Below are 144,179 nucleotides of genomic sequence, written 5' to 3'. Positions count from 1 at the left end.
GTGGGGAACCTGGACCCAAGGGCGAGGTTGTGGCGACCAGCCAAATTTGTTTGTGTTTGTGTAATTTCCCCCTCTCATTTCCGCCTGTTGGCGCCCGTACTTTTAGCCTGAGCAGTATCTAAGTGCGATCCGCAAGAGTCCTGGTGGCCCTCGACCTGGTGGCCAAAATGACCCTCAAAATTACCAAAGGGGTTAACCCACGGATTTGGCCAAAAACCATCATGTCTCCGATTTGGCCCAAACTTACTCCAGAGGGAGAGAGTCGTCCACAGGGCACAGCGAGGTAGACGTGGGGAACTTGGACCCAAGGGCGAGGTTGTGGCGACCAGTCAAATTTGTTTGTGTTTGTGTAATTTCCCCCTCTCATTTCCGCCTGTTGGCGCCCGCACTTTTAGCCTGAGCAGTATCTAAGTGCGATCCGCAAGAGTCCTGGTGGCCCTCGACTTGTAGTTGAGGTGGTGACCCAATCGGGACAAGTGGCCAAAATGACCCTCAAAAAGCGTCATGCCTCCGATTTGGCCCAAACTTACTCCAGAGGGAGAGAGTCGTCCGCAGGGCACAGCGAGGTAGACGTGGGGAACCTGGACCCAAGGGCGAGGTTGTGGCGACCAGCCAAATTTGTTTGTGTTTGTGTAATTTCCCCCTCTCATTTCCGCCTGTTGGCGCCCGTACTTTTAGCCTGAGCAGTATATAAGTGCGATCCGCAAGAGCCCTGGTGGCCCTCGACCTGGTGGCCAAAATGACCCTCAAAATTACCAAAGGGGTTAACCCACGGATTTGGCCAAATACCGTCATGTCTCCGATTTGGCCCAAACTTACTCCAGAGGGAGAGAGTCGTCCACAGGGCACAGCGAGGTAGACGTGGGGAACCTGGACCCAAGGGCGAGGTTGTGGCGACCAGTCAAATTTGTGTTTGTGTAATTTTCCCCATTCATTTCCGCCTGTTGGCGCCCGTACTTTTAGCCTGAGCAGTATCTAAGTGCGATCCGCAAGAGCCCTGGTGGCCCTCGACCTGTAGCTGAGGTGGTGACCCAATCGGGACAAGTGGCCAAAATGACCCTCAAAATTACCAAAGGGGACCCACGGATTTGGCCAAAAACCGTCATGTCTCAGATTTGGCCAAAACTTACTCCAGAGGGAGAGAGTCGTCCACAGGGCACAGCGAAGTAGACGTGGGGAACCTGGACCCAAGGGTGAGTTTGTGGCGACCAGCCAAATTTGTTTGTGTTTGTGTAATTTTCCCCTCTCATTTCCGCCTGCTGGCGCCCGTACTTTTAGCCTGAGCAGATATAAGTGCGTTCCGCAAGAGCCCTGGTGGCCCTCGACCTGTAGCTAAGGTGGTGACCCAATCGGGACAAGTGGCCAAAATGACCCTCAAAATTACCAAAGGGGACCCACGGATTTGGCCAAAAACAGTCATGTCTCCGATTTGGCCAAAACTTACTCCAGATGGAGAGAGTCGTCCACAGGGCACAGCGAAGTAGACGTGGGGAACCTGGACCCAAGGGTGAGTTTGTGGCGACCAGCCAAATTTGTTTGTGTTTGTGTAATTTTCCCCTCTCATTTCCGCCTGTTGGCGCCCGTACTTTTAGCCTGAGCAGTATATAAGTGCGATCCGCAAGAGCCCTGGTGGCCCTCGACCTGTAGCTGAGGTGGTGACCCAATCGGGACAAGTGGCCATAATGACCCTCAAAATGACCCTCTAAATGACCCTCAAAACCGTCATGTCTCCGATTTGGCCTAAACTTACTCCAGAGGGAGAGAGTCGTCCACAGGGCACAGCGAGGTAGACGTGGGGATCCTGGACCAAAGGGCGAGGTTGTGGCGACCAGTCAAATTTGTTTGTGTTTGTGTAATTTCCCCCTCTCATTTCTGCCTGTTGGCGCCCGTAATTTTAGCCTGAGCAGTATCTAAGTGCGATCCGCAAGAGCCCTGGGGGTTCTCGACCTGTAGCTGAGGTGGTGACCCAATCGGGACAAGTGGCCAAAATGACCCTCAAAATTAACAAACGGGTTAACCCATGGATTTGGCCAAAAAGCGTCATGTCTCCGATTTGGCCCAAACCTACTCCAGAGGGAGAGAGTCGTCCACAGGGCACAGCGAGGTACACGTGGGGAACCTGGACCCAAGGGTGAGTTTGTGGCGACCAGCCAAATTTGTTTGTGTTTGTGTAATTTTCCCCTCTCATTTTCGCCTGTTGGCGCCCGTACTTTTAGCTTGAGCAGTATCTAAGTGCGATCCGCAAGAGTCCTGGTGGCCCTCGACCTATAGCTGAGGTGGTGACCCAATCGGTACAAGTGGCCAAAATGAACCTCAAAACTTTTTGGATTTTGGGTCATATTGGTCACCTGCTCCGATTTTCCCGCAATATCACCCACAGGTCGAGGGCGTCCAGGGCTGCCGTGGAGTCCAATTTGACACCACTCAGGGATACGTATGGGTGCCACAGGCCCAAAAGTGAATACTGGGTGAAAAGGCCCATGTTTGGAGGGGTGCCACCGCCACGCCCTTGGTCTAAGGCTGTTCATGTCTACCTTGCTTTGTACTTTGTCCGACTCTCTACCTGTGAGGCAAGTTTGGACTAAGTCGGTCACCTTCGGATTTTTTGCAAAATACATTTTGTTTCTCCTTTGAGATTTTTTTGGACTTTGGGTCATTGTGGTCACCTGCTCCGATTTAACCGCCATATCACCCATAGGTCGAGGGCATCCAGGGCTGCCGTGGAGTGCAATTTGACACCACTCAGGGATACGTTATGGTTGCCACAGGCCCAAAAGTGAATACTGGGTGAAAAGGCCCATGTTTGGAGGGGTGCTACCGCCACGCCCTTTGGCTAAGGCTGTTCATGTCTACCTTGCTTTGTACTTTGTCCGACTCTCTACCTGTGAGGCAAGTTTGGACCAAATCGGTCACCTTCGAATTTTGGGCAAAATTCATATGGTTTCTCCTTTGAGATTTTTTGGATTTTGGGCCATACTGGTCACCTGCTCAGATTTACCTGCCATATCACCCACAGGTCGAGGGCGTCCAGGGCTGCCGTGGAGTGCAATTTGACACCACTCAGGGATACGGTATGGGTACCACAGGCCATAAAGTGATTTATGGGTGAAAAGGCCCATGTTCATTTCGTGAGTTGTCGAGGCAATTTTACCATGGTAAAATTCTCGAGTATCATGACTATAGATTAGCTTAAGTTGAATAGGAAAACTCATTTTCATTTCGACCTGAGTCACAGTGAGCTTCGAAAATAATTTTAACATGGTAAAATTCTCGACCATCATGACTGTAGATTAGCTTAAGTTAAATAGGAAAAGTCATGTTCATTTCGACCTGAGTCACAGTGAGCTTCGAAAATAATTTTAACATGGTAAATGTCTCGACCATCATGACTGTAGATTAGCTTAAGTTGAATAGGAAAAGTTATGTTCATTACATCCTGAGTCACAGTGAGCGTCGAAAATAATTTTAACATGGTAAAATTCTCGACCACTATGATTGTAGATTAGCTTAAGTTGAATAGGAAAAGTCATGTTCATTTCGTCGTGAGTCAAAGTGAGCTGTCAAGACAATTTTACCATGGGAAATTTCTTGACCACCATGACTGTAGATTAGCTTAAGTTGAATATAAAAAGTCATGTTCATGTTGTCCTGAGTCACAGTGATCGTCGAAAATAATTTTAACATGGTAAAACTCTCGACCACCATGACTGTAGATTAGCTTAAATTGAATTGGAAAAGTCATGTTCATTTCGTCCTGAGTCACAATTAGCTGTCAAAACAATTTTACAATGGTAAAATTCTCGACCACCATGACTGTACATTAGCTTAAGTTGAATAGGAAAAGTCATGTTCATTTTGTCCTTAGTCACAGTGAGCATTGAAAATAATTTTAACATGGTAAAATTCTCGACCACCATGACTGTAGATTAGCTTAAGTTGAATAGGAAAAGTCATGTTCATCACGTCCTGAGTCAATATGAGCTTAAAAAAGAATTCTAACATGGTAAAATTCTCGACCACCATGACTGTAGATTAGCTTAAGTTGAATAGGAAAAGTCATGTTCATTTTGTCCTGAGTCACAGTGAGCTGTCAAGACAATTTTACCATGGTAAAATTCTCGACCACTATGACTAGATTAGCTATAGTTGAATAGGAAAAGTCATGTTCATTCCGTCCTGAGTCACAGTGAGCTGTCAAGACAATTTTACCATGGTAAGTTTCTCGACCACCATGACTATAAATTAACTTAAGTTGAATAGGAAAAGTCGTGTTCATTTCGTCCTTAGTGACAGTGAGCGGTAAATTTTTTTTTACCATGGGAAAATTCTTGACCACCATGACTGTAGATTAGCTTAAGTTGAATAAGAAAAGTCATGTTCATTTCGTCCTGAGTCACAATGAACGTCGAAAATAATTTTAACATGGTAAAATTCTCGACCACCATGACTGTAGATTAGCTTAAGTTGAATAGGAAAAGTCATGTTCATTTCGTCGTGAGTCACAGTGAGCTGTCAAGACAATTTTACCATGGTAAATTATTCGACCAGCATGACTGTAGATTAACTTAAGTTGAATAGGAAAAGTAATGTTCATTTTGTCCTGAGTCAAAGTGAGCTTCGAATTTTTTTTTAACATGGTAAAATTCTCGACCACCAAGACTGTAGATTAGCTTAAGTTGAATACGAAAAGTCATGTTCATTACGTCCTGAGTCACATTGAGCGTCGAAAATAATTTTAACATGGTAAAATTCTCGACTATCATGACCGTAGATTAGCTTAAGTTGAATAGGAAAAGTCATGTTCATTTTGTCCTGAGTCACAGTGAGCAGTCAATACAATTTTACCATGGTAAAATTTTCGACCACCATGACCGTAGATTAGCTTAAGTTGAATAGGAAAAGTCATGTTCATTTCGACCAGTCACAATGAGCTTCGAAAATAATTTTAACATAGTAAAATTCTCGACCACCATGACTGTAGATTAGCTTAAGTTGAATAGTAAAAGTCATGTTCATTTTGTCCTGAGTCACAGTGAGCTGTCAAGACAATTTTACCATGGTAAAATACTCGACCACCATGACTGTCGATTAGCTTAAGTTGAATAGGAAAAGTCATGTTCATTTCGTCCTGAGACATAGTGAGCTGTCAAGACAATTTTACCATGGTGAAATTCTCGACCACCATGACTATAGATTAGCATAAGTTGAATAGGAAAAGTCATGTTTATTTCGTCCTTAGTCACAGTGAGCGGTCAAAACAATTTTACCATTGTATACACCACCTACATCACCACCATTTCCCACGCATTGTGAACGATGTCACAATCACCAACCAGACTCTCTGGCGCCTACCATATCCGCTCAAATCGCTGAGTCTGCATTTTAGCAGCCGAGCGCACCTCCCCGGGCGCCCACACACGGACTCACGAACACACACACATAATGGATGCCATTAGACACGACCCACATAACACACGGAAACATTACATATTAACGAGCCACCCCCCTGGATATGTATATATTACGACTTGTACAAAAAATATAGTAGGTAATTAGTGGGTTGCCCCAGCCATGTGGGGCGACGGACTTTCAAGGTGGAATTATTCAACAAAAGGATAAAACGCACCTCAAAAATTTGCTGAGTTAGGCACTTCCGGCAACAAAACCCGGCGCACAGCTCCAAGAGGGTCGGTCTGATAGACGTGCCCTGTGTAAAGTGGTGTACTGCAAACTCTGTGTAATGTATCCTCAATCGGTATTGAGTGGTTACATTAGACAGAACTTAAGGCGGGGAACACCAAACTCTATGCAACACCTTTTTCATTTATTAAACAAATTCACTTCTTCACAATTTCTTCTATATTTTACACAATGTCAATCACTTCTTCAATTATGATAAATACTTAATAACTTGAACACTATCATTTTGTTTGTGTCTATCTGTCGAGATATTAGTTCCAAGCTATCTGAATATCACTCTGTTTGTAAACCACAGTGCACTATTTTAATGTCTCGGTACGTGTCATCGGACCGACGCCTCTCGGAGGTCCGCGCTTGACTTTTAAACTCCGGAAACGATTAGGTCATCACTTCTCGAGTTGCCATACTCACTTATCATTTAGAGTTTGTGTATGCGAGACCATAATCATTAATTAAGGTTACTATCCTGGGGTTACAAATCATCATTAAATATAATTCTTAGTATATATATATATATCCAGGGGGTGGCTGTTAATATACGTCTTTTTGTGTGTTATGTCTGTGTGGTTACTGGGATGCTCGTGTGCGTTCGCATGTCTGTTGCTTGGCAGTGCCGGTCGCACGGGCACGAAGTGCTGAGTCGGCAACCGCCCAGTCAGCAAGTTTGAGAGGATGCGCTTGGTGACGGACAGTCGGGCGGACAAGTGAGTGAGTGAGTGGGGTGAGTGATATTACTCATCATGTATATGATGGTGTATACATGAGGATGCTGTGATAGAATTGGGGGGGGTAAGTATTGTGTAAGGATGTGGGATGAAGGCTGTTTGATTTGACGTTAGGTTGGGAGAAGGGAAGGCTAAGTTCTCATATGCATGGGTTGAGGGGTTTGGGGGTTGTTGGGGATCTAGTTGAGGGGTAACTTGAACTTTTGGTGTGGAGTGGGGGAGGGGGTTGGGGAGTTGGTATAGTTGGGTTGGGTTAAAAGGGTCTTCCTGTGAATGGTCATGTTGTAAGGGTGGGTTGTCAACGTTATCCTTGGGAATTATTCTAGAATCTGCCTTAGGTGTGGCATGGTCAGTGTCATTGGGGGATTTGTCTTCTTTAGAGGGGGAAATGAATACATCAAGTAAATTCCTGACCTTGGATCTCGTTCCTGTAGCCATGTTAGTGTCTAACTAGAGATGCATGCATTACCTAAGATATAATGTGTTTTAGTTAGAGAAGAGGGGGGGGGTATAAGGCGTCAATGGGTATACAATGGGGGTATATAATATGGATATGCAATAATAATGTGATAAGATTATAACAAAAAAGGTACATATAACAATATAAATATATAAATTATTGTAAAAGTTGAAAAGGTATTAAATGTAAATAATAAATTGGGAAAATACAAGGTAATTATGATTTATGTATAAAATTATCCTAAAAAGAAATAGTATAACAGTTATGGATTGGTAACAAATAAGTATATATATAGACTTAATAGTTAAGTATTAGAGAATATGCAATTGTTAAAGAAAAAAAATATTCACAAATAAATGTAATGGCACTTGTTACGTAGTGACCAATTTCTTAATGTAATACTTGCAAAGATAAGTGAGTGGTTATCTTAGTGACGTTAAAAAAAATTAAGTATAATGATATTTGTTTCGTTTAAGTTATTAATCCACTAGTGGATGCATTGTTATTTAAAAAAAAATGAGGTTAGGCTGTTGTGATTTTTAGAAGTATTCAAGATAAGTACTAATTAATGTTACGTAGGCTAACGTGAATTTTACGTGCCTTTGGCACGTGGACAGGCTGTCCGCAAATTTACAGTGGATATATCAATGGATATGGGGTACCTAAATACGGCGAGCCCTATCGGCTGGTACGCCGATGTCTGGCAGGGGCGGTTTTGCAGGGGTAAGCAATTGTAGGCGGCCGAAGGTGGCGGTCGGTGGAGGGTAGGTTGGGTGGTTGGGGTGGGTAAGCTTTTATGCTGACTGGGTGTGACGAGCAGGTCGTTAGGCGGGTCTGTGCTTAACTGATGTGAAGCTCCTGGTCTGGGTGAATGATGCTCGCATGGTATGGAAAAGAAAAGCGAGTATCAGGGGGATTTTAGGGGGTAGACGAGAATTATTAATATAATAAAATGATATGAAGGGGGGATAGAATTATAATATTTACCTTTTAGAAGTGGTTAGGTAGTTTGGAGTCGGTGATGACGATGCCCGTTATAGTGTACAGTGTATTGTGCGGTTGATGAGAAGTCAAAGGCAGGCGATGTCAGCTACGTAGACGAGGTCTCGTGCTTCTCAACGGTGGGCGTGGCTGGCTTGGTTCTTCTTCGCTGACCGTGGGCTGCTCCTTCCGAGTTGTAGGAGTGATGGTTTGTAAATAGTTTGGTAGCTGGGTAGAGTGGCCAGGATCGGAGGTACTGGTCTCTTCGGAGGAGATGGGATGCGAAAACGCTGCCACCAGTGAAACCGCTTGTTTGGTTCTTTGGCGGAGGACGGCGGTTCTATTCAGGGCGTGAGTGTGCCGCTGCCGCCGGTCTCCAGTCACCAAGGTAGCCACTTGTGTACCCCCCTGGGGTTACAAACCGCAGTCTTGATTTTCTATGGTTTATTTTCAAAAACAGAAAGTTCACACACAATATCTGTACATTGATAACACTAAGCACGTCTATCACCGACAACCGCTCCTCGTTCTCTCCCCCTGCTTTTTGTGGCAGGAAGTGCTGAGAACGCAAATTTCTGAGGTGCCATCTGTCACCTTTAATATAATCTTTAAGGAGAAATGCGGCCTCTTACATGGCTTTTCCCATCTGCCGCATCCCTCCTCATATTGGGAAAACATATCCAGGGGGCAAGGGTTGGTTAATACTGTGTTGTGTGTTGTGTGGGTTGCCGTTGATGGCATCAATCGTGTGTGTTCGTATGTCCGTGTGCGTGCTACTCGTGGGCCTTAGTGCGCTCGACTGCCAAAATGCTAAATCAGCTGTTTAGAGCGGATATGTTGGCGACAGAGAGTCTGGGTGATGATTGTGACACCGCTCACAATGCGTGGGAATGGTGATGATGTAAGTGGTGTATACAACTGTGACTCAGGACGAAATGAACATAACTTTTCCTATTCAACTTAATCTAAACTACAGTCATGGTGGTCAAGAATTTAACGATGTTAGAATTATTTTCGACGCTCACTGTGACTCAGGACGAAATGAAAATGACTTTTCCTATTCAAATTAAACTAATCTACAGTCATGGTGGTCGAGAATTTTACCATGTTAAAATTATTTTCGACGCTCACTGTGACTCAGGACGAAATGAACATGACTTTTCCTATTCAACTTAAGCTAATCTACAGTCATGGTGGTCGAGAATTTTACCATGGTAAAATTATTTTCGACGCTCACTGTGACTCAGGACGAAATTAACATGACATTTCCTATTCAACTTAAGCTAATCTACAGTCATGGTGGTCGAGAATTTCACCATATTAAAATTATTTTCGACGCTCACTGTGATTCAGGACGAAATGAACATGACTTTTCCTATTCGACTCAAGCTAATCTACAGTCATGGTGGTCGAGAATTTTACCATGTTAAAATTATTTTCGACGCTCACTGTGACTCAGGACGAAATGAACATGACTTTTCCTATTCAACTTAAGCTAATCTACAGTCATGGTGATATAGAATTTTACCATGTTGAAATTATTTTCGACGCTCACTGTGACTCACGTCGAAATGACCGTGACTTTTCCTATTCAACTTAAGCTAAGCTACAGTCATGGTGGTCGAGACTTTTACCATGTTAAAATTATTTTCGACGCTCACTGTGACTCAAGACGAAATGAACATGACTTTTCCTATTGAACTTAAGCTAAACTACAGTCATGGTGGTCGAGAATTTTACCATGTTAAAATTATTTTTGACGGTCACTGTGACTCAGGACGAAATGAACATGACTTTTCCTATTCAACTTAAGCTAATCTACAGTCATGGTGGTCAAGAGTTTTACCATAGTAAGGTTGTCTCAACAACTAACTATGACTCAGGACGAAATGAACATGACTTTTCCTATTCAACTTAAGCTAAGCTGTACACTTTGACCGACTCTCTCCCTGTAGGGCAACTTTGGACCAAATCGGTCACTTTCGAATTTTCGGCTAAATTCATGGGGTCCTCTGGGATTTTATGGATTTTGGGTCATTATGGTCACTTGCTCCGATTTATCCGACATCTCACCCACAAGTCGAGGGCGGCTAGGGCTGCCGTAGAGTCCAATTTGACACCACTCAGGCCAACGGTACGGGTGCCAGAGGCCAAAAGGTGATTACTGGTTGAAAAGGCCCAAATTCGGAGGGATGCCACTGCCACGCCCTTGGACTCAGGCTGCTCATGTTTACCTTGCTGTGCACTTTGATCGACTCTCTCCCTGTGGGGCAAGTTTGGACCAAATCGGTCACCTTCGAATTTTCGGCTAAGTTCATGGGGTTAATTCTTTGAGATTTTTTGGATTTTGGGTCATTATGGTGACTTGCTCCGATTTACCCGCCATCTCACCCACAGGTCGAGAGCGGCTAGGGCTGCCGATGAGTCCAATTTGACACCACTCAGGCCAACGGTATGGGTGCCAGAGGCCAAAAGGTGATTACTGGGTGAAAAGGCCCAAATTTGGAGGGGTGCCACTGCCACGCCCTTGGACTCAGGCTGCTCATGTTTACCTTGCTGTGCACTTTGACTCTCTCCCTGTGGGACAAGTTTGGACCAAATCGGTGACCTTCGAATTTTCGGCTAAATTCATGGGGTCCTTTGAGATTTTTTGGATTTTGGGTCATTATGGTCACTTGCTCCGATTTACCCGCCATCTCACCCACAGGTCGAGGGCGGCTAGGGCTGCCGTGGAGTCCAATTTGACACCACTCAGGCCAACGGTATGGGTGGCAGAGGCCAAAAGGTGATTACTGGGCGAAAAGGCCCAAATTTGGAGGGGTGCCACTGCCACGGCCTTGGACTTAGGCTGCTCATGTTTACCTTGCTGTGCACTTTGACAGACTCTTTCTCTGTGGGGCACGTTTGGACCAAATCGGTGACTTTCGAATTTTCGGCTAAATTCATGGGGGTCCTTTGAATTTTTTTTGGATTTTGGGTCATTTTGTTAACTTGCTCCGATTTACCCGACATCTCACCCATAGGTCGAGGGCAGCTAGGGCTGCCGTGGAGTCCAATTTGACACCACTCAGGCCAACGGTATGGGTGCCAGAGGCCAAAAGGTGATTACTGGGTAAAAAGGCCCAAATTTGAAGGGGTGCCACTGCCACGCCCTTGGACTCAGGCTGCTCATGTTTACCTTGCTTTGCACTTTGACTGACTCTCTCCCTGTGGGGCAAGTTTGGACCAAATCGGTCACCTTCGAATTTTCGGCTAAATTCATGGGGTCCTTTGAGATTTTTTGGATTTTGGGTCATTATGGTCACTTGCTCCGATTTACCCGCCATCTCACCCACAGGTCGAGGGAGGCTAGGGCTGCCGTGAAGTCTAATTTGTCACCACTCAGGCCAACGGTATGGGTGCCAGAGGCCAAAAGGTGATTACTTGGTGAAAAGGCCCAAATTTGGAGGGGTGCCACTGCCACGCCCTTGAACTCAGGCTGCTCATGTTTACAATTCTTTAGCTGAACTGAACTTTTTTTCATTATATTCCTAGGCTGGATAGAGTGAGAAATGAGGTGAGGAGGAGAACGGGGGTGGAAAGGGAGTTGGGAGATAGGGTTGATGAAAGAGTATTGGGATGGTTTGGACACGTGGAAAGAATGAGTGAAGAAGGTGAGGAAGGCAGAGGTGGGATTGCTCACATGATTTCACATAGAGGTGTGAGAGCTGAACAGGTAGGACATATGTTCAAAATGAACCCTGAATTGAGTGTGTAGGATGCAACATTGAAAATATTACAATTAATTAAAATTGTGCAATTTGTTTGCTAAGATGCGATTTGCCCCAACCGCATTTCAAACAGTGTTGCAGATGTGTAGTTCCACTGCCTGCTGACAGGTGGCCGCTCCTGCTCCCAGTTCAATGTTTACAGCCCTATTGTTTTTAGTTACAGCCTGTCCAGCCACTTTACTTGATCGTCAAGATGGCCCCAAAACGTCCTTCATATTCTTGGAACCAGCAGCAGCCCTCCCACTAGGAAAATACAGTGCAAATCACTTACTCTGGCTAAGAAGATGGAAATTTTGAGCTGGACAAAAAACTTTGGTCATATCCCATGTCCTGGAATTGAGGGAGAGCGCACAGAGGTGCATCGGAGGCAATGCTGCAAAAATATGAGCAACTGTGGAAGCAGGTTCATCTAGGTCCTAGGACATTACACCAGATCGTTGACAATGGAGAGGATGGAAAAAAATGCTGGCGACTAGGATTCAACACCAGAACAAGACCAGCGTCAATGTTAGTTGGCAAACATTCAGGAAAAAAGCTAAATGCCTCATTAACAACATTGAAGGAAATGACTTTTTTGGTTTGTGTGATGCCTGTAAGAACCCATATCTCACACAAAAGTAGAAATACCTGGACTGTATATTGCCTTCTAGCCAATCATGGTAGACTCCCCTCTCAAAATATAAATTATTGTGATTTTTCCTATATCGGCTCCTATCCAACTGTCTTGTATACCCCAAACAGGATATTCCCCAAATGTGATGTAAAGCCCTGTCACTGTTTTATATATGCCCCCTTGGTCCTTAATAAACTGCTCCAACCTAAACAGAGCCAACTGGCTCTCTCCTGATGTTTGCTCATTCCTGAACCTGTAGCCTAGAGTCACCCCTTACTACAGGACCGCCCTGCCTGCTGAGCCACCGCCGCCTCCCTTGCCTGCTGAGTCGCCAATGGGTCACTGTGACAGTTCAAAATGAACCTGACTTATGATTTTGAACCTAAGCTCAACTAAAGTCCTGATGGCCAAACATGCATGTTAAAAGTGAGGCGACAGGTCCACGATTTCAAAATAATCACAATACTGATGGCCAAGCAATTTAAAATATAAAATGAAATGCGATGGGTCACTGTGACGGACTTCAAAATGAACCTGACTTACGATAAGCTCCTCCACAGTCCTGATAGCCTAGCACTTTCTAGCATTTTAAAATGCTATGGTAAAATTGTCTCAACAGCTCACTGTGACTCACGACGAAAAAAGACTTTTCCTATTCAACTTAAGCTAATCTACAGTCATGGTGGTCGAGAATTTTACCATGTTAAAATTATTTTCGACGCTCACTGTGACTCACGACAAAATGAACATGACTTTTCCTCTTCAACTTAAGCTAATCTACAGTCATGGTTGTCAAGAATTTTACAATGTTAAAATTATTGTCGACGCTCACTGTGACTCACGTAGAAATGAAGATGACTTTTCCTATTCAACTTAAGCTAATCTACAGTCATGGTGGTCGAGAATTTTACCATGTTAAAATTGTCTCAACAGCTCACTGTGACTCAGGACGAAATGAACATGACTTTTCCTATTCAACTGAAGCTAATCTACAGTCATGATGGTCGAGAATTTTACCATGTAGATATTATGTTCGACGCTCACGGTGACTCAGGACGAAATAAACATGGCTTTTCCTATTCAATATAAGCTAATCTACAGTCATGGTGGTCGAGAATTTTCCCTCGTTAAAATTATTTTCGACGCTCACTGTGACTCACGACGAAATGAACATAACTTTTCCTATTCAACTTAAGTTAATCTACAGTCATGGTGGTCAAGAATATTACCATGTTAAAATTATTTTCGACGCTCACTGTGACTCAGAACGAAATGAACATGACTTTTCCTATTCAACTTAAGCTAATCTACAGTCATGGTGGTCGAAAATTTTACCATGTTAAAACTATTTTCGACGCTCACTGTGACTCACGACGAATTGAAGATTACTTTTCCTATTTAACTTAAGCTAATCTACAGTCATGGTGGTCGAGAATTTTACCATGTTAAAACTATTTTCGACGCTGACTGTGAATCAAGACGAAATGAAGATGACTTTTCCTATTCAACTTAAGCTAATCTACAGTCATGGTGGTCGAGAATTTTACCATGTTAAAATTGTCTCAACAGCTAATTGTGACTCAGGACGAAATGTACATGACTTTTCATATTCAACTGAAGCTAATCTACAGTCCTGGTGGTCGAGAATTTTACCATGTTAAAATTATTTTCGATGCTCACTGTGACTCAGGACAAAATGAACATGACTTTTCCTATTCAACTTAAGCTAATCTACAGTCATGGTGGTCGAGAATTTTACTATTTTTAAAATTATTTTCGACGCTCCATGTGACTCAGGACGAAATGAACATGACTTTTCCTATTCCACTTCAGCTAATCTACAGTCATGGTGGTCGAGAATTTTACTATGTTAAAATTATTTTCGACGCTCACTGTGACTCAGGACGAAATGAACATGACTTCTCCTATTCAACTTAAGCTAATCCACAGTCATGGTGACTGTGACTCAGGACGAAATGAACATGACTTTTCCTATTCAACTGAAACTAATTTACAGTCATGGTTGTCGAGAATTTTACCATGTTAAAATTATTTTCGACGCTCACTGTGACTCAGGACGAAATGAACCTGACTTTTCCTATTCAACTTAAGCTAATCTACAGTCATGGTGGTCGAGAATTTTACCATGTTAAAATTATTTTCGACGCTCACTGTGACTCAGGACGAAATGAACATGACTTTTCCAATTCAACTTAAGCTAATCTACAGTCATGGTGACTGTGACTCAGGACGAAATGAACATGACTTTTCCTATTCAACTTAAGCTAAACTACAGTCATGGTGGTCAAGAATTTTACCATGTTAAATTTTTTTCGCAGGTCACTTTGACTCAGGACGAAATGAACATGACTTTTCCTATTCAACTTGAACTAATCTACAGTAATGGTGGTCGAAAATTTTACCATTTTAAAATTGTCGCAGCAGCTCACTGTGACTCAGGACTAAATGGACTTCACTTTTCCTATTCAACTTAAGCTAATCTACAGTCATGGTGGTCGAGAATTTTACCATGTTAAAATTATTTTCGACGCTCACTTTGACTCAGGACGAAATGAGCATGACTTTTCTTATTCAACTTCAGATAATCTACAGTCATGGTGGTCGAGAATTATATGTTAAAATTATTTTCGACAGTCACTGTGACTCATGACGAAATGAACATGACTTTTCCTATTCAACTTAAGCTAATCTACAGTCATGGTGAGTGTGACTCAGGACGAAATGAACATGATTTTTCTTATTCAAGTTAAGCTAATCTACAGTCATGTGGACTGTGACTCAGGACGAAATGACCATGACTTTTCCTATTCAACTTAAGCTAATCTAGAGTCATGGTGGTCGAGAATTTTACCATGTTAAAATTATTTTCGACGCTCATTGTGACTCAGGACGAAATGAACATGACTTTTCCTATTCAACTTGAGCTAGTCTACAGTCATGGTGACTGTGACTCAGGACGAAATGAACATGAGTTTTCCTATTCAACTTAAGCTAATGTACAGTAATGGTGACAGTGACTCAGGACGAAATGAACATGACTTTTCCTATTCAACTTAAGCTTATCTAGAGTCATGGTGGTCGAGAATTTTACCATGGTAAAATTATTTTCGACGCTGACTGTGACTCAGGACGAAATGAACATGACTTTACCTATTCAACTTTAGCTAATCTGCAGTCATCGTGGTCGAGAATTTTACCATTGTAAAATTGTCTCAACAACTCAGTGTGACTCAGGACTAAATGAACATGAATTTCCCTATTCGACCTAAGCTAATCTTTAGTCATGTTGGTAGAGAATTATACCATGTTAAAATTATTTTAGACGCTGTCTGTGACTCATGACGAAATGAACATGATTTTCCTATTCAACTTAAGTTAATCTAGTCATGGTAAACGAGCATTTTACCATGTTAAAATTATTTTCGACGCTCACTGTGTATCACGACGATATGAAAATGAGATTTTTTGGATTTTGGGTCATATTGGTCACTTGCTCCGATTTAGCCGCCATCACACCCACAGGTCAAGGGTGGCTAGGGCTGCCGTGGAGTCCAATTTGACACCACTCAGGCCAACGGTATGGGTGCTAGACGCCAAAAAATGATTCCATGCTGAAAAGGCCCAAATTTGGAGGGTTGCCACTGCCACACCCTTGGACTCAGGCTGCTCATGCATACCTTGTTGTGCACTTTGACCGACTCTCTCCCTGTGTTGCAAGTTTGGACCAAATCGTTCACCTCCGAATTTTCGGCTAAATTCATGGGGTCCTCTGAGATTTTTTGGATTTTGGGTCATAAGTGTCACTTGCTCTTATTTACCCGCCATCTCACCCACAGGTCGAGGGTGGTTTGGGCAGCCGTGGAGTCCAATTTGACACCACTCAGGCCAACGGTATGGTTCCCAGTAGCGAATAGGAGGTTACTGGTGTAAAAGGCCCAAATTTGGAGGGGTGCCACTGCCACGCCCTTGGACTCAGGCTGCTCATGTTTACCTTGCTGTGCACTTTGACCGACTCTCTCCCTGTGGGACAAGTTTGGACCAAATCGGTGACCTTCGAATTTTCGGCTAAATTCGTGGGGTCCTTTGAGATTTTTATTTTATTTTGGGTCATAATGGTCACTTGCTCCGATTTACCCGCCATCTCACCCACAGGTCGAGGGCGGCTAGGGCTGCCATGGAGTCCAATTTGACACCACTCAGGCCAACGGTATGGGTGCCAGAGGCCAAAAGGTGATTACTGGGTGAAAAGGCCCAAATTTGGAGGGGTGCCACTGCCACGCCCTTGGACTCAGGCTGCTCATGTTTATCTTGATGTGTATTTTGACCGACTCTTTCTCTGTGGGGCAAGTTTGGACCGAATCGGTGACTTTCGAATTTTCGGTAAATTGATTGTGTTCCTTTGAGATTTTTTGGATTTTCGGGCATTCGGTCACAAGCTCCGATTTACCCGCCATCTCACCCACAGGTGGAGGGTGGCTAGGGCGTCCGTGGAGTCCAATTTGACACCACTCAGGCCAACGGTATGGGTACCAGAGGCCAAAAGGTGATTACTGGGTGAAAAGGCCCAAATTTGGAGGGGTGCCACTGCCACGCCCTTGGACTCAGGCTACTGATGCTTACCTTGCTGAGCATTTTACCGACTCTCTCGCTGTGGGGCAAGTTTGGACCAAATCTGTCATCCTCGAATTTTCGGCTAAATTCATGGGGTCCTTTGAGATTTTTTGGATTTTGGGTCATGCTGGTCACCTGCTCCGGTTTACCCACCATCTCACCCACAGGTCGAGGGTGGATAGGGCTGCTGTGGAGTCCAATATGACACCACTCAGGCAAACGGTATGGGTGCCAGAGGCCAAAAGGTGATTACTTGGTAAAAAGGCCCAAATTTGGAGGGGTGCCACTGCCACGCCCTTAGACTCAGGCTGCTTATGCTTACCTTGCTGTGCACTTTGACTGACTCTCTCCCTGTGGGGGAAGTTTGGACCAAATCGGTCACCTTCGAATTTACGGCTAAATACATGGGATCAATCCTTTGAGATTGTTTTTTGGATATTGGGTCATTATGTCACTTGCTCCGATTTACCCGCCATCTTACCCACAGGTCGAGGGCGGCTAGGGCTGCCGTGGAGTCCAATTTGACAACACGCCCTTGGCCTTAGGCTGCTCATGCTTACCTTGCTGTGCACTTTGACCTATTCTCTCCAGCCTGAATCCAAGGGCGTGGCAGTGGCACCCCTCCAAATTTGGGCCTTTTCATCCAGTAATCACCTTTTGGCCTCTGACACCCATACGGTTGGCCTGAGTGGTGTCAAATTGAAATCCACGGCAGCCCTAGCCGCCCTCGACCTGTGGGTCAGATGGCGGGTAAATTGGAGCAAGTGACCAATATGACACAAAATCCAAAAAATCTCAAATCCCATGAATTTAGCCGCAAATTTGAAGGTGGCCGATTTGGTCCAAACTTGCACCACAGGGAGAGAGTCGGTTAAAGTGCACAGCAAGGTAAACATCAGCAGCCTGAGTCCAAGGGCATAGCAGTGGCACCCCTCCAAATTTGGGCTTTTTCACCCAGTTATCACCTTTTGGCCTCTGGCACCCATACCGTTGGCCTGAGTGGTGTCAAATTGGACTCCACGGCAGCCCTAGCCACCCTCTACCTGTGGGTGAGATGGCGGGTAAATCAGAGCAGGTGACCACAATGACCCAAAATCCAAAAAATCTCATGTTCATTTTGTCGTGAGTCACAGTGAGCGTCGAAAATAATTCTAACATGGTAAAATTCTCGACCACCATGACTGTAGATTAGCTTAAGTTGAATAGGAAAAGTTATGTTCATTTCGTCCTGAGTCACAGTGAGCGTCGAAAATAATTTTAACATGGTAAAATTCTCGACCACCATGACTGTAGATTAGCTTAAGGTGAATAAGAAAAGTCATGTTCATTTCGTCCTGAGTCACAGGGAACTGTTCAGACAATTTTATCATGGTAAAATTCTCAACCACCATGACTGTTGATTAGCTTAAGTTGAATAGGAAAAGTCATGTTCATTTCGTCGTGAGTCACACTGAGCGTCGAAAATAATTTTAACATGGTAAAATTCTCGACCACCATGACTGTAGATTAGCTTAAGTTGAATAGGAAAAGTCATCTTCATTTCGTCCTGAGTCACAGTGAGCGTCGAAAATAATTTTAACATGGTAAAATTCTCGACCACCATGACTGTAGATTAGCTTAAGTTGAATAGGAAAAGTCATGTTTATTTCGTCCTGAGTCACAGTGAGCGTCGAAAATAATTTTAACATGGTAAAATTCTCGACCACCATGACTGTAGATTAGCTTAAGTTGAATATGAAAAGTCATGTTCATATCGTCCTGAGTCACAGTGAGCATCGAAAATAATTTTACCATGGTAAAATTCTCGACCACCATGACTGTAGATTAGCTTAAGTTAAATAGGAAAACTCATGTTCATTTCGACCTAAGTCACAGTGAACGTCGAAAATAATTTTACCATGGTAAAATTCTCGATTACCATGACTGTAGATTAGCTTAAGTTGAATAGGAAAAGTCATGTTCATTTCGTCCTGAGTCACAGTGAGCGTCGAAAATAATTTTAACATGGTAAAATTCTCGACCACCATGACAGTAGATTAGCTTAAGTTGAATAGGAAAAGTCATGTTCATTTCGTCCTGAGTCACAGTGAGCGTCGAAAATAATTTTAACATGGTAATATTCTCGACCACCATGACTGTAGATTAGCTTAAGTTGAATGGGAAAAGTCATGTTCATTTCGTCCTGAGTCACAGTTACCATGACTGTAGTTTAGCTTTAGTTGAATAGGAAAAGTCATGTTCATTTCGTTCGGAGTCACATTGAGCTTCGAAAATAATTATAACATGGTAAATTCTCGACCACCATGACTGTAGATTAGCTTAAGTTGATTAGGAAAAGTCATGTTCATTTCCTAATGAGTCACAGTGACCGTCGAAAATAATTTTAACATGGTAAATTTCTCGACCACCATGACTGTAGATTAGCTTAAGTTGAATAGGAAAAGTCATGTTCATTTCGTCCTGAGTCACAGTGAGCGTCGAAAATAAATTTAACATGGTAAAATTCTCGACCACCATGACTGTAGATTAGCTTAAGTTGAATAGGAAAAGTCATGTTTGATTTCGTCCTGAGTCACAGTGAGCGTCTAAAATAATTTTAACATGGTAAAATTCTCGACCACAATGACTGTAGATTAGCTTAAGTTGAATTGGAAAAGTCATGTTCATTTCGTCCTGAGTCACAGTCACCATGACTGTAGATTACCTTAAGTTGAATTGGAAAAGTCATGTTCATTTCGTCCTGAGTCACAGTCACCATGACTTTAGATTAGCTCAAGTTGAATTGAAAAATTGATGTTCATTTCGTCGTGAGTCACAGTTAGCGTCGAAAATAATTTTAACATGGTAAAATTCTCGACCACTTTGACTGTATATTAGCTTAAGTTTAATAAGAAAAGTCATGTTCATTTCGTCCTGAGTCACAGTGATCGTCGAAAATAATTTTAACATGGTAAAATTCTTGATCATCATGACTGTAGATTAGTTTAGGTTGAATAGGGCCCAGGGCCGAAATTAATTCGGTATCGCCGTGCTTCGGGTCGTTACTCCGACTCTCGTGGGCGGGGAGGAGGGGTGTGTGTATGTGTGAAAGGTCATAGTATTACCCATAGATCGGTAATACGATCTCTGAGCTCTCTTCCGGGAGGGAAATAGCTATAGATCACGAGTCCAACACGTGATCCAAAGACCAAGGACAATACACACACACACATACGCGCACATACGCGCACACACACACACACACACACACACACACACACACACACACACACACACACACACACACACACACACACACACACACACACACACACACACACACAGGACTATGAACAGACTGTAGTAGAAAATAGAAAGCAGACTTAATGAGAAACTACATCAAATGTTAATGAGTAAAAATATAAAATGGTTGTCGATCACAGTCATAGGTGAACGTGAAGCCAATGAACTGTGTCTTTGCAAAAGAGTCCCGGCCTGCTTTCACTAAACAGTTCCGCTGAGGACGTATTCTAAAGATATAGTAATAGCAGTGATTGTAATAATAATAGAAAAAGGAGAAGGAGTAGAAATGGCAGTAGTAGTACATGGCAAATTCCCCCTCAACTAGACCCTCAACAACGCCCCCCCACACCCCATCACAACCCCAAATTCCCCCTCAACTAGACCCTCAACAACGACCCCCCCACTCCTCACCGCAACCCCAAATTCCTCCTTATGTGAACCCCCAGCAACAATCCCTGAACCCCACAACCCATGCATACGAAAACTTAGCCTTCCCTTCTCCCAACTTCCCGTCAAGTCAACCTGCCTTCAACTCACATCCCTACCCACCACCTAACCTTGCCCCAACCCCATCGCAACATCCCCAACCACAACTCCAACCTACAGTAATCAATAATTACCAAACCATTACCCCTCTAACCGAAATCCCAACCTTCTCTCAAGCTTGCGGACTCTCCATCACTGACTTCCTAACGGCATGTGACCTTTTCTTTTCTAAAAATCCAAATTACTCTGACTTAGATAAGATAAATCTATGCCGCCAGAAAATAGAAGCATCAGATGAGCACCGATCTACCGCTCGGATGCTAGACAATCTGATAGCCACAGGGATCACATATAGCGATTATAAGCAGCATCTGTTAAATGTCTTTCAGAGCAAACAAGCAAACAACATTAACTTTCTCCTCACATTTCTAAATAATACTAGAACTCAAAAACAGACTAACATCAAGGATAATGTTGCTAACGCAATTAAGGAAATTAGGGAAAATCTAGAAAATAACAGCCCTTGGATCTGTACAACCACTACAGGAAAAAAGGCATTGACATTAGAAAACTTTTACACATTCCTGGAGATAGGCCTTTATCTTTCCCAACTCCCACCAAAGTGTCAAAGAGAAGCCACAAAAAGGGATTTAAACACTAGAAACCCATTAGCTTACACATACATATTAGACATAACCAACGCTTGCAACATCTCCCTCTCTGACCAGCACCATTTTGCTAGACTAAATAACCTTCAGTCACACCAGCCCCCTAGCTCCAATACAGCGCAACCATCTAACTGGTGTTCCTACCATCTTTCAACAAGTCACAACACCAGAGACTGCATACAGAAACAACAAATGCAAGCACAACACACATCTACCCCTTGCTCAGTTCATGGAACTACTTCCCACACAGATTCTCAGTGTAGAGCGCAACAATACCAACACCCGCACACACAACACCACACTATCCCTTGCTCAGTTCATGGAACAACCTCCCACACGGATTCTCAGTGTAGAACGCAACAATATCAACACCCGCAGGCACACCGCGCTACCCCTTGCTCAGTTCATGGTACTACCTCCCACACAGATTCCCAATGTAGAGCTCAACAGCAAATCAAACAACTCCCACCCACCCCTAGACCCCCCAACATGTCAAAACCAACACGGCCAGGCAAATACTGCAACCTACACAAAACCACAACTCACTCCAACGAGGAATGTTCTCAACAAAAATCACAACCACAACCTCATCAGAGAACAAACAAACAAGTTACAGCACCTCGACAAACACCCTCCTCCCACACAACACATACAACTCAACACTGATTGGGGGAACGTGCACCAGCCTCACGCACCAGACCACCATAGGAACGTCCGACACACCACACAACTATATCAACCTAAAGGTGACATTAGATCAAATTACTGTTGACATGATGGTTGATACAGGAACAAACCTGAACCTCATCCCCAGAGCTCTCTACGAAGCACTAAATGACCCACCCCAAATCCAGTATTCAAATACGGAAGGTCTATTGATAGAAGGATCTACCATATCACTTCATGATATGATTGATCTAAACATAGAGGTAAACAATTCCCAAGTAGGTCTCACATCCTTCCACTTAGCTGATGAATGGAGTCTCGATCAACAAGGTATAATAGGTTTAAAGTCACTACAGAACTGGAAGACAATAATTAATTTAGATACCAACAAAATCTCCTTCCAAGACATAAATGACATCTCCAAAACCCCTGAAGCACCCGACCTAGACACACAACCCCTTTCATGTCTGTCTGGCTTAAATAACCCAAATCCCACTAAGAGCTACTCTTTCCGCCCACCCCCTTATGTCACCTCAAAGGCACTGTTGTCTAACACAGTCATCATACCTCCTAGACATTCTATAACAGTCCCACTATATATACCCGGAGCAATCGGATATCAGGACGTCATAATTGACCCAGACACGTCCAGACTGAACAACATAGCTATGTTAACAAATCTCTCCGATCAACACCGCAAAATCAGGAAGAACACAAACATTTGTTCAGTCCATCTCCATAATTCCCCAATCCAGGAACCACTCCCACAACACATCAACACTGTAAGACCACCACAAACCCTCACCCCTATCCACCCCAACCAAATCACAACATCAGCCAACGGAGAGATGCGTGACAAGCTACTGACCCTCCTACAAAGGAATAGATCGGCTATCGCCTTAGAAGGCGAACCATTAGGCAAATGTGATATAATCAAACATCACATCCAAATTCCCCCCAACACCCCACCCTCATACACCCCCGCTTACCGCATACCCCACAGTAGGAAAACACAAGTCGACAACAGTGTGCACGAGATGTTACACCAAGGTGTAATTTCTCACTCCGAAAGTCCGTGGAACAGTCCCCTCTTCCTAGTCCCAAAGAAAGACGGAACTTTACGCCCTGTTGTTGACTTTAGGAAAGTTAATCACCTAACTCAATCTGACCCACACCCCCTCCCCGCCATGCAAGATGTCTTGCAATCCATAGGAATCGGGAACTCCATATTTTCCACAATAGACCTTAAGTCAGCCTTCTGGCAGGTCGAGCTCACGGATGAATCTAAACCCGTAACTGCATTCTCCACTGATAAGGGACATTTCCACTTCGAGCGTATGCCCTTTGGCCTTAAGAATGCCCCCTCAACCCAACAAAGGTTGATGACCCGCATTTTCAGCGACATGATAGGAATCTCATTATTCGTCTACTTAGACGACCTCATCATCTATAGTCCCACACAAACTGACCACCTTCACACACTAGAGATTGTCCTAAAAAGACTCAAAAACACAGGATTGAAAATCCAACTAGGAAAGTGTAAATTCCTACAGACGGAACTCACCTTCCTAGGCCATAAGGTAGATAGCCAAGGCATCCATACCACCACAGATAAGATAGATGCCATAAACAATTTCCCAACCCCCAGAAACGCAGATGAAACTAGAAGTTTCGTAGGACTAGCATCATACTATAGACACTTCATTAGAAATTTTGCAGAAATTGCATCCCCTCTAACCAAATTCACAAGGAAAGGCGAAACATTTAAGTGGTCTGAAGCGGAACAGCAATTTTTGACACCCTTAAACATGCTCTTACCACAGCCCCTGTCCTAGCCTTCCCTGACATGAAGAAAGAATTCTTTCTTAACACCGACGCCTCCTCTAAAGGAATAGGCGCAGTCCTACAACAGAAGGATGAATATGGCAAAGAGCACCCCATAGCCTACGCAAGTAGTGTACTAATTACTCCTGAAAGTAACTATTCAATTACACACAAAGAAGGCATGGCACTGATATGGGGTTTGAAGCATTTCAAATACCTCATATTAGGGTACAGGATCACAATTTATACTGACCACCAACCCCTAGTCTACCTCTTTAATTCTAAAGACTTACATGGCAGAATTGCTAGGTGGAAAACCACTTTACTGGACTACGATCCCAAGATCATATATCTAGCTGGAAAAGCTAACATAGTAGCTGACTCATTAAGCAGACAAACTCACATCTCAACACTAACACAAACAACATGCATTCCTATGCAAGAACTTAGAGATGAAACTGACAAAGACCCAACATGGTCTCCAATAAAACAACATCTCCTTTCAAGGACCCCCTTACAGTCCCGACCACCTGTCCCTATAGAGGAACTCAAACTGGTCGACGGAATCATAAGGAGAACCATTGCCGACAAGGAAATAACTGTCGTTCCCAGAGCCCAAGTTCCCAAGGTCCTACACATATTGCAAGACACTCCAATTGAAGGCCACTCAGGCAGAGATAAGACACTGAATACTGCTAGGCATTCCTTTTACTGGATCAACATGAAAAAAGATATAACCACACACATAGACTCATGTGTAACTTGCAACCAATTCAGAGGACCTGACCCAAAACAACTCAATATCAAAGACATTCCACTCCCTGCGGAACCATGGGAAACACTTGGCATTGATCTACTAAAAATGCCAACGAGCCATCAAGGTTCAAATTATGTACTCACGGCAGTTGAATATCTGTCAAAATACACCATCCTAGTCCCCTTACAAGACAAAACAGCAGAGACTGTGGTCAAAGAATTGGTTTTCTACTTTTTCTGTAGATACAACATGCACAGGAGAATGCTGTGTGACTATGGTTCAGAGTTCAAGAACAAGGTAATGCGCGAAATAGCACAATTATATAACATAAATCAAACCTTCGCCACTGCCTACCATCCACAAGGGAATGGACTTGTGGAAAGAACAAATAGAAAAGTGCTTGAAATCCTCAGACCTTTGGCCAACGATCTTACGGACAGTTGGGAAGATTGGCTACCACAGGTACAAGCCAGTATCAACAGCACAGTCAACTCCGCAACAAAGATGTCCCCCCATGAGATCATTTTTGGCCAAAGAATGCGCCTACCCTACCAAATCTTCAACCCCACCCTTATACAATCTAGATAAACATACACAAAGCCAAAAACGAGGCATGCAAACCATATACAAACAAGTCAGAGAAAACCTCAAAGTAGCTCAAGAAAGAACAAAAACAAAACAACACAAACGATCATCTCCACTTAACATAACACTTGGAGACACAGTCATGGTCAAAGACTCAAATAGAACTAACAAACTCAAGCCCAAGTTCTTAGGCCCCTTCACAGTCACAAGCTCACTCCCCAACAATGTTTTCCTACTAACAGATCCTTCCGATCACACAACCGTAACCATACACGGAGAGAAATTGAGAAAAGTTAAACTCAACCTCGACCCAACCCCACCCCCCACCTACAACCCACCTACTGCACTCACGCATAACTCACCCAAGCGCAAGTCCCATCCCATGACTCTGCGTCGACGCAACTAAACATGCACTCTAGCTCTCGCCCCTGAAGATGCAGGACGTCATGCATTCCTCAGTGGAGGTTAAAATGGCCAATTTACAATAAGAACTCCCTTCCGCATATCTATCAAAACTTCTCCACTTCCTTCCGACCAATATAACCTTAGCGAGAGTCAGATAGACATATCCTCATTCACTAAAACATAACCTTCATCCACAGAATGCCTACAATACTCCTACTACTTCACCTCGTCCACCTCTCCCTCTCCACCCCCATTTTGATACCAGGAGCAATCGTCAACAACCACGGCACCACCGCATGCGTAGAGGATTCCATAATGGTAAAACTAAGGATTTCACCTGAACTGTTGATAAGACCCCTCATAAAAAAAAAAAAAAAACTTATTACAAATAAAGCAACAAATCTCCACCCAAATACCCAACACCACACATCAAAACCATGAAATCTCTATGACACTATACCACAACGTCAACGCCCTACACGAAAAAATGAACACAATTAAATACACAATATACCACCTTCCCAAACCAGAAAATGAAGACCCAAAGAACAGTAGAGTCAAACGTGGCCTGTTCGATTTCATGGGCATCATATCTAAATCTCCCCAACAAACTACACTACCAAGGCACTCTCAACATGACCCACGATCTAGGTCCCATAACCCAACTAACACTCCCACTCCTCCCCAAGATCCCCGATACCATCCTCCCAAGTAAGATAGACATGGTACGCCTCCTCAATAAATCAACTACTCTTGACATGGATTCCTTAGACCTACACTACAAAATACTACCCTATGCCTCCACTGCCCTCTCAATCTTAATCATCCTCTTTATATTAGTGATACTAATGAAATTCTTTTTCATGAAACAAGACCTTCAAACAGTTTTAACCCTCCCTTTCCCAAATTATTGTAAACCTAGATTAAGTTGGATCTTGTGTCTCATCCAATATCTTGAATATCATATAACCATACAAACTCGTGATAAGAATTTTACAGAAAACATATATTGTGAAATACCACATGAACTCTAACACAATATTTGAAAATGTGAATAACACCGGTGATATGTGACATATCATATGAAAACAGTATGACATTTGAAAATATGAATCCCGACGGTGAAATGTGAAGTGTAATATAAACTTTCATGTGATAGTTGAAAATATATGTAATGTTGGTGAGACAACCTTATTCCCTATTCAGAGACACAACATCACATACCCATTCTTCTAGTTCAAAGTGCCCCCTTGGGTCCTCACAATCACCTCAACATCACCCCCCCCCCCTTCTCCACATATATTCACCCAAGATTTTGTGTCTCTGACTATATAACTATATAATCATATATATGTATCAATATTTTGTTAACCATGTAACATTAGGTGCCGGGAGGCACCTAACCCCAGGGGGAGGGCGATATGTATACGTCACCATATCCATGGTGAACAATGCCACACTCACCTCACCCGACTCCTTGGCGCCAGTCCACATCCGTTCAATTGCTGTGTAGACATTTTAACAGCTCAACACTTTGACGTCCGAGCGACCACCACTGGCGCGCAACACACATGCGAACGCACACAGGGATGCCATCAAACGACACACACATAACACACGGAAACACACATATTAACAGCCACACCCTGGATATATATATATATATATATATATATATTATATCTTGTGCAAGAATTATATTAGATAACAGTTTGTAACCCCAGAATAATACTGTTGCTACATGCTTATGGTGTCACGAACAACAATTAAATTTGATAAGTGAGTATAGCACCTCACCAAAGTCCTGACCTCATTACTTCCGGGAACAAAAAGTCCGTGGTTGTCTCCAGGAGCGGATTGTCGGTGATAGACGCTCTTGCTGTTACAATGTGTACGTAGGTATTACAAAAACTTGTATTTAACAATTTACAAGGACTTGTGTTTAACTAATAAAGACAGAAAACCAAAGTGCGGTTTATAACCCCAAGGTGATATACGAGTGAGTAACTTAGTGATTGGAGAGTACCAGGAGTAGGACATGCAGGCCTCTGAATAGAACCGTCGTGCTCAAGCAATCAACAGAGCAGATAAACATGTAAAAATTATTTTCGACGCTGACTCTGACTCAGGACGAAATGAATATGACTTTTCCTATTCAACTTCAGCTAATCTACAGTCATGGTGACCAAGAATTTTAACATGTTAAAGTTATTTTCGACACTGACTGTGACTCACGACGAAATGAACATGACTTTTCCTATTCAACTTAAGCTAACCTAGAGTCATGGTGGTCGAGAACTGTACCATGTTAAAATCATTTTCCGAGGTCACTGTGACTCAAGACGAAATGAACATGACTTTTCATGTTCAACTTAAGCTAATCTACAGTCATGGTGGTCGAGAATTATACCATGTTAACATTATTTTAGACGCTCACTGTGACTCACGACGAAATGAACATGACTTTTCATATTCATCTTAAACTAATTTACAGTCAAGGTGGTCGAGATTTTTAAATGTTAAAATTATTTTCGATGCTCACTGTGACTCAGGACTAAATGAACATGACTTTTCCTAGTTAACTTAAGCTAATCTACAGTCATGGAGGTCGAGAATTTTACCATGCTAAAATTATTTTCGACGCTCACTGTGACTCAGGACGAAATGAGAATGACTTTTCGCATTCAACTTCAGCTAATCTACAATCATATTGGTCGAGAACTTTACGATGTTAAAATTGTTTTTGACGCTCACTGTAACTCAGGACGAAATGAAAATGATTTTTCCTATTCAACTTAAGAAAATCTACAGTCATGGTGGTCGAGAATTTTACCATGTTAAAATTATTTTCGACGCTCACTGTGAATCAAGACGAAATGAATATGACTTTTCCTATTCAACATAAGCTAATCTACAGTCATGGTGGTCGAGAATTGTACCATGTTAAAATTGTTTTCGACGCTTACTGTGACTCAGGACGAAATGAATATGACTTTTGCTATTCAATCTTAAGAAAATCTAGTCATGGTGGTCGAGAATTTTACCATGTTAAAATTATTTTCGACGCTACCTGTGACTCAGGACGAAATTAACATAACTTTTCCTATCCAACTTAAGCTAATCTACAGTCATGGTGGTCGAGAAGTTTGCCATGGTAAAACTGTCTCAACAGCTCACTGTGACTCAGGACTAAATGAAAATAACTTTTCCTATACAACTTAAGCTAATCTACAGTCATGGTGGTCTACAATTTTACCATGTTAAAACTATTTTCGACGCTCACTGTGACTCAGGACGAAATGAACATGACTTTTCCTATTCAACTTAAGCTAATCTACAGTCAGGTGACTGTGACTCAAAACGAAATGAATATGACTTTTCCTATTCAACTTAAGCTAATCTACTGTCATTGTGGTCGAACAATTTTCATGTTAAAATTATTTGCGACGCTCATTATAGCTCAGGACGAAATGAACATGACTTTTCCTATTCAACTTAAGCTAATCTACAGTCATGGTGGTCGAGAATTTTACCATGTTAAAATTATTTTCTACGCTCACCGTGACTCAGGACGAAATAAACATGTCTTTTCCTCTTCAACTTAGGCTAACCTACAGTCATAGTGGTCGAGAATTTCACCATATTAAAATTATTTTCGACGTTCACTGTGACTCAAGACGAAATGAACATGACTTTTCCTATTCAACTTAAGCTAATCTACAGTCATGGTGGTCGAGAATTTTACCATGATAAAATTATTTTCGACGCTCACTGTGACTTGGGACGAAATGAACATGACTTTTCATATTCAGCTTAAGCTAATCTACAGTCATGGTGCTCGAGAATTTTAACATGTTAAAATTATTTTTGACGCTAACTGTGACTCACGACGAAATGAACATGACATTTCCTATTCAACTACAGTCATGGTGGTCGAGACATTTACCATGTTAAAATTATTTTCGACGCTCACTGTGACTAAAAATGAAATGAACATGACTTTTCCTATTCAACTTAAGCTAATCTACAGTCATGGTGGTCGAGAATTTTTCATGTTAAAATTATTTGCGACGCTCATTAACTCAGGACGAAATAAACATGACTTTTCCTATTCAACTTAACCTAATCTACAGTCATTGTGGTCGAGAATTTTACCATGTTAAAATAATTTTCGACGCTAACTATGACTCACGACGAAACGAACATAACTTTTCCAGTTCAACTTAAGTTATCTACAGTCATGGTGGTCGAGATTTTTACCATGTTAATATTATTTTCGACGCTCACTGTGACTCAGGACGATATGAACATGACTTTTCCTATTCAACTTAAGCTAATGTACAGTCATGATGGCCGAGAATTTTACCATGTTTAAATTATTTTCGACGGTCACTGTGGCTCACGACGAAATGAACATGACTTTTCATATTCAACTTAAGCTAATCTACAGTCGTGGTGGTCGAGAATTTTACCATGATAAAATTATTTTCGACGCTCACTGTGACTCAGGACGAAATGAACATGACTTTTCCTATTCAACTTAAGCTAATATACAATCATGGTGACTGTGACTCAGGACGAACCGAACATGGCTTTTCCTATTGAATATAAGCTAATCTACAGTCATGGTGATCGAGAATTTTACCATGTTAAAATTATTTTCGATGCTGACTGTGACTCAGGACGAAATGAACTTGACTTTTCCTATTCAACTTAAGTTAATTTACAGTCATGGTGGTCGAGAATTTTACCATGTTAAAACTATTTTCGACGGTCACTGTGGCTCACGACGAAATGAACATGACTTTTCCTATTCAACTTATGCTAATATACAGTCATGGTGGTCGAGAACTTTACCATGTTAAATCTATTTTCGACGCTCACTGTGACTCAGGACGAAATGAACATGACTTTTCCTATTCAACTTAAAGCTAATCTACAGTCATAGTGTTCTAGAATATTACCATGTTAAAACTATTTTTGACGCTGACTGTGACTCAGGACGATATGAACATGACTTTTCCTATTCAACTTAAGCTAATGTACAGTCATGATGGCCGAGAATTTTACCATGTTTAAATTATTTTCGACGGTCACTGTGGCTCACGACGAAATGAAGATTACTTTTCATATTCAACTTAAGCTAATCTACAGTCGTGGTGGTCGGGAATTTTACCATGTTAAAATTGTTTTTGACGCTCACAGTGACTCAGGACGAAATGAAGATGACTTTTCCTATTTAAATATAGCTAATAAACACTAATGTTCACAGTTAAGCAGGACGAAAAGAGCATGAATTTTCCTATTCAATTTAAGCTGATCGACAGTCATGGTGGTCGAGAATTTTACCATGTTAAAATATTTTCGACGCTCACTGTGACTCAGGACGAAATGAACATGACTTTTCCTATTCAACTTAAGCTAATCTACAGTCATGGTGGTCGAGAATTTTACCATGTTAACATTATTTTCGACGCTCATTGTGACTCAGGACGAAATGAAAATGCCTTTTCCTATTCAACTTATGCTAATATACAGTCATGGTGGTCGAGAACTTTACCATGTTAAATCTATTTTCGACGCTCACTGTGACTCAGGACGAAATGAACATGACTTTTCCTATTCAACTTAAAGCTAATCTACAGTCATAGTGTTCTAGAATATTACCATGTTAAAAACTATTTTTGACGCTGACTGTGACTCAGGACGATATGAACATGACTTTTCCTATTCAACTTAAGCTAATGTACAGTCATGATGGCCGAGAATTTTACCATGTTTAAATTATTTTCGACGGTCACTGTGACTCAGGACGAAATGAGCATGACTTTTCCTATTCAACTGAAGCTAATCTACAGTCGTGGTGGTCGGGAATTTTACCATGTTAAAATTGTTTTTGACGCTCACAGTGACTCAGGACGAAATGAAGATGACTTTTCCTATTTAACTTATGCTAATATACAGTCATGGTGACTGTGACGCAGGACGAAATGAACCTGACTTTTCCTATTCAACTTAAGCTAATCTACAGTCATTGTGGTCGAGTATTTTACCATGGTAAAATGCTGACTGTGACTCAGGACGAAATGAACTTGACTTTTCCTATTCAACTTAAGCTAATATATAGTCATGGTGTTCGAGAATTTTACCATGTTAAAATATTTTCGACGCTCACTGTTACTCAGGACTAAATGAACATGATATTTCCTATTCAACTTAACCTAATCTACAGTCATGGTGGTCGAGAACTTTACCATGTTAAAACTATTTTTAACGCTGACTGTGACTTAGGACGAAATGAAGATGACATTTCTTATTCAATTTAAGCTAATCTACAGTCATGGTGGTCGAGAATTTTACCATGGTAAAACTATTTTTGACGCTGACTGTGACTCAGGACGAAATGAACATGACTTTTCCGATTCAACTTAAGCTAATCTCCAGTCATGGTAGTCGAGAATATTACCTTGGTAAAATTATTATCTCCGCTCACTGTGACTCAGGACAAAATGATGATGACTTTTCCTGTTCAACTTAAGCTAATCTACAGTCATGGTGGTCGAGAATTTTACCATGTTAAAAAAAAATTCGACGCTCACTGTGACTCAGGACGAAATGAACATGACTTTTCCTATTCAACTTAAGCTAATCTACAGTCATGGTGGTCGAGAATTTTACCATGTTAAAATTATTTTCGACGCTCACTGTGACTCAGGACGAAATGAACATGACTTTTCCTATTCAACTTAAGCTAATCTAAAGTCATGGTGGTCGAGAATTTTACCTTGTTAAAATTATTTTCGACGCTCACTGTGACTCAGGACGAAATGAGCATGACTTTTCCTATTCAACTTAAGCTAATCTACAGTCATGGTGGTCGAGAATTTTACCATGTTAAAACTGTCTCAACAGCTCACTGTGACTCAGGACGAAATGAGCATGACTTTTCCTATTCAACTGAAGCTAATCTACAGTCGTGGCGGTCGGGAATTTTACCATGTTAAAATTGTTTTTGACGCTCACAGTGACTCAGGACGAAATGAAGATGACTTTTACTATTCAACTTAAGCTAAACTACAGACATGGTGGTCGAGAATTTTACCATGTTAATATTATTTTTGACGCTAACTGTGACTCATGACGAAATTAACATGACATTTCCTATTCAACTTAAGCTAATCTACAGTGATGGTGACTGTGAATAAGAACGAAATGAACATGGCTTTTCCCATTGAACTTAAGCTAATCTACAGTCATGGTGGTCGAAAATTTTAACATATTGAAATTATTTTCGACGCTCACTGTGGCTCAGGACTAAATGAACATTACTTTTCCTATTCAAATTAAGCAAATCTACAGTCATAGTGGTCGAGAATATTACCATGTTAAAATTATTTTCGACGCTCATTGTGACTCAGGACGAAATGAACATGACTTGTCCTATTCAATTTAAGCTAATGTACAGTCATGGTGGTCGAGAATTTTACCAAATTGAAATTATTTTCGACGCTCACTATGACTCAGGAGGAAATGAACATGACTTTTCCTATTCAACTTAAGCTAATCTACAGTCATCGTGGTCGAGTATTTTACCATGGTAAAAATGCTGACTGTGACTCAGGACGAAATGAACTTGACTTTTCCTATTGAACTTAAGCTAATCCATACTCATTGGGTTCACTGTGACTCAGGACTAAATGAACATGATATTTCCTATTCAATTTAAGCTAATCTACAGTCATGGTGGTCGAGAATTTTACCATGGTAAAATTATTTTTGACGCTGACTGTGACTCACGACGAAATGTACTTGACTTTTCCTATTCAACTTAAGTTAATTTACAGTCATGGTGGTCGAGAATTTTACCATGTTAAAATTATTTTCGACGGTCACTGTGGCTCATGACGAAATGAACAGGATTTTTCCTATTCAACTGAAGCTAATCTACAGTCATGGTGGTCGAGAATTTTACCATGTTGAAACTATTTTCGACGCTCACTGTGACTCAGGGCGAAATGAACATGACTTTTCCTATTCAACTTAAGCTAATCTACAGTCATGGTATTCTAGAATATTACCATGTTAAAATTATTTATGACGCTGACTGTGATTCAGGACGAAATGAAAATGACTTTTCCTATTCAACTTTTGCTAATCTACAGTCTTTGTGGTCGAGAATTTTACCATGTTAAAATTGTCTAAACAGCTCACTGTGACTCAGAACGAAATGAACATGACTTTTCCTATTCAACTGAAGCTAATCTACAGTCATGATGGTCGAGAATTATACCGACGCTCACTGTGACTTAGGACGAAATGAACATGACTTTTCCTATTCAACTTTAGCTAATCTCCAGTCATGGTGGTCGAGAATTCTACCACGTTAAAATTATTTCGACGCTCACTGGGACTCACGTCAAAATGAACCTGACTTCTCCTATTCAAGTTAAGCTAATCTACAGTCATGGTGGTCGAGACTTTTACCATGGTAAAATTATTTTCGAAGGTCACTGTGACTCACGACGAAATGAACATGACTTTTCCTATTCAACTTAAGCTAATGTACAGTTATGGTGGTCGAGAATTTTACCATGTTAAAATTACTTGCGACGCTCACTGTGACTCAGGCCGGAATGAACTTGACGTTGCTTATTCAATTTATGTTAATCTACAGTCATGGTGGTCGAGAATTTGACCATGTTAATATTATTTTCGACGCTGACAGTGACTCACGACGAAATGAACATGACTTTTCCTATTCAACTTAAGTTAATCTACAGTCATGATATCGAGAATTTTACCATGTTAAAATTATTTTCGACGGTCACTGTGGCTCACAACGAAATGAACATGACTTTTCCTATTCAACTTAAAATAATCTACAGACATGGTGGTCGAGAATTTAACCATGTTAAAATTATTTTCGACGCTCACTTTGACTCAGGACGAAATGAACATGACTTTTCCTATTCAACTTAAGCTAATCTACGGTCATGGTGGTCGAGATTTTTACCATGTTAATTTTATTTTCGACGCTCACTGTGACTCAGGACGAAATGAACATGACTTTTCCTATTCAACTTAAGCTAATCTACAGTCATGATGGTCGAGAATTTTACCATGGTAAAATTATTTTCGACGGTCACTGTGGCTCACGACGAAATGAAAATGACTTTTCCCATTCATAGACCTATTCTACAGTAATGCTGGTCGAGAATTTTACCATGTATATTTTATTTTCGACGCTCACTGTGACTCAGGACGAAATGAACCTGACTTTTCCTATTCAATTTAAGCTAGTCTAAAATTTTACCATGGTAAAATTATTTTCGACGCTGATTGTGACTCAGGACGAAATGAACATAACTTTTCCTATTCAACTTAAGCTAATCTACAGTCATGGTGGTCGAGAATTTTACCATGTTACAATTATTTTCGACGCTCACTGTGACTCAGGACGAAATGAAAATGACTTTTCCTATTCACCTTAAGCTAATCTACAATCATGGTAGTCGAGAATTTTACCATGGCAAAATTATTTTCGACGCTCACTGTGACTCAGGACGAAATGAACATGACTTTTCCTATTCAACTTAAACTAATCTACAGTCATTGGGACTGTGACTCAGGACGATATGAACATGACTATTCCTATTCAACTTAAGGGAATCTACAGTGGTGGTGACTGTGACTCAGGACGAAATGAACCTGACTTTTCCTATTCAACTTGAGCTAATCTACAGTCATGGTGGTCGAGAATTTTACCATGTTAAAGTTTATTTTTGACGCTCACTGTGACTCACGACTAAATGAACATGAGACTTTTTGGATTTTGGGTCATTATGGTCACTGGCTCCGATTTACCCGCTATCTCACCCACAGGTCGAGGGCGGCGAGGGCTGCCGTGGAGTCCAATATGAACCACTCAGGCCAACGGTATGGGTGCGAGAGTCAAAAAGGTGATTACTGGTTGAAAAGTCCCAAATTTGGAGGGGTGCCACGTCCATGCCCTTGGACTCAGTCTGCTCATGTTTACCTTGCTGTGCACTTTCACTGACTCTATCCCTGTGGGGGCAAATTTGGACCAAATTGGTCACCTTCGAATTTTCGGCAAAATTCATGGGGTTATCCTTTGAGATTTTTTGGATTTTGTGTCATGTTGTTCACTTCCTCCGATTTACCCGCCATCTCAGCCACAGGTCGAGGGCGGCTAGGGCTGCCGTGGAGTCCAATTTGATACCACTCAGTTCAACGATATGGGTGCCAAAGGCCAAAAGGTGATTACTGGGTGAAAAGGCCCCAATTTGAAGGGGTGCCACTGCCACGCCCTTTGACTCAAGGTGTTCACGTTTACCTTGCTGTGCATTTTGACGTACTCCTCCGTGAGATTCTGGGTAAATCGGAGCAAGTGACCAAAATGACCCAAAATCCAAAAAGTCTCAAAGGTGACTGATTTAGTCCAAATTTGCCCCCACAGGGAGAGAGTCGGTCAAAATGCACAGCAAGGTAAGCATGGGCAGCTTGAGTCCAAGGGCGTGGCAGTGGCACCCCTCCAAATTTGGGACTTTTCACCCAGTAATCAAGTTTTGGCCTCTGTCACCCATACCGTTGGCCTGAGTTGTGTGAAATTGGACTCCACGGCAGCCCTAGCCGTCCTCGACATGTGGGTGACATGGCGGGTAAATCAAAGCAAGTGACCAAAATTACCGGAAAATTCGAAGGTGACCGATTTAGACCAAACTTGCCCCATATGGAGAGAGTCGATCAAAGTGCACATCAAGGTAAATATGAGCAGCCTGAGTTCAAGGGCGTGGCGGTGGCAACCCTCCAAGTTTGGGCCTTTTCACCCAGTAATCACCTTTTAGTCTCTGACACCCATACCGTTGGCCTCAGTGGTGTCAAATTGGACTCCACGGCAGCCCTAGCCGCCCTCGACCTGTGGGTGAGATGGCGGGTAAATCGGAGAAGGTGACCAGAATAACCCAAAATCCAAAAATCTCAAGGGATAACCCAATGAATTTAGCCGAAACTTCGAAGATGACCGATTTGGTCCAAACTTGCCCTCAGAGAGAGAGTCAGTCAAAGTGCACAGCAAGGTAAGCATGAGCAGCCTGAGTCCAAGGGCGTGGTACTGGCACCCCTCCAAATTTGGGACTTTTCACCCAGTAATCACCTTTTGGCATCTGGCACCCATACCGTTGGCCTGAGTGGTCTCAAATTAAACTCCACGGCAACCCTAGCCGCCTCGACCTGTGGGTAAGATGGCGGGCAAATCAGAGCAAGTGACCACAAAGACCCAAAATCCAAAAAATCTCAAAGGTCACCCCAGGAATTTAGCCGCAAATTCGTAAGTAACCGATTTGGTCCAAAACATCCCCACAGGGAGACACTCGGTCAAAGTGCACAGCAAGGTAAGCATGTGCAGCCTGAGTCCAAGGGCGTGGCAGTGGCACCCCTCCAAATTTGGGCCCTTTCACCCAGTAATCATCTTATGGCCTCTGGCACCCATACCGTTTGCCTGAGTTGTGTCAAATTGGACTCCACGGCAGCCCTAGCCACACTCGACCTTTGGCTGACATGGCGGGTATATCGGAACAAGTGACCATTATGACCCAAAATCCAAATAATTGCCGAAAAATCGAAGGTCACCGATTTGGTCAAAAACTTGCCCCACAGGTAGAGAGTTGGTCAAAGTGGTGTCAAATTGGACTCCACGGCAGCCCTAGCTGCTTTCGACCTGTGGGTGAGATGGCGAGTAAATCGGGGTTAAGTGACCATAATGACTCCGAAATCCAAAATTTTTTAAGGTGACCGATTTGGTCCAAACTTGCCCCACAGGGAGAGAGTCGATCAAAGTGCATGACCCAATATCTAAAAAAATCTCATGTTTATTTCGTTGTGAGTCACAGTGAGCGTCGAAAATAATTTTGACATGGTAAAATTCTCGACCACCATGACTGTAGATTAGCTTACGTTGAATAGAAAAAGTAATATTCATTTCGTCGTGAGTCACACTGACCGTCGAAAATAATTTTAACATGGTAAAATTCTCAAACACCATGACTGTAGATTAGCTTAAGTTGAATAGGAAAAGTCATGTTCATTTCGTAATGAGTCACAGTGAGCGCCGAAAATAATTTTAACATGGTAAAATTCTCGACCACCATGACTGTATATTAGCTTCAGTTGAATAGGAAAAGTCATTTTTATTTCTTACTGAGTCAAAGTGAGCATCGAAATAATTTTAACATGTTAAAATTGGACCACCATGACTATAGATTAGCTTAAGTTTAATAGGAAAAGCCATGTTCATTTCGTCGTGCGTCACAGTGAGCGTGGAAAATAATTTTAACATGGTAAACTTTTCGACCACCATGAATGTAGATTAGTTTCAGTTGAATAGGAAAAGTCATGTTCATTTCGTCCTGAGTCACAGTCACCATGACTGTAGATTAGCTTAAGTTGAATAGGAAAAGTCATGTTCATTTCGTCCTGAGTCAGAGAGAGCGTCGAAAATAAATTTAACATGGTAAAATTCTCGACCACCATGACTGTAGATTAACTTAAGTTGAATAGGAAAAGTCATGTTCATTTCGTGCTGTGTCACAGTCACCATGACTGTAGATTAGCTTAAATTGAATAGGAAAATTCATGTTCATTTCGTCCTGCGTCACAGTCACCATGACTGTATATTAGCATAAGTTAAATAGGAAAAGTCATCTTCATTTCGTCCTGAGTCACTGTGAGCGTCAAAAACAATTTTAACATGGTAAAATTCCCGACCACCACGACTGTAGATTAGCTTAAGTTGAATAGGAAAAGTGATCTTCATTTCGACGTGAGTCACAGTGACCGTCGAAAATAATTTTAACATGGTATAATTCTCGACCACCATGACTCTAGACTTGCTTATGTTGAATATGAAAAGTCATGTTCATTTCGTCCTGAGTCATAGTGAGAGTCGAAAATAATTTTGTTATGGTAAAGTTATCGACCACCATGACTGTAGATTAGCTTAAGTTGAATAGGAAAAGTCAATTTCATTTCGTCCTGAGTCAGAGTGAGCGTCGAATTTTTTTTAACATGGTAAAATTGTCGACCACCATGACTGTAGATTAGCTTCAGGTGAATAGGAAATTCATGTTCATTTCGTCCTGAGTCACAAGAGCTGTTGAGATAAATTTCACCTGGTAAAATTCTCGACCACTATGACTGTAGATTACCGTAAGTTGAATAGGAAAAGTTATGTTCATTTCGTCCTGAGTCACAGTCAGCGTCGAAAATAATTTTAACATGGTAAAATTCTCGACCATCAAGACTGTAGATTAGCTTAAGTTGAACAGGAAAAGTCGTGTTCATTTAGTCCTGGGTCACAGTGAGCGTCGAAAATAATTTTAACATGGTAAAATTCTCGACCACCAGGCCTGTAGATTAGCTTAAGTTGAATAGGAATAGTCATGTTAATTTCGTCCTGAGTCAGAGTGAGCGTCGAAAATAATTTTGACATGGTAAAATTCTTTACACCATGACTGTAGATTAGCTTAAGTTGAATAGGAAAAGTCATGTTCATTTCGTCCTGAGTCACAGTGAGCATCGAAAATAATTTTAAAATGGAAAATATTTCGCCCACCATGACTGTAGATTAGCTTAAGTTGATTAGGAAAAGTCATGTTCATTTCGTCATGAGTCACAGTGAGCGTCGAAATTAATTTTAACATGGTAAAATTCTTGACCACCATGACTGTAGATTAGCTTAAGTTGAATAGGAAAAGTGTTGTTCATTTTGTCCTGAGTCACAGTGAGCTGTTGAGGCAATTTTAACATGTTAAAATTTTTCGACAACCATGACCGTAGATTAGCTTAAGTTGAATAAGAAAAGTCATGTTCATTTCGTCCTGAGTCGCAGTGAGCGTCGAAAATATTTATAACATCGTAGAATTCTCGACCACCATGGTTGTAGATTAGCTTAAGTTGAACAGAAAACGTCATGTTCATTTCGACATAAGTCACAGTGAGCGTCGAAAATAATTTTAACATGGTAAAATTCTCGACCATCATGACTGTAGATTAGCGTTGAATAGGAAAAGTCATGTCCATTTCATCCTGTTTCACAGTGACAGCCGAAAATAATTTTAACATGGTAAAATTCTCAACCACCATGACTGTAGATAAATTTAAGTTGAACAGGAAAAGTCATGTTCATTTCGTCCTGAGTCAAGTGAGCGTCGAAAATAATTAATTTTACCATGGTAAAATTCTCGACCACCATGACTGTAGATTAGCTTAAGTTGAATAGGAAAAGTTATGTTCATTTCGACGTGAGTCATAGAGAGCGTCAAAAATAATTTTACCATGGTAAAATTCTCGACCATCATGACTGTAGATTTGGTTAATTTGAATAAGAAATGTCACGTCCATTTCAACCTGAGTCACAGTGAGCGTTGAAATAAATCAAAAACATGGTAAAATTCTCGACCATCATGACTGTAGATTAGCTTAACTTGAATAGGAAAAGTCATCTTCATATAGTCCTGAATCACAGAGAGTTGTTGAGACTATTTTAACATGGTAAAATTTTCGACCATGACCGTAGATTAGCTTAAGTTCAACAGGAAACGTCATGTTCATTTCGTCCTGAGTCACAGTGAGCATCTAAAATAATTTCAACATGGTAAACTTTTCGTCCACCATGACTGTAGATTAGCTTAAGTTGAATAGAAAAACTCATGTTCATTTCATCGTGAGTCTCAGTGAGCGTCGAAAATAATTTTAACATGGTAAAATTCCCGACCACCATGACTGTAGATTAGGTTAAGTTGAATAGGAAAAGTCATGTTCATTTTGTCCTAAGTCACAGTGAGCGTCGAAAATAATTTCAACATGGTAAAATTCTCGACCACCATGACTGTAGATTAGCTTAAGTTGAATAGGAAAAGTCATGTTCATTTCACCTGATTAAAAGTAATCAGTCGTAAAAATTTTACCATGGTAAAATTCTCGACCACCATGACTGTAGATTAGCTTAAGTTGAATTGGAAAAGTCATGTTCATTTCGTCCTGAGTCAGAGTGAGCGTCGAAAATAATTTTAACATGGTAAAATTCTCGACCACCATGACTGTAGATTAGCTTAAGTGGAATAGGAAAAGTCATGTTCATTTCGTCCTGAGTCACAGTGAGCGTCGAAAATAATCTTAACATGGTAAAATTCTCGACCACCATGACTGTAGATTAGCTTAAGTTGAATAGGAAAAGTAATCTTCATTTCGTCCTGAGTCACAGTGAGCCTCGAATATAATTTTAACATGGTAAAATTCTCGAGCACTATGACTGTAGATTAGCTTAAGTTGAATGGGAAAAGTCATCTTCAATTAGTTTTGAGTCACAGTGAGCTGTTAAGACAATTTTACCATGGTAAAATTGTCGACCACCATGACTGTAGATTAGTTTAAGTTGAATAGGAAAAGACATGTTCATTTCGTCCTGAGTCACAGTGAGCGTCGAAAACAATTTTAACATGGTAAAATTCTCGACCACCATGACTGTAGATTAGTATAAGATAAGAAAAGTAATGTTCATTTCGTCGTGAGTCACAGTGAGCGTCGAAAATAATTTTAACATGGTAAAATTCTCGACCACCATGACTGTAGATTAGCTTAAGTTGAATAGGAAAAGTCATGTTCATTTCGTCGTGAGTCACAGTGAGCTGTTTAGACAATTTTACCATAGCATTTTAAAATGCTAGAAAGTGCTTGGCCATCAGGACTGTGGAGGAGCTTATCGTAAGTCAGGTTCATTTTGAAGTCCGTCACAGTGACCCATCGCATTTCATTCAATATTTTAAATTGCTTGGCCATCAGTATTGTGATTATTTTGAAATCGTGGACCTGTCGCCTCACTTTCAACATGCATGGTTGGCCATCAGGACTTTAGTTGAGCTTAGGTTCAAAATCATAAGTCAGGTTCATTTTGAACTGTCACAGTGACCCATTGGCGACTCAGCAGGCAAGGGAGGCGGCGGTGGCTCAGCAGGCAGGGAGGTCCTGTAGTAAGGGGTGACTTTAGGCTACAGGGTCAGGAATGAGCAAACATCAGGAGAGAGCCAGTTGGCTCTGTTTAGGTTGGAGCAGTTTATTAAGGACCAAGGGGGCATATATAAAACAGTGACAGGGCTTTACATCATTTTGGGGAATATCCTGTTTGGGGTATACAAGACAGTTGGATAGGAGCCGATATAGGAAAAATCACTAATTTATATTTTGAGAGGGGAGTCTACCATGATTGGCTAGAAGGCAATATACAGTCCAGGTATTTCTACTTTTGTGTGAGATATGGGTTCCTACAGGCATCACACACACCAAAAAAGTAATTTCCTTCAATGTTGCCAACTAACATTAACTCTGTTCTTGTTCTGGTGTTGAATCCAAGTCACCAGCATTTTTCCATCCTCTCCATTGTCAACGATCTGGTGTAATGTCCTAGGACCTAAATGAGCCTGCTTCCACAGTTGCTCGTATTTTTGCAGCATTGCCTCCGATGCACCTCTGTGCGCTCTCCCTCAATCCCAGGACATGGGATATGACCAAAGTTTTTTGTCCTTTTTTGTCCAGCTCAAAATTTCCATCTTCTTAGCCAGAGTAAGTGATTTGCACTGTATTTTCTTAGCTGGAGGGCTGCTGCTGGTTCCAAGAATATGAAGGACGTTTCGGGGCCATCTTGACGAACAAGTAAACTGGCTGGACAGGCTGGAACTAAAAACAAGAGGGCTATAAACAGGCAGCAGGCAGTGGAACTACACATCTGCCAGACTGTTTGAAATGCGGTTGGGGCAAATCGCATCTTAGCAAACAAATTGCACAATTTTAATTAATTGTAATATTTTCAATGTTGCATCCTATACACTCAATTCAGGGTTCATTTTGAATATATGTCCTACCTGTTCAGCTCTCACACCTCTATTTGGAATCATGTGAGCAATCCCACTTCTTGTAACCTTCAACACCAAAAGGGGTTACATAAATCCAAAAGGGTTACACTCTGCCTTCCTCACCTTCTTTACTCGTTCTTTCCACGTGTCCAAACCATCCCAATACTCTTTCATCAACCCTATCTCCCAACTCCCTTTCCACCCCCGTTCTCCTCCTCACCTCATTTCTCACTCTATCCAGCCTAGGAATATAATGAAAAAAGTTCAGTTCAGCTAAAGTATTGTCTATTAACTTCCTTCATTTGTGTTCCAGGACCCAAGTAGTTGGATTGTGGAGACCTACCCTTGGCCCCTGGCAGCCATGCAGGACCTCAAGCCCTCATCACACTCAGGCCAGAAGATGTTGGATATGATACTTTGGCTCCTTCTATCCCCAATTCCAGCAGCCAGGACAAATTTAAACCTGATAGTCAAGGGGAGAATGATCCTTTGGTAAGATTACTAATATATGTACAGTGTAATAAGTGCTATTAATAATCAATCTACATACCAAGGGCTATTTCCCCTTTTACAAGGGAGGTAGCCAGTCAAGGCATGTACCCACTTTTAAAAATTATTTTAAATCCTTGTGGATGAAGGACTATCCCGGTCTCCCATCCACTGTCTAGGTCAGAAAATTCAGAAAAGACCATACCTCCACAAAATAATGACAATAATAATAACAACAACAGTACATACATATACCAAGGAAGGTAGCCAAAAATAACAAAGGCACAAAAACCATTCCCACCCATTCCATCCCTATCACACTCCCCTCCACCCGCTTCCCTCCCTCTTATCTTGGCACCTCCTGGATGACGGGTCATCCCTGTATCTTGTCCACTGCCCGGGGTCAGAAGCAGTATCGAAATGAACATGACTTTTCCTATTCAACTTAAGCTAATCTACAGTCATGGTGGTCGAGAATTTTACCATGGTAAAATTATTTTCGACGCTGACTGTGACTCAGGACGAAATGAACATGACTTTTCCTATTCAACTTAAGCTAATCTGCAGTCATGGTGGTCGAGAATTTTACCATGGTAAAATTGTCTCAACAGCTCACTGTGACTCAGGACTAAATGAACATGAATTTCCCTATTCAACTTAAGCTAATCTACAGTCATGGTGGTCGAGAATTTTACCATATTAAAATTATTTTAGACGCTCACTGTGACTCAGGACGAAATGGACATGACTTTTCTTATTCAACTTAAGCTAATCTACAGTCATGGGGGTCGAAAATATTACCATGTTAATATTGTCTCAACAGCTCCCTGTGACTCAGGACGAAATAAACATGACTTTTTCTATTCAACTTAAGCTAATATACAGTCATGGTGGTCGAGAATTTTACCATGTTAAAATTATTGTCGACGCTCACTGTGACTCATGACGAAATGAACATGGCTTTTCCTATTCAACTTAAGCTAATATACAGTCATCGTTGTCGAGAATTTAACCATGTTAAAATTATTTTCGACGCTCACTGTGACTGAGGACGAAATGAAGTTGACTTTTCCTATTCAACTTAAGCTAATCTACAGTCATGGTGAACGAGACTCAGGACGAAATGAACATGACTTTTCCTATTCAACTTAATCTAATATACTGTCATTGTGACTGTGACTCAGTACGAAATGAACATGACTTTTCCTTATCAACTTAAGCTAATCTTATCATGGTGTTCGAGAACTTTACCATGTTAAAATTATTTTCATCGCTCACTGTGACTCAGGACGAAATGAACATGACTTTTCCTATTCAACTTAAGCTAATCTACAGTCATGGTGGTCGACAATTTTACCATGTTAAAATTATCTTAAAAGATCAGTGATTCAGGACGAAATGAACATGACTTTTTCTATTCAACTGAAGCTAATCTACAGTCATAGTGGTCCAGAATTTTACCATGTTAAAATTGTTTTCGACGCTCACTCTGTCTCAGGACGAACTGAACATTACTTTTGCTATTCAACCTAAGCTAATCTACAGTCATGGTGGTCGAGAATTTTACCATGTTAAAATTATTTTCGAGACTCACTGTGACTCACGACGAAATGAACATGAGATTTTTTGGATTTTGGATCATATTAGTCACTTGCTCCGATTTACCTGGCAGGTTTGGACCAAATCGGTGACCTTCGAATTTTCGGCTAAATTCATGGGGTTAATCCTTTGAGATTTTTTGGATTTTGGGTCATATTGGTCACTTGCTCCAATGTACCCATCTCACCCACAGTTCGAGGGCGGCTAGGGCTGCCGTGAAGTCCAATTTGACATCACTCAGGGCAACGGTATGGGTGCCATAGGCCAAAAGGTGATTACTGGGTGAAAAGGCCCAAATTTAGAGGGGTGCCACTGCCACGCCCTTAGACTCAGGCTGCTAATTTTTACCTTGCTGTTCACTTTGCCCGACTCTCTCCCTGTGGGGCAAGTTTGGACCAATTTGGTGACCTTCTAATTTGCTTCTAAATTCATGAGGTTAATCCTTTGAATTTTTTTGGATTTCGGGTCATATTGGTAACCTGCTCCGATTTTCCCACCACCTCACCCACAGGTCGAAGGCGGCCAGGGCTTGCGTGGAGTCCAATTTGACACTACTCAGGCCAACGGTATGGGTGAAAGAGGGCCAAAAGTGAACACTGGGTGAAAAGGCCCAAGATTGGAGGGGTGCCACTGCAACGCCCTTGGACTCAAGCTGCTTATGTTTCCCTTGCTGTGCACGTTGACCGATTATCTCTTTGTGAGGCACGTTTGGACCAAATCGGTCACCTTCGAAATCTCGGCTAAATTCATGGGGATTTTTTGAGATTTTTTTATTTTTTGGTCATATTGGTCACCTGCTCCGGTTTACCCACCATCTTACCCACAGGTCGAGGGCGGCCAGGGCTTTTGTGGAATCCAATTTGACATCACTCAGGCCAACGGCATGGGTGCTAGAAGGTGAAAAGGCCCAAATATGGAGGGGTGCCACTGCCACGCCCTTGGACTCAGGCTGTGCACTTTGACCGACTCTCTTTCTGTGGGGCAAGCTTGGACCAAATCGGTCACCTTCGAATTTTCGGCTAGATTTTTTGAATTTTGGGTCATTTTGGTCACTTGCTCCGATTTACCCGCCATCTCACTCACAGGTCGGGGGCAGCTGGAGCTGCCGTGGAGTCCAATTTGACACCACTCAGGCTAACGGTGAAAAGACCCAAATTTGGAGGGGTGCCACTGCCACGCCCTTGGACTCAGGCTGTTCATGTTTACCTTGCTGTGCACTTTGACCGACTCTCTCCCTGTGAGGCAAGTTTGAACCAGATCTGTCACCTTCGAATTTGCGGCTTTGAGATTTTTTAGATTTTGGGTCATTATGGTCACCTACTCCGATGTACCCGCCATCTCACCCACAGGTCGGGGGCGGCTAGGGCTGCCGTGGAGTCCAATTTGACATCCCTCAGGCCAACGGTATGGGTGCCAGAGGCCAAAAGATGATTACTGGGTGAAAAGGCCCAAATTTGGAGGGATGCCACTGCCACGCCCTTGAACTCAGGCTCCTCATGTTTTCCTTGCTGTGCATTTTGACCGACTCTCTCCCTGTGGGGCAAGTTTGGACCAAATCGGTCACCTTCGAATTTTCGACTAAATTTTCGACTAAGTCCTTTAAGATTTTTTTGGATTTTGGATAATTTTGGTCACTTGCTCCGATGTACCCGCCATCTGACCCACAGGTCGAGGGCGGCTAGGGCTGCCATGGAGTCCAATTTGATACCATGCAGGCCAACGGTATGGGTGCCAGAGGCCAAAAGGTGATTACTGGGTGAAAAGGCCCAAATTTGGAGGAGTGCCACTGCCACGCCCTTGGACTCAGGCTGCTCATGCTTACCTTGCTGTGCACTTTGACCGACTCTGTCCCTGTGGGGCATGTTGCCAGAGGCCCAAACGTGATTACTGGATGTAAAGGGCCAAATTTGTAGGAGTACCACCGCCACACCCTTGGTCTCAGCCTGCTCATGTCTGACTTGCTGTGCAGTGTGTCCGACTTTCTCCCTGTAGGGCAAGTTTGGACCAAATCGGTCACCTACGGATTTACGGCTAAATTCATGGGGTTAATTCTTTGAGATTTGTTGGATTTATGGTCATTTTGGTCACCTGCACCCATTTACCTGCCATCTCACCCACAGACCGACATCACTTAGCCCGTTCGCGGGGTCCCACACCACGGTCAGCGGCGGGCTGGGGCACGTCGGCTGGAAGGTGCGGGCTAACCCCGCCCATCGTGGACCAGCAGTCGGCCGACATCATTTAGTCCGTCCGCGGTGTCCTCCGCCGGGTTGGGCGGGGGTGGGGGGCACCCGGCCTCCCGGCCGGGGATATCCACCCCCTATCCTTTATACGCGAGATGCCAGAGTTGCGGATGTCGCGTCCCGGATTTCCCTTGCCGACCTCATGTGAACTAGAAATTCGCCTTTGCCTCGTCCTCCGTCACGCCGAGAAGTTGGGCTTAACTGTGCCTCCATGTCCCAAACTTGGTCAGTGGTCCCAAAATCTGGCCCAACGAGGCTCTCGTCTGAACGAACATGTTGAGTCAGCTTCGATTTTGACTTGTGGTATTGATAAGTCGCATTGTAGACATTCTTATTGCTTATCATTCTCTAATGTAAAGTTTGTCTCCAATTTGGCCCAAACTTAGCCCACAGGGAGAGTCTTTCACAGAGCACATCAAGGTAGACGTGGGGAACCTGAGCCCAAGGGCGAGGTCGTGGGGACCAGCCGGGGCACGTCGGCTGGAAGGCGTGGGATAACCCCGCCCAGCGTGGACAAACAGTCGGCCGACATCACTTAGTTCGTCCGTGGGGTCCTCCGCCACGGTCAGCGGCCGGAAGGTGCGGGCTAACCCCGGCCACCGTGGACCAGCACTCGGCCGACATCATTTAGTCCGCCCGCGGGGTCCTCCGCCACGGTCAGCGGCTGGCCCGGGGCACGTCGGCCGAAAGGTGCGGGCACATTTTTGTGTGTCATTTTGGTTACCTGCTCCGATTTGCCCACCATCTCAGCCACAGGCCTAGAGGGGTCAGGGCTCCTGTGGGGTCCACTTGGACAGCGCTCAGGCCATTAGTAGGGGCGCCAGTGTACTAGTGTACGTGTACTTGTCTGTAGTAGTATACGTTTTCTAGTACTAGTGTATTAATCTTATACAAGTAGTTTGATATTTGTACTAGTAGAATAGAACACTAGTACATTTTTACGCTAGTTCAAGCACACTAGTTTTTGTGTACTAATGCAGTAGTACTAGTAGACTAGTGTAGCAAGGTCATCCCGTGAATTGTTTTCTGCAGAATTCGCACACCATAAGTCAATTTCTGTATTAATATTGTCACTCCGCTGAAACTTGCATTATGGAAGCATAACTTTATTTATACTATTATGTCCCACATATCTATATGTAAATGACTGTAACTATTAGTGCAATTATTCCATAATGTCTAAATTGCAATACGTAAACCAAATTATTCGCGGTGCTCCTGAATGTGTATTATGTCATTTTTGCATAAAGAATTGTGTTTCGCCGACAAGACATCGGCATTACTCGCCTATACCACGCTTTTTAATTTCAGTAAACAAGTCCCAAGAGAATGGGAACATAACACTACATTAAAACACGGGGACACGTACCCTAGTACACGCACACTGGTACACGTATACCAATACACTAGTACACTAATTCACTAGTGCTAGTTCACTGATACTAGTACACTTGTACTATTAATACGCTTGTAAACAAGTATTAGTACACTAGCACTGATGATGAAACGCTGAAGGACTTTGCTACATACACAAACAACTTCTATCTGGAGTAATTCTTTATTATCCATTTTTTCTTAATGGAGAGAATAAATAACAATATCACAAATAAAGATGCCCTCATACCTTTGGCGTGGGTTGGCCGAGCCGACAGAGGGAGGGAGGGAGGGAGTGGCTGGGCGCAATTCTTTGCCTAAAAACTTCAGAGTAAACGTCTAGTTTGAGGAAGAGAAGGAGAAACAGGAGGAGGGCTGCTGGCTGTCTAGTTGGTAGAGGAACAAGTGGATGAGCAGCAGCTGCCTGGTTAGTGGAAGAGGTGGAGCAGCAGCTGCCTGGGTAGTGGAAGAGGTGGAGGAGCTGGTTAGTGGAGGAGGAAGAGGAGCAGCAGTTGCCTGGTTAGTGGAGGTGATGGAGCAGCTGTATGGTTAGTGGAGGAAGTGGAGCAGCTGGTGCCTGGTTAGTGGAGGGAGTGGAGCAGCAGCTGCCTGGTTAGAGGAAGAGGAGCAGCAGCTGCCTGGTTAGTGGTGGAGCAGCTGGTGTCTGGTTAGTGGAGGAAGAAGAGCAGCAGCTGCCTGGTTAGTGGAGCAGCTGGTGCCTGGTTAGTGGAGGAGGAAGTGGAGCAGCAGCTGCCTGGTTAGTGGAGAAGGAAGTGGAGCAGTTGCTGCCTGGTTAGTGGAGAAGGAAGTGGAACAGCTGGTGCCTGGTTAATGGAGGAGGAAGTGGAACAGCAGCTGCCTGGTTAGTGGAGGAAGAGGAGCAGTAGCTGCCTGGTTAGTGGAGGAAGAGGAACAGCTGCCTAGTCAGTGGAGAAGTGGAGCAGTTGGTGCCTGGTTAGTGGAACAAGAGGATGAGCAGCAGCTGCCTGGTTAGTGGAGGAGGTGGAGCAGCAGCTGTATGGTTAGTGGAAGAAGTGGAGCAGCTGGTGCCTGGGTAGTGGAGGAAGTGGAGCAGCAGCTGCTTGGTTAGAGGAACAAGAGGATGAGCAGCAGCTGCCAGGTTAGTGGAGGAAGTGGAGCAGCAGCTGCCAGGGTAGTGGTGGAGCAACAGCTGTATGGTTGGTTGAGGAAGTGAAGTAGGTGGTGCCTGTTTAGTGGAGGAAGTGGAGCAGCAGCTGCCTGGTTAGAAGAAGAGGAGCAGCAGCTGCCTGGTTAGTGGTGGAGCAGCTGGTGCCTGGTTAGTGGTGGAGCAGCTGGTGCCTGGTTAGTGGTGAAGCAGCTGGTGCCTGTTTAGTGGAGAAGCTGCCTCGTTAGCGGAGAAGGAAGTGGAGCAACTGGTGCTTGGGTAGTGGAGGTGAAGCAGATGGTGCCTAGTTAGTGGAGGAGGAGCTGGTGCCTGGTTAGCGGAGAAGCAGCTGCCTGGTTGGTGGAAGAGGTGGAGTAGCTGGTGCCTGGTTATTGGAGGATGTGGAGCAGCTGGTGCCTGGTTAGTGGAGGAGGTGGAGCAGCCGGTGTCTGGTTAGTGGAGGTGGAGCAGCTGTTGCCTGGGTAGTGGAGGTGGAGCAGTAGCTGCCTGGTTAGTGGAGGTGGAGCAGCTGGTGCCTGGTTAGTGGAGGAAGAGGAGCAGAGGCTGCATGGTTAGTGGAGGTGGAGCAGCTGGTACCTGGTTAGTGAAGGAGCAGTAGCAGCAGCTGCCTCGTTAGTGGAGGAGGAAGTGGAGGTGGAGCAGCAGTTGCCTGAGCAGTGGAGGAAGTGGAGCAGCTGATGCCTGAGTAGTGGAGGAAGTGGAGCAGCTGGTGCCTGAGTAGTGGAGGTGGAGCAGCTGGTGCCTGGGTAGTGGAGGTGGAGCAGTAGTTGCCTGGGTGGTGGAGGTGGAGCAGCTGGTACCTGGTTAATGGAGGAGTAGTAGCTGCCTGGTTAGTGGTGAAGGAGCTGGTGCCTGGGTAGTGGAGGTGGAGCAGCTGGTGTCTGGTTAGTAGAGGAGGTGGAGCAGTTGGTGCCTAGGTAGTGGAGGAGGAAGTGGAGCAGTTGGTGCATGGGTAGTGGAGGTGGAGGAGCTGGTGCCTGGGTAGTGGAGGAGCAGCAGTAGCTGCCTGGTTAGTGGAGGTGGAGAAGTTGGTGCCTGGGTAGTGGAGGAGCTGCAGCTGGTGCCTGGTTAGTGGAGGTGGAGCAGCTGGTGCCTGTTTAGTGGAGGTGGAGCAGCTGGTGCCTGGTTAGTGGAGGTGGAACAACTGGTGCATGGGTAGTGGAGGAAGTGGAGCAGCTGGTGCATGGGTAGTGGAGGTGGAGCAGCTGGTGCCTGGGTAGTGGAGGAGAAGCTGCTCGGTTAGTGGAGGTAGAGCAGCTGGTGCCTGGGTAGTGGAGGTGGAGCAGCTGGTGCCTGGGTAGTGGAGGTGGAGCAGCTGGTGCCTGGTTAATGGAGGTGGAGCAGCTGGTGCCTGGTTAGTGGAGGAGGAGGAGCTATCTGGTTAGTGGAGAAGGAGGAGCTATCTGGTTAGTGGAGGAGGTTGAGCAGCTGGTGACTGGGTAGTGGAGAACAAGTAGCAGCTGCCTGGTTAGTAGAGATGGAGCAGCTGGTGCTTGGTTAGTGGGGGAGTTGGAGGAGCTGGTCCCTGGTTAGTGGATTTGGAGCAGCTGGTGCCTGGTTAGTGGATTTGGAGCAGCTGGTGCCTGGTTAGTGGAGCAGCTGCCTGGTTAGTGGAGGTGGAGCAGCTGATGCTTGGGTAGTGGAGGTGGAGCAGCTGGTGCCTGGGTAGTGGAGGAGGAGCAGCAGTAGCTGTCTGGTTAGTGGAGGAGGTGGAGCAGCTGGGGCCTGGTTAGTGGAGGTGGAACAGCTGGTGCCTGGGTAGTGGAGGAGCAGCAGCAGTAGCTGCCTGGTTAGTGGAGGTGGAGCTGCTGGTGCCTGGTTAGTGTAGGTGGAGCAGCTGGTGCCTGGTTAGTGGAGGTGGAACAGCTGGTGCCTGGGTAGTGGAGCAGTAGCTGCCTGGTTAGTGGAGGAGCTGGTGCCTGGGTAATGGAGGAGGAGGAGGAGGAGCTGGTGCCTGGGTAGTGGTCAAGGAGCACCTGCCTGGTTAATAGAGGTGGAGCAGCTGGTGCCTGGTTAGTGGGGGAGGTGGAGCAGCTGGTGCCTGGGTAGTGGAGGTGGAGCAGCTGGTGCCTGGTTAGTGGAAGAGGTGGTACCTGGGTAATGGAGGTGGAGCAGCTGGTGCCTATTTAGTGGAGGAGGTGGAGCAGCTGGTGCCTGGGTAGTGGAGCAGCAGCTGCCTGGTTGGAGGTGGAGCAGCAGCTGCCTGGTTAGTGGAGGTGGAGCAGCTGGTGCCTGGTTAGTGGAGGAGCAGCTATCTGATTAGTGGAGGAGGGGGAGCAGCTGGTGCCTGGGTAGTGGAGGACAAGGAGCAGCTGCCTGGTTAGTAGAGGAGATGGAGCAGCAGCAGTAGCTGCCTGGGTAGTGGAGGTGGAGTAGCTGGTGCCTGGTTAGTGGAGGTGGAGCAGCTGCCTGGTTAGTGGAGGTGGAGCAGCTGCCTGGTTAGTGGTGAAACAGCTGGTGCTTGGGTAGTGGAGGTGGAACAGCTGCCTGGTTAGTGGTGGAACAGCTGGTGCTTGGGTAGTGGAGGTGGAGCAGCTGGTTCCTGGGTAGTAGAGTAGGAGGAGCAGCAGCAGTAGCTGCCTGGTTAGTGGAGGTGGAGCAGCCGGTGCCTGGTTAGTGAAGGAGGTGGAACAGCTGGTGCCTGGGTAGTGGAGGAACAGGAGAAGAGGTCGCTGCTTGGCTGGTGGAAGAGGAATAGAAGGAAGAAGGGAGGGAGGCTGGCTGGTGGAGAAGCTGCAACTGAAACAGAGTGTGGATTTTGTATATGTATCTACATGTCTGGGTTTGTGTGTTTGTCTGTGTTCAATCCCCCTCAAAGCTCCTGAATATGGCGATGGTAGATATGACTCACTCTCTAGATTTATTTACACAGTTTTGATTTCTCAAAGGAAAATGAAAAGGGGGTAAATGTGAATGTAGTAGTTTTAAAGGGATCATTTTGTTGAGTGTAGTTGGAAAGGCACAGGGAGAGTAATTGGTGAGGAACAGAGTGGATTTAGGAAAGGTAGAGCATGCATGGGTAATTTTTCTGTGGTAAGACAGATTTGAGAGAAGTTTTTGGCTTAAGGTAAAGCTTTTTTTTAGCCTTTATGAATTTAGAGAAGGCATATGACAGGGGTGACAGGAAAGCACTGTGGGAAGTTTTGCACACATATATGCTAGGGGGAAAGATGTTACATACAGTCAAAAGCTTTTACGTGAGTAGTAGAACTTGTGTTAGGGTTTGATGTGGTGAGAGTGGGTGGTGTGAGGTGAAGGTGGGATTGCAACTGAGTTGTTTCATGTTGCCATGACTGTTTAATGTGTACCTGGATGGTGTGGTATGGGAAGTAGATGGTTAAGGAGAACAGATGTGGGAGGTAAGCCAGTTGTTTGCTAATATATGATATGAGAGACTTGAAAGTAAATGTAGGTAAGAGCAAGGAGATGAGATATACAAAGGGGTGAGGATGGCAGTAAGCTGTCTTAAAGAAAAGAGGTTAGAGGAGGTGGATAGTTTTAAATATTTTGTGTCACTTGTGGCAGGGAATGGAGGAAGGAGGTGGAGGTAAACTGTATAGTGAAGGATGAAAAGTGTCATAAAAAATGGGTGCCTGGGGATGGATGCAAAGACAGAACTGTATAAAAGAGGAGCTTGTACATATGACACTCTATGGGGGCTACTTGGAATTTAAAGGAAACAAAAAGAAATTTGAGATGAAGCATTTTGGAAGTATGATAGATGATACAAGATGGATAGAGTGAGAAATGAGGAGGTGAGGAGGATAGCTGGGGTGGAAAGGGAGCAGGCAGATAGTGCTGATAAAAGAATACTGTGATGGTTTGGGCACATGGGATGGATGAATGTGGGTACATGCCTTGTATGGCTATCCCTCTTACAAAGGGGAAGAAGCCACTTTGTATATAGATAAAGACATACTGAGTTAATTACTGATGCAGTTGTGGTGTAGCAATTTTTCACTTTGTGTTCCCACATGTCCAGCAGGTGTTTAGAGAGGCAGATCATACAAATGCCTTCATCACAGTACTAGGGTCTTCCTATGAACAATTTTGTGTATACATGTGTCTACATCAATTTTGTGTATACATGTGTCTACATAGTCACATACACACACAAACATAAGAAATACATATCAATATGCATCCATACATATACATAAATGAATATGTGCATTGTGTGTGTTTTAGTAATTGTAATATTCAGGAAAGGAGCTACATCCGTGCCCCCCCCCCCGCTTTTTCATCTTAAAATTATCCTACCTTGTTTTGAACCTGCTTTTGGGCTACATTATCTAAGCTACTCCAGGAGTTGATGCATCTATCTGGGAAACTATGTTTTTTGACATCCTTCAGACAAGTGTGCCAAAGAGGTCTTGTTTGTCACTTTTATCTGGTCCCTTTACTGGCCTGAACACCACTTCTTTCAATGATAGCAAGTCCAGTGTTTGTAATGTCTCTTCATATGTCTTGCCTGCAAGACTTGGGACGAATTTAGTTGCTGTTCTTTGGCTACCTCTCTTATAAAGGGGGAAAAGCTCTTGGTATATACGAGTAGATATAGATAGATCTTTCTCAAAGTTCTTCATCTCTACAGATTCTCTCCTCTTCCATTCTCTTCCTTTAATAACTTTTCCTTTTGGCACAACCATTTTGGAGACTAATCTTTTCTACTGAGTATATATACTTTCTTGCAACACTGCCTCTGACCCAGGGCAGTGGACTAGATGCAGGGATGACCCATCATCCAGGAGGTGCCAAGATAAGAGGGAGGGTGGAGGGAGGAGGGGAGTGGAGTGCATTAGGGATGGAGTGGGTGGGAATGGTTTTTATGCCTTTTTCATTTTGGCTACCTCCCTTGTAAGGGGTAAAAGCCTTTGGCTGAGCGGGTTAGGGCGTCGTTACTTGCGGCAAAGGTCGAGGTGAGGGCGGTTCGAATCTTGCCACCGGCGAAGTTGAACCAAGGGCATGGTTCACTAAACTCCACGCTACAAAGCCCTCTGTGAGGGGCACCGTCCTAGCCTCCCGATAGGGGAGGGGGAGTGTGTGACATTAAACCATATCACATCATCACATATGTATGTATACTTTCATGGGTTGATAATATCAATTTCCTTGTTAGTGGTTGTCCAGTCTTCCTGGGGTGTCTGCTCTTACTCATGTCACGTCTTTAACCCAGTGGATCATGTGTTGTCCATTCTACATGTGTGTGTATTTACCTAATTGTATTATACGGGAAGGGGAGCTATGCTCGAGGGGTCCCGTCTTCATATCTCCTTTTGTCTAGACTGCTTTTAAATTCGTGCATAGTTTTTACACACACCACTTTCTCATCTAACTTGTTCCAAACATCTATCACCCTGTGGGGAAAGCTGTTCTTTTTCAGGTCTCTTCTATAACTGTCTTTCTTGATTTTCTTTCCGTGTCCTCTTGTATTTCTACTGTTCCATTTTATTAGATCCTCTCTATCAATAGTTTCTATGCCTTTCATGATTCTATAAATAGTTATCAAGTCTCCTCTCTCTCTTCTTTGCTCTAATGTCTGTAGCTCAAGTTTGGCTAGTCTCTCTTCATATGATGGTTCTGAGAGTGTTGGTGCCAATTTTGTGTGTGTGTGTGTGTGTGTGTGTGTGTGTGTGTGTGTGTGTGTATTTACCTAGTTGTATTTACCTAGTTGTATTTTACGGGAAGGGGAGCTATGCTCGTGGGGTCCCGTCTTCATATCTCATTTTATCTAAACTATTTTTAAATTCATGTATTGTTTTTGCACACACCACTTTCTCATCTAACTTGTTCCAACTGTCTATTACTCTGTGAGGAAAGCTGTTCTTTTTCAAATCTCTTCTATAGTTGTCTTTTTTTATTTTCTTTCCGTGTCCTCTTGTATTTCTGGCATCCCATTTTATCAGATTCTCTCTATCAGTAATTTCTATGCCTTTCATGATTCTGTAAATAGCTATCAAATCTCCTCTCTCTCTTCTTTGCTCTAGTGTCTGTAGTTTAAGTTTTTGTAGTCTCTCTTCATATGATAGTTTTGAGAGTGTTGGTGCCAGTTTTGTGATTGCTCTTTGTATTCTTTCAAGTTTTTTTATACATTTTTTTGTACTTGGTGACCATATCGTTGCTGCATATTCCAATCTTGGTCTTATCAGGGTGATTAGGATTTTCCTCACCATTTCTTCATCCAGGTATGTAAATGCCACTTTGATTGTTCTTATTAAATTATAAGTTTCTCCAAAAATCTTATTTATATGTTTCTCAGGTGACATATTATTCATAACAATGACTCCCAGGTCCTTCTCATTTTCTACTTTTTTTATTCCTTCTTCTCCCAAATTATATGATCCTGTTATTCTGTTTTTGCTTTTTCCAAATTCCATTATACTACACTTTTTTGTATTGAACTCCATCTCCCACTTCCTACTCCATTCTTGTACTTTATTTAGATCTCTCTGTAGTGATTCACAATCTTCTTCAGTTTTCACTCTTTTCAGTAGTTTTGCATCATCTGCAAAGAAGCTCATATAGCTTTCAATTCCTTCATCCATATCATTAATATATATAGCAAACATTATTGGGGCCAGAACTGTTCCCTGCGGGACACCGCTTATTACTTCATTCCATTTTGAGTGCTGATCTCTTATAACTACTCTCATTTTTCTTTCTTGCAAAAAGTCTTCCATCCAATTTAGCAATTTACCTTGTATTCCTCCTTCATATTCTAATTTCTTAAGCAACTTCTTATGTGGTACTTTGTCAAAAGCTTTTTTTAGGTCTAGAAATGCACAATCAGCCCATCCATCTCTTTCTTGTATTATATCTATTAGCCTTGAATAGAAACATATTAAATTGGTGACGCATGATCGTCCTTGTCTGAATCCAAATTGCCTTGGATTTAATACGTTGTTTTTTTCCAAGTATTTTACCCATCTACTTTTGATAATTCTTTCACAAATTTTTGCTATTGTACTTGTTAGAGAGACTGGTCTATAGTTGGTAGGTTCTTCTTTATTTCCTCCTTTATATATAGGTACTATATTTGCTTTTTTCCAATCTTCTGGAACTTTTCCTTCTTTTAAGGAACTGCTTATTATGCTATGTATATTGTCTGCCAGTTCATTCCTGCATTCTTTCAGAATCCAGTTTGCTATTTCATCTGGCCCATGCGATTTTCTGACATCAAAATTACCCAAGTGTGTCAATATTTCATTCTTTGTTACTTCTATCTCTTCCATAGGGGGGACTTTTTCTTTCCACTCAATCTCTTCAGGTTGTATATTTTCCCTTGTAAACACTGATTTAAAATGTTTGTTCATAATTTCTGCCATTTCCATTTCCTCAGTGTATTCAACTCCTCCTTGTCTTAATTTCTCCAAGTCTTGTTTGTTTTTTCAGTTTATTGTTTACAAATCTGTAGAATAGTTTTGGTTGATCTTTACACTTTTCTATAACATCTTTTTCATATTTTCTTTTTTCCTCTCTGCACTTTTGTACATATTCATTTCTATAACCAGTATATATTTTCCATTTTTCAGGTCTTCTGTCTTTTTTCCATCTGGTCCAGGCTTTGTCTCTTTTGTCTTTTAACTCCCTACAACTTTTGTTGTACCAGCATTTTACATATTCTTTTTCTTGTTTTTGTCTTGGGACATACTTTTCCACTCCTTTTTTGTAAATTTTTGTCAAAATATTCCATTTCTCTTCCACTGATGTTTCTTCTTTGTATATTTCTTCCCAGTTTTCTTGTTGGAAGAATTCTCTTATTTTATCAAAGTTTGTTTTTTCATACATCATTCTTCCTTTTCTATATTGTTCATTTCTTTTCATATATTTTTCTTCATTAAGTTCCAGTTCAATCAATATGTGGTCACTTTTACCTATTGGTGTTTTATATTCAATCTTGTCCACTATTCTAGGTTCAGATGTAATTATTAAGTCTAGCCTCGATGGTTCTTCTTCATTTCTATACCTAGTGTTCTCTTGTATCCATTGTGTCATTGAATGGTCAGTAATCATCTCAAGTAGAGCATTTCCCCATGAGTCATCACCACTCTTTACTGTCATTTCTTCCCAGCAGATTTCTTTGCAATTAAAGTCGCCCATCATAACTATTCTTCCTCCGTCTTCCATTATTTTAGTTAATGCTATCTTTGTGTCCTCTAACATACTTTTATATTCACTCTCCTCCCATGAGGCTGTTTTCGGAGGCACATAATTGATCACAAATTTTCTGCTCTTCTTATCTCTGTCTTCCACTTCTATCATAATCATCTCTACTGTATTCTTTCCATATATGACACCTTTCACGTTTGTATCCTTCTTAGTCAGGAACATAACTCCACCCCCTTGCTTTTTCTCTCTGTTTCTAATCCAATAATTGTATGCATCATGTCCTACACTGTTGGGTGGTAGTGGGCCTTTTAATTTTGTTTCTACAATTCCCATTATGTCCGGTTCTTTTTCTTTCAAATAATTATTCAGCTCATTCAATCCTGTTATTAATCCATCTATATTTGTGTAAGACACTCTTAGTTTTCTGCCACTTCCATTGTGTTCTCTGTTTCCCTTATGTTTTTCTTTTGTATGTCGAACTTCCTTAGTTTCATGTTCACTACTCTCCAATAGAATCTCTCTTTCTCTGACTCCGTTCTGTTCTCGTTTTTTGCCTTAGCTTCCAGTCTTTTCTGCTTTTCTTCCTCTCTTTCCTCTTTATTCATTTCTCTTTTTATCCATATCTTTTTGTATTGTTCACTTGTTGCTAGTTTCCCTGTTTTGGATAAGATATTCTCTGCCGTTGTTTGTGACTTGAATTTAATCTTAATTGGTCTGGTCTTGTCTGTGCTATACTTTCCGAGTCTAAATTTCTCTTCGATTTGTTTCATAATTTCTGGTTCATCTTCCTGAACTGATTCTAGTAATTGGCTTACTTTTTCATTTTCCTCTTTGATTCTTGTGGTTCTATCTGTGTTGTGTTTCTCTTCCATTCCTAATATAATTATACATTTCTTCTTGTCTGCTAAATCCCTTACTATATTCTCCTTTTGTCTCATCACTTTAATAACTGAGTCTTCAGTATGTTCTTTCAATTGCTGTTTGACTATGTCAGTGAATGAAACCTTATTTCCTTCTTGGGTTTTCTTCCAATTTTTACTTTCTTTAGCTATCGTTTCTCTGTTTTCTTTACTATTCTTCTTCAATTCCTCATTCTCCACCTTTACCTCTCTTAACTGTCTTTTTAGGTCTTCTATTTCATCAGTTAAGTTTTTATTCGCCTTTTCCAGTTCTTCCAATCTTTCAACCCTTTGTAAAATGGTGTTCATATGACCTAACCTACTCTCCAAGTCCTCGATCACCTTATCAACCTTCTTCTCTAGTCTTGTCAGTCGGGGGGGGGGGGTTTGTGTCCCCCCCACTCTCTTTAAATCCCTTGAAAATATTCTCATCACTTTCTACTGTATTGTTCCTATCTATACTTCTAATCTTTACATTCTTATTAGACATTCCGTCGTCCTCCAGCTCGTTTTGTGGTCGTTTGTTTACTTTACGGCGGTCTGTTTGGACCAAGTCCTCTACTTCCTCATTACCTTCCATTTTCCCAGCAATCCCTCCCCTTCTCCTCTTTCCTTACTTTCCCACTACCCCACGAGCAATTTCCCCCCACCCTGTAAATACAAAAAGGCACTTCTCTTTGCGTTGGGATCCACAATCTGCACTTTTCTTCAGAACGTTCTTCAAGCCGTCCGTTCGTTGAAAGTGTGTGTGTGTGTGTGTGTGTGTGTGTGTGTGTGTGTGCGTGCGTGCGTGTGTGTGTATTTATCTAATTGTAGTGTACATGAAAGGAGCAACGCTCATTGGGTTCCAACATACCTTGACTCAAATTCATGTACGGTTCTGACTTAATCTATATCTTTGATTTCCAATTATCATATTTAGATCTAAACTCGTGTATTGTTTGAGCTTGGGCTATATCACCTAACCTATTCCACATATTTACACATCTATATGGAAAACTGTATTTCTTCACATCCTCTCGAGATGTGGTCTTTCTTAATTTACTTCCATGACCTCTTAAAGCCCTCCTGTGTGTGTATGTATGTGTATGTTTTCAAGTAGATAAATCTGCAAACATACCTACTTGCATGTACAATTAACACTGGCAGTTGATTTGCTTCTCTTTAACAAGGGTAACCTAAATTCAGTGCAGTATAATAAATAAATAGATAACAAGATTTCTACACATTTTGAGCATAACTCCAACCAATGATCAAAGAATCAAGTGTAAGTTCCTTAATCAATGACACTTCCCAGGGGGCAACACAGTACCCAGTGTGTGTGTGTACAAATCACACATTCCAAGAGTACTAGTACAGTTACCCCAAGCAATACAATACATGAAGACCTGCACTTTTTTATACTTGCAACATGCAAAAAAATGTATCCATCCCCACTCAAACCATGTGTTTCTAGGTGAGCTCTGAAATGTCCTTAGGACCTAAAATCACACTTTGCTTCACCTGGCTATTCACATCCGTCATGTAGTTTCTCATACATTTCTTCCTAAACACTTTTGTGCACAACGAGAGATACCTTGCTTGACTCACATGATATATCATACAACCTGGGGTGAGACACAAGGCATCACATGCATAATATATCAGATAAATCACGAGGAACATTATCTGTTCAATGTGAACCATGGCATGAACTGGCTACACATGCAGTCCATGAAACCCATGGTGAACCAAAGTAACGCAAAAATCTCATCATACATTAACACCTTTTGTACAAAAGTTGTACATTCATGTGCATCGTGCGCACTTAACATTTTCCAGCATACAATCTCAATACTGTAGCAACCTTTACACATTTTGTTGCAGTCTGTGCCAAACTATTTTCTTACACAAGATTTCATTCAAACTGAAAGCATCCCTTCCTAAACTCAATAATATCGCTTCTTGTCTCAAGATAGTGGTCAGAAACCTGTAGCACCACAGTAATGACCCGTAGGTCCCTCCAGATAGATATTCTGGGCTGGTGTCCGTGCTTCTGCATCCTTGGGTGAGTCGGTTTATGTTGCTAGGTAATAGGAGAAAGAGGAGGAAATAAAAGGGGAGGAGGATGAGGGTAGTAGTAATTGCCTATTATCAGCTCTCCCTGTGTGAAGTGGGGGGATGACACTAAAAGTTACTAGAGAGCTTAGGCTTTGTTCAGAGACTGAATGTCAGCCCGTGAGGTCCCCCCCCCCCCAGATGGAGGGAGGTAAAGTAACGAGTTTTAAACACGGATGGAAGACACACAAATCGTACGAATACGTGTTGTAAGATACAGTAACGTGTAGTTAAACAAGGACATTTTAACTTCTGTGATATGTACATGTAATAATTATGTACAGTTTATGCAAACATGCTTACCCTCACACATACATATATATATTTACAGATATGTATACATATGCATACACATATGCACACAAGAGGCATACACACAGACACGCAAACATGTTACTGGTATTTACATGCATGCACAGACACACACATTTTCATAATGTATACACTGTATATGCATACTGTATGTGCAGCTATGTTTCTGCATTTCTGCACTGTTACGTCAGTCCGGACACCTTCCTCTGTTGCACGGACATGCACGAGCAAAAAAACTGTCTTTACAAATGGACACAGAAGTGGAACTTTCCACTGAAAAACACAACCATTAATGAGAGGTACAACCTCTAGAGCATTTTTCTTGTCTGTCTACTGTTCCATTGGGAAGTTTTTTCAAACCACACATAAGCACCTGTGTTGTCTTAGACCATGGTTTTAGAGACAGTGAACAATCATTGTCCAAACTGTCAAACTTTCTGATACTGTATATCAATCACACTCACTCGTTAAGTTATGGGTGTCCTTGGTGTTGTGTGACGAGGCAGTTCCAATGTTTTCATAATGCCTAAAAAAAACTGTAGATACTTTCGTAATTCATCCACCTTATAAGTATATCTATTGTCTCTACCAGACCCGTAAGTGTCTTTTTATAACCCCAAGTCTATAATAGAGCCCGCCCACTTGCTGCAGTGCGCTCTGCGTGCACCATATAAGGGCCGATTCACACTATATGATTCATCTTTGTTTGGCTTTCATACATTTTTTGCATTGAAGTCAATTAGGCTGTTTGCATTATATGTTCTGTCTATTGTTCATCTTTTGTACAGCCTTCATTTGTACATACTGGATATGTTTGGAAGAAATTCCAAAGGATGAAATGTATACATAATGGAAATGTTCTGCATCCTAGCCATAAGTGTGAGCATCGTTATGTATCAGTCACTTGGTGGTAACAGGGGGAAGGCTGTGACTTACCCTCAGTCTGAAAACTTTTGTATTTGCACATTGAAGAAATAGTCATGAGCAACGGAAAGTCAATATGGTAGAACTGGTCACTGGCTATGAGGAGCTTGTCAAGTCCAAAATTCACCCTATGACTTTCTTTTCCTTTGGCAATTGTGCACCTCATCTTCATCTAAAAGAAGAGCAATTGCAGCAAGTTCCTTTGCACAACCTTTTCTTGGTGCCATACCAGAGCAACAGCAGCACACTGACATACCGCATCACGTATGGTGTGAACACAGTGACATTTTGATGGAACACAAACGAAATGTAACCGTATGAAAATGAACTATGTAGTGTGCATTGGCCCTAATGTGGTTGGGCTCATTGTTTGGGATCCCTATACGCCACGCTCGCGTCCACGTGTGGTCTTCACCTGCCACTCAGTCTTCAGTGGTCACAATTCCACTCGTCTGAGCCATCGGAACACTCAACGAACCCGTTGCAGATGTTGGCAGAGGACAGGCATTCCCCCAGGGGACACCGGTGGCCCTGACACGTTGCATTCACGGGACGACTCAGCTCACTCTGCGTCAGCTCCATAACCTGGAAAATGGAAGAATGTTTTCCTTAAGGTTAATTAAACCGTCATCAATCCCTTCAGTTGACAGAGGAATAAAACTATCTAGGTTAAGCCAAAGAAAAATCTGACATGGTCATCTTCAGGTTGAAGAGTGTCTGACTAAGGGAGGAATGGTTATAGTGATTTGGCTAGTGAGGTTATTCAATGTGTGACCAAAGAAGGGGAATGTGCCAAGGGACTGGAGGAGTGCATATACAGTTCTGTTGCATAAAGGAAAAGGGGACAGTATGTGGGGAGTGGAGGAGTTTGGGTGAAGGTAAGTTCTGAAGGAAGCAAGTAAATATCACGAGGAAATTAAAAATTTCATGAGAAATAGGTATCTGAGAATGGATACAATGAGGAGCTTTTATGGAGGAGTGATTATGTCTATGACACTAGGTTAGAGACTTGGAATAATGCAGGAAAACACAGCACTTCCACAGCAGAGCCTGACAACCACAGCTGGTTTACCCCCGCAGCTTCATTTACAGTTTCTTACTGTGGACAAAAAAAAAAAAAAAAAAAAAAAAATCATTATCAAGACTATGATTGATCTCACATCACTCATAATCATTACCTCCCTGCAAGTGAAGAGACTTTTAACACTTAGACTTTGGGTAGTCTGCCTATGTTGGAGCACTTGTGACATACCTGGTCAATCCAGGAGAGGTACTTGACGACTTTGGTGTAGACCCCTGGGCGGTGTGGACGTGCACACCCATAGCCTTTGCTCGTGACGCCTACCAGTTGCCAGCGACCATCAGGTTCCTGTGTGGAGATATTTACCTTGTTGTATTTACCTAGTTGTATTATACGGGAAGGGAACTATGCTCATGGTGACCCGTCTTTGTATCTTTCAGCATCAAGGAGGAAGAGCTGTGAATATAATGAGAAAATATGCCTAAAGGAAACTACTTAACCCATAATGCGGCTAGATGGTGAGAGATACAGAGAGAGAGAGCAAGACAGAGAGAGAGAAGTTAAGAATCAAACAAATAAAAACCTCAGCAATGGTAGTCAGCCACAAGGAACATAACTGTTCAGTGATTGCATACATACATATACTAAGATTTTCTTCCCCTTACAAGGGAGGTAGTCAAAGTCAAAAGGCATAATTCCACTCCCACCCATTCCATCCCCACATATTCCATTCCCATCCACCCCCCTCCCTCCTTCCCTCTTTTCTTGTATCCTACTGGATGATGGGTCATCCCTTCATCTCACCCATATCCCAGGAATTGCATGTAACTAATTGCATGTCTTTGGGGAATATCACCCATGACTTTCTTTTCCCGTAACAACAATGTCTGTGAATTCCAAAGACAGTAGTGTAGGATGCAGTGTTTGTACCAAGAAACTACCATTTCACTGTAATATACCTTGACAAAGGTCTTCGAGAACCTACCTGTCGGGCAAGTTTGGACCAAATCGGTCACCGTCGAATTTTCGGCTAAATTCATGGGGTTAATCCTTTGAGATTTTTTGGATTTTGGGTCATTTTGGTCACTTGCTCCGATTTACCCACCATCTCACCCAGACGTCGAAGGAGGCTAGGGCTGCCGTGGAGTCCAATTTGACACCACTCAGGCCAACGGTATGGGTGCCAGAGTTCAAAACTTGATTACTGGGTGAAAAGGCCCAAATTTGGAGGGGTGCCACTGCCACGCCCTTGAACTCAGGCTGCTCATGTTTACCTTGCTGTGCACTTTCACCGACTATCTCTCTGTGGGGCAAGTTTGGACCAAATCGGTCACCTTCCAATTTTCGGCTAAATTTTTTGGATTTTGGGTCATTTTGGTCACTACCTCCGATTTATTCGCCATCTCAACCAAAGGTCGAGGGCGGCTAGGGATGCCGTGTAGTCCAATGTGACACCACTCAGGCTTCCGGTATGGGTGCCAGAGGCCAAAACGTGATTACTGGGTGAAAAGGCCAAAATTTGGAGGGGTGCCACTGCCACGCAGTGGACTCAGGCTGCTTATGTTACCTTGCTGTACACTTTGACCGACTCTCTCCCTGTGGGGCAAGTTTGGACTAAATCGATGACCTTCAAATTTTCGGCTTTGAGATTTTTTGGATCTTGGGTCATTATGGTCACTTGCTCTGATTTACCCGCCATCTCACCCAAAGGTCGAGGGCGGCTAGGGCTGCCGTGGAGTCCAATTTGACACCACTCAGGCCAACGGTATGGGTGCCAGAGGCCAAAAGGTGATTACTGGGTGAAAAGGCCCAAATTTGGAGGGGTGCCACTGCCACGCCCTTGGACTCAGGCTGCTCATGCTTACCTTGCTGTGCACTTTGACCGACTCTCTTCCTGTGGGGCATGTTTGGACCAAATCGGTCACTTTCGAATTTTCGGCTAAATTCATGGGTCCTGTGAGATTTTTCGGATTTTGGGTCATTTTGGTCACCTGCTCTGATTTACTCGCCATCTCACCCACAGGTCGAGGGCGGCTTGGGCTGCCGTGGAGTCCAATTTGACACCACTCAGGCCAACGGTATGGGTGGCATAGGCCAAAAGGTGATTACTGGGTGAAAAGGCCCAAATTTGGAGGGGTGCCACTGCCACGCCCTTGGACTCAGGCTGCTCATGCTTACCTTGCTGTGCACTTTGACCGACTCTCTCCCTGTGGGGCAAGTTTGGACCAAGTCGATGACCGTCGAATTTTCGGCTAAATGCATGGGGTTCCTTTGAGATTTTTTGGATTTTGGGTCATTTTGGTCACTTGCTCCGAGTTACCCGCCATCTCACCCACAGGTCGAGGTTGGTAAGGGTTGCCGTGGAGTCCTATTTGACACCACTCAGGCAAACTGTATTGGTTCCAGATGCCATTATGTGATTACTGGGTGAAAAGACACAAATTTGGAGGGGTGCCACTGCCACGCCCTTGGACTCAGGCTGTTCATGCTTACCTTGCTGTGCACTTTGACCGACTCTCTCCGTGTGTGGCAAGTTTGGACCAAATCGGTGACCTTCGAATTTTCGGCTAAATTCATGGGGTTAATCCTTTGAGATTTTTTGGATTTTGGGTCATATTGGTCACTTGCTCCGATTTACCCGCCATCTCACCCACAGGTCGAGGGCGGCTAGAGCTGCCGTGGAGTCCAATTTGACACCACTCAGGCCAACGGTATGGGTGCCAGAGGACAAAACTTGATTACTGGGTGAAAAGACCCCAATATGGAGGGGTGCCACTGTCACGCCCTTGGACTCAGGCTGCTCATGCTTATCTTGATGTGTACTTTGACCGACTCTCTCCCTGAGGGGCAACTTTGGACCAAATCGGTCACCTTCGATTTGGATTTTGGGTCATTATGGTCACTTGCTCCGATTTACCCGCCATCTCACCCACAATTCGAAGGTGGCTAGGGCTGTCGTGGAGTCCAATTTGACACCACTCAGGCCAACGGTATGGGTGCCAGAGGCCAAAAATTGATTACTGGGTGAAAAGGCCCAAATTTGGAGGGGTGCCACTGCCACGCCCTTGGACTCAGGCTGCTGATGTTTACCTTGCTGTGCACTTTGACCTACTCTCTCCCTGTGGGGCAAGTTTGGACCAAATCAGTCACCTTCGAATTTTCGGCTATATTCGGAGGGGGGGGTTAATCCTTTGAGATTTTTTTGATTTTGTGTCATATTGGTCACATGCTCCGATTTACCCGCCATCTGACCCACAGGTCGAGGGCGGCTATGGCTGCCGTGGAGTCCAATTTGACACCAATCAGGCCCAAATTTGGAGGGGTGTCACTGCCACGCCCTTGGACTCAGGCTGCTCATGTTTTCCTTGCTGTGCAAGAAGGAAGTTGAAGATGTGGGTAAAAGTAAGGTGATGAGATGTACAAGGGGTGAAAGTGGCAGCAGGCTGGAAGTGAGGATTAAGGGAGAGATTGGAGGAAGTGGAAAGTTTTAAATACTTGGATGTAAACATGACAGGAAAGGGATGGGTGGAAGTGGAGGTAGAATGTAGATTGAGAGAACTGAGTAAGTGCCTTGGTGGATCAAAAAGTGTGATGAGAAACAGACATTTGGGAATGGATGATGATAAGAGGAGATTATATGAGGGAGTGATTGTGCTGACAACACTGTATGGGGCAGAAACATGGAACCTAAGAGAGGAAGAGAGAAGAAGTATGAATGTGTTTGAGATGAGGTGTCTGAGAAGTACGATAGGGGTTACTAGGCTGGATAGAGTGCGAAATGAGGAGATGAGGAGGAGAATGGGGGTAGAAAGGGAGATAGGGTGTGTAGGGTTTTGTCGTCAAATTATCGTATTATTATGATTCGTAGGGAATATATGGAGCTCCGTATTTACTCTGACTGCATGTCATTCTAAAAAGAATGTTTTTATTGTCAAAGAACTTGTACAACATTACAAAAATACATAAATGCCAATTACTAACAGAAAATATACAAGTGTTAATCAATACGTAGAGTCGTAACTCACATCATAAATTTGACATTGAAATGACATCATATACTAAAGCAATCACTCACCGACTTGTGCGTCTCCCATAGGTCCCCCTACGTCCGTTGACTCGTTCGACATTACAATGGTGAAGTGGAGGATTGCGACATTACACGTGACTTGTCCCTTCCTCTAACTGCATATAACCCACACATTGGGCGACTCTGACTAATGCCAGTTAGAGAAGACGACCTTGATATGCTGGCCCCCACACACCATCTACCCACAACTTCTCCCACACTCGACCAAGTCGATGCCGGTGACGGGGGGGAATTGTACAACTGATCGTACTGTGACACTAAATTGATGGACGTAAAATGCACAAAATTATACCGTGACATTAACGGACGTACAATACACAAAATTATACCCTGACATTAACGGACGTACAATACAAATTATTCATTCCACTCCTGATTTTTATACAATGAAATCAGCAACATAAATTTACGTCTATGGACGTAACAGGGTGGATGAAAGAGAATTGGGATGGTTTGGACACATGGAGAGAGTGAGTAAAGAAAGACTAGTAAGATGTAAAAGGAGTGAACAGGAGGGGGCAACCTTGGATGAGATGGATGGATGGGGTCAAGGGGGCTTTGGGGAGGAGGGGTGTGTCTGGTGAGGACGGACCGGAGAGACCTGAAGACAGGTGAATTGATCCATGAAGTGGAATGGGTGGGGGGAGGGGTTAGGGAAGGGAGTATGTGTGAGAATGTGATCCATGAGGTGGAATGGGTGGAGGGGTTGGGGGGAGAGGGAGTATGTGTGAGAAAAATTTGACGCAACCCGAAGGGATTTCTCCCCGTATGCATGAGGGGATGGAGAGGGGGGGTCGCTGATTTAATGAAGCGGCCTTGCTGTGGATGTGCTGTGTCTTACGATACTGCTTCTGACCCCGGGCAGTGGACAAGATACAGGGATGACCCGTCATCCAGGAGGTGCCAAGATAAGAGGGAGGGAAGCGGGTGGAAGGGAGTGTGATAGGGATGGAATGGGTGGGAATGGTTTTTATGCCTTTGTTATCGGCTGAGAAGAAACCTGCACAGCGAAGCTATATCGGTAATCCCCTACCACACTCCTGGCCAAATGGCCACTTCCGAAAGGGAGTGTGTGGTTGGACATTCCGCATAAATCATCGGAAATTTAAAATTCCCGGCTCTGTGCAGGTGGCGCAAGCGTCTACAACCCCACCTCCCCCGCCCGATCCCCACCCGTCTTACTCGGCCGCACGGATTGAGCCGTCACTTAGCATCGCGGAACCAGACGAGTCGGTCACTCAACAACCCACCTTCTTTCATGCCGGTAAGTCTGGTTCCAGCTCGTGCTCTTGTGTTCTCGTAGGGAGTTCTCCTGCAGTTTTTCCCCTTTGGTGTTGTGTCCAGACACCTTTGGGACACCCCGTCTATGATTATCATTATTCTATTTTCAGACCAAACGCTTGTGTGTGGAATCCGGCTGCACAGCCAGGATCTCGTCAGACGGCCACCACGACCTCTGCTCCCGCCATGCCCCTTGTTTCTCACAAGCTGGCTTTAACCCCCTAGCCTGCGTTGTGTGCAAAGCGCGGGTTGAGGAGATTCGTGCTGCTCCTCCCAAAACCCGTTCCAAGCTAGCCGCCCTCGGACACCTTCGGGAGGCATGGCGCAGAGCTCGGAAATTGAAATCCGCTGACGACCCCCCCCTGGTGTGGGCGGATCCGGCGTTAGGAGTGGAATTGGGCCTCGTTCGCCCTCGCCATCCGTCTCCCTATGTCTCCGAGACTTCCGTTGGTGGACAACCTGGGCCTCTCGGAGTACAAGGGGACGAGTCTGATGTTGCGGAGTATGGTGTCCCCGAGCGTCCTCAGGCCTCTCGGCAGCCCCATACATCCGAACATCAAGGGTCCTTAAAACCCTTACGGCTTGCTTTGTCAAGCACCCCCACGAACTCGTCTTCCTCCCTAGTTCACTCACGTGAACCCGGCAGGAAATCTCGCTCGAAAAAGAGGTCTGCCTCACCGAGGTCCAGGACGCTCAGCTTGTCCCCACCCTCCACAGCCTCCCGTCCCTGATAGGCCCCGTCCTTGAATCGGCCCTATCACATTATCCGGCCTTTCAGACCGCGCAAATCATAACGCACCCCTCTCCAGAGCAACCTCCTATTGAACCTACGGCTCTAGCCCCCCCTCCCACTCTCCCTCCTGGTCCTTCCCTCCGCCCCTCCGTGCCGGCGACAGGTATAGGACTAGAAGGCCCCTCTCAGGAGGAACCCCCCAATCAGACGTCCGTCGGGTTGGACGGGGTGGAGGACCACTACAGTTCTTTTCCTTATCCTCCTACCATGACGGACTCTTTTGAGTTCCGCCCCTTCTCATGGTGTGACCTTCCCCGGTCCTGGGAGTACTCGTTTGGAGAAGATCACAAGCTAGTGGCCTGGTCTCCCGACTACTCGCTACCGGAGGGCTGGAGGAGGAGAGATGACGTTATCCTAAAGTGGGCCAACGACGCGGAGGGGGCTAAGGTTCTATATAAGATTCGACCCCTCTCCGCCCCGGCCTCCACGCCCTCCAGGGCCTCCACCTCTAACACTCTGGATGCATTAGGTGCTCTCCTGGAGAACCCTCGTTTAAACCCGGATGGGCATATGTTTGTCGACAGGTCGGGGGACTCGCCGGCGGTAGCACTCTCCCCAAACGCCTGGTTCCCGCAGGAGAAAGGGGAGAAGGCCTTAGACATCCCTGCTCTCTTCGAGCGGGCCCAAGACCAACCCAAGACGGTTCCTCCTCGACGGCATATCCCTTCATCATTCCCCGTCGTCCTGCCACCACCCTTCGCGCCGGAGGGTCTGCGCGATTGCTTATGGCACTCTGGCAGGGACCCCGCCCTCCCCCATCAACTTAGTGAACCGGAGACTAAGTTGCTGACGACGGAGGCCTCGACCAGACAAGACCTTGCCTCTACCATCTCGACCGTCACGGCAATCGCGATGATGAGGAACTGGCTGACGACGCTCGCCACGAGCTTTGAGGACTTCCCGCGGGAAGAATTGAGGTGAGTGGGATATTTCAATGTATACAGAGGGTCCAGACCTGTCCTGGCGAGAGACGCTCAGGTAGCGTCTTCACCCAGGACGGAGCCTCTTGACTAGCACCCAAGGACGAGGTCGTTCGGAAACGACCTCGGCCTCGCATATGTTATACGTTCTACAATTGAGCGATGTGACTTTATTACACCCTCCGGGGATCGGGATCCTTCTCGCCCTACTAATTTGATTCGCGTGTTTTATGTATGCAGAGACACCCTGGCGGCACTCTCTACCGTGGCAGAGGGTACAGCCAACATGGCGTCATCAGCCCTACCCCCAGCAGCGAGGGCCTTCACCGCGGCTCGTTTGGCAGCTCGTCAGTCTGCAGCGCGGTCGGCCCCGGAGATAGCTCGCCGGGGCGTGGTGAGAGCAGCTCCCCTTTCCCGTGGTCTGTTCGACCAGGAAGCGACAGACCGCGTCTTCGCTACGGTCCCGACCGTCATCCAGATCCAACAACCATCCCAACCGAGACCTCGGCCCTTACCTGCTTACAGGTCCCACTCTCTATTCAGGCGCCCGCCCCCATACGCGCGCCAACAACAACAACAACAACAACAACATCAACAACAACAGCGGGCATACCGTCCACCACCCACAGGGAGGATAACCCAGCGCCCGCATCAGCAACAGCCCCAGACATTTCGGCGCCAACAATCGCAACACCACACCTCCTCCCAACCCCAGAGGACCACCAACCAACGAAAACATCAGCAGCAACAACAGCAAAAGTTCAAGAACTTCTGAAGGCCCCCAAGTGGGGTGTCTCCTGGGCTGGCACCACGCGTGGCCTGCGCACGGATGGGCCTCCAGGGTCATCCGCCAGGGACTCACCTGGCCTTGGGTCTCTCTCCCGGTGGGTCTCCTTACCTTTATCCTCTGAGGGAACTGTGGTGATACTCTTACATAGTATGGATAGTAACTTGCCCCAGCCCTTCAGGCTTGGGGGGGGGGATATACACATTACTACCGATAAGCTGATTCCTTATTCTTTCCTCCCACAGCCACTACGCCACCCTCCCGCGTCATCCAAGGTGTCCTCTTCAGTGCTGCCCCACGTGAGAGACATGAAGGAAAAAGGAATAGTGGAACCAGCGACAGGTCGGGTCTTTCTGTCCCGTCTTTTTACCGTACCAAAGAAAGACCCAGGGAAAACGAGACTGGTTATGGACCTGAGCGCACTGAACAAATTTTTGAAACCCCTGCGATTCAAGATGGTGTCGGTGGCTCAGGTTCGGTCAGTGCTCCGGGAGGGAGACTGGTTAGCGTCCCTGGACCTTCAGGACGCATATTGGCATGTCCCCATCCACCCCCGATTTCGCCGGTTCCTGGCGTTCCAGGTCGGGAGGGAGACGTATCAATTTACCAGACTCCCTTTCGGACTCTCGCTTGCCCCGAGGGTCTTCACAAAGCTAGCGAGAGTGGTAGGCGCACGCTTGGCGGAGGCAGGCGTCTCCACACTCATGTACCTGGACGACTGGTTGATACATTCGCCCACCGAGGAGGGTGCATCAACCAATGTCTCGGTGGCTTTAAGAATCTTGACGGAGATGGGCTTCAAGGTAAACTGGGACAAATCTACCCTCACCCCTACACAAAAACTTCATTGGCTCGGGATCGAGTGGGACACGATCAACGCCTCCCTGTCACTGGCTCCAGACAACGCTCTTCGGACACTCCGCTGTGTCAGGAGGGCATTCTTCTCCCAAACGTTCTCCCGCCGTCAGTGGGAGGGCCTGTTAGGTTGCCTCAACTTCGCGGCCCCGGCCCTTCCACTGGGCCGCTTGAAACACCGACGGCTAACGCGAGAGGTCAACAGGAGCATCCCACTCTTCCCGCGCGACCTTCCCAGGCCGGTACCCTCAACACTCCACAGCTTGTTACGTCCCTGGCTTCGGCCAGGGGTCCTACGCCAGTCAGTCCCATGGTCCCCGCCCCCACCTCGGATAACAGTAGCGACGGACGCCTCGGACATAGGGTGGGGCTTCCAGTCGAGCTGGGGACATCAAGCGTGCGGGGGATGGTCGGAAGAGAGAAGGTCGCTACATATCAACCTTCGGGAGCTGATAGTGGTAAAAGAATGGCTCGAACGGCACCCCGAAATCTCCTACACGAGCGTCCGCTTCGATATGGACAATGTGACGGCAGTACAGTGCGTGCAGAGGCAAGGTACGGCCCGATCAGGTCCACTCCTAGCCCTGTCGGAGGACATCTTCGCCGAGGCATCACGCAGGGCCATTTCTCTCTCGGCGAAGTATGTTCCGGGCCGGGAGAACGAATGGGCGGACGCTCTATCCAGGTTCCGGGAGACATCGGTGGAGTGGCAACTACGTCCACAAGTGTTCGAGTCGCTCTCCCTCCGCTACGGCACCCCGGAGGTGGACCTATTTGCCTCCCCGAGCACGACCCAGCTCCCCCTCTTCCTCTCCTACAACCACAGAACACGCGCAGGAGGCCCGGACGCCTTCACGGAGGACTGGAACCGCTGGAAGTATGTTTACATATTTCCTCCTCCAGCGACAACGGTCCTCCTGAAGGTGGTGCAGACCCTCAGGTCCTTCAAGGGTCGGGTCCTCCTGATAGCTCCCTACTGGCCAGCTCAGCCGTGGTTCGGGGAGCTAATGAAGTGGTGCCCTTCTCCCCTTCTACTAGGGTCAGCCTGCCTGGCCAGCAGCCTTGCCGCACCTCTCCAAGCGTCACTTCGACTTCACGCTTGGAGTTTCTACGGGGAGCTCTCGGCCAACTCTTCTCTACAGAGGCAGTAGACAAGATGCTGAGAGCTCACCGTCCATCCTCAGTGCGGCAATATGAATCCTGCTGGCGGAGATTCCAGGACTTCCTTCGGAGACACGCGATAGTGACCATCTCCGCTAGCACAGTTCTGGACTTCCTGTCTTGGCTAGCTGACACCACCAACAGGGCACCGGCGACAATCTCGGCTCACTATGCAGCCCTCGCTGATCCACTCTACTTCGGCATGAACATCACAGTGCCACAAAGGGCGCGAAACCTTCTAATGAAGGGGATCCGCGCCTCGAGAGAGCCGAGACGTCAGCCGGTCCTAGCCTGGTCCTTGCATCGTGTTCTGCAGTACCTGACGTTCGAAGGGACCATCATGGAGGAGGAACACTTCCTTCAACGTGCCGTCTTCCTGCTCGCCCTGGCTACGGGTTACAGGGCGTCACAGCTGGCGGCGATCACCCGCCACCAGTCCTTCTCCAAACTGGAGGAGGACTGCTCTGCCCTAACTCTCGCTCCATCACCTACATTCCTAGCCAAGAATGAGCAGGCGGACGACATGATTGGCCCTATCAGAATACCATCCTTCCTGGAGGAAGGAAACCCACACCCGCTGTGCCCGGTCCGTGCGTTTCAAGACTACGTGGAACGCACGGAAGGGGTGTCCGAGGATCATCTCTTCTACAATTCGAAATCTCGGAACCCCCTAACCCCGAGGTCCCTGGCGCGTTTACTTTGCCGCGTTATAGAGAAGGCCGACCCGGGCCATGCCCCCCACGCCCACAACATCAGAGGCCTCGCGGCATCGCTGGCGTTTCTCCGCACCCACTCTGTGGAACGGGTGCAGGACCTTGGGGGCTGGGCATCAGCAACTTCCTTCAGGACACGGTATCTCTACCACTCGATCACCCCTGTCCCATGTGTCGCCATGGGAACGGCTCCACCCCTCTCTTCGCAAGAGAAGGGGGGCAAAGGGCGACCGAGGGGTAGGGGAAGGCCCAGGAACCGCTGAGCAAGATACAATATTCTACATAGAATTTATGCACTATGTAAATTGTACAATATTATTTTTATAAAAAATAAACAAATAAATGAATATATATATATATTGATATTGATATCGATATAAGTACTTGATGCTTTTTGTCTCCCCTCTACTGAATGATAAGATGAATAGTCTCCCATACGAGACACACGTAATAACGGCTTGAGCCCTGTCCTCGACTACAATTTGGGCTTCACCTTCTCCTCCCACCTATCCTCGTCTCATGCATAGCTTCGCTGTGCAGGTTTCTTCTCAGCCGATAATACTTCTTTGTCGCGGCTAGTGCCGCTTAAATCGTTTTTATCGGCTTAAGAAACCTGCACAGATTTAGGGTCCCTCCCTCCTCCCACAGGCGAAGCCTTCATTTCTCATTGAAGTGACGGCTCAATCCGTGCGGCCGAGTAAGAAGGGAGGGGATAGGGAGGGGGAGGTGGGGTTGTAGACGCTTGCGCCACCTGCACAGAGCCGGGAATTTTAAATTTCCGATGATTTATGCGGAATGTCCAACCACACACTCCCTTTCGGAAGTGGCCATTTGGCCAGGAGTGTGGTAGGGGATTACCGATATAGCTTCGCTGTGCAGGTTTCTTAAGCCGATAAAAACGATTTAAGCGGCACTAGCCGCGACAAAGAAGTATTATTTTTGGCTACCTCCCTTGGTATATGTATGTACTGTTGTTGTTATTATTATTGTCATTATTTTGTGGAGGTATGGTCTTTTCTGCATTTTCTGACCTAGATAGTGGATGGGAGACCGGGATAGTCCTTCATCCACAAGGATTTAAAGGAATTTTTAAAAGTGGGCACATGCCTTGACTGGCTACCTCCCTTGTAAAAGGTGAAATAGCCCTTGGTATGTAGATTGATTATTAATAACACTTATTACACTATACATATATTAGTAATCTTACCAAAGGATCATTCTCCCCTTGACTATCAGGTTTAAATTTGTCCTGGCTGCTGGAATTGGGGATAGAAGGAGCCAAAGTATCATATCCAACATATTCTGGCCTGAGTGTGATGAGGGCTTGCGGTCCTGCATGGCTGACAGGGGGCCAAGGGTAGGTCTCCACAATCCAACTACTTGGGTCCTGGAACACAAATGAAGGAAGTTAATAGACAATACTTTAGCTGAACTGAACTTTTTTAATTATATTCCTAGGCCGGATAGAGTGAGAAATGAGGTGAGGAGGAGAACGGGGGTGGAAAGGGAGTTGGGAGATAGGGTTGATGAAAGAGTAATTGGATGGTTTGGACACGTGGAAAGAATGAGTGAAGAAGGTGAGGAAGGCAGAGGTGGGACTGCTCACATGATTTCACATAGAGGTGTGAGAGCTGAACAGGTAGGACATATGTTCAAAATGAACCCTGAATTGAGTGTGTAGGATGCAACATTGAAAATATTACAATTAATCAAAATTGTGCAATTTGTTTGCTAAGATGCGATTTGCCCCAACCGCATTTCAAACAGTGTGGCAGATGTGTAGTTCCACTGCCTGCTGACAGGTGGCCGCTCCTGCTCCCAGTTCAATGTTTACAGCCCTCTTGTTTTTAGTTACAGCCTGTCCAGCCACTTTACTTGTTCGTCAAGATGGCCCCAAAACGTCCTTCATATTCTTGGAACCAGCAGCAGCCCTCCCACTAGGAAAATACAGTGCAAATCACTTACTCTGGCTAAGAAGATGGAAATTTTGAGCTGGACAAAAAAGGACAAAAAACTTTGGTCATATCCCATGTCCTGGGATTGAGGGAGAGCGCACAGAAGTGCATCGGAGGCAACGCTGCAAAAATACGAGCAACTGTGGAAGTAGGTTCATCTAGGTCCTAGGACATTACACCAGATCGTTGACAATGGAGAGGATGGAAAAAATGGTGGTGACTCGGATTCAACACCAGAACAAGACCAGCGTTAATGTTATTTGGCAAACATTCAGGAAAAAGCTAAAAGCCTCATTAACAACATTGAAGGAAATGACTTTTTTGGTGTGTGTGATGCCTGTAGGAACCCATATCTCACACCAAAGTAGAAATACCTGGACTGTATATTGCCTTCTAGCCAATCATGGTAGACTCCCCTCTCAAAATATAAATTATTGTGATTTTTTCCTATATCGACTCCTATCCAACTGTCTTCTGTACCCCAAACAGGATATTCCCCAAATGTGATGTAAAGCCCTGTCACTGTTTTATATATGCCCCCTTGGTCCTTAATAAACTGCTTCAACCTAAACAGAGCCAACTGGCTCTCTCCTGATGTTTGCTCATTCCTGACCCTGTAGCTTAGAGTCACCCCTTACTACAGGACCGCCCTGGCTGCTGAGCCACCGCCGCCTCCCTTGCCTGCTGAGTCGCCAATGGGTCACTGTGACAGTTCAAATTGAACCTGACTTATGATTTTGAACCTAAGCTCAACTAAAGTCCTGATGGCCAAACATGCATGTTAAAAGTGAGGCGACAGGTCCACGATTTCAAAATAATCACAATACTGATGGCCAAGCAATTTAAAATATTATATGAAATGCGATGGGTCACTGTGACGGACTTCAAAATGAACCTGACTTACGATAAGCTCCTCCACAGTCCTGATGGCCAAGCACTTTCTAGCATTTTAAAACGCTATGGTAAAATGGTCTCAACAGCTCACTGTGACTCACGACAAAATGAACACGACTTTTCCTATTCAACTTTAGCTAATCTACAGTCATGGTGGTCGAGAATTTTAACATGTTAAAATGATTTTCGACACTCACTGTGACTCACGACGAAATGAAGATGACTTTTCCTCTTCAACTTAAGCTAATCTACAGTCATGGTAGTCGAGAATTTTACCATGTTAAAATTATTTTCGACGCTCACTGTGACTCACGTCGAAATGAAGATGACTTTTCCTATTCAACTTAAGCTAATCTACGGTCATGGTGGTCGAGAAATTTACCATGTTAAAATTGTCTCAACAGCTCACTGTGACTCATGACGAAATGAAAATGACTTTTCCTATTCAACTTAAGCTAATCTACAGTCATATTGGTCGAGAATTTTACCATGTTAAAATTATTTTCGACGCTCACTGTGACCCAGGACGAAATAAATATGGCTTTTCCTATTCAATATAAGCTAATCTACAGTCATGGTGGTCGAGAATTTTCCCTCGTTAAAATTATTTTCGACGCTCACTGTGACTCACGACGAAATGAACATAACTTTTCCTATTCAACTTAAGTTAATCTACAGTCATGGTGGTCAAGAATATTACCATGTTAAAATTATTTTCGACGCTCACTGTGACTCAGAACGAAATGAACATGACTTTTCCTATTCAACTTAAGCTAATCTACAGTCATGGTGGTCGAAAATTTTACCATGTTAAAACTATTTTCGACGCTCACTGTGACTCACGACGAATTGAAGATTACTTTTCCTATTTAACTTAAGCTAATCTACAGTCATGGTGGTCGAGAATTTTACCATATTAAAACTATTTTCGACGCTGACTGTGAATCAAGACGAAATGAAGATGACTTTTCCTATTCAACTTAAGCTAATCTACAGTCATGGTGGTCGAGAATTTTACCATGTTAAAATTGTCTCAACAGCTAATTGTGACTCAGGACGAAATGTACATGACTTTTCATATTCAACTGAAGCTAATCTACAGTCCTGGTGGTCGAGAATTTTACCATGTTAAAATTATTTTCGATGCTCACTGTGACTCAGGACAAAATGAACATGACTTTTCCTATTCAACTTAAGCTAATCTACAGTCAATGTGGTCGAGAGTTTTACCATGTGAAATTATTTTCGACGCTCACTGTGACTCACGACGAAATGAACATGACTTTTCCTATTCCACTTAAGCTAATCTACAGTCATGGTGGTCGAGAAATTTACAATGTTAAAATTATTTTCGACGCTCACTGTGACTCAGGACGAAATGAACAGGACTTCTCCAATTCAACTTAAGGTAATCTACAGTCATGGTGACTGTGACTCAGGACGAAATGAACATGACTTTTCCTATTCAACTGAAACTAATTTACAGTCATGGTTGTCGAGAATTTTACCATGTTAAAATTATTTTCGACGCTCACTGTGACTCAGGACGAAATGAACCTGACTTTTCCTATTCAACTTAAGCTAATCTACAGTCATGGTGGTCGAGAATTTTACCATGTTAAAATTATTTTCGACGCTCACTGTGACTCAGGACGAAATGAACATGACTTTTCCAATTCAACTTAAGCTAATCTACAGTCATGGTGACTGTGACTCAGGACGAAATGAACATGACTTTTCCTATTCAACTGAAACTAATTTACAGTCATGGTGGTCGAGAATTTTACCATGTTAAAATTATTTTCGACGCTCACTGTGACTCAGGACGAAATGAACATGACTTTTCCTATTCAACTTAAACTAATCTACAGTAATGGTGGTCGAGAATTTTACCATTTTAAAATTGTCGCAACAGCTCACTGTGACTCAGGACAAAATGGACTTGACTTTTCCTATTCAACTTAAGCTAATCTACAGTCATGGTGGTCGAGAATTTTCCCATGTAAAATTATTTTCGACGCTGACTGTGACTCAGGACGAAATGAACATGACTTTTCCTATTCAACTTAAGTTAATATACAGTCATGGTGGTCGAGAATTATATGTTAAAATTATTTTCGACAGTCACTGTGACTCATGACGAAATGAACATGACTTTTCCTATTCAACTTAAGCTAATCTACAGTCATGGTGAGTGTGACTCAGGACGAAATGAACATGACTTTTCTTATTCAAGTTAAGCTAATCTACAGTCATGTGGACTGTGACTCAGGACGAAATGACCATGACTTTTCCTATTCAACTTAAGCTAATCTAGAGTCATGGTGGTCGAGAATTTTACCATGTTAAAATTATTTTCGACGCTCATTGTGACTCAGGACGAAATGAACATGACTTTTTCAATTCAACTTAAGCTAATCTACAGTCATGGTGACTGTGACTCAGGACGAAATGAACATGACTTTTCCTATTCAACTTAAGCTAATCTACAGTAATGGTGACAGTGACTCAGGACGAAATGAACATGACTTTTCCTATTCAACTTAAGCTAATCTACAGTCATGGTGGTCGAGAATTTTACCATGTTAAAATTATTTTCGACGCTCACTGTGACTCAGGACGAAATGAACATGACTTTTCCTATTCAACTTAAGCTAATCTACAGTCATGGTGGTCGAGAATTTTACCATGTTATAATTGTCTCAACAGCTCACTGTGACTCAGGACGAAATGAACACGAATTTCCTATTCAACTGAAGCTAATCTACAGTCATGGTGGTCGAGAATTTTACCATGTTATAATTATTTTTGACGCTGACTGTGACTCATGACGAAATGAACATGACTTTTCCTATTCAACTTAAGTTAATCTACAGTCATGGTGTTCGAGAATTTTACCATGTTAAAATTATTTTCGACGCTCACTGTGTATCACGACGAAATGAAAATGAGATTTTTTGGATTTTGGGTCATATTGGTCACTTGCTCCGATTTAGCCGCCATCTCACCCACAGGTCGAGGGCGGCTAGGGCTGCCGTGGAGTCCAATTTGACACCACTGAGGCCAACGGTATGGGTGCTAGAGGCCAAAAAATGATTCCATGCTGAAAAGGCCCAAATTTGGAGGGTTGCCACTGCCACACCCTTGGACTCAGGCTGCTCATGCATACCTTGTTGTGCACTTTGACCGACTCTCTCCCTGTGTTGCAAGTTTGGACCAAATCGTTCACCTCCGAATTTTCGGCTAAATTCATGGGGTCCTCTGAGATTTTTTGGATTTTGGGTCATAAGTGTCACTTGCTCCTATTTACCCGCCATCTCACCCACAGGTCGAGGGTGGTTTGGGCTGCCGTGGAGTCCAATTTGACACCACTCAGGCCAACGGTATGGGTGCCAGAAGCCAAAAGGTGATTACTGGTTGAAAAGGCCCAAATTTGGAGGTGTGCCACTGCCACGCCCTTGGACTCAGGCTGGTTATGTTTACCTTGCTGTGCACTTTGACCGACTCTTTCCCTGTTGGACAAGTTTGGACCAAATCGGTGACCTTCGAATTTTCGGCTAAATTCGTGGGGTCCTTTGAGATTTTTATTTTATTTTGGGTCATAATGGTCACTTGCTCCGATTTACCCGCCATCTCACCCACAGGTCGAGGGCGGCTAGGGCTGCCATGGAGTCCAATTTGACACCACTCAGGCCAACGGTATGGGTGCCAGAGGCCAAAAGGTGATTACTGGGTGAAAAGGCCCAAATTTGGAGGGGTGCCACTGCCACGCCCTTGGACTCAGGCTGCTCATGTTTATCTTGATGTGTATTTTGACCGACTCTTTCTCTGTGGGGCAAGTTTGGACCGAATCGGTGACTTTCGAATTTTCGGTAAATTGATTGTGTTCCTTTGAGATTTTTTGGATTTTGGGTCATTCTGGTCACTTGCTCCGATTTACCCGCCATGTCACCCACAGGTGGAGGGTGGCTAGGGCTGCCGTGGAGTCCAATTTGACACCACTCAGGCCAACGGCATGGGTGCCAGAGGCCAAAAGGTGATTACTGGTTGAAAAGGCCCAAATTTGGAGGGGTGCCACTGCCACGCCCTTGGACTCAGGCTACTGATGCTTACCTTGCTGAGCATTTTACCGACTCTCTCGCTGTGGGGCAAGTTTGGACCAAATCTGTCATCCTCGAATTTTCGGCTAAATTCATGGGGTCCTTTGAGATTTTTTGGATTTTGGGTCATTCTGGTCACTTGCTCCGGTTTACCCACCATCTCACCCACAGGTCGAGGGCGCCTAGGGCTGCCGTGGAGTCCAATTTGACACCACTCAGGCCAACGGTATGGGTGCCAGAGGCCAAAAGGTGATTACTTGGTGAAAAGGCCCACATTTGGAGGGGTGCCACTGCCACGCCCTTGGACTCAGGCTGGTTATGTTTACCTTGCTGTGCACTTTGACCGACTCCCTCCCTGTGGGGCAAGTTTGGACCAAATCGGTCACCTTCGAATTTTCGGCTAAGTTCATGGGGTTAATCCTTTGAGTTTTTTTTGGATATTGGGTCATTATGTCACTTGCTCCGATTTACCCGCCATCTTACCCACAGGTCGAAGGCGGCTAGGGCTGCCGTGGAGTTCAATTTGACACCACGCCCTTGGCCTTAGGCTGCTCATGCTTACCTTGCTGTGCACTTTGACCTATTCTCTCCAGCCTGAGTCCAAGGGCGTGGCAGTGCCACCCCTCCAAATTTGGGCCTTTTCACCCAGTAATCACCCTTTGGCCTCTGGCACCCATACCGTTGGCCTGAGTGGTGTCAAATTGGACCCCACGGTAGCCCTAGGCGCCCTCGACCTGTGGGTGAGATGTCGGGTAAATCGGAGCAAGTGACCAAAATGACCCAAAATCCAAAAAATCTCAAAGGAACCATGAATTTAGCCGAAAATTCGAAGGTGAACGATTTGGTCCAAACTTGCAACACAGGGAGAGAGTCGGTCAAAGTGCACAGCAAGGTAAGCATGAGCAGCCTGAGTCCAAGGGCATGGCAGTGGCACCCCTCCAAATTTGGGCCTTTTCACCCAGTAATCACCTATTGGCCTCTGGCACCCATACTGTTTGACTGAGTGGTGTCATATTGGACTCCACGGCTGCCCTAGCCGCCCTCGACCTGTGGGTGAGATGGTGGGTAAATCGGAGCAAGTGACCATAATGACCCAAAATCCAAAAAATCTCATTTTCATTTCGTCGTGAGTCACAGTGAGCGTCGAAAATATTTCTAACATGGTAAAATTCTCGACCACCTTGACTGTAGATTAGTTTAAGTTGAATAGGAAAAGTCATGTTCATTTCGTCCTGAGTCACAGTGAGCGTCGAAAATAATATTAACATGGTAAAATTCTCGAACACCATGACTGTAGATTAGCTTAAGTTGATTAGGAAAAGTCATGTTCATTTCGTCCTGAGTCACAGGGAACTGTTCAGACAATTTTATCATGGTAAAATTCTCAACCACCATGACTGTTGATTAGCTTAAGTTGAATAGGAGAAGTCATGTTCATTTCGTCGTGAGTCACAGTGAGCGTCGAAAATAATTTTAACATGGTAAAATTCTCGACCACCATGACTGTAGATTAGCTTAAGTTGAATAGGAAAAGTCGTTAATTTTGTCCTGAGTCACAGAGCGCGTCGAAAATAATTTTAAGATGGTATAATTCTCGACCACCATGACTGTAGATTAGCTTAAGTTAAATAGGAAAACTCATATTCATTTCGTCCTGAGTCACAGTCAGCGTCGAAAATAATTTTAACATGGTAAAATTCTCGACCACCATGACTGTAGATTAGCTTAAGTTGAATAGGAAAAGTAATGTTCATTTCTTCGTGAGTCACAGTGAGCGTCGAAAATAATTTTAACATGGTAAAATGCTCGACCACCATGACTGTAGATTAGTTTAAGTTGAATAGGAAAAGTCATGTTCATTTCGTCCTGAGTCACAGTGAGCGTCGAAAATAATTTTAACATGGTAATTATCTCGACCACCATGACTGTAGATTAGCTTCAGTTGAATGGGAAAAGTCATGTTCATTTCGTCATGAGTCACAGTTACCATGACTGTAGTTTAGCTTTAGTTGAATAGGAAAAGTCATGTTCATTTCGTTCGGAGTCACATTGAGCTTCGAAAATAATTATAACATGGTAAAATTCTCGACCACCATGACTGTAGATTAGCTTAAGTTGATTAGGAAAAGTCATGTTCATTTCGTCGTGAGTCACAGTGAGCGTCGAAAATAATTTTAACATGGTAAAATTCTCGACCACCATGACTGTAGATTAGCTTAAGTTGAATAGGAAAAGTCATGTTCATTTCGTCGTGAGTCACAGTGAGCGTCGAAAATAATTTTAACATGGTAAAATTCTCGACCACTATGACTGTAGATTAGCTTAAGTTGAATCGGAAAGGTCATGTTGATTTCGTCTTGAGTCACAATGAGCGTCGAAAATAATTTTAACATGGTAAAATTCTCGACCACCATGACTGTAGATTAGCTTAAGTTGAATTGGAAAAGTCATATTCATTTCGTCCTGAGTCACAGTCACCATGACTGTAGATTTGCTTAAGTTGAATTGGAAAAGTCATGTTCATTTCGTCCTGAGTCACAGTCACCATGACTGTAGATCAGCTTAAGTTGAATTGGAAAAGTCATAATCATTTCGTCGTGAGTCACAGTTAGCGTCGAAAATAATTTTAACATGGTAAAATTCTCGACCACTTTGACTGTATATTAGGTTAAGTTTAATAAGAAAAGTCATGTTCATTTCGTCCTGAGTCACAGTGATCGTCGAAAATAATTTTAACATGGTAAAATTCTTGATCATCATGACTGTAGATTAGTTTAGGTTGAATAGGGCCCAGGGCCGAAATTAATTCGGTATCGCCGTGCTTCGGGTCGTTACTCCGACTCTCGTGGGCGGGGAGTTGGGGGTGTGTGTATGTGTGAAAGGTCATAGTATTACCCATAGATCGGTAATACGATCTCTGAGCTCTCTTCCGGGAGGGAAATAGCTATAGATCACGAGTCCAACACGTGATCCAAAGACCAAGGACAATACACACACACACATACGCGCACACACGCGCACACACACACACACACACACACACACACACACACACACACACACACACACACACACACACACACACACACACACACACACACACACACACACACACACAGGACTATGAACAGACTGTAGTAGAAAATAGAAAGCAGACTTAATGAGAAACTACATCAAATGTTAATGAGTAAAAATATAAAATGGTTGTCGATCACAGTCATAGGTGAACGTGAAGCCAATGAACTGTGTCTTTGCAAAAGAGTCCCGGCCTGCTTTCACTAAACAGTTCCGCTGAGGACGTATTCTAAAGATATAGTAATAGCAGTGATTGTAATAATAATAGAAAAAGGAGAAGGAGTAGAAATGGCAGTAGTAGTACATGGCAAATTCCCCCTCAACTAGACCCTCAACAACGCCCCCCCACACCCCATCACAACCCCAAATTCCCCCTCAACTAGACCCTCAACAACGACCCCCCCCACTCCACACCGCCCCCCCAAATTCCACCTTATGTGAACTCCCCAGCAACAATCCCTGAACCCCACAACCCATGCATACGAAAACTTAGCCTTCCCTTCTCCCAACTTCCCGTCAAGTCAACCTGCCTTCAACTCACATCCCTACCCACCACCTAACCTTGCCCCAACCCCATCGCAACATCCCCAACCACAACTCCAACCTACAGTAATCAATAATTACCAAACCATTACCCCTCTAACCGAAATCCCAACCTTCTCTCAAGCTTGCGGACTCTCCATCACTGACTTCCTAACGGCATGTGACCTTTTCTTTTCTAAAAATCCAAATTACTCTGACTTAGATAAGATAAATCTATGCCGCCAGAAAATAGAAGCATCAGATGAGCACCGATCTACCGCTCGGATGCTAGACAATCTGATAGCCACAGGGATCACATATAGCGATTATAAGCAGCATCTGTTAAATGTCTTTCAGAGCAAACAAGCAAACAACATTAACTTTCTCCTCACATTTCTAAATAATACTAGAGCTCAAAAACAGACTAACATCAAGGACAATGTTGCTAACGCAATTAAGGAAATTAGGGAAAATCTAGAAAATAACAGCCCTTGGATCTGTACAACCACTACAGGAAAAAAGGCATTGACATTAGAAAACTTTTACACATTCCTGGAGATAGGCCTTTATCTTTCCCAACTCCCACCAAAGTGTCAAAGAGAAGCCACAAAAAGGGATTTAAACACTAGAAACCCATTAGCTTACACATACATATTAGACATAACCAACGCTTGCAACATCTCCCTCTCTGACCAGCACCATTTTGCTAGACTAAATAGCCTTCAGTCACACCAGCCCCCTAGCTCCAATACAGCGCAACCATCTAACTGGTGTTCCTACCATCTTTCAACAAGTCACAACACCAGAGACTGCATACAGAAACAACAAATGCAAGCACAACACCACACTACCCCTTGCTCAGTTCATGGAACTACTTCCCACACGGATTCTCAATGTAGAACGCAGCAATACCAACACCCGCACACACAACACCACACTATCCCTTGCTCAGTTCATGGAACAACCTCCCACACGGATTCTCAGTGTAGAACGCAACAATATCAACACCCGCAGGCACAACACCGCGCTACCCCTTGCTCAATTCATGGTACTACCTCCCACACAGATTCCCAATGTAGAGCTCAACAGCAAATCAAACAACTCCCACCCACCCCTAGACCCCCCAACATGTCAAAACCAACACGGCCAGGCAAATACTGCAACCTACACAAAACCACAACTCACTCCAACGAGGAATGTTCTCAACAAAAATCACAACCACAACCTCATCAGAGAACAAACAAACAAGTTACAGCACCTCGACAAACACCCTCCTCCCACACAACACATACAACTCAACACTGATTGGGGGAACGTGCACCAGCCTCACGCACCAGACCACCATAGGAACGTCCGACACACCACACAACTATATCAACCTAAAGGTGACATTAGATCAAATTACTGTTGACATGATGGTTGATACAGGAACAAACCTGAACCTCATCCCCAGAGCTCTCTACGAAGCACTAAATGACCCACCCCAAATCCAGTATTTAAATACGAAAGGTCTATTGATAGAAGGATCTACCATACCACTTCATGATATGATTGATCTAAACATAGAGGTAAACAATTCCCAAGTAGGTCTCACATCCTTCCACTTAGCTGATGAATGGAGTCTCGATCAACAAGGTATAATAGGTTTAAAGTCACTACAGAACTGGAAGACAATAATTAATTTAGATACCAACAAAATCTCCTTCCAAGACATAAATGACATCTCCAAAACCCCTGAAGCACCCGACCTAGACACACAACCCCTTTCATGTCTGTCTGGCTTAAATAACCCAAATCCCACTAAGAGCTACTCTTTCCGCCCACCCCCTTATGTCACCTCAAAGGCACTGTTGTCTAACACAGTCATCATACCTCCTAGACATTCTATAACAGTCCCACTATATATACCCGGAGCAATCGGATATCAGGACGTCATAATTGACCCAGACACGTCCAGACTTAACAACATAACCTTGGAGTCCTCCTGGGATATAGTATCAGAAAATAAACACACCCTAGCTATGTTAACAAATCTCTCCGATCAACACCGCAAAATCAGAAAGAACACAACAATTTGTTGAGTCCATCTCCATAATTCCCCAATCCAGGAACCACTCCCACAACACATCAACACTGTAAGACCACCACAAACCCTTACCCCTATCCACCCCAACCAAATCACAACATCAGCCAACGGAGAGATGCGTGACAAGCTACTGACCCTCCTACAAAGGAATAGATCGGCTATCGCCTTAGAAGGCGAACCATTAGGCAAATGTGATATAATCAAACATCACATCCAAATTCCCCCCAACACCCCACCCTCATACACCCCCGCTTACCGCATACCCCACAGTAGGAAAACACAAGTCGACAACAGTGTGCACAAGATGTTACACCAAGGTGTAATTTCTCACTCCGAAAGTCCGTGGAACAGTCCCCTCTTCCTAGTCCCAAAGAAAGACGGAACTTTACGCCCTGTTGTTGACTTTAGGAAAGTTAATCACCTAACTCAATCTGACCCACACCCCCTCCCCGCCATGCAAGATGTCTTGCAATCCATAGGAATCGGGAACTCCATATTTTCCACAATAGACCTTAAGTCAGCCTTCTGGTAGGTCGAGCTCACGGATGAATCTAAACCCGTACCTGCATTCTCCACTGATAAGGGACATTTCCACTTCGAGCGTATGCCCTTTGGCCTTAAGAATGCCCCCTCAACCCAACAAAGGTTGATGACCCGCATTTTCAGCGACATGATAGGAATCTCATTATTCGTCTACTTAGACGACCTCATCATCTATAGTCCCACACAAACGGACCACCTTCACACACTAGAGATTGTCCTAAAAAGACTCAAAAACACAGGATTGAAAATCCAAATAGGAAAGTGTAAAATTTCTACAGACGGAACTCACCTTCCTAGGCCATAAGGTAGATAGCCAAGGCATCCATACCACCACAGATAAGATAGATGCCATAAACAATTTCCCAACCCCCAGAAACGCAGATGAAACTAGAAGTTTCGTAGGACTAGCATCATACTATAGACACTTCATTAGAAATTTTGCAGAAATTGCATCCCCTCTAACCAAATTCACAAGGAAAGGCGAAACATTTAAGTGGTATGAAGCGGAACAGCAAAGTTTTGACACCCTTAAACATGCTCTTACCACAGCCCCTGTCCTAGCCTTCCCTGACATGAAGAAAGAATTCTTTCTTTACACCGACGCCTCCTCTAAAGGAATAGGCGCAGTCCTACAACAGAAGGATGAAAATGGCAAAGAGCACCCCATAGCCTACGCAAGTAGAGTACTAAATAAGCCTGAAAGTAACTATTCAATTACACACAAAGAAGGCCTGGCACTGATATGGGGTTTGAAGCATTTCAAATACCTCATATTAGGGTACAGGATCACAATTTATACTGACCACCAACCCCTAGTCTACCTCTTTAATTCTAAAGACTTACATGGCAGAATTGCTAGGTGGAAAACCACTTTACTGGACTACGATCCCAAGATCATATATCTAGCTGGAAAAGCTAACATAGTAGCTGACTCATTAAGCAGACAAACTCACATCTCAACACTAACACAAACAACATGCATTCCTATGCAAGAACTTAGAGATGAAACTGACAAAGACCCAACATGGTCTCCAATAAAACAACATCTCCTTTCAAGGACCCCCTTACAGTCCCGACCACCTGTCCCTATAGAGGAACTCAAACTGGTCGACGGAATCATAAGGAGAACCATTGCCGACAAGGAAATAACTGTCGTTCCCAGAGTCCAAGTTCCCAAGGTCCTACACATATTGCACGACAGTGCAATGGGAGGCCACTCAGGCAGAGATAAGACACTGAATACTGCTAGGCATTCCTTTTACTGGATCAACATGAAAAAAGATATAACCACACACATAGACTCATGTGTAACTTGCAACCAATTCAGAGTACCTGACCCAAAACAACTCAATATCAAAGACATTCCACTCCCTGCGGAACCATGGGAAACACTTGGCATTGATCTACTAAAAATGCCAACGAGCCATCAAGGTTCAAATTATGTACTCACGGCAGTTGAATATCTGTCAAAATACACCATCCTAGTCCCCTTACAAGACAAAACAGCAGAGACTGTGGCCAAAGCATTGGTTAACAACATATTCTGTAGATACAACATCCCCAGGCGAATGCTGTCTGACAATGGTTCAGAGTTCAAGAACCAGGTAATGCGCGAAATAGCACATTTATATAACATAAATCAAACCTTCGCCACTGCCTACCATCCACAAGGGAATGGACTTGTGGAAAGAACAAATAGAAAAGTGCTTGAAATCCTCAGACCTTTGGCCAACGATCTTACGGACAGTTGGGAAGATTGGCTACCACAGGTACAAGCCAGTATCAACAGCACAGTCAACTCCGCAACAAAGATGTCCCCCCATGAGATCATTTTTGGCCAAAGAATGCGCCTACCCTACCAAATCTTCAACCAACCCCCCCCTTATACAATCTAGATAATCTTACCCAATGCCTAAAACGAGGCATGCAAACCATATACAAACAAGTCAGAGAAAACCTCAAAGTAGCTCAAGAAAGAACAAAAACAAAACAACACAAACGATCATCTCCACTTAACATAACACTTGGAGACACAGTCATGGTCAAAGACTCAAATAGAACTAACAAACTCAAGCCCAAGTTCTTAGGCCCTTTCACAGTCACAAGCTCACTCCCCAACAATGTTTTCCTACTAACAGATCCTTCCGATCACACAACCGTAACCATACACGGAGAGAAATTGAGAAAAGTTAAACTCAACCTCGACCCAACCCCACCCCCCACCTACAACCCACCTACTGCACTCACGCATAACTCACCCAAGCGCAAGTCCCATCCCATGACTCTGCGTCGACGCAACTAAACATGCACTCTAGCTCTCGCCCCTGAAGATGCAGGACGTCATGCATTCCTCAGTGGAGGTTAACCCATTCAACTCCGATGACAAGATGTCTTGTCATTTGGTCAAATATAAAAAAAATCATAAAACACCAAAATGTTTGATCAAACACCAGAAAAATATGACGTCAATCCTCGCTTCGCTCGCAGCGAAGCGAGGACTGACGTCATATTTTTCTGGTGTTTGATCAAACATTTTGGTGTTTTATGATTTTTTGTTTTATTTGACCAAATGACAAGACATCTTGTCATCGGAGTTGAATGGGTTAAAATGGCCAATTTACAATAAGAACTCCCTTCCGCATATCTATCAAAACTTCTCCACTTCCTTCCGACCAATATAACCTTAGCGAAAGTCAGATAGACATATCCTCATTCACTAAAACATAACCTTCATCCACAGAATGCCTACAATACTCCTACTACTTCACCTCGTCCACCTCTCCCTCTCCACCCCCATTTTGATACCAGGAGCAATCGTCAACAGCCACGGCACCACCGCATGCGTAGAAGATTCCATAATGGTAAAACTAAGGATTTCACCTGAACTGTTGATAAGACTCCTCATAAAAATAAAAAATAAAAAAACTCATTACAAATAGAGCAACAAATCTCCACCCAAATACCCAACACCACACATCAAAACCATGAAATCTCTATGACACTATACCACAACGTCAACGCCCTACACGAAAAAATGAACACAATTAAATACACAATATACCACCTTCCCAAACCAGAAAATGAAGACCCAAAGAACAGTAGAGTCAAACGTGGCCTGTTCGATTTCATGGGCATCATATCTAAATCCCTATTCGGGACTGCAACTGAACAGGACTTACAAACGGTCCACTCACACATAGGAAATATAACAAAGGTACTACACCAACAAGGTAAACTCATAAACCTAAACTCTAAAAACATCGATCTCCTCACCAACTCAATCAATTCGGTAATTGACAAGATCAATCACCTCACAGCATTCACAAATTCCCAGTTATCTAAGATTGCCAATTCCCAAACAGTCCTCTTCTTCCTTCACCACCTAAATGAACTAGACAAACAACTAGACAGGTTCTTGAGTCACAGTAATCTTATCCAGAGAGATATTTGGAACGCCCACGCAGGTATAGTCCACTCTCAAATGATAACTCCAAACCAACTTAGTCAAACAGTACGACAAGCTCAAAATACATTGAAACTCACCCCCTTCTTCCTCCAGAATGAAATACAACACTACTACCCCATCCTAGCATCAACTATCTTTCAAGAATTTATTCTTATCAACATACCTATGGACCCGATCAAGAGATTCTCCCTTTGGGAAATTTATCCCTTCCCCTACCCTTATCAAAACCGCACAATGACCCTCAACCTACCAACCTCCACCATCCTAAAATCGACAGACGGCCAGTGGATTTCACTGACCTCACCGGAAACCATGGCAACTTGCAAGATAGCACGACCCAACTTCCATATCTGTCCAGCTTACCCCTTCCATTTCCAATTAACCAAATCCCAACCTTGCCTCTCAGAACTCACAACACCCAAAGTCAATTTTTCCGAGACGTGTGACTTTCGCTTTTCAGACAACACTCAAATACACCACACCCACGTAGGACATAAACACTTCATATTTCTTCCCCACCCCACATTAGTGTCAGTGATATACCTACACAAACCACCCTCCCATCATAGGATCAACGGCCATATCACTCTACCAGACACCTGCCACATCTACATTATGGACTCAATGTTACTTCCCAACAAACTACACTACCAAGGCACTCTCAACATGACCCACGATCTAGGTCCCATAACCCAACTAACACTCCCACCCCTCCCCAAGATCCCCGATACCATCCTCCCAAGTAAGATAGACATGGTACGCCTCCTCAATAAATCAACTACTCTTGACATGGATTCCTTAGACCTACACTACAAAATACTACCCTATGCCTCCACTGCCCTCTCAATCTTAATCATCCTCTTTATATTAGTGATACTAACGAAATTCTTTTGCATGAAATAAGACCTTCAAACAGTTTTAACCCTCCCTTTCCCAAATTATTGTAAACCTAGATTAAGTTGGATCTTGTGTCTCATCCAATATCTTGAATACCATATAACCATACAAATTCGTGATAAGAATTTTACAGAAAACATATATTGTGAAATACCACATGAACTCTAGCACAATATTTGAAAATGTGAATAACTCCGGTGATATGTGACATATCATATGAAAACAGTATGACATTTGAAAATATGAATCCCGACGGTGAAATGTGAAGTGTAATATAAACTTTCATGTGATAGTTGAAAATATATGTAATGTTGGTGAGACACAACCTTATTCCCTATTCAGAGACACAACATCACATACCCATTCTTCTAGTTCCAAAGTGCCCTCTTGGGTCCTCACAATCACCTCAACATCACCCTCCCCCTTCTCCACATATATCCACCCAAGATTTTGTGTCTCTGACTGTATGACTATATAACCATATATATGTATCAATATTTTGTTAACCATGTAACATTATGTGCCGGGAGCCACCTAACCCCAGGGGGAGGGCGATATGTATACGTCACCATATCCATGGTGAACAATACCACACTCACCTCACCGGACTCCTTGGCGCCAGTCCACTTCCGTTCAATTGCTGTGTAGACATTTTTACAGATCAGCACTTTGACGTCCGAGAGACCACCACTGGCGCGCAACACACATGCGAACGCACACAGGGATGCCATCAAACGACACATACATAACACACGGAAACACACATATTAACAGCCACCCCCTGGATATATATATATATATATATATTATAACTTGTGCAAGAATTATATTAGATAACAGTTTGTAACCCCAGAATAATACTGTTACTACATGCTTATGGTGTCACGTACAACAATTAAATTTGATAAGTGAGTATAGCACCTCACCAAAGTCCTGACCTCATCACTTCCGGGGAACAAAAAGTCCGTGGTTGTCTCCAGGAGCGGATTGTCGGTGATAGAAGCTCTTGCTGTTACAATGTGTACGTAGTTATTACAAAAACTTGTATCTAACACTTTACAAAGACTTGTGTTTAACTAATAAAGACAGAAAACCAAAGTGCGGTTTATAACCCCAAGGGGATATACGAGTGAGTAACTTAGTGATTGGAGAGTACCAGCAGTAGGACATGCAGGCCACTGAATAAAACCGTCGTGCTCAAGCAATCAACAGAGCAGATAAACATGTAAAAATTATTTTCGACGCTGACTCTGACTCAGGACGAAATGAAGATGACTTTTCCTACTCAACTTCAGCTAATCTACAGTCATGGTGACCAAGAATTTTAACATGTTAAAATTATTTTCGACACTGACTGTGACTCACGACGAAATGAACATGAATTTTCTTATTCAACTTAAGCTAACCTACAGTCATGGTGGTCGAGAATTTTACCATGTTAAAATTATTGTCCACGGTCACTGTGACTCAAGAAGAAATGAACATAACTTTTCCTGTTCAACTTAAGCTAATCTACAGTCATGGTGGTCGAGAATTATACCATGTTAAAATTGATTTTCGACGCTCACTGTGACTCACGACGAAATGAAGATGACTTTTCCTATTCAACTTAAGCTAATCTACAGTCATTGTGACTGTGACTCAGGACGAAATTAACATGACTTTTCCTATTCACTTGAAGCTAATCTACAGTCATGGTGGTCGAGAATTTTACCGTTAAAACTATTTTCGACGCTCACTGTGACACACGACGAAATTAACATGACTTTTCCTATTAAACTTAAGCTAATCCACAGTCATGGTGGTTGAGAATTTTACCATGTTAACATTATTTTAGACGCTCACTGTGACTCACGACGAAATGAACATGACTTTTCCTATTCATCTTAAACTAATTTACAATCAAGGTGGTCGAGAATTTTACCATGTTAAAATTATTTTCGACGCTGACTGTGACTCAGGACGAAATGAACATGACTTTTCCTATTCAACTTAATCTAATCTATAGTCATGGTGGTCGAAAATTTTACCATGCTAAAATTATTTTCGACGCTCACTGTGACTCAGGGCGAAATGAAAATGACTTTTCCTATTCAACTTGAGCTAATCTACAGTCATGGTGGTCGAGAATTTTACCATGTTAAATTTTTTTTCGACACTCACTGTGACACGGGACGAAACGAAGATGACTTTTCCTATTCAACTTAAGATAATCTACAGTCATGGTGGTCGAGAACTTTACCATGTTAAAAATGTTTTCGACGCTCACTGTGACTCAGGACGATATGAGCATGATTTTTCATATTCAACTTAAGAAAATCTAGAGTCATGGTGGTCAAGAATTTTACCATGTTAAAATTATTTTCGAAGCTCACTGTGAATCAGGACGAAATGAACATGACTTTTCCTATTCAACATAAGCTAATCTACAGTCATGGTGGTCGAGAATTTAACATGTTGAAATTGTCTCAACAGCTCACTGTGACTCAGGACGAAATGAACATGACTTTTCCTACTTAAGCTAATCTACAGTCATGGTGGTCGAGAATTTTACCATGGTAAAATTATTTTCGACGCTAACCATGACTCAGGACGAAATGAAGATGAATTTTCCTATTCAACTTAAGCTAATCTACAGTCATGGTGACTGACTCAGAACGAAATGAACATGACTTTTCTTATTCAACTTAAGCTAATCTACAGTCATGGTGGTCGAGAATTTTTCATGTTAAAATTATTTACGACACTCATTGTAGCTCAGGACGAAATGAACGTGACTTTTCATATTAAACTTAAGCTAATCTACAGTCATGGTGGTCGATATTTTTACCATGTTAATATTATTTTCGACGCTCACTGTGACACAGGACGAAATGAACATGACTTTTCCTATTCAACTTAAGCTAATCTACAGTCATGATGGTCGAGAATTTTACCATGTTAAAATTATTTTCGACGGTCACTGTGGCTCACGACGAAATGAAGATGACTTTTCCTATTCAACTGAAGCTAATCTACAGTCGTGGTGGTCGTGAATTTTACCATGTTAAAATTATTTTCGACACTCACTGTGACTCAGGACGAAATGAACATGACTTTTCCTATTCAACTTAAGCTAATATACAGTCATGGTAACTGTGACTCAGGACGAAATAAACATGACTTTTCCTATTCAATTTAAGCTAATCTACAGTCATGGTGGTCGAGAATTTTACCATGTTCAAATTATTTTCGGCGCTCACTGTGACTCAGGACGAAATGAACTTGACTGTTCCTATTCAACTTAAGTTAATTTACAGTCATGGTGGTCGAGAATTTTACCATGTTAAAATTATTTTCGACGGTCACTGTGGCTCACGACAATATAAACATGACTTTTCCTATTCAACTGAAGCTAATCTACAGTCATGGTGGTCGAGAATTTTACCATGTTAAAACTATTTTCGACGCTCACTGTGACTCAGGACGAAATGAACATGACTTTTCCTATTCAACTTAAGCTAATCTACAGTCATGGTGTTCTAGAAAATTACCATGTTAAAATTATTTTTGACGCTGACTGTGACTCAGGACGAAATGAACATGACTTTTCCTATTCAACTTAAGCTAATCTACAGTCATGGTGGTCGAGAATTTTACCATGTTAAAATTATTTTCGACGCTCACTGTGACTCAGGACGAAATGAATATGACTTTTCCTATTCAATTTAAGCTAATCTACAGTCATGGTGGTCGACAATTTTACCATGTTAAAATTATTTTTACGCTGACTGTGACTCACGACGAAATGAACTTGACTTTTCCTATACAACTTAAGTTAATTTACAATAATGGTGGTCGAAAAATTTACCATGGTAAAATTATTTTCGACGGTCACTGTGGCTCACGACGAAATAAACATGATTTTTCCTATTCAACTGAAGCTAATCTACAGTCATGATGGTCGAGAATTTTACCATGTTAAAACTATTTTCGACGCTCACTGTGACTCAGGACGAAATGAACATGACTTTTCCTATTCAACTTAAGCTAATCTACAGTCATGGTGTTCTAGAATATTACCATGTTAAAATTATTTTTTACGCTGACTGTGACTCAGGACGAAATGAAAATGACTTTTCCTATTTAACTTGAGCTAATCTACAGTATTTGTGGTCGAGACTTTACCATGTTAAAATTGTCTAAACAGCTCACTGTGACTCAGGACGAATTGAACATGACTTTTCCTATTCAACTGAAGCTAATCTACAGTAATGATGGTCGAGAATTTTACCATGTTAAAAAAAAAATTAGACGCTCACTGTGACTCAGGACGAAATGAACATGACGTTCCCTATTCAACTTAAGCTAATCTACAGTCATGGTGGTCGAGAATTTTACCATGTTAAAATTATTTTCGACGCTCACTGTGACTCAGACCGGAATGAACATGACGTTGCCTATTCAACTTAAGCTAATCTACAGTCATGGTGGTCGAAAATTTGACCATGTTAATATTACTTTCGACGATCACTGTGACTCAGGACGAAATGAATATGACTTTTCCTATTCAACTTAAGCTAATCTACAGTCATTGTGGTCGAGAATTTTACCATGTTAAAATAATTTTCGACGCTAACTATAACTAACGACGAAATGAACATGACTTTTACAGTTCAACTTAAGCTAATCTACAGTCATGGTGACTGTGACTCAGGACGAAATGAACACGACTTTTCCTATTGAACTTAAGCTAATCTACAGTGATGGTGACTATGACTCAGGACGAAATGAACATGAATTTTCCAATTCAATTTAAGCTAATCTACAGTCATGGTGGTCGAGAATTTTACCATGTTAAAATTATTTTCGACGCTCACTGTGACTCAGGATGAAATGAACACGACTTTTCCTATTCAACTTAATCTAATCTATAGTCATGGTGGTCAAGAATTTTACCATGTTAAAATTATTTTCCAACCTCACTGTGACTCTCCACGAAATGAACATGACGTTTCCTATTCAACTTAAGCTAATCTACAGTCATGGTGGTCAAGAACTTTACCATGGTAAAATTGTCTCAACAGCTCACTATGACTCAGGACTAAATGAACATGACTTTTCCTATCCAATGAAGCTAATCTACAGGCATGGTGTTCGAGAATTTTACCATGTTAAAATTATTTGCGACGCTCACTGTGACTCAAGACGAAAAGAACATGACTTTTCTTATTGAACTTAAGATAATCTAGTCATGGTGTTCGAGAATTTTACCATGTAAAAATTAATTTCGACGCTGATTCTGATTCAGGACGAAATGAACATGACTTTTCCTATTGAACTTAAGGTAATATACAGCCATGGTGACTGTGACTCAGGACGAAATGAACATGACTTTTCCTATTCAACTTAAGCTAATCTACAGTCATGGTGGTCGAGAATTTTATCAAGTAAAAATTATTTTCGACGCTGACAGACTCAGGACGAAATGAACATGACTTTTCCTATTCAACTTTAGCTAATCTACAGTCATGGTGACCAAGAATTTTAACATGTTAAAATTATTTTCGACGCTGACTGTGACGAACGACGAAATTAACCTGACTTTCCCTATTCAACTTAAGCTAATCTACAGTCATGGTGGTCGAGAATTTTACCATGTTAAAATTATTTTCCACGGTCACTGTGACTCAAGACGAAATGAACATGAATTTTCCTATTCAACTTAAGCTATTCTACAGTCATGGTGGTCGAAAATTATACCATGTTAAAATTGATTTTCGACACTCACTGTGACTCACGACGAAATGAAGATGACTTTTCCTATTCCTCTTATGCTAATCTACAGTCATGGTGACTGTGACTCAGGACGAAATTAACATGACTTTGCCTATTCACGTGAAGCTAATATACAGTCATAGTGGTCGAGAATTTTACCATGTTAAAGTTTTTTTCGACGCTCACTGTGAATCAGGACGAAATGAACATGACTTTTCCTATTAAACTTAAGCTAATCTACAGTCATGGTGGTCGAGAATTTTACCATGTTAAAATTATTTTCGACGCTTATTGTGACTCCGGACGAAATGAACATGACTTTTCCTATTCATCTTAAGCTAATCTACAGTCAAGGTGGTCGAGAATTTTACCATGTTAAAATTATTTTCGACGCTGACTGTGACTAAGGAGGAAATGAACATGACCTTTCCTATTCAACTTAAGCTAATCTAAAGTCATGGTGGTCGAGAGTTTTACCATGTTAAAATGATTTTCGATGGTCACTGTGACTCACGTCGAAATTAACATGACTTTTCCTATTCAACTTGAGCTAATCTACAGTCATGGTGGACGAAAAATTTACCTTGTTAAAACTATTTTCGACTCTTACTGTGACTCAGGACTAATTGAAGATGACTTTTCTTATTCAACTTAAGCTAATCTACAGTCATGGTGAATGTGACTCAAGACGAAATGAACATGACTTTTCCTATTCAACTTAAGCTAATCTACAGTCATGGTGACTGTGACTAAGGACGAAATGAATATGACTTTTCCCATTCAACTTAAGCTAATCTACAGTCATGGTGGTCGAGAGTTTTACAATATTAAAATAAATTTCGACGCTCACTGTGGCTCAGGACGAAATGACTATGACTTTTTTTTATTCAACTTAAGCTAATCTACAGTCATGGTGACTGTGACTCAGGACGAAATGGATATGACTTTTCCTATTCAACTGAAACTAATCTACATATATGGTGGTAAATTTTTTTACCATGTTAAAATTAATTTCGACGCTCACTGTGACTCACGACGAAATGAACATGTCTTTTCCTATTAAACTTAAGCTAATCTACAGTCATGGTGGTCGAGAATTTTAACATGTTAAAATTATTTCGACGCTCTCTTTAACTCAGTACGAAATAAAAATTATTTTTCCTATTCAACTGAAGCTAATATACAGTCATGGTGGTCGAGAATTTTACCATGTTGAAATTATTTTCGACGCTCACTGTGACTGAGTACGAAATAAACATGACTTTTCCTATTCAACTTAAGCTAATCTACAGTCATGGTGTTTGAGAATTTTACCATGTTAAAATTAATTTCGACGCTCACTGTGACTCACGACGAAATAAACATGAGATTTTTTTGGATATTGGGTCATGCACTTTGACCGACTGTCTCCCTGTGGGGCAAGTTTGGACCAAATCGGTCACCTTCATACTTACGGCTAAATTTGGATTTTGGGTCATTTTGGTCACTTGCTCCGATTTACCCGCCATCTGACCCACAGGTCGAGGGCGGCTAGGGCTGCCGTGGAGTCCAATTTGACACCACTTTGACCAACTCTCTCCCTGTGGGACAAGTTTTTTTTTACCAAATCAGTGACCTTCGAATTTTCGGCTATATTCATGAGTCAGTCAATCCTTGAGATTTTTTGGATTTTGGGTCATTTTGGTCACTCGCTCCGATTTACCCGCCGTCTCACCCACAGGTCGAGGGCGGCTAGGGCTGCCATGGAGTCCAATTTGACACCACTCAGGCCAACAGTATGGGTGCCAGATGCCAAAAGGTGAGTTCTGGGTGGAAAGGCCCAAATTTGGAGGGGTGCCAGTACCACGCCCTTGGACTCAGGCTGCTCATGCTTACCTTGCTGTGCACTTTGACTGACTCTCTCCCTGAGGGGCAAGTTTGGACCAAATCGGTCACCTTTTGGCCTTTGGCACCCATATCGTTGAACTGAGTGGTATCAAATTTGACTCCAGGGCAGCCTTAGCCGCCCTCGACCTGTGGGTGAGATGGCGGGTAAATCGGAGGAAGTGACCAACATGACAAAAAATCCAAAAATATGCCGAAATTCGAAGGTGACCGATTTGGTCCAAATTTGCAACACAGGGATAGAGTCAGTCAAATTGCACAGCAAGGTAAACATGAGCAGCCTGAGTCCAAGGGCGTGGAAGTGGCACCCCTCCAAATTTCGGTCTTTTCACCCAGTAATCACCTTTTGGCCTCTGGCACCCATACCGTTGGCCTGAGTGGTGTCAAGTTGGACTCCAGGGCAGCCCTCGCCGCCCTCGACTTGTGGGTGAGATAGCGGGTAAATCGGAGCAAGTGGCCATAATGACCCAAAATCCAAACAATCTCATGTTCATTTCGTCGTGAGTCACAGTGAGCGTCGAAAATAATTTTAACATGGTAAAACTCTCGACCACCATGACTGTAGATTAGCTTAAGTTGAATAGGAAATGTCATATTCATTTCGTCCTGAGTCACAGTCACCATGACTGTAGATTCCCTTAAGTTGAATAAGAAAAGTCATGTTCATTTCGTCCTGAGTCAAAGTGAGCGTCGAAAATAATTTTAACATGGTAGAATTCTTGACCACCAAGACTGTAGATTAGCTTAAGTTGAATAGGAAAAGTTATGTTCTTTTCGTCGTGAGTCACAGTGAGAGTCGAAAATAATTTTAACATGGTAGAATTCTTGACCACCAAGACTGTAGATTAGCTTAAGTTGAATAGGAAAAGTTATGTTCTTTTCGTCGTGAGTCACAGTGAGAGTCGAAAATAATTTTAACATGGTAAAATTCTCGACCACCATGACTGTAGATTAGCTTAAGTTGAATAGGAAAAGTCATGTTCATTTCATCCTGGGTCACAGTGAGCGTCGAAAATAATTTAACATGGTAAAATTGTCGACCACCATGACTGTAGAATAGCTTAAGTTCAATAGGAAAAGTCATGTTCATTTCGTCATGAGTCACAGTGAGCTGTTGAGACTATTTTAACATAGTAAAATTCTCGACCACCGTGACCGTAGATTAGCTTAAGTTGAATAGGTAAAGTCATCTTCATTTCGACGTGAGTTACAGTGAGCGTCGAAAATAATTTTACCATGGTAAAAGTCTCGACCACCATGACTGTAGATTAGCTTAAGTTGAATAGGAAAAGTCATGTTCATTTCGTCCTGAGTCACAGTGAGCGTCGAAAATAAGTTTAACATGGTAAAATTCTCGACCGCCATGACTGTAGATTAGCTTAAGTTGAATAGGAAAAGTCATCTTCATTGCGTCCTGAGTCACAGTGAGCGTCGAAAATAATTTCAACATGGTAAAATTCTCGACAACCATGACTGTAGATTAGCTTAAGTTGAATATGAAAAGTCATTTTCATTTCATCCTGATTCACAGTGACAGTCGAAAATAATTTTAACATGGTAAAATTCTCGACCACCATGACTGTAGATTAGCTTAAGTTGAATTGGAAAAGTCATTTTCATTTCGTCGTGAGTCAGAGTGAGCGTCGAAAATAATTTTAACATGGTAAAATTCTTAAGCACCATGACTGCAGATTAGCTTAAGTTGAATAGGAAAAGTTATGTTCATTTCGTCGTGAGTCACAGTGAGCGTCGAAAATAATTTTAACATGGTAAATATCTCGACCACCATGACTGTAGATTAGCTTAAGTTGAATAGGAAAAGTCATGTTCATTTCGTCCTGGGTCACAGTGAACGTCGAAAATAATTTTAACATTGTAAAATTGCCGACCACCATGACTGTAGATTAGCTTAAGTTGAATAGGAAAAGTCATGTTCATTTCGTCATGAGTCACAGTGAGCTGTTGAGACAATTTTAACATGGTCAAATTCTCGACCACCATGACCGTAGATTAGCTTAAGTTGAATAGGAAAAGTCATCTTCATTTCGACGTGAGTTACAGTGAGCATCGAAAATACTTTTAACATGGTAAAATTCTCGACCACCATGACTGTAGATTAGCTTAAGTTGAAGAGGAAAAGTCATCTTCATTTCATCGTGAGTCACAGTGAGCGTCGAAAATAATCTTAACATGGTAAAATTCTCGACCGCCATGACTGTAGATTAGCTTAAGTTGAATAGAAAAAGTCATGTTTATTTCGTCATGAGTCACAGTGAGCTGTTGAGACAATTTTACCATAGCATTTTAAAATGCTAGAAAATGGTTGGCCATCAGGACTGTGGAGGAGCTTATCGTAAGTCAGGTTCATTTTGAAGTTCTTCACAGTGACCCATCGCATTTCATTGAATATTTTAAATTGCTCGGCCATCAGTTTTGTGATTATTTTGAAATCGTGGACCTGTCGCCTAACTTTTAACATGCATATTTGGCCATCAGGACTTTAGTTGAGCTTAGGTTCAAAATCATAAGTCAGGTTAATTTTGAACTGTCACAGTGACCCATTGGCGACTCAGCAGGCAAGGGAGGCGGCGGTGGCTCAGCAGGCAGGGCGGTCCTGTAGTAAGGGGTGACTCTAGGCTACAGGGTCAGGAATGAGCAAACATCAGGAGAGAGCCAGTTGGCTCTGTTTAGGTTGGAGCAGTTTATTAAGGACCAAGGGGGCACATATAAAACAGTGACAGGGCTTTACATCACATTTGGGGAATATCCTGTTTGGGGTACAGAAGACAGTTGGATAGGAGCCGATATAGGAAAAATCACAATAATTTATATTTTGGGAGGGGAGTCTACCATGATTGGCTAGAAGGCAATATACAGTTCAGGAGGTATTTCTACTTTTGTGTGAGATATGGGTTCCTACAGGCATCACACACCCAAAAAAGTAATTTCCTGAATGTTTGCCAACTAACATTAACGCTGGTCTTGTTCTGGTGTTGAATCCAAGTCACCAGCATTTTTTCCATCCTCTCCATTGTCAACGATCTGGTGTAATGTCCTAGGACCTAGATGAACCTGCTTCCACAGTTGCTCGTATTTTTGCAGCATTGCCTCCGATGCACCTCTGCGCTCTCCCTCAATCCCAGGACATGGGATATGACCAAAGTTTTTTGTCCTTTTTTTATCCAGCTCAAAATTTTCATCTTCTTAGCCAGAGTAAGTGATTTGCACTGTATTTTCCTAGTGGGAGGGCTGCTGCTGGTTCCAAGAATATGAAGGACGTTTTGGGGCCATCTTGACGAACAAGTAAAGTGGCTGGACAGGCTGTAATTAAAAACAAGAGGGCTGTAAACATTGAACTGGGAGCAGGAGCGGCCACCTTTCAGCAGGCAGTGGAACTACACATCTGCCACACTGTTTGAAATGCGGTTGGGGCAAATCGCATCTTAGCAAACAAATTGCACAATTTTAATTAATTGTAATATTTTCAATGTTGCATCCTACACACTCAATTCAGGGTTCATTTTGAATATATGTCTTACCTGTTCAGCTCTCACACCTCTATTTGGAATCATGTGAGCAATCCCACTTCTTGTAACCTTCAACACCAAAAAGGGTTACATAAATCCAAAAGGGTTACACTCTGCCTTCCTCACCTTCTTTACTCGTTCTTTCCACGTGTCCAAACCATCCCAATACTCTTTCATCAACTCTATCTCCCAACTCCCTTTCCACCCCCGTTCTCCTCCTCACCTCATTTCTCACTCCAGCCTAGGAATATAATGAAAAAATTCAGTTCAGCTAAAGTATTGTCTATTAACTTCCTTCTTTTGTGTTCCAGGACCCAAGTAGTTGGATTGTGGAGACCTACCCTTGGCCCCCTGGCAGCCATGCAGGACCTCAAGCCCTCGTCACACTCAGGCCAGAAGATGTTGGATATGATACTTTGGCTCCTTCTATCCCCAATTCCAGCAGCCAGGACAAATTTAAACCTGATAGTCAAGGGGAGAATGATCCTTTGGTAAGATTACTAATATATGTACAGTGTAACAAGTGCTATTAATAATCAATCTACATGCCAAGGGCTATTTCCCCTTTTACAAGGGAGGTAGCCAGTCAAGGCATGTACCCACTTTTAAAAATTCCTTTATATCCTTGTAGATGAAGGACTATCCCGGTCTCTCATCCACTGTCTAGGTCAGAAAATACAGAAAAGACCATACCTCCACAAAATAATGACAATAATAATAACAACAACAGTACATACATATACCAAGGGAGGAAGCCAAAAATAACAAAGGCATAAAAACCATTCCCACCCATTCCATCCCTATCACACTCCCCTCCACCCGCTTCCCTCCCTCTTATCTTGGCACCTCCTGGATGACGGGTCATCCCTGTATCTTGTCCACTGCCCGGGGTCAGAAGCAGTATCGTAAGACACAACACATCCACAGCAAGGCCGCTTCATTAAATCAGCAAACCCCCCTCTCCATCCCATCATGCATACGGGGAGAAATCCCTTCGTGTTGCGTCAAATTTTTCTCACACATACTCCCTCTCCCCCCAACCCCTCCACCCATTCCACCTCATGCATCACATTCTCACACATACTCCCTTCCCCAACCCCCAACCCCACCCATTCCACCTCATGGATCCATTCACCTGTCTTCAGGTCTCTCGAGAATTTTACCATGTTAAATTTATTTTCGACGCTGACTGAGACTCAGGACGAAATGAAAATGACTTTTCCTATTCAACTTATGCTAATATACAGTCATGGTGACTGTGTTTCAGGACGAACCGAACATGACTTTTCCTATTCAATTTAAGCTAATCTACAGTCATGGTGGTCGACAATTTTACCATGTTAAAACTATTTTCGACGCTGACTGTGACTCAGGACGAAATGAACTTGACATTTCCTATTCAACATAAGTTAATTTACAGTGATGGTGTTCGAGAATTTTACCATGTTAAAATTATTTTCGACGTTCACTGTGGCTCACGACGAAATGAAAATGACTTTTCCTATTCAACTGAAGCTAATCTACAGTCATGGTGGTCGAGAATTTTACCATGTTAAACTATTTTCGACGCTCAATGTGACTCAGGACGAAATGAACATGACTTTTCCTATTCAACTTAAGCTAATCTACAGTCATGGTGTTCTAGAATATTACCATGTTAAAATTATTTTTGACGCTGACTGTGACTCAGGACGAAATGAACATGACCTTTCCTATTCAACTTAAGCTAATCTACAGTCATGGTGGTCGAGAATTTGACCATGTTAGAATTGTTTTCGACGCTCACTGTGACTCAGGACGAAATGAACATGATTTTTCCTATTCAACTTATGAAAATCTACAGTCATGGTGGTCGAGAATTTTACCATGTTAAAATTATTTTCGACGCTCACTGTGAATCCGGACGAAATGAACATGACTTTTCTTATTCAACTTAAGCTAATCTACCGTCATGGTGGTCGAGAATTTAACACGTTAAAATTGTCTCAACAGGTCACTGTGACTCAGGACGAAATGAACATGACCTTGCCTATTCAACTTAAGCTAATCTACAGTCATGGTGGTCGAGAATTTTACCATGTTAAAATTATTTTCGACGCTCACTGTGAGTGAGGAAGAAATGAAAATGACTTTTCCTATTCAACTTAAGCTAAACTACAGACATGGTGGTCGAGAATTTTACCATGCTAAAATGATTTTCGACGCTAACTGTGACTCACGACGAAATAAACATGACTTTTCCTATTCAACTTAAGCTAATCTACAGTCATGGTGACTGTGACTCAGAAAGAAATGAACACGACTTTTCCTATTCAACTTAAGCTAATCTACTATCATGGTGACTGTGACTAAGAACGAAATGAACATGACTTTTCCTATTCAACATAAGCTAATCGAGAGTCATGGTGGTCGAGAATTTAACATGTTAAAATTGTCTCAACAGCTCACTGTGACTCAGGACGAAATGAACATGACTTTGCCTATTCAACTTAAGCTAATCTACAGTCATGGTGGTCGAGAATTTTACCATGTTAATATAATTTTCGACGCTCATTGTAGGTCAGGACGAAATGAACATGACTTTTCCTATTCAATTGAAGCTAATCTACAGTCATGATGGTCGAGAATTTTACCATGTTAAAAATATTTTCGACGGTCACTGTGGCTCACGACGAAATGAACATGACTTTTTCTATTCAACTTAAGCTAATCTACAGTCGTGGTGGTCGAGAATTTTACCATGTTAAAATTATTTTCGACACTGACTGTGACTCAGGACGAAATGAAAATGACTTTTCCTATTCAACTTAAGCTAGTATACAGTCATGGTGACTGACTCAGGACGAACCAAACATGACTTTTCCTATTCAACTTAAGTTAATTTACAGTCATGGTGGTCGAGAATTTTACCATATTAAAATTATTTTCGACTGTCACTGTGGCTCACGACGAAATGAACATGACTTTTCCTATTCAACTGAAGCTAATCTACAGTCATGGTGGTCGAGAATTTTACCATGTTAAATTATTTTCGACGCTCAATGTGACTCAGGACGAAATGAACATGACTTTTTCTATTCAACTTAAGCTAATCTACAGTCATGGTATTCTAGAATATTACCATGTTAAAATTATTTTTGACGCTGACTGTGACTCAGGACGAAATGAATATGACTTTTCCTATTCCACTGAAGCTAATCTACAGTCATGGTGGTCGAGAATTTTACCATGTTAAAATTATTTTCGACGCTCACTGTGACTCAGGACGAAATGAACTTGACTTTTCCTATTCAACTTAAGCTATTTTACAATCATGGTGGTCGAGAATTTTACCATGTTAAAACTATTTTCGACACTCATTGTGACTCAGGACGAAATAAATATGACTTGTCTTATTCAATTTAAGCTAATCTACAGTCATGGTGGTCGAGATATTTACCATGTTAAAATTGTTTTTGACGCTCACTGTGGCTCACGACGAAATGAACATGACCTTTCCTATTTAACTTAAGAAAACCTACAGTCATGGTGGTCGAGAATTTTTCCATGTTAAAATTATTTTCGACGCTCACTGTGAATCAGGACGAAATGAACATGACTTTTCCTATTCAACTTAAGCTAATCTACAGTCATGGTGGTCGAGAATTTAACATGTTAAAATTATTTTCGGCGCTCACTGTGACTCAGGACGAAATGAAAATGACTTTTCCTATTCAACTTAAGCTAATCTACAGTCATGGTGGTGGAGAATTTTACCATGTTAATATTATTTTCGACACTCACTGTGACTCAGGACGAAATGAACATGACTTTTCCTATTCAACTTAAGCTAATCTACAGTCATGGTGGTCGAGAATTTTACCATGTTAAAAAAAATTTCGACGCTCACTGTGGCTCACGACCAAATGAACATGACATTTCCTATTCAACTTAAGAAAACCTACAGTCATGGTGGTCGAGAATTTTACCATGTTAAAAAAAATTTCGACGCTCACTGTGGCTCACGACGAAATGAACATGACTTTTCCTATTCAACTTAAGCTAATCTACAGTCATGGTGGTCGAGAATTCAACATGTTAAGATTGTCTCAACAGCTCACTGTGACTAAGGACGAAATGAACATGACTTTCCCTAATCAACTTAAGCTAATATACAGTCATGGTGGTCGTGAATTTTACCATGTCAAAATTATTTTCGACGCTCACTGTGAGTCAGGAAGAAATGAACATGACTTTTCCTATTCAACTTAAGCTAAACTACAGACATTGTGGTCGAGAATTTTACTATGTTAAAATGATTTTCGACGCTAACTCTGACTCACGACGAAATGAACATGACTTTTCCTATTCAACTTAAGCTAATCTACAGTCATGGTGACTGTGTTTCAGAACGAAATGAACATGAATTTTCTTATTCAACTTAAGCTTATCTACAGTCATGGTGGTCGAGAATTTTTGATGTTAGAATTATTTGCGATGGTCATTGTAGCTCATGAATAAATGAACATGACTTTTCATATTAAACTTAAGCTAATCTACAGTCATGTTGGTCGAGATTTTTACCATGTTAATATTATTTTCGACGCTCACTGTGACTCAGGGCGAAATGAACATGACTTTTCCTATTCAACTTAAGCTAATATACAGTCATGGTGACTGTGACTCAGAACGAAATGAACATGAATTTTCTTATTCAACTTGAGCTAATCTACAGTCATGGTGGTCGAGAATTTTTGATGTTAAAATTATTTGCGACGGTCATTGTAGCTCATGAATAAATGAACATGACTTTTCATATTAAACTTAAGCTAATCTACAGTCATGTTGGTCGAGATTTTTACCATGTTAATATTATTTTCGACGCTCACTGTGACTCAGGACGAAATGAACATGACTTTTCCTATTCAACTTAAGCTAATCTACAGTCATGGTGGTCGAGAATTTTACCATGTTAAAATTATTTTCGACGGTCACTGTGGCTCACGACGAAATGAACATTACTTTTCCTATTAAACTTAAGCTAATCTACAGTCGTGGTGGTCGAGAATTGTACCATGTTATAATTATTTTCGACGCTGACTGTGACTCAGGACGAAATGAACATGACTTTTCCTATTCAACTTATGCTGATATACAGTCATGGTGACTGTGACTCAGGACGAACCGAACATGACTTTTCCTATACAATTTAAGCTAATCTACAGTAATGGTGGTCGAGAATTTTACCTTGTTAAAATTATTTTCGACGCTGACTGTGACTCAGGACGAAATGAACTTGACATTTCCTATTGAACATAAGTTAATTTACAGTCATGGTGTTCGAGAATTTTACCATGTTAAAATTATTTTCGACGGTCACTGTGGCTCACGACGAAATGAACATGACTTTTCCTATTCAACTGAAGCTAATCTACAGTCATGGTGGTCGAGAATTTTACCATGTTAAATTATTTTCGACGCTCAATGTGACTCAGGACGAAATGAACATGACTTTTCCTATTCTAATTAAGCTAATCTACAGTCATGGTGTCCTAGAATATTACCATGTTAAAATTATTTTTGACGCTCACTGTGACTCAGGACGAAATGAAATTTACTTTTCCTATTCAACTTAAGCTAATCTACAGTCATGGTGGTCGACAATTTTACCATGTTAAACTTATTTTCGACGGTCACTGTGACTCAGTACGAAATGAACATGACTTTTCCTATTTAACTTAAGCTAATCTAATGTAATGGTGGTCGAGAATTTTACAATGTTAAAATTATTTTCGACACTCACTGTGACTCAGGACGAAATGAACATGACTTTTCCTATTCAACTTAAGCTAATCTACAGTCATGGTGGTCGAGAATTTTACCATGTTAAAATTGTTTTCGACGCTCACTGTGGATCACGACGAAATGAACATGACCTTTCCTATTCAACTTAAGAAAATCTACAGTCATGGTGGTCGAGAATTTTACCATGTTGAAATTATTTTCGACATTCACTGTGAATCAGGACGATATGGACATGACTTTTCCTATTAAACTTACGCTAATCTACAGTCAAGGTGGTCGAAAATTTAACATGTTAAAATTGTCTCAACAGTTCACTGTGACTCAGGACGAAATGAAAATGACTTTCCCTATTCAACTTAAGCTAATCTACAGTCATAGTGGTCGAAAATTTTACCATGTCAAAATTATTTTCGACGCTCACTGTGAGTCAGGAAGAAATGAACATGACTTTTCCTATTCAACTTAAGCTAAACTACAGACATGGTGTTCGAGAATTTTACCATGTTAAAATTATTTTCGACGTTGACTGTGACTCACGACGAAATGAACATGACTTTTCCTATTGAACTTAAGCTAATCTACAGTCATAGTGACTGTGACTAAGAACGAAATGAACATGACTTTTCCTATTCAACTTAAGCTAATCTACAGTCATGGTGGTCGAGAATTTTTGATGTTAAAATTATTTGCGACCCTCATTGTAATTCAGGACGAAATGAACATGACTTTTCCTATTAAACTTAAGCTAATATACAGTCATGGTGGTCGAGAATTTTACTATGTTATTTTTATTTTCGACGCTCACTGTGACTGAGGACGAAATGAACATGACTTTTCCTATTCAACTTAAGGTAATCTACAGTCATGGTGGTCGAGAATTTTACCATGTTAAAATTATTTTCGACGGTCACTGTGGCTCACGAGGAAATAAACATGACTTTTCGTATTCCACTTAAGCTAATCTACAGTCGTGGTGGTCGAGAATTTTACCATGTTAAAATTATTTTCGACGCTGACTTTGACTCAGGACGAAATGAACATGACTTTTCCTATTCAACTTAAGCTAATATACAGTCATAGTGACTGTGACTCAGGACGAAATGAACATGACTTTTCCTATTCAATTTAAGCTAATCTATAGTCATTGTGGTCGAGAATTTTACCATGTTAAAATAATTTTCGACGCTAACTAAGTCATGGTGTTCGAGAATTTTACCATGTTAAAATTATTTTTGACGGTCACTGTGGCTCACGACGAAATAACATGACTTTTACTATTCAACTGAAGCTAATCTACAGTCATGGTGGTCGAGAATTTTACCATGATAAAACTATTTTCGACGGTCACTGTGACTCAGGACGAAATTAACATGAACTATCTTATATAACTTAAGAAAATCTACAGTCATGGTGGTCGAGAATTTTACCATGTTAAAATTATTTTCGACGCTCACTCTGAATCAGGACGAAATGAACATGACTTTTCTTATTCAACATAAGTTTAATCTACCGTTATGGTGTTCGAGAATTTAACATGTTGAAATTGTCTCAACAGCTCACTGTGACTCAGTACGAAATGAAGATGACTTTGCCTATTCAACTTAAGCTAATCTACAGTCATGGGGTCGACAATTTTACCATGTCAAAATTATTTTCGACGCTCACTGTGGGTCAGGAAGAAATGAACATGACTTTTCCTATTCAAGTTAAGCTAAACTACAGACATGATGGTCGAGAATTTTACCATGTTAAAATTATTTTCGACGCTAACTGTGACTCACGACGAAATGAACATGACTTTTCCTATTCAACTTAAGCTAATCTACGGTCATGGTGACTGTGACTCAGAACGAAATGAACATGACTTTTCCTATTCAACTTAAGCTAATCTACAGTCATGGTGGTCGAGAATTTTTATGTTAAAATTATTTGCGACGCTCATTGTAGCTCAGGACGAAATGAACATGGCTTTTCATATTAAACTTAAGATAATCTACAGTCATGTTGGTCGAGATTTTTACCATGTTAATATTATTTGCGACGCTTACTGTGACTCAGGACGAAATGAACATTACTTTTTGTATTCAACTTAAGCTAATCTACAGTCATGATGGTCGAGATTTTTACCATGTTAAAATTGTTTTCGACTGTCACTGTGGCTCACGACGAAATGAACATAACTTTTCCTTTTAAACTTAAGCTAATCTACAGTCGTGGTGGTCTAAAATTTTACCATGTTAAAATTATTTTCGACGCTGACTGTGACTCAGGACGAAATGAACATGACTTTTCCTATTCAACTTAAGCTAATATAAAGTCATGGTGACTGTGACTCAGGACGAACCGAACATGGCTTTTCCTATTGAATATAAGCTAATCTACAGTCATGGTGATCGAGAATTTTACCATGTTAAAATTATTTTCGATGCTGACTGTGACTTTTCCTATTCAACTTAAGTTAATTTACAGTCATGGTGGTCGAGAATTTTACCATGTTAAAACTATTTTCGACGGTCACTGTGGCTCACGACGAAATGAACATGACTTTTCTTATTCAACTGAAGCTAATCTACAGTCATGTTGGTCGAGAATTTTACCATGTTAAACTATTTTCGACGCTCAATGTGACTCAGGACAAAATAAACATGACTATTCCTATTCAACTTAAGGTAATCTACAGTCATGGTGTTCTAGAATATTACCATGTTAAAATTATTTTTGACGCTGACTGTGACTCAGGACGAAATGAACATGACTTTTCCTATTCAACTTAAGCTAATCTACAGTCTTGGTTGTCGAGAATTTTACCATGTTAAAATTATTTTCGACGCTCACTGTGACTCAGGACGAAATGAAAATGACTTTTCCTATTCAACTTAAGCTAATATACAGTCATGGTGGTCGAGAAATTTACCTTGTTAAAATTATTTTCGACACTCACTGTGACTCAGTACAAAATGAACATGACTTTTCCTATTCAACTTAAGCTAATCTACAGTCATGGTGATCGAGAATTTTACCATGTTAAAATTGTTTTCGACGCGCACTGTGACTCAGGATGAAATGAACATGACTTTTCCTATTCAACTTAAGCTAATCTACAGTCATGGTGTTCTAGAATATTACCATGTTAAAATTATTTTCGACGCTCACTGTGCTTCAGGACGAAATGAAGATTATTTTTCCTATTCAACTTAAGCTAATCTACAGTCATGGTGGTCGAGAATTTTACTATGTTAAAAAAAAATCGACTTAAGCTATTATGCAGTCATGGTGGTCGAGAATTTTAACCATGTTAAAATTCGTTTCGATGGTCACTGTGACTCACGACGAAATGAATATGAATTTTACTATTCAACTTCAGCTAATCTACAGTCATGGTGGTCGAGAATTTTACTATGTTAAAATTATTTTCGACGCTCACTGTGACTCAGGCCGGAATGAACATAACGTTCCCTATTCAACTTAAGCCAATCTACAGTCATGGTGGTCGAGAATTTTACCATGTTAAATTTATTTTCAACGCTGACTGTGACTCACGACGAAATGAAGATGACTTTTCCTATTCAACTTAAGCTAATCTGCAGTCATGGTGACTGTGACTCAGGACGAAATTAACATGACTTTTCCTATTCACGTGAAGCTAATCTACAGTCATGGTGTTCGAGAATTTTACCATGTTAAAATTATTTTCGACGCTCACTGTGACTCAGGACGAAATAAACTTAAGCTAATCTACAGTCACGGTGGTCGAGAATTTTACCATGTTAAGAGTATTTTCGACACTCAACGTCTCACAGGACGAAATGAACATGACTTTTCCTATTCAACTTAAGCTAATCTACAGTCAAGGTGGTCGGAAATTTTTCCATGTTAAAATTATTTTCGACGCTGACTGTGACTCAGGACGAAATGTAGATGACTTTTCCCATTCAACTTAAGGTAATCTAGAGTCATGGTGGTCGAGAATTTTATCATGTTAAATTGTTTTCGACACTCACTGTGACTCAGGACGAAATGAACATGATTTTTCCTATTCAACTTAAGAAAATCTACAGTCATGGTGGTCAAGAATTTTACCATGTTAAAATTATTTTCGACGCTCACTGTGAATCAGATCGAAATGAACATGAATTATCTTATTTAACATAAAGTAATCTACAGTCATGGTGGTCGAGAATTTAACATGTTAAAATTGTCTCAACAGCTCACTGTGACTCAGTACGAAATGAACATGACTTTGCCTATTCAACTTAAGCTCATCTACAGTCATGGTGGTCGAGAATTATACCATTGTAATTCAGGACTAAATGAACATGACTTTTCATATTAAACTTAAGCTAATGTACAGTCATGGTGTTAAAATTATTTTCGACGGTCACTGTGGCTCACGACGAAATCAACATGACTTTTCCTATTCAACTTAAGCTAATCTACAGTCCTGGTGGTCGAGAATTTTACCATGTTAAAATTATTTTCGACGCTCACTGTGACTCAGGACGAATTGAACATGACATATCCTATTCAACTTTAGCAAATATACAGTTATGGTGACTGTGACTCAGGACGAAATGAAGATGACTTTTCCTATTTAATTTAAGCTAATGTACAGTCATGGTGGTTGAGAATTTTACCATGTTAAAAAAAATTCGACGCTGACTGTGACTCAGGACGAAATGAACGTGACTTTTCCTATTCAACTTAAGTTAATTTACAGTCATGGTGGTCGAAAATTTTACCATGTTAAAATTATTTTCGAGGATCACTGTGGCTCACGACGAAATGAACATGACTTTTCCTATTCAACTGAAGCTAACCTACAGTCATGATGGTCGAGAATTTTTCCATGTTAAAACTATTTTCGACGCTCACTGTGACTCAGGACGAAATGAACATGACTTTTCCTATTCAACTGAAGCTAATCTACAGTCATGGTGTTCTAGAATATTACCATGTTAAAATTATTTTTGACGCTGACTGTGACTCAGGACGAAATGAACATGACTTTTCCTATTCAACTTAAGCTAATCCACAGTCATGGTGGTCGAGAATTTTACCATGTTAAAATTATTTTCGACGCTCACTGTGACTCAGGACGAAATGAACATGAATTTTACCATGTTAAAATTGTCTAAACAGCTCACTGTGACTCAGGACGAAATGAACATGACTTTTCCTATTCAACTGAAGCTAATCTACAGTCATGGTGGTCGAAAATTTTAACATATTTAAAAAAAATCGACGCTCACTGTGACTAAGGACGAAATGAACATGACATTTCCTATTCAACTTATGCTAATCTACAGTCATGGTGGTCGAGAATTTTACCATGTTAAGATTATTTTCGACGCTCAATGTGACTCACGACGAAATGAACATGACTTTTCCTATTCAACCTAAGCTATTATACAGTCATGGGGGTCGAGAATTTTAACCATGTTAAAATTATTTTCCACGGTCACCGTGACTCACTACGAAATGAATATAATTTTTCCTATTCAACTTAAGCTAATCTACAGTCATGGTGGTCGAGAATTTTACCATGTTAAAATTGTCTAAACAGCTCACTCTGACTCAGGACAAAATGAACATGACTTTTCCTATTCAACTGAAGCTAATCTACAGTCATGGTGGTCGACAATTTTACCATATTAAAATTATTTTCGACGCTCACTGTGACTCAGGACGAAATGAACATGACTTTTCCTATTCAACTTAAGCTAATCTATAGTCATTGTGGTCGAGAATTTTACCATGTTAAAATAATTTTCGACGCTAACTATGACTAACGACGAAATGAACATGACCTTTCCAATTCAACTTAAGCTAATCTACAGTCATGGTGACTGTGACTCAGGACGAAATGAACATGACTTTTCCTATTGAGCTTAAGCTAATCTACAGTTATGGTGACTGTGACTCAGGACGAAATGAACATGCTTTTCTAATTCAATTTAAGCTAATCTACAGTCATGGTGGTCGAGAATTTTACCATGTTAAAATAATTTTCGACGCTCACTGTGACTAACGACGAAATGAACATGACTTTTCCTATTCAACTTAAGCTAATCTACAGTCATGATGGTCGAGAATTTTACCATGTTAGAATTATTTTCCACGCTCACTGTAACTCAGGACGAAAGGAACATGACTTTTCCTGTAAAACTTAAGCTAATCTACGGTCATGGTGATCGAGAAATTTACCATGTTAAAATTATTTTCGACGCTCACTGTGACTCTCCACGAAATGAACATGACGTTTCCTATTCAACTTAAGCTAATCTACAGTCATGGTGGTCGAGAATTTTATCATGTTAAAATTATTTGCGACGCTCATTATGACTCAAGACGAAAAGAACATGACTTTTCCTATTCAACTTAAGCTAATCTACAGTGATGGTGGTCGAGAATTTTACCATTTTAAAATTATTTTCGACAATGATTCGGACTCAGGACGAAATGAAGATGACTTTTCCTATTCAACTTAAGCTAATCTACAGTCATGGTGACCAAGAATTTTAACATGTTATAAATATTTTCGATGCTGATGGTGACTCACGACGAAATGAACATGACTTTTCCTATTCAACTTAAGCTAACCTACACTCATGGTGGTCGAGAATTTTACCATGTTAAAATTATTTTCCACGGTCTCTGTGACTCAAGACGAAATGAACATGACTTTTACTGTTCAACTTAAGCTAATCTACAGTCATGGTGGTCGAGAATTATACCATGTTAAAATTGTTTTCGACGCTCACTGTGACTCACGACGAAATGAAGATGACTTTTCATATTCAACTTAAGCTAATCTACAGTCATGGTGACTGTGACTGAGGACGAAATTAACATGACTTTCCCTATTCACATGAAGCTAATCTACAGTCATGGTGCTCGAGAATTTTACCATGTTAAAATTATTTTCGATGCTCACTGTGACTCAGGACGAAATTAACATGACTTTTCCTATTAAACTTAAGCTAATGTACAGTCATGGTGGTCGAGAATTTTACCATGCTAAAATTATTTTCGACGCTCACTGTGACTCACGACGAAATGAACATGACTTTTCCTATTCATCTTAAGCTCATTTACAGCCAAGGTGGTCGAGAATTTTATCATGTTAAAATTATTTTCGACGCTGTGATTCAGGACGAAATGAACATGACTTTTCCTATTCAACTTAAGCTAATCTATAGTCATTGTGAAAAGTCATGTTCATTTCGTTATTAGTCACAGTGAGCGTCGAAAAGAATTTTAACATGGTAAAATTCTTGACCACCATGACTGTATATTAGCTTTAGTTGAATAGGAAAAGTTATGTTCGTTTTGTCGTGAGTCACAATGAGCGGCGAAAATAATTTTAACATGGTAAAATTCTCGACAACCATGACTGTAGATTAGCTTAAGTTGAATAGGAAAAGTCATGTTCATTTCATCCTGGGTCACAGTGAGCGTCGAAAATAATTTTAACATGGTAAAATTGTCGATCACCATGACTCTAGATTAGCTTAAGTTGAATAGAAAAAGTCATGTTCATTTCGTCGTGAGTCACAGTGAGCGTCGAAAATAATTTAATATGGTAAAATTCTCGACCACAATGACTGTAGTTTAGCTTAAGTTGAATAAGAAAAGTAATCTTCATTTCGTCCTGAGGCACAGTGAGCGTCGAAAATAATTTCAACATGGTAAGATTCTCGACCACCATGACTGTAGATTAGCTTAAGTTGAATAGGAAAAGTCATGTTCATTTCATCCTGATTCACAGTGACAGTCGAAAATAATTTTAACATGGTAAAATTCTCGACCACCATGACTGTAGATTAGCTTAAGTTTAATTGGAAAAGTCATTTTCAGTTCGTCGTGAGCCACAGTGAGCGTCGAAAATAATTTTAACATGGTAAAATTCTTGACCACCATGACTGCAGATTAGCTTAAGTTGAATAGGAAAAGTTATGTTTATTTCGTCGTGAGTCACAGTGAACATCGAAAATAATTTCAACATGGTATAATTCTCGACCACCATGACTGTAGATTAGCTTAAGTTGAATAGGAAAAGTCATGTTCATTTCGTCCTGGGTCACAGTGAGCGTCGAAAATAATTTTAACATGGTAAAATTGTCGACCACCATTACTGTAGATTAGCTTAAGTTGAATAGGGAAAGTCATGTTCATTGCGTCATGAGTCACAGTGAGCTGATGAGACAATTTTAACATGGTCAAATTCTCGACCACCCAGACCGTAGATTAGCTTAAGTTGTATAGGAAAAGTCATCTTCATTTCGACGTGAGTTACAGTGAGCATCGAAAATATTTTTAACATGGTAAAATTCTCGACCACCTTGACTGTAGATTAGCTTAAGTTGAAGAGGAAAAGTCATGTTAATTTCGTCGTGAGTCACAGTGAGCGTCGAAAATAATTTTAACAAGGTAAAATTCTCGACCACCATGACTGTAGATTAGCTTAAGTTGAATAGGAAAAGTCATGTTCATTTCGTCGTGAGGCGCAGTGAGCTGTTGAGACAATTTTACCATAGCATTTTAAAATGCTAGAAAATGCTTGGCCATCAGGACTGTGGAGGAGCTTTTCGTAAGTCAGGTTCATTTTGAAGTTCTTCACCGTGACTCATCGCATTTCATTTAATATTTTAAATTGCTTGGTTATCAGTTTTGTGATTATTTTGAAATCGTGGACCTGTCGCCTCACTTTGAACATGCATGTTTGGCCATCAGGACTTTAGTTGAGCTTAGGTTCAAAATCATAAGTCAGGTTCATTTTGAACTGTCACAGTGACCCATTGGCGACTCAACAGGCAAGGGAGGCGGCGGTGGCTCAGCAGGCAGGGCGGTCCTGTAGTAAGGGGTGACTCTAGGCTACAGGGTCAGGAATGAGCAAACATCAGGAGAGAGCCAGTTGGCTCTGTTTAGGTTGGAGCAGTTTATTAAGGACCAATGGGGGCATATATAAAACAGTGACAGGGCTTTACATCACATTTGGGGAATACTCTGTTTGGGGTATAGAAGACAGTTGGATAGGAGCCGATATAGGAAAAATCACAATAATTTATAATTTGAGAGGGGAGTCTACCATGATTGGCTAGAAGGCAATATACAGTCCAGGTATTTCTACTTTGGTGTGAGATATGGGTTCCTACAGGCATCACACACACCAAAAAAGTCATTTCCTTCAATGTTGTTAATGAGGCTTTTAGCTTTTTCCTGAATGTTTGCCAACTAATTAACGCTGGTCTTGTTCTGGTGTTGAATCCAAGTCACCACCATTTTTTCCATCCTCTCCATTGTCAACGATCTGGTGTAATGTCCTAGGACCTAGATGAACCTGCTTCCACAGTTGCTCGTATTTTTGCAGCATTGCCTCCGATGCACCTCTGTGCGCTCTCCCTCAATCCCAGGACATGGGATATGACCAAAGTTTTTTGTCCTTTTTTTGTCCAGCTCAAAATTTCCATCTTCTTAGCCAGAGTAAGTGATTTGCACTGTATTTTCCTAGTGGGAGGGCTGCTGCTGGTTCCAAGAATATGAAGGACGTTTTGGGGCCATCTTGACGAACAAGTAAAGTGGCTGGACAGGCTGTAACTAAAAACAAGAGGGCTGTAAACATTGAACTGGGAGCAGGAGCGGCCACCTTTCAGCAGGCAGTGGAACTACACATCTGCCACACTGTTTGAAATGCGGTTGGGGCAAATCGCATCTTAGCAAACAAATTGCACAATTTTAATTAATTGTAATATTTTCAATGTTGCATACTACACACTCAATTCAGGGTTCATTTTGAATATATGTCTTACCTGTTCAGCTCTCACACCTCTATTTGGAATCATGTGAGCAATCCCACTTCTTGTAACCTTCAACACCAAAAGGGGTTACATAAATCCAAAAGGGTTACACTCTGCCTTCCTCACCTTCTTTACTCGTTCTTTCCACGTGTCCAAACCATCCCAATACTCTTTCATCAACCCTATCTCCCAACTCCCTTTCCACCCCCGTTCTCCTCCTCACCTCATTTCTCACTCTATCCAGCCTAGGAATATAATGAAAAAATTCAGTTCAGCTAAAGTATTGTCTATTAACTTCCTTCATTTGTGATCCAGGACCCAAGTAGTTGGATTGTGGAGACCTACCCTTGGCCCCCTAGCAGCCATGCAGGACCTCAAGCCCTCATCACACTCAGGCCAGAAGATGTTGGATATGATACTTTGGCTCCTTCTATCCCCAATTCCAGCAGCCAGGACAAATTTAAACCTGATAGTCAAGGGGAGAATGATCCTTTGGTAAGATTACTAATATATGTACAGTGTAACAAGTGCTATTAATAATCAATCTACATACCAAGGGCTATTTCCCCTTTTACAAGGGAGGTAGCCAGTCAAGGCATGTACCCACTTTTAAAAATTCCTTTATATCCTTGTAGATGAAGGACTATCCCGGTCTCTCATCCACTGTCTAGGTCAGAAAATACAGAAAAGACCATACCTCCACAAAATAATGACAATAATAATAACAACAACAGTACATACATATACCAAGGGAGGAAGCCAAAAATAACAAAGGCATAAAAACCATTCCCACCCATTCCATCCCTATCACACTCCCCTCCACCCGCTTCCCTCCCTCTTATCTTGGCACCTCCTGGATGACGGGTCATCCCTGTATCTTGTCCACTGCCCGGGGTCAGAAGCAGTATCGTAAGACACAACACATCCACAGCAAGGCCGCTTCATTAAATCAGCGACCCCCCCTCTCCATCCCCTCATGCATACGGGGAGAAATCCCTTCGTGTTGCGTCAAATTTTTCTCACACATACTCCCTCTCCCCCCAACCCCTCCACCCATTCCACCTCATGCATTACATTCTCACACATACTCCCTTCCCCAACCCCCAACCCCACCCATTCCACCTCATGGATCCATTCACCTGTCTTCTGGTCTCTCCTGTCCTTCCTCAACAGACATTCCCCTCTTCCCCAAAGCCCCCTTTACCCCATCCATCCATCCCATCCAAGGTTGCCCCCTCCTGTTCACTCCTTTCACATCTTACTAGTCTTTCTTTACTCACTCTCTCCATGTGTCCAAACCATCCCAATTCTCTTTCATCCACCCTATCTCCCATTCCACCCCCATTCTCCTCCTCATCTCCTCATTTCTCACTCTATCCAGCCTAGTAACCCCTATCGTACTTCTCAGACACCTCATCTCAAACACATTCAAACTCCTTCTCTCTTCCTCTCTTAGGTTCCATGTTTCTGCCCCATACAGTGTTGTCAGCACAATCACTCCCTCATATAATCTCCTCTTATCATCATCCATTCCCAAATATCTGTTTCTCATCACACTTTTTGATCCACCAAGGCACTTACTCGCTTCTCTCACTCTACATTCTACCTCCACTTCCACCCATCCCTTTCCTGTCATGTTTACATCCAAGTATCTAAAACTTTCCACTTCCTCCAGTCTCTCCCTTAATCCTCACTTCCAGTCTGCTGCCACTTTCACCCCTTGTACATCTCATCACCTTACTTCTTCTTGCACAGCAAGTTAAACATGAGCAGCCTGAGTCCAAGGGTGTGGCAGTGGCACCCCTCCAAATTTGGGCCTTTTCACCCAGTAATCACCTTTTGGCCTCTGGCACCCATACCGTTGGCCTGAGTGGTGTCAAATTGGACTCCACGGCAGCCCTAGCCGCCCTCGACCTATGGGTGAGATGGCGGGTAAATCGGAGCAAGTGACCATAATGACCCAAAATCCAAAAAATCTCATGAATTTAGCCGAAAATTCGAAGGTGACCGATTTGGTCCAAACTTGCCCCACAGGGAGAGAGTCGGTCAAAGTACACAGCAAGGTAAACATGAGCAGCCTGAGTTCAAGGGCGTGGCAGTGGCACCCCTCCAAATTTGGGCTTTTTCACCCAGTAATCACCTGTTGGCCTCTGGCACCCATACCGTTGGCCTGAGTGGTGTCAAATTGGACTCCACGGCAGCCCTAGCCACCCTCCACCTGTGGGTGAGATGTCGGGTATATCGGTGCAAGTGACCAACATGACCCAAAATCCATAAAATCTCAAAGGATTAACCCCATGAATTTAGCCGAAAATTCGAAGGTCACCGATTTGGTCCAAACTTGCCCCACAGGGAGAGAGTCGGTCAAAGTGCACAGCAAGGTAAACATGAGCAGCCTGAGTTCAAGGGCGTGGCAGTGGCACCCCTCCAAATTTGGGTCTTTTCACCCAGTAATCACCTTTTGGCCTCTGGCACCCATACCGTTGGCCTGAGTGGTGTCAAATTGGACTCCACGGCAGCCCTAGCCGCCCTCGACTTGTGGGTGAGATGGCGGGTAAATCGGAGCAAGTGACCACAATGACCCAAAATCCAAAAAATCTCAAAGGACCCCATGAATATAGCCGAAAATTCGAAGGTCACCGATTTGGTCCAAACTTGCCCCACAGGGAGAGAGTCGGTCAAAGTGCACAGCAAGGTAAACATGAGCAGCCTGAGTCCAAGGGCGTGGCAGTGGCAACTCTCCAAATTTGGGTCTTTTCACCCAGTAATCACCTTTTGGCCTCTGGCACCCATACCGTAGGCCTGAGTGGTGTCAAATTGGACTCCACGGCTGCCCTAGCCGTCCTCGACCTGTGGGTGAGATGGCGGGTAAATCGGAGCAAGTGACCAACATGACCCAAAATCCAAAAAATCTCAAAGGATCCCCATGAATTTCGCCGAAAATTCGAAGGTCACCGATTTGGTCCAAACTTGCCCCACTGAGAGAGAGTCGGTCAAAGTGCACAGCAAGGTAAGCATGAGCAGCCTGAGTCCAAGGGAGTGGCAGTGACACCCCTCCAAATTTGGGCCTTTTCACCCAATAATCACCTTTTGGCCTCTGGCACCCATACCGTTGGCCTGAGTGGTGTCAAATTTGACTCCACGGCATCCCTAGACGCCCTCGACCTGTGGGTGATATGGCGGGTATATCGGAGCAAGTGACCACAATGACCCAATATCCAAAAAAAATCGAAGGTCACCGATTTGGTCCAATCTTGCCCCACAGGGAGAGAGTCGGTCAAAGTGCACAGCAAGGTAAACATGAGCAGCCTGAGTTTAAGGGCGTGGTAGTGGCACCCCTCTAAATTTGGGCCTTTTCACCCAGTAATCACCTTTTGGCCTCTGGCACCCATACCGTTGGCCTGAGTGGTGTCAAATTGGACTCCGCGGCAGCCATAGCTGCCTCCGACCTGTGGGTGAGATGGCGGGTAAATCGGAGCAAGTGACCACAATGACCCAAAATCGAAAAAATCTCAAAGGATTGACCCCATGAATTTAGCCGAAAATTCGAAGGTCACCGATTTCGTCGAAACTTGCCCCACAGGAGAGAGTCGCTCAAAGTGCACAACAAGGTAAACATGAGCATCCTGAGTCCAAGGGCGTGGCAGTGGCACCCCTCCAAATTTGGGCCTTTTCACCCAGTAATCACCTGTTGGCCTCTGGCACCTATACCATTGGCCTGAGTAGTGTCAAATTCGACTCCACGGCAGCCCCAGCCGCCCTCGACCTGTGGGTAAGGTGGCGGGTAAATCGGAGCAAGTGACCAACATGACCCAAAATCCAAAAAAAATCTCAGAATATAGCGAAAATTCGAAGGTGACCAATTTGGTCCAAATCTGCCCCACAGGGAGAGAGTCGGTCAAAGTACACAGCAAGGTAAGCATGAGCAGCCTGAGTTCAAGGGCGTGGCAGTGGCACCCCTCCAAATTTGGGTCTTTTCACCCAGTAATCAAAGTTTGGCCTCTGCGACCCATACCGTTGGCCTCAGTGGTGTCAAATTGAACTCCACGGCAGCTCTAGCAACACTCGAGCTGTGGATGAGATGGCGGGTAAATCGGAGCAAGTGACCATAATGACCCAAAGTCTAAAATATTCGAAGGTAACCGATTTGGTCTAAACTTGCCACATAGGGAGAGGGTCGGTCAAAGTGCACAGCAAGGTAAACATTAGCAGCCTGAGTCCAAGGGAGTGGCAGTAGCACCCCTCCAAATTTGGGCCTTTTCAACCATTAATCACCTGTTGGCCTCTGGCACCCATACCGTTGGCCTGAGTGGTGTCAAATTGGACTCCACGGCAGCCCTAGACGCCCTCGACCTGTGGGTGGGATGGCGAGTAAATCGGAGCAAGTGACCAGAATGACCCAAAATCCAAATAATCTCAAAGGATTAACCCCATGAATTTATCCGTAAATTCCGAAGGTGACCGATTTGGTCCAAACTTGCCCCACAGGGAGAGTGTTGGTCAAATTACACAGCAAGGCAAACATGAGCAGCCTAAGTCCAAGGGCGTGCCACTGCCACGCCCTTGGACTCAGGCTGCTCACGTTTACCTTGCTGTGCACTTTGACCGACTCTCTCCCTGTGGGGCAAGTTTGGACCAAATCGATCACCTTCGAATTTGCGGCTAAATTGAGATTTATTTGGATTTTGGGTCATTATGGTCACTTGCTCCGATTTACCCGCCATCTCACCCACAGGTCGAGGGCGGCTAGGGCTGCCGTGGAGTCCAATTTGACATCACTCAGGCCAACGGTATGGGTGCCAGAGGCCAATAGGTGATTACTGGGTGAAATGGCCCAAATTTGGAGGGATGCCATTGCCACGCCCTTGGACTCAGGCTGGTCATGTTTACCTTGCTGTGCACTTTGACCGACTCTCTTTCTGTGGGGCAAGTTTGGACCAAATCGGTCACCTTCGAATTTTCGGCTAAATTCTTTGAGATTTTTTTGGATTTTTGTTCAATTTGGTCACTTGCTCCGATTTACCCACCATCTCACCCACAGGTCAAGGGCGGCTAGGGCTGCCGTGGAGTCCAATTTGACACCATTCAGGCCAACTGTATGGGTGCCAGAGGCCAAAAGGTGATTACTGGGTGAAAAGGCCCAAATTTGGAGGGGTGCCACTGCCACGCCCTTTAACTCAGGCTGCTCAAGCTTACCTTGCTGTGCACTTTGACTGACTCTTTCCCTGTTGGGTATGTTGCCAGAGGCCCAAACGTGATTACTGGGTGTAAAGGGCCAATTTTGGAGGAGTACCACCGCCACACCCTTGGTCTCAGCCTGCTCATATCTAACTTGCTGTGCAGTGTGTCCGACTCTCTCTCTGTAGGGCAAGTTTGGACCAAATCGGTCACCTACGGATTTACGGCTAAATTCATGGGGTTAATTCTTTGAGATTTGTTGGATTTTTGGTCATTTTGGTCACCTGCACCCATTTGCCTACCATCTCACCCACAGACCGACATCCCTTAGCCCGTTCGCGGGGTCCTACACCACGGTCAGCGGCGGGCTGGGGCACGTCGGCTGGAAGGTGCCGGCTAACCCCGCCCATCGTGGACCAGCAGTCGGCCGACATCATTTAGTCCGTCTGCGGTGTCCTCCGCCGGGTTGGGCGGGGGTGGGGAGCACCCGGCCTCCCGGCCGGGGATGTCCACCCGCTATACCTTATACGCGAGATGCCAGAGTTGCGGATGTCGCGTCCCGGATTTCCCTTGCCGACCTCATATGAACTAGAAATTCGCTTTTGCCTCGTCCTCCGTCACGCCGAGAAGTTGGGCTTAACTGTGCCTCCATGGTCCCAAAATCTGGCCCAACGAGGCTCTCGTCTGAACGAACATGTTGAGTCAGCTTCGATTTTGACTTGTAGTATTGATAAGTCGCATTGTAGACATTCTTATTGCTTATCATTCTCTAATGTAAAGTTTGTCTCCAATTTGGCCCAAACTTAGCCCACAGGGAGAGTCTTTCACAGAGCACATCAAGGTAGACGTGGGGAACCTGGGCCCAAGGGCGAGGTCGTGGGGACCAGCCGGGGCACGTCGGCTGGAAGGCGTGGGCTAACCCCGCCCACCGTGGACAAACAGTCGGCCGACATCACTTAGTTCGTCCGTGGGGTCCTCCGCCACGGTCAGCGGCCGGAAGGTGCGGGCTAACCCCGGCCACCGTGGACCAGCACTCGGCCGACATAATTTAGTTCGTCCGTGGGGTCCTCCGCCACGGTCAGCGGCTGGCCCGGGGCACGTCGGCCGAAAGGCGCGGGCATGTTTTTGTGTGTCATTTTAGTTACCTGCTCCGATTTACCCACCATCTCAGCCACAGGCCTAGAGGGGTCAGGGCTCCTGTGGGGTCCACTTGGACAGCGCTCAGGCCATTAGTAGGGGCGCCAGTGTACTAGTGTACGTGTACTTGTCTGTAGTAGTATACGTTTTCTAGTACTAGTGTATTAATCTTATACAAGTAGTTTGATATTTGTACTAGTAGAATAGAACACTAGTACATTTTTACGCTAGTTCAAGCACACTAGTTTTTGTGTACTAATGCAGTAGTACTAGTAGACTAGTGTAGCAAGGTCATCCCGTGAATTGTTTTCTGCAGAATTCGCACACCATAAGTCAATTTCTGTATTAATATTGTCACTCCGCTGAAACTTGCATTATGGAAGCATAACTTTATTTATACTATTATGTCCCACATATCTATATGTAAATGACTGTAACTATTAGTGCAATTATTCCATAATGTCTAAATTGCAATACGTAAACCAAATTATTCGCGGTGCTCCTGAATGTGTAATATGTCATTTTTGCATAAAGAATTGTGTTTCGCCGACAAGACATCGGCATTACTCGCCTATACCACGCTTTTTAATTTCAGTAAACAAGTCCCAAGAGAATGGGAACATAACACTACATTAAAACACCGGGACACGTACATTAGTACACGCACACTGGTACACGTATACCAATACACTAGTACACTAATTCACTAGTGCCTGATACCAGTACACTTGTACTATTAATACACTTGTAAACAAGTATTAGTATACTAGCACTGATGATGAAACACTGGAGGACTTTGCTACGTACACAAGCAAATTCTATCTGGAGTAATTCTTTATTATCCATTTTTTCTTAATCGAGAGAATAAATAACAATATCACAAATAAACATGCCTTCATACCTTTGGCGTGGGTTGGCCGAGCCGACAGAGGGAGGGAGTGGCTGGGCGCAATTCTTTGCCTAAAAATTTCAGAGTAAACGTCTAGTTTGAGGAAGAGAAAGAGAAACAGGAGGAGGGCTGCTGGCTGTCTAGTTGGTAGAGGAACAAGTGGATGAGCAGCAGCTGCCTGGTTAGTGGAAGAGGTGGAGCAGCAGCTGCCTGGGTAGTGGAAGAGGTGGAGGAGCTGGTTAGTGGAGGAGGAAGAGGAGCAGCAGTTGCCTGGTTAGTGGAGGTGATGGAGCAGCTGTATGGTTAGTGGAGGAAGTGGAGCAGCTGGTGCCTGGTTAGTGGAGGGAGTGGAGCAGCAGCTGCCTGGTTAGAGGAAGTGGAGCAGCTGGTGCCTGGTTAGTGGTGGAGCAGCTGGTGCCTGGTTAGTGGTGGAGGAAGTGGTTAGCAGCAGCTGGTGCCTGGTTAGTGGAGAAGGAAGTGGAGCAGTTGCTGCCTGGTTAGTGGAGAAGGAAGTGGAACAGCTGGTGCCTGGTTAATGGAGGAGGAAGTGGAACAGCAGCTGCCTGGTTAGTGGAGGAAGAGGAGCAGTAGCTGCCTGGTTAGTGGAGGAAGAGGAACAGCTGCCTAGTCAGTGGAGAAGTGGAGCAGTTGGTGCCTGGTTAGTGGAACAAGAGGATGAGCAGCAGCTGCCTGGTTAGTGGAGGAGGTGGAGCAGCAGCTGTATGGTTAGTGGAGGAAGTGGAGCACCTGGTGCCTGGGTAGTGGAGGAAGTGGAGCCGCAGCTGCTTGGTTAGAGGAACAAGAGGATGAGCAGCAGCTGCCTGGCTAGTGGAGGAAGTGGAGCAGCAGCTGCTAGGGTAGTGGAGGTGGAGCAACAGCTGTATGGTTAGTGGGGGAAGTGAAGTAGGTGGTGCCTGTTTAGTGGAGGAAGTGGAGCAGCAGCTGCCTGGTTAGAAGAAAAGGAGCAGCAGCTGCCTGGTTAGTGGTGGAGCAGCTGGTGCCTGGTTAGTGGTGGAGCAGCTGGTGCCTGGTTAGTGGTGAAGCAGCTGGTGCCTGTTTAGTGGAGAAGCTGCCTCGTTAGCGGAGAAGGAAGTGGAGCAACTGGTGCTTGGGTAGTGGCGGTGAAGCAGATGGTGCCTAGTTAGTGGAGGAGGAGCTGGTGCCTGGTAAGCGGAGAAGCAGCTGCCTGGTTGGTGGAAGAGGTGGAGTAGCTGGTGCCTAGTTATTGGAGGATGTGGAGCAGCTGGTGCCTGGTTAGTGGAGGAGGTGGAGCAGCTGGTGTCTGGTTAGTGGAGGTGGAGCAGCTGTTGCCTGGGTAGTGGAGGTGGAGCAGTAGCTGCCTGGTTAGTGGAGGTGGAGCAGCTGGTGCCTGGTTAGTGGAGGAAGAGGAGCAGAGGCTGCATGGTTAGTGGAGGTGGAGCAGCTGGTACCTGGTTAGTGAAGGAGCAGTAGCAGCAGCTGCCTCGTTAGTGCAGGAGGAAGTGGAGGTGGAGCAGCAGTTGCCTGAGCAGTGGAGGAAGTGGAGCAGCTGATGCCTGAGTAGTGGAGAAAGTGGAGCAGCTGGTGCCTGAGTAATGGAGGTGTAGCAGCTGGTGCCTGGGTAGTGGAGGTGGAGCAGTAGTTGCCTGGGTCGTGGAGGAGGTGGAGCAGCTGGTACCTGGTTAATGGAGGAGTAGTAGCTGCCTGGTTAGTGGTGAAGGAGCTGGTGCCTGGGTAGTGGAGGTGGAGCAGCTGGTGTCTGGTTAGTGGAGGAGGTGGAACAGTTGGTGCCTGGTTAGTGGAGGAGGAAGTGGAGCAGTTGGTGCATGGGTAGTGGAGGTGGAGGAGCTGGTGCCTGGGTAGTGGAGGAGCAGCAGTAGCTGCCTGGTTAGTGGAGGTGGAGAAGTTGGTGCCTGGGTAGTGGAGGAGCTGCAGCTGGTGCCTGGTTAGTGGAGGTGGAGCAGCTGGTGCCAGTTTAGTGAAGGTGGAGCAGCTGGTGCCTGGTTAGTGGAGGTGGAACAACTGGTGCATGGGTATTGGAGGAAGTGGAGCAGCTGGTGCATGGGTAGTGGAGGTGGTGCAGCTGGTGCCTGGGTAGTGGAGGAGAAGCTGCTCGGTTAGTGGAGGTAGAGCAGCTGGTGCCTGGGTAGTGGAGGTGGAGCAGCTGGTGCCTGGGTAGTGGATGTGGAACAGCTGGTGCCTGGTTAATGGAGGTGGAGCAGCTAGTGCCTGGTTAGTGGAGGAGGAGCAGCTATCTGCTTAGTGGAGAAGGAGGAGCTATCTGGTTAGTGGAGGAGGTGGAGCAGCTGGTGACTGGGTAGTGGAGGACAAGTCGCAGCTGCCTGGTTAGTAGAGATGGAGCAGCTGGTGCTTGGTTAGTGGGGGAGTTGGAGGAGCTGGTCCCTGGTTAGTGGAGATGGAGCAGCTGGTGCCTGGTTAGTGGATTTGGAGCAGCTGGTGCCTGGTTAGTGGAGCAGCTGTCTGGTTAGTGGAGGTGGAGCAGCTGATGCTTGGGTAGTGGAGGTGGAGCAGCTGGTGCCTGGGTAGTGGAGGAGGAGCAGCAGTAGCTGTCTGGTTAGTGGAGGAGGTGGAGCAGCTGGGGCCTGGTTAGTGGAGGTGGAACAGCTGGTGCCTGGGTAGTGGAGGAGCAGCAGCAGTAGCTGCCTGTTTAGTGGAGGTGGAGCTGCTGGTGCCTGGTCAGTGTAGGTGGAGCAGCTGGTGCCTGGTTAGTGGAGGTGGAACAGCTGGTGCCTGGGTAGTGGAGCAGTAGCTGCCTGGTTAGTGAAGGAGCTGGTGCCTGGGTAATGGAGGAGGAGGAGGAGGAGGAGCTGGTGCCTGGGTAATGGTCAAGGAGCACCTGCCTTGTTAATAGAGGTGGAGCAGCTGGTGCCTGGTTAGTGGGGGAGGTGGACCAGCTGGTGCCTGGGTAGTGGAGGTGGAGCAGCTGGTGCCTGGTTAGTGGAAGAGGTGGTACCTGGGTAATGGAGGTGGAGCAGCTGGTGCTTATTTAGTGGATGAGGTGGAGCAGCTGGTGCCTGGGTAGTGGAGCAGCAGCTGCCTGGTTGGAGGTGGAGCAGCAGCTGCCTGGTTAGTGGAGGTGGAGCAGTTGGTGCCTGGTTAGTGGAGGAGCAGCTATCTGATTAGTGGAGGAGGGTGAGCAGCTGGTGCCTGGGTAGTGGAGGACAAGCAGCAGCTGCCTGGTTAGTAGAGGAGATGGAGCAGCAGCAGTAGCTGCCTGGGTAATGGAGGTGGAGTAGCTGGTGCCTGGTTAGTGGAGGTGGAGCAGCTGCCTGGTTAGTGGAGGTGGAGCAGCTGCCTGGTTAGTGGTGAAACAGCTGGTACTTGGGTAGTGGAGGTGGAACAGCTGCCTGGTTAGTGGTGGAACAGCTGGTGCTTGAGTAGTGGAGGTGGAGCAGCTGGTTCCTGGGTAGTAGAGTAGGAGGAGCAGCAGCAGTAGCTGCCTGGTTAGTGGAGGAGGTGGAACAGCTGGTGCCTGGGTAGTGGAGGAACAGGAGAAGAGGTCGCTGCTTGGCTGGTGGAAGAGGAATAGAAGGAAGAAGGGAGGGAGGCTGGCTGGTGGAGAAGCTGCAACTGAAACAGAGTGTGGATTTTGTATATGTATCTACATGTCTGGGTTTGTGTGTTTGTCTGGGTTCAATCCCCCTCAAAGCTCCTGAATATGGCGATGGTAGATATGACTCACTCTCTGGATTTATTTACACAGTTTTGATTTCTCAAAGGAAAATGAAAAGGGGGTAAATGTGAATGTAGTAGTTTTAAAGGGATCATTTTGTTGAGTGTAGTTGGAAAGGCACAGGGAGAGTAATTGGTGAGGAGTGGATTTAGGAAAGGTAGAGCATGCATGGGTAATTTTTTTGTGGTACGACAGATTTGAGAGAAGTTTTTGGCTTACTCGTAAGGTAAGGATTTTTTTTAGCCTTTATGAATTTAGAGAAGGCATATGACAGGGGTGACAGGAAAGCACTGTGGGAAGTTTTGCACACATATATGCTAGGGGGAAAGATGTTAGGGACAGTCAAAAGCTTTTCCGTGAGTAGTAGAACTTGTGTTAGGGTTTGATGTGGTGGGAGTGGGTGGTGTTAGGTGAAGGTGGGATTGCAACTGAGTTGTTTCATGTTGCCATGACTGTTTAATGTGTAACTGGATGGTGTGGTATGGGAAGTAGATGGTTAAGGAGAACAGATGTGGGAGGTAAGCCAGTTGTTTGCTAATATATGATATGAGAGACTTGAAAGTAAATGTAGGTAAGAGCAAGGAGATGAGATATACAAAGGGGTGAGGATGGCAGTAAGCTGTCTTAAAGAAAAGAGGTTAGAGGAGGTGGATAGTTTTAAATATTTTGTGTCACTTGTGGCAGGGAATGGAGGAAGGAGGTGGAGGTAAACTGTATAGTGAAGGATGAAAAGTGTCATAAAAAATGGGTGCCTGGGGATGGATGCAAAGACAGAACTGTATAAAAGAGGAGCTTGTACATATGACACTCTATGGGGGCTACTTGGAATTTAAAGGAAACAAAAAGAAATTTGAGATGAAGCATTTTGGAAGTATGATAGATGATACAAGATGGATAGAGTGAGAAATGAGGAGGTGAGGAGGATAGCTGGGGTGGAAAGGGAGCAGGCAGATAGTGCTGATAAAAGAATACTGTGATGGTTTGGGCACATGGGATGGATGAATGTGGGTACATGCCTTGTATGGCTATCCCTCTTACAAAGGGGAAGAAGCCACTTTGTATATAGATAAAGACATACTGAGTTAATTACTGATGCAGTTGTGGTGTAGCAATTTTTCACTTTGTGTTCCCACATGTCCAGCAGGTGTTTAGAGAGGCAGATCATACAAATGCCTTCATCACAGTACTAGGGTCTTCCTATGAACAATTTTGTGTATACATGTGTCTACATCAATTTTGTGTATACATGTGTCTACATAGTCACATACACACACAAACATAAGAAATACATATCAATATGCATCCATACATATACATAAATGAATATGTGCATTGTGTGTGTTTTAGTAATTGTAATATTCAGGAAAGGAGCTACATCCGTGCCCCCCCCCCCCCGCTTTTTCATCTTAAAATTATCCTACCTTGTTTTGAACCTGCTTTTGGTTTTAACTTGGGCTACATTATCTAAGCTACTCCAGGAGTTGATGCATCTATCTGGGAAACTGTGTTTTTTGACATCCTTCAGACAAGTGTGCCAAAGAGGTCTTGTTTGTCACTTTTATCTGGTCCCTTTACTGGCCTGAACACCACTTCTTTCAATGATAGCAAGTCCAGTGTTTGTAATGTCTCTTCATATGTCTTGCCTGCAAGACTTGGGACGAATTTAGTTGCTGTTCTTTGGCTACCTCTCTTATAAAGGGGGAAAAGCTCTTGGTATATACGAGTAGATATAGATAGATCTTTCTCAAAGTTCTTCATCTCTACAGATTCTCGTGTAATAATTTCTAGCCTCACCTCTTCCATTCTCTTCCTTTAATAACTTTTTCTTTTGGCACAACCATTTCGGAGACTAATCTTTTCTACTGAGTATATATACTTTCTTGCGACACTGCCTCTGACCCAGTGCAGTGGACAAGATGCAAGGATGACCCGTCATCCAGGAGGTGCCAAGGTAAGAGGGAGGGTGGAGGGAGGCGGAGAGTGGAGTGTATTAGGGGTGGAGTGGATGGGAATGGTCTTTGTGCCTTTTTCTTTTTGGCTACCTCCCTTGTAAGGGGTAAAAGCCTTTGGCTGAGCGGGTTAGGGCGTCGTTACTTGCGGCAAAGGTCGAGGTGAGGGCGGTTCGAATCCTGCCACCGGCGAAGTTGAACCAAGGGCATGGTTCACTAAACTCCACGCTACAAAGCCCTCTGTGAGGGGCACCGTCCTAGCCTCCCGATAGGGGGGGAGTGTGTGACATTAAACCATATCACATCATCACATATGTATGTATACTTTCATGGGTTGATAATATCAAGTTCCTTGTTAGTGGTTGTCCAGTCTTCCTGGGGTGTCTGCTCTTACTCATGTCACGTCTTTAACCCAGTGGACCATGTGTTGTCCATTCTACATGTGTGTGTATTTACCTAATTGTATTATACGGGAAGGGGAGCTATGCTCATGGTGTCCCGTCGTCATATCTCCCTTTGTCTAGACTGCTTTTAAATTCGTGCATTGTTTTTGCACACACCACTTTCTCATCAAACTTGTTCCAAATGTCTATTACTCTGTGGGGAAAGCTGTTCTTTTTCAGATATCTTCTATAACTGTCTTTCTTGGTTTTCTTTCCGCGTCCTCTTGTATTTCTACTGTTCCATTTTATTAGATCCTCTCTATCAATAGTTTCTATGCCTTTCATGATTCTATAAATAGTTATCAAGTCTCCTCTCTCTCTTCTTTGCTCTAATGTCTGTAGCTCAAGTTTTGCTAGTCTCTCTTCATATGATAGTTTTGAGTGTTGTGTGTGTGTGTGTGTGTGTGTGTGTGTGTGTGTGTGTGTGTGTGTGTGTGTGTGTGTGTGTGTGTGTGTGTGCGTGCGTGTGCGTGTGTGCGTGTGTGTGTGTGTGTGTGTATTTATCTAATTGTAGTGTACATGAAAGGAGCAACGCTCATTGGGTTCCAACATACCTTGACTCAAATTCATGTACGGTTCTGACTTAATCTATATCTTTGATTTCCAATTATCATATTTAGATCTAAACTCGTGTATTGTTTGAGCTTGGGCTATATCACCTAACCTATTCCACATATTTACACATCTATATGGAAAACTGTATTTCTTCACATCCTCTCGAGATGTGGTCTTTCTTAATTTACTTCCATGACCTCTTAAAGCCCTCCTGTGTGTGTATGTATGTGTATGTTTTCAAGTAGATAAATCTGCAAACATACCTACTTGCATGTACAATTAACACTGGCAGTTAATTTGCTTCTCTTTAACAAGGGTAACCTAAATTCAGTGCAGTATAATAAATAAATAGATAACAAGATTTCTACACATTTTGAGCATAACTCCAACCAATGATCAAAGAATCAAGTGTAAGTTCCTTAATCAATGACACTTCCCAGGGGGCAACACAGTACCCAGTGTGTGTGTGTACAAATCACACATTCCAAGAGTACTAGTACAGTTACCCCAAGCAATACAATACATGAAGACCTGCACTTTTTTATACATGCAACATGCAAAAAATGTATCCATCCCCACTCAAACCATGTGTTTCTAGGTGAGCTCTGAAATGTCCTTAGGACCTAAAATCACACTTTGCTTCACCTGGCTATTCACATCCGTCATGTAGTTTCTCATACATTTCTTCCTAAACACTTTTGTGCACAACGAGAGATACCTTGCTTGACTCACATGATATATCATACAACCTGGGGTGAGACACAAGGCATCACATGCATAATATATCAGATAAATCACGAGGAACATTATCTGTTCAATGTGAACCATGGCATGAACTGGCTACACATGCAGTCCATGAAACCCATGGTGAACCAAAGTAACGCAAAAATCTCATCATACATTAACACCTTTTGTACAAAAGTTGTACATTCATGTGCATCGTGCGCACTTAACATTTTCCAGCATACAATCTCAATACTGTAGCAACCTTTACACATTTTGTTGCAGTCTGTGCCAAACTATTTTCTTACACAAGATTTCATTCAAACTGAAAGCATCCCTTCCTAAACTCAATAATATCGCTTCTTGTCTCAAGATAGTGGTCAGAAACCTGTAGCACCACAGTAATGACCCGTAGGTCCCTCCAGATAGATATTCTGGGCTGGTGTCCGTGCTTCTGCATCCTTGGGTGAGTCTGTTTCTGTTGCTAGGTAATAGGAGAAAGAGGAGGAAATAAAAGGGGAGGAGGATGAGGGTAGTAGTAATTGCCTATTATCAGCTCTCCCTGTGTGAAGTGGGGGGATGACACTAAAAGCTACTAGAGAGCTTAGGCTTTGTTCAGAGACTGAATGTCAGCCCGTGAGGTTTTCCACCCCTCCAGATGGAGGGAGGTAGAGTAACGAGTTTTAAACACGGATGGAAGACACATAAATCGTACGAGTACGTGTTGTAAGCTACAGTAACGTGTAGTTAAACAAGGACATTTTAACTTCTGTGATATGTACATGTAATAATTATGTACAGTTTATGCAAACATGCTTATCCTCACACATACATATATATATTTACAGATATGTATACATATGCATACACATATGCACACAAGAGGCATACACACAGACACGCAAACAAGTTACTGGTATTTACATGCATGCACAGACACACACATTTTCATAATGTATACACTGTATATGCATACTGTATGTGCAGCTATCTTTCTGCATTTCTGCACTGTTACGTCAGTCCGGACACCTTTCTCTGTTGCACGGACATGCACGAGCAAAAAAAACTGTCTTTACAAATGGACACAGAAGTGGAACTTTCCACTGAAAAACACAACCATTAATGAGAGGTACAACCTCTAGAGCATTTTTCTTGTCTGTCTACTGTTCCATTGGGAAGTTTTTTCAAACCACACATAAGCACCTGTGTTGTCTTAGACCATGGTTTTAGAGACAGTGAACAATCATTGTCCAAACTGTCAAACTTTCTGATACTGTATATCAATCACACTCACTCGTTAAGTTATGGGTGTCCTTGGTGTTGTGTGACGAGGCAGTTCCAATGTTTTCATAATGCCTAAAAAAAACTGTAGATACTTTCGTAATTCATCCACCTTATAAGTATATCTATTGTCTCTACCAGACCCGTAAGTGTCTTTTTATAACCCCAAGTCTATAATAGAGCCCGCCCACTTGCTGCAATACGCTCTGCGTGCACCATATAAGGGCCGATTCACACTATATGATTCATCTTTGTTTGGCTTTCATACATTTTTTGCATTGAAGTCAATTAGGCTGTTTGCATTATATGTTCTGTCTATTGTTCATCTTTTGTACAGCCTTCATTTGTACATACTGGATATGTTTGGAAGAAATTCCAAAGGATGAAATGTATACATAATGGAAATGTTCTGCATCCTAGCCATAAGTGTGAGCATCGTTATGTATCAGTCACTTGGTGGTAACAGGGGGAAGGCTGTGACTTACCCTCAGTCTGAAAACTTTTGTATTTGCACATTGAAGAAATAGTCATGAGCAACGGAAAGTCAATATGGTAGAACTGGTCACTGGTTATGAGGAGCTTGTCAAGTCCAAAATTCACCCTATGACTTTCTTTTCCTTTGGCAATTGTGCACCTCATCTTCATCTAAAAGAAGAGCAATTGCAGCAAGTTCCTTTGCACAACCTTTTCTTGGTGCCATACCAGAGCAACAGCAGCACACCGACTGACCGCATCACGTATGGTGTGAACACAGTTACATTTTGATGGAACACAAACGAAATGTAACCGTATGAAAATGAACCATGTAGTGTGCATTGGCCCTAATGTGGTTGGGCTCACTGTTTGGGATCCCTATACGCCACGCTCGCGTCCACGTGAGGTCTTCACCTGCCACTCAGTCTTCAGTGGTCACAATTCCACTCGTCTGAGCCATCGGAACACTCAACAAACCCGTTGTAGATGTTGGCAGAGGACAGGCATTCCCCCAGGGGACACCGGTGGCCCTGACACGTTGCATTCACGGGACGACTCAGCTCACTCTGCGTCAGCTCCATAATCTGGAAAATGGAAGAATGTTTTCCTTAAGGTTAATTAAACCGTCATCAATCCCTTCAGTTGACAGAGGAATAAAACTATCTAGGTTAAGCCAAAGAAAAATCTGACATGGTCATCTTCAGGTTGAAGAGTGTCTGACTAAGGGAGGAATGGTTATAGTGATTTGGCTAGTGAGGTTATTCAATGTGTGACCAAAGAAGGGGAATGTGCCAAGGGACTGGAGGAGTGCATATACAGTTCTGTTGCATAAAGGAAAAGGGGACAGTATGTGGGGAGTGGAGGAGTTGGGGTGAAGGTAAGTACTGAAGGAAGCAAGTAGATATCATGAGGAAATTAAAAATGTCATGAGAAATAGGTATCTGAGAATGGATACAATGAGGAGCTTTTATGGAGGAGTGATTATGTCTATGATACTGGGTTAGAGACTTGGAATAATGCAGGAAAACACAGCACTTCCACAGCAGAGCCTGACAACCACAGCTGCTTTACCCCCGCAGCTTCATTTACAGTTTCTTACTGTGGACAAAAAAAAAAAAAATAAAAAAATCATTATCAAGACTATGATTGATCTCACATCACTCATAATCATTACCTCCCTGCAAGTGAAGAGACTTTTAACACTTAGACTTTGGGTAGTCTGCCTATGTTGGAGCACTTGTGACATACCTGGTCAATCCAGGAGAGGTACTTGACGACTTTGGTGTAGACCCCTGGGCGGTGTGGACGTGCACACACATAGCCTTTGCTCGTGACGCCTACCAGTTGCCAGCGACCATCAGGTTCCTGTGTGGAGATATTTACCTTGTTGTATTTACCTAGTTGTATTATACGGGAAGGGAACTATGCTCATGGTGACCCGTCTTTGTATCTTTCAGCATCGAGGAGGAAGAGCTGTGAATATAATGAGAAAATATGCCTAAAGGAAACTACTTAACCCATAATGCGGCTAGATGGTGAGAGATACAGAGAGAGAGAGCAAGACAGAGAGAGAGAAGTTAAGAATCAAACAAATAAAAACCTCAGCAATGGTAGTCAGCCACAAGGAACATAACTGTTCTGTGATTGCATACATACATATACTAAGATTTTCTTCGCCTATTCCATCCCCACATATTCCATTCCCATCCACCCCCCTCCCTCCTTCCCTCTTTTCTTGTATCCTACTGGATGATGGGTCATCCCTTCATCTCACCCATATCCCTGGAATTGCATATAACAAAAAGTCTTGGGGAATATCACCCATGACTTTCTTTTCCCGTAACAACAATGTCTGTGAATTCCAAAGACAGTAGTGTAGGATGCAGTGTTTGTACCAAGAAACTACCATTTCACTGTAATATACCTTGACAAAGGTCTTCGAGAACCTACCTGTCGGGCAAGTTTGGACCAAATCGGTCACCGTCGAATTTTCGGCTAAATTCATGGGGTTAATCCTTTGAGATTTTTTGGATTTTGGGTCATTTTGGTCACTTGCTCCGATTTACCCACCATCTCACCCAGACGTCGAAGGAGGCTAGGGCTGCCGTGGAGTCCAATTTGACACCACTCAGGCCAACGGTATGGGTGCCAGAGGCCAAACGGTGATTACTGGGTGAAAAGGCCCAAATTTGGAGGGGTGCCACTGCCACGCCCTTGAACTCAGGCTGCTCATGTTTACCTTGCTGTGCACTTTCACCGACTATCTCTCTGTGGGGCAAGTTTGGACCAAATCGGTCACCTTCCAATTTTCGGCTAAATTTTTTGGATTTTGGGTCATTTTGGTCACTACCTCCGATTTATTCGCCATCTCAACCAAAGGTCGAGGGCGGCTAGGGATGCCGTGTAGTCCAATGTGACACCACTCAGGCCAACGGTATGGGTGCCAGAGGCCAAAAGGTGATTACTGGGTGAAAAGGCCAAAATTTGGAGGGGTGCCACTGCCACACAGTTAGACTCAGGCTGCTTATGTTACCTTGCTGTACACTTTCACAGACTTTCTCCCTGTGGGGCAGGTTTGGACTAAATCGATGACCTTCAAATTTTCGGCTTTGAGATTTTTTGGATTTCGGGTCACTTGCTCCGATTTACCCGCCATCTCATCCACAGATCGAGGGCGGCTAGGCTGCTGTGGAGTCCACTTGGAAACCACTCAGGCTAACGGTATGGGTGCCAGAGGCCAAATGATGATTACTGGGTGAAAAGGCCCAAATTTCGAGGGGTGCCACTGCCACGCCATTAGACTCAGGCTGCTCATGCTTACCTTTCTATGCAATTTGACCGACTCTCTCCCTGTGGGACAGGTTTGGACTAAATCAGTGACCTTCGAATTTTCGGCTAAATTCATGGGTCCTGCGAGATTTTTAAGATTTTGGTTCTTTTTGGTCACTTGCTCCGATTTACCCGCCATCTCACCCACAGGTCGAGGGCGGCTAGGGATGCCGTGGAGTCCAATTTGACACCACTCAGGCCAACGGTATGGGTGCCAGAGGCCAAAAGGTGATTACTGGGTGAAAAGGCCCAAATTTGGAGGAGTGCCACTGCCACGCCCTTGAATTCAGGCTGCTCATGCTTACCTTGCTGTGCACTTTGACCGACTCTCTTCCTGTGGGGTAAGTTTGGACCAAATCGGACACCTCCGAATTTTCGGCTAAAAACATGGGGTTGATAATTTGAGATTTTTTGGATTTTGTGTCATTGTAGTCACTTGCTCCGATATACACGCCATCTCACCCACAGGTCGAGGGCGGCTAGGGCTGCCGTGGAGTCCAATTTGACACCACTCAGGCCAACGGTATGGGTGCCAGAGGCCAAAAGGTGATTACTGGGTGAAAAGGCCCAAATTTGGAGGGGTGCCACTTCCACGCCCTTGGACTCAGGCTGCTCATGCTTACCTTGCTGCGCACTTTGACCGATTATCTTTCTGTGGGCAAGTTTGGACCAAATCGGTGACCTTCGAATTTTCGGCTAAATTCATGGGGTTAATCCTTTGAGATTTTTTGGATTTTGGGTCATATTGGTCACTTGCTCCGATTTACCCGCCATCTCACCCACAGGTCGAGGGCGGCTAGGGCTGCCGTGGAGTCCAATTTGACACCACTCAGGCCAACGGTATGGGTGCCAGAGGCCAAAACTTGATTACTGGGTGAAAAGGCCCAAATTTGGAGGGGTGCCACTGCCACGCCCTTGGACTCAGGCTGCTCATGTTTACCTTGCTGTGCACTTTGACCGACTCTCTCCCTGTGGGGCAAGTTTGGACCAAATCGGTGACCTTCGAATTTTCGGTCACTTGCTCCGATTTACCCGCCATCTCACCCACAGGTCGAGGGCGGCTAGGGCTGCCGTGGAGTCCAATTTGACAGCACTCAGGTAAACAGTATGAGTGCCAGAGGCCTAAAAGTGAAAAGTGGGTGAAATGCCCAAATTTGGAGGGGTGCCACTACCCCGCCCTTAGACTCGGGCTCCACATGTTAACCTTGCTGTGCCCTTTGACCGACTCTCTCCCTGTGGGGCAAGTTTGGACCAAATCGGTCACCTTCGAATTTTTTGTATTTTGGGTCATTTTGGTCACTTGCTCCGATTTAACCGCCATCTCACCCACAGGTTGAGGGCGGCTAGGGCCGCCGTGGAGTCCAATTTGACACCACTCAAATTTGGAGGAGTGCCACTGCCACGCCCTTGGACTCAGGCTGCTCATGTTTACCTTGCTGTGCAGGAAGGAAGTTGAAGATGTGGGTAAAAGTAAGGTGATGAGATGTACAAGGGGTGAAAGTGGCAGCAGACTGGAAGTGAGGATTAAGGGAGAGACTGGAGGAAGTGGAAACTTTTAGATACTTGGATGTAAGCATGACAGGAGAGGGATGGGTGGAAGTGGAGGTAGAATGTAGATTGAGAGAAGCGAGTAAGTGCCTTGGTGGATCAAAAAGTGTGATGAGAAACAGACATTTGGGAATGGATGATGATAACAGGAGATTACATGAGTGAGTGATTGTGCTGACAACACTGTATGGGGCAGAAACATGGAACCTAAGAGAGGAAGAGAGAAGGAGTTTGAATGTGTTTGAGATGAGGTGTCTGAGAAGTACGATAGGGGTTACTAGGATGGATAGAGTGAGAAATGAGGAGATGAGGAGGAGAATGGGGGTGGAATGGGAGATAGAGTGTGTAGGGTATTGTCGGCAAATTATTGTCTTCTTATGATACGTAGGGAATAAATGGAGCTCCGAATGGACGCTGACTGCAGGTCATTCTAAAAAGAATGTTTTTATTGTCAAAGAACTTGTACAACATTACAAAAATACATAAATGCCAATTAATAACAAAAAAATATACAAATGTTAATCAATACGTAGAGTCGTAACTCACATCATAAATTTGACATTGAAATGACATCATATACTAAAGCAATCACTCACCGACTTGTGCGTCTCCCATAGGTCCCCCTACGTCCGTTGACTCGTTCGACATTACAATGGTGAAGTGGAGGATTGCGACATTACACGTGACTTGTCCCTTCCTCTAACTGCATATAACCCACACATTGGGCGACTCTGACTAATGCCAGTTAGAGAAGACGACCTTGATATGCTGGCCCCCACACACCATCTACCCACAACTTCTCCCACACTCGACCAAGTCGATGCCGGTGACGGGGGGGAATTGTACAACTGATCGTACTGTGACACTAAATTGATGGACGTAAAATGCACAAAATTATACCGTGACATTAACGGACGTACAATACACAAAATTATACCCTGACATTAACGGACGTACAATACAAATTATTCATTCCACTCCTGATTTTTATACAATGAAATCAGCAACATAAATTTACGTCTATGGACGTAACAGGGTGGATGAAAGAGAATTGGGATGGTTTGGACACATGGAGAGAGTGAGTAAAGAAAGACTAGTAAGATGTAAAAGGAGTGAACAGGAGGGGGGAACCTTGGATGTGATGGATGGATGGGGTAAAGGGGGCTTTGGGGAAGAGGGGAATGGGTGTTGAGGTAGGATGGGTGAGACCTGAAGACAGGTGAATTGATCCATGAAGTGGAATGGGTGGGGGGAGGGGTTAGGGAAGGGAGTATGTGTGAGAATGTGATCCATGAGGTGGAAGGGGTGGAGGGGTTGGGGGGAGAGGGAGTATGTGTGAGAAAAATTTGACGCAACACGAAGGGATTTCTCCCCGTATGCATGAGGGGATGGAGAGGGGGGGTCGCTGATTTAATGAAGCGGCCTTGCTGTGGATGTGCTGTGTCTTACGATACTGCTTCTGACCCCGGGCAGTGGACAAGATACAGGGATGACCCGTCATCCAGGAGGTGCCAAGATAAGAGGGAGGGAAGCGGGTGGAGGGGAGTGTGATAGGGATGGAATGGGTGGGAATGGTTTTTATGCCTTTGTTATTTTTGGCTACCTCCCTTGGTATATGTATGTACTGTTGTTGTTATTATTATTGTCATTATTTTGTGGAGGTATGGTCTTTTCTGCATTTTCTGACCTAGACAGTGGATGGGAGACCGGGATAGTCCTTCATCCACAAGGATTTAAAAGAATTTTTAAAAGTGGGTACATGCCTTGACTGGCTACCTCCCTTGTAAAAAAGGAAATAGCCCTTGGTATGTAGATTGATTATTAATAACACTTATCACACTGTACATATATTAGTAATCTTACCAAAGGATCATTCTCCCCTTGACTATCAGGTTTAAATTTGTCCTGGCTGCTGGAATTGGGGATAGAAGGAGCCAAAGTATCATATCCAACATCTTCTGGCCTGAGTGTGATGAGGGCTTGAGGTCCTGCATGGCTGCCAGGGGGCCAAGGGTAGGTCTCCACAATCCAACTACTTGGGTCCTGGAACACAAATGAAGGAAGTTAATAGACAATACTTTAGCTGAACTGAACTTTTTTCATTATATTCCTAGGCTGGATAGAGTGAGAAATGAGGTGAGGAGGAGAACGGGGGTGGAAAGGGAGTTGGGAGATAGGGTTGATGAAAGAGTATTGGGATGGTTTGGACACGTGGAAAGAATGAGTGAAGAAGGTGAGGAAGGCAGAGGTGGGATTGCTCACATGATTTCACATAGAGGTGTGAGAGCTGAACAAGTAGGACATATGTTCAAAATGAACCCTGAATTGAGTGTAGGATGCAACATTGAAAATATTACAATTAATTAAAATTGTGCAATTTGTTTGCTAAGATGCGATTTGCCCCAACCGCATTTCAAACAGTGTGGCAGATGTGTAGTTCCACTGCCTGCTGACAGGTGGCCGCTCCTGCTCCCAGTTCAATGTTTACAGCCCTCTTGTTTTTAGTTACAGCCTGTCCAGCCACTTTACTTGTTCGTCAAGATGGCCCCAAAACGTCCTTCATATTCTTGGAACCAGCAGCAGCCCTCCCACTAGGAAAATACAGTGCAAATCACTTACTCTGGCTAAGAAGATGGAAATTTTGAGCTGGACAAAAAAGGACAAAAACTTTGGTCATATCCCATGTCCTGGGATTGAGGGAGAGCGCACAGAGGTGCATCGGAGGCAATGCTGCAAAAATACGAGCAACTGTGGAAGCAGGTTCATCTAGGTCCTAGGACATTACACCAGATCGTTGACAATGGAGAGGATGAAAAAATATGCTGGCGACTTGGATTCAACACCAGAACAAGACCAGCGTTAATGTTTGTTGGCAAACATTCAGGAAAAAAGCTAAATGCCTCATTAACAACATTGAAGGAAATTACTTTTTTGGTGTGTGTGATGCCTGTAGGAACCCATATCTCACACAAAAGTAGAAATACCTGGACTGTATATTGCCTTCTAGCCAATCATGGTAGACTCCCCTCTCAAAATATAAATTATTGTGATTTTTCCTATATCGGCTCCTATCCAACTGTCTTCTATACCCCAAACAGGATATTCCCCAAATGTGATGTAAAGCCCTGTCACTGTTTTATATATGCCCCCTTGGTCCTTAATAAACTGCTCCAACCTAAACAGAGCCAACTGGCTCTCTCCTGATGTTTGCTCATTCCTGACCCTGTAGCCTAGAGTCACCCCTTACTACAGGACCGCCCTGCCTGCTGAGCCACCGCCGCCTCCCTTGCCTGCTGAGTCGCCAATGGGTCACTGTGACAGTTCAAAATGAACCTGACTTATGATTTTGAACCTAAGCTCAACTAAAGTCCTGATGGCCAAACATGCATGTTAAAAGTGAGGCGACATGTCCACGATTTCAAAATAATCACAATACTGATGGCCAAGCAATTTAAAATATTAAAAGAAATGCGATGGGTCACACTGTGACGGACTTCAAAATGAACCTGACTTACGATAAGCTCCTCCACAGTCCTGATGGCCAAACACTTTCTAGCATTTTAAAATAAATGCTGTGGTAAAATTGTCTCAACAGCTCACTGTGACTCAGGACGAAATGAACATGACTTTTCCTATTCAACTTAAGCTAATCTACAGTCATGGTGGTCGAAAATTTTACCATATTAAAATTATTTTCGACGCTCACTGTGACTCACGACGAAATGAACATGACATTTCCTATTCAACTTAAGCTAATCTACAGTCATGGTGGTCGAGAATTTTACCATGTTATAATTATTTTCGACGCTCACTGTGACTCACGTCGAAATGAAGATGACTTTTCCTATTCAACTTAAGCTAATCTACGGCCATGGTGGTCGAGAATTTTACCATGTTAAAATTGTCTCAACAGCTCACTGTGACTCAGGACGAAATGAACATGACTATTCCTATTCAGCTGAAGCTAATCTACAGTCATGGTGGTCGAGAACTTTACCATGTTAAGATTATTTTCGACGCTCACTGTGACTCAGGACGAAATGAATATGACTTTTCCTATTCAACTTAAGCTAATCTACAGTCATGGTGGTCGAGAATTTTACCATGTTAAAATTATTTTCGACGCTCATTGTGACTCAGGACGAGATGAACATAACTTTTCCTATTCAACTTACGCTAATCTTCAACTTAAGCTAATCTACAGTCTTGGTGGTCGAGAATTTTACCATGTTAAAATTATGTTCGACGGTCACTGTGACTCAGGACGAAATGAACATGACTTTTCCTATTCATCTTAAGCTAATCTACAGTCATGGTGGTCGAGAATTTTACCATGATAAAATTATTGTCGACATTCACTGTGACTCAGGATGAAATGAACATGACTTTTCCTATTCAACTTAAGCTAATCTACAGTCATGGTGACTGTGACTCAGGACGAAATGAACATGACTTTTCCTATTCAATTTAAGCTAATCTACAGTCATGGTGGTCGAGAATTTTACCATGTTAAAATTATTTTCGACGCTCACTGTGACTCAGGACGAAATGAAAATGACTTTTCCTATTCAACTTAAGCTAATCTACTGTCTTGGTGGTCGAGAATTTTACCATGTTAAAATTATTTTCGACGCTCACTGTGACTCAGGACGAAATGAACATGATTTTCCCCATTCAACTTAAGCAAATCTACAGTCATGGTGGTCGAGAATTTTACCATGTTAAAATTATTTTCGACGCTCACTATGACTCAGGACGAAATGAACATGACTTTTACAATTCAACTTAAGCTAATCTACAGTCATGGTCACTGTGACTCAGGACGAAAATAACATGACTTTTCCTATTCAACTGAAGCTAATCTACAGTCATGGTGGTCGAGAATTTTACCATGTTAAAATTATTTTCGACGCTCACTTTGACTGAGGACGAAATGAACATTACTTTTCCTATTCAACTTAAGCTAATCTACAGTCATGGTGGTCGAGAATTTTACCATGCTAAAATTATTTTCGACGCTCACTGTGACTCACGACGAAATGAACATGACTTTTCCTATTAAACTTAAGCTAATCTACAGTCATGGTGGTCGAGAATTTTACCATGTTAAAATTATTTACGACACTGACTGTGACTCAGGACGAAATGAACATGACTTTTCCTATTTAACTTAAGCTAATCTGCAGTCATGGCGACTGTGACTCAGGACGAAATGAACATGACTTTTCCTATTAAACTGAAGCTAATCTACAGTCATGGTGGTCGAGAATTTTACCATGTTAAAATTATTTTCGACGCTCACTGTGACTCAGGACGAAATGAACATGACTTTTCCTATTCAACTTAAGCTAATCTACAGTCATGGTGACTGTGACTCAGGACGAAATGAAAATGACCTTTCCTATTCAACTGAAGCTAATCTACAGTCATGGTGGTCGAGAATTTTACCATGTTAAAATTATTTTCGACGCTCACTGTGACTCAGGACGAAATGAACATGACTTTTCCTATTAAACTTAAGCTAATCTACAGTCATGGTGGTCGAATATTTTACCATGTTAAAATTATTTTCGACGGTCACTGTGACTCAGGACGAAATGAAGATGACTTTTCCTATTCAACTGAAGCTAGCCTACAGTCATGGTGGTCGAGAATTTTACCCTGTTAAAATTATTTTCGACGCTCACTGTCACTCACGACGAAATGAACATGAGATTTTTTGGATTTTGGGTAATTTTGGTCACTTGCTCCGATTTACCCGCCATCTCACCCACAAGTTGAGTGCGGCTAGGGATGCCGTGGAGTATGGGTGCCAGAGGCCAATAGGTGATTACTGGGTGAAAAGGCCCAAATTTGGAGGAGTGCCACTGCCACGCCCTTGGACTCAGGCTGCTCATGTTTACCTTGCTGTGCACGTTGACCG

At 43.3% G+C, this 144,179-nt stretch overlaps 3 protein-coding genes across 3 annotated transcripts; all 3 read left to right on the top strand.

Moving 5' to 3' along the window:
• Positions 1-42,123: 42,123 nt before the first annotated feature.
• On the top strand, positions 42,124-118,076 carry LOC143033063 (uncharacterized). The gene is made up of 4 exons (XM_076198260.1): positions 42,124-42,189; positions 42,793-42,971; positions 102,308-102,487; positions 117,893-118,076. The coding sequence occupies exons 1-4, from the start codon at positions 42,124-42,126 to the stop codon at positions 118,074-118,076; spliced, it is 609 nt and encodes a 202-aa protein (XP_076054375.1).
• LOC143033502 (uncharacterized) lies at positions 66,911-68,792 on the top strand. Its single transcript, XM_076199010.1, has 3 exons — positions 66,911-67,014; positions 67,909-68,044; positions 68,172-68,792. The coding sequence occupies exons 1-3, from the start codon at positions 66,911-66,913 to the stop codon at positions 68,790-68,792; spliced, it is 861 nt and encodes a 286-aa protein (XP_076055125.1).
• LOC143033317 (uncharacterized) lies at positions 68,785-70,938 on the top strand. The gene is made up of 3 exons (XM_076198610.1): positions 68,785-69,771; positions 70,015-70,658; positions 70,807-70,938. Exons 1-2 carry the CDS (start codon positions 69,062-69,064, stop codon positions 70,547-70,549), a joined length of 1,245 nt encoding a protein of 414 aa, XP_076054725.1. The 5' UTR covers positions 68,785-69,061; the 3' UTR covers positions 70,550-70,658; positions 70,807-70,938.
• Positions 118,077-144,179: the final 26,103 nt, after the last annotated feature.

This window comes from Oratosquilla oratoria, chromosome 15 (assembly GCF_046742065.1).
Source record: "Oratosquilla oratoria isolate Oo_2021 chromosome 15, ASM4674206v1, whole genome shotgun sequence".
In the NCBI taxonomy this organism is placed as follows: Eukaryota; Metazoa; Arthropoda; class Malacostraca; order Stomatopoda; family Squillidae; genus Oratosquilla; species Oratosquilla oratoria.
The sequence above is the reverse complement of the archived record's forward strand: the minus strand, read 5'-3'. Positions and strand labels throughout refer to the sequence as shown.

Excerpts from the sequence above, each read along its gene's own strand:
- LOC143033063 (XM_076198260.1), top strand. The coding sequence starts at position 42,124 with ATGGGATATGACCAAAGTTTTTTGTCCTTTTTTGTCCAGCTCAAAATT. Across the intron at positions 42,190-42,792 it reads TTTCCATCTTCTTAGCCAGA|GACCCAAGTAGTTGGATTGT; the intron begins GTAAGTGATTTG and ends TTTGTGTTCCAG. Across the intron at positions 102,488-117,892 it reads AAGGGGAGAATGATCCTTTG|GACCCAAGTAGTTGGATTGT; the intron begins GTAAGATTACTA and ends TTTGTGATCCAG.
- LOC143033317 (XM_076198610.1), top strand. The coding sequence starts at position 69,062 with ATGACGGACTCTTTTGAGTTCCGCCCCTTCTCATGGTGTGACCTTCCC. Across the intron at positions 69,772-70,014 it reads TTCCCGCGGGAAGAATTGAG|AGACACCCTGGCGGCACTCT; the intron begins GTGAGTGGGATA and ends TTATGTATGCAG.
- LOC143033502 (XM_076199010.1), top strand. The coding sequence starts at position 66,911 with ATGCCAGTTAGAGAAGACGACCTTGATATGCTGGCCCCCACACACCAT. Across the intron at positions 67,015-67,908 it reads GCCGGTGACGGGGGGGAATT|GTGGCGCAAGCGTCTACAAC; the intron begins GTACAACTGATC and ends GGCTCTGTGCAG. Across the intron at positions 68,045-68,171 it reads ACCCACCTTCTTTCATGCCG|ACCAAACGCTTGTGTGTGGA; the intron begins GTAAGTCTGGTT and ends TTCTATTTTCAG.